Source organism: Chamaea fasciata, unplaced genomic scaffold (assembly GCF_029207755.1).
Source record: "Chamaea fasciata isolate MVZ Bird 193981 ecotype frontalis unplaced genomic scaffold, bChaFas1.0.hap1 SCAF_25, whole genome shotgun sequence".
NCBI lineage: Eukaryota > Metazoa > Chordata > Aves > Passeriformes > Sylviidae > Chamaea > Chamaea fasciata.
In genome coordinates, this window is record NW_027094110.1 from 1,938,111 (window position 1) to 2,074,833 (window position 136,723).

At 56.8% G+C, this 136,723-nt stretch overlaps 6 protein-coding genes and 1 non-coding gene across 10 annotated transcripts in view; 6 read left to right on the top strand and 1 right to left on the bottom strand.

Annotated features, from left to right (window-relative positions):
* Positions 1-220: 220 nt before the first annotated feature.
* BLACAT1 (BLACAT1 overlapping LEMD1 locus) lies at positions 221-21,403 on the top strand. 2 transcript variants are annotated; one of them, XM_066203912.1, is made up of 3 exons: positions 221-256; positions 18,676-18,852; positions 19,283-21,403. In XM_066203912.1, the coding sequence occupies exon 2, from the start codon at positions 18,716-18,718 to the stop codon at positions 18,815-18,817; it is 102 nt and encodes a 33-aa protein (XP_066060009.1). In that variant the 5' UTR covers positions 221-256; positions 18,676-18,715; the 3' UTR covers positions 18,818-18,852; positions 19,283-21,403. The 2 variants fall into 2 exon arrangements, with proteins under 2 accessions (XP_066060009.1, XP_066060008.1); XM_066203911.1 differs by lacking the exon at positions 221-256 and adding an exon at positions 16,620-17,231.
* A 1,907-nt stretch (positions 21,404-23,310) lies between these two features.
* TRNAW-CCA (transfer RNA tryptophan (anticodon CCA)) lies at positions 23,311-23,382 on the top strand. Its single transcript has one exon. It is a non-coding gene; the product is annotated as a tRNA-Trp (tRNA).
* An 8,258-nt stretch (positions 23,383-31,640) lies between these two features.
* Positions 31,641-42,198, top strand: KLHDC8A (kelch domain containing 8A). Of its 2 annotated transcripts, none has more exons than XM_066203909.1 (7): positions 31,641-31,976; positions 36,002-36,068; positions 36,934-37,335; positions 39,386-39,550; positions 40,408-40,623; positions 41,046-41,147; positions 41,344-42,198. In XM_066203909.1, the coding sequence occupies exons 1-7, from the start codon at positions 31,659-31,661 to the stop codon at positions 41,535-41,537; spliced, it is 1,464 nt and encodes a 487-aa protein (XP_066060006.1). In that variant the 5' UTR covers positions 31,641-31,658; the 3' UTR covers positions 41,538-42,198. The 2 variants fall into 2 exon arrangements, with proteins under 2 accessions (XP_066060006.1, XP_066060007.1); XM_066203910.1 differs by lacking the exon at positions 31,641-31,976 and adding an exon at positions 34,641-34,655.
* Positions 42,199-50,270: 8,072 nt separating this feature from the next.
* NUAK2 (NUAK family kinase 2) lies at positions 50,271-62,980 on the top strand. Its single transcript, XM_066203968.1, has 7 exons — positions 50,271-50,536; positions 56,414-56,534; positions 57,884-58,035; positions 59,534-59,599; positions 60,450-60,569; positions 60,796-60,928; positions 61,008-62,980. The coding sequence occupies exons 1-7, from the start codon at positions 50,312-50,314 to the stop codon at positions 62,090-62,092; spliced, it is 1,902 nt and encodes a 633-aa protein (XP_066060065.1). The 5' UTR covers positions 50,271-50,311; the 3' UTR covers positions 62,093-62,980.
* Positions 62,981-73,137: 10,157 nt separating this feature from the next.
* On the bottom strand, positions 73,138-98,448 carry TMCC2 (transmembrane and coiled-coil domain family 2). 2 transcript variants are annotated; one of them, XM_066203950.1, is made up of 5 exons: positions 98,217-98,448; positions 89,641-90,180; positions 74,529-75,463; positions 74,145-74,280; positions 73,138-73,548 (listed from the first exon to the last, which is right to left on the bottom strand). In XM_066203950.1, exons 1-5 carry the CDS (start codon positions 98,385-98,387, stop codon positions 73,237-73,239), a joined length of 2,094 nt encoding a protein of 697 aa, XP_066060047.1. In that variant the 5' UTR covers positions 98,388-98,448; the 3' UTR covers positions 73,138-73,236. The 2 variants fall into 2 exon arrangements, with proteins under 2 accessions (XP_066060047.1, XP_066060048.1); XM_066203951.1 differs by lacking the exons at positions 89,641-90,180; positions 98,217-98,448 and adding an exon at positions 79,270-79,388.
* Positions 98,449-99,267: 819 nt separating this feature from the next.
* DSTYK (dual serine/threonine and tyrosine protein kinase) lies at positions 99,268-125,783 on the top strand. The gene is made up of 13 exons (XM_066203779.1): positions 99,268-99,601; positions 107,248-107,963; positions 109,249-109,900; positions 110,858-111,132; positions 112,116-112,199; positions 113,640-113,816; positions 116,158-116,287; positions 117,588-117,744; positions 119,508-119,640; positions 119,917-120,030; positions 120,469-120,583; positions 121,418-121,552; positions 123,613-125,783. The coding sequence occupies exons 1-13, from the start codon at positions 99,373-99,375 to the stop codon at positions 123,798-123,800; spliced, it is 3,105 nt and encodes a 1,034-aa protein (XP_066059876.1). The 5' UTR covers positions 99,268-99,372; the 3' UTR covers positions 123,801-125,783.
* An 801-nt stretch (positions 125,784-126,584) lies between these two features.
* The window catches only part of RBBP5 (RB binding protein 5, histone lysine methyltransferase complex subunit), a 20,907-nt gene continuing 10,768 nt past the window's right edge, over positions 126,585-136,723 (top strand). Inside the window, 10 exon segments of the mRNA XM_066204086.1 lie at positions 126,585-126,653; positions 127,450-127,475; positions 127,810-127,982; positions 129,006-129,146; positions 129,766-129,928; positions 130,990-131,099; positions 131,214-131,333; positions 132,539-132,692; positions 134,290-134,361; positions 135,327-135,444. Of these exon segments, the coding sequence (XP_066060183.1) occupies positions 126,635-126,653; positions 127,450-127,475; positions 127,810-127,982; positions 129,006-129,146; positions 129,766-129,928; positions 130,990-131,099; positions 131,214-131,333; positions 132,539-132,692; positions 134,290-134,361; positions 135,327-135,444 (1,096 nt within the window). The 5' untranslated portion in view covers positions 126,585-126,634.

The window sequence follows — 136,723 nt, forward strand, 5'->3', positions numbered from 1 at the left end:
TACTGAGCACCGCTCGGGCTTTTGTTCCTTCTCGTCTCCTCCGGCCGAGCCCTCCCCGCTGCCTCCGCTCGGCTCCCAAGTTGCTCCGCAGGATCTTCACCCCTCAGAAGAATCGCTGGAGTCCCGCGGGTGAGGAGGAGGAGAAGGAGGAGGAGGAGGAGGAGGAGGCTGCGGGAGGAGAGAGGAGCGGGGAAAGGAAAGCGGGACCCAAACGAAAAAAAAAAAAAAAAAAAAAAAAGAGGAAGAAAAAAAAAAAGTAAGACGGCGGTTTCTTTTTTTTTTAATTTTTTTTCTTTTTTTTTTTTTTTTCTCTCTGCCTTTCTTTGTCTGGAGCGCTGCCTGCAGGAGTTGCGTGCGTGAGGGGCGAGCGGGGGCAGCGGGGGAACGCTCGGCCCGCGGCGGGATGGGAGCTGGGAGCGCCCGCAGGCACCTGCAGCCCCCGGCTCCCGGCGGCCTCACCTGGGCAGCATCTCCGAGGGTGCCAGCCCCCAGCATCCCAAAGCAATCCCGGCTCAAAACGTGGGAATATATTGAATTCATTCCCTCGGCGGTGTTGTGGCTGTGGCTTCGCTGTGGTTCTGTTCTGGTGGAGGCAGCCGATGAGCTCGGGGAGAAAAAAAAAAAGAAAAAAAGAAATGAAATTGGCTTTGTTTTGGGTGAAAATAACCCTGAACTGGCCAAGATTCATCTCCGCGAGAATATTTGTGGGTATAATCGTGTTATATCCCCATTATTAATGTTGACGGAGAGCTACATGCAACACATGCTAAGGTAGTTCTCAGTTAATTACACGTGAGCTCGTTAACTCTTGGATTCCAGGCTCGGAATGGGTGCTCCTGCCTGCGAATTTAAGTTTGGGGTTTTTTTGTTTCCCCCAGGCGAGGCGAGGGGGTGGCAGGACCGGGCTCTGTGTGTGTGTTTGTGTGTGTGCAAACACTCCGGCATTGTTTGTAGCGGGAACAAACCCCCGTGCCCTGGTGCAGGGGGCGAGTTTTGGTTTTCCGGAGGGCACGGAGCAGATCTGGAGCTGTTCGTGCCTGACTGGATCCCGCCTGGATCCCGGAGGGATGCGGGAGGAAGCGGCGGCGTGGCCGGCAGGGCTGGGCGAGCTGCGGGAGCCGCATCCCAACCATCCCTCCCTTCCTCCGGCTGCGAACTTGCAGCTCTGAGCTGGGAGAGGGAGAGAGGGATGGAGGAAAAGAAGGGAGAGAGGGATGGAGGAAAAGGGAGAGAGGGAGGCTCTCCGTGTCCTCTCCGATGAGGTAATCCCAAAGAAAAGATAAGGGAAGCGTCGCGTGTACCAACCTGAGCGGTGATGTCAGCCGGGGGGAAGCGGATTAAGGACTCGGAGAGAGGAATTGCCGCGGTTTTTTGGCCTCACCCGACTCCCGCTGTGCATTCAGGTGTGTCGTGGTGCCGAACCGAGGGTGCCGAGGGGGTCTGGGCAGCCCGGGTGGGTCCCGCAGGGGTTTGGGGGCTGCTGTGGGGACTCTGTGCGCGCTGTGGGGCTCTCACGTGTCTGCACTGCGAGACCCGCTCAGGAAAAGGAGGATTTTTCCCTGCCAGAAGCTCCTGTGGCACTGAGGAGAGGGGAGGGGGAGCCCAGCCCTGGGCCCATCTCCCACGAGCAGGCTGGGAGTGCCCAGAGGGTCCCCAAAAAACTGTCCCCTCCTGGTTTTTGTGTGTCCCCAGGGAGAGGTGGCAGAACCTGCAGCAGCAGGGCTGGGATGGCTCCAGGCAGGGAGAGCGGGTTTGGGACACGCCGACAGCGCACCCTGGGGTGTCCCCGTGCGGCTGGTGGCCCTGCAGGTGTGGCTGTCCCTGGGGAGGGGACACTGGACCCTCAGTGGCCTGCCCGGGGCGGTGAGCAGGGCAGGGAGCAGCTCCAGGGTGGCAAAGGGACGCTGGCTCCAGGTGAATTCCCGCTCGTGCTGAGAGGTGACACGGTGTACCGGGAGCCAGGGGAACGGGGGGAATTGCTGGGGACAGGGAACAGCAGGGAATGACAGGGAACAACAAGGAATGACAGGGAATAATGGGGAATAACAAGGAAATGGGAGTGCCAGGGAATGAAAGGCAATAAGAGGGAATAATGGGGAATAATAGGGAATGATGGGGAATAACAGGAAATAATGGGGAATTAGAAGGAATGACAGGGAGTAACGGGGAATAACTGGGAATAGCGGGGAATGACAGGCAGTAACAGGGAAAAACAGGGAACATCAAGGAATAATGGAATAACAGGGAAAGCCAGGGAATAGCAGGGAATTACAGGGAACAACAGGGCTGGCAGCAGGCAGAGCACAAATATCCCACGTCTGCCTCCCCCTGGCCCTGGCTCTGAGGATGCCCCCAGCTCTCCAGCGGGCTCTGGGACGGCCCTGCTCCCTCTCCAGGGCTAATCCGTGTCCAGGGGCTGGGCTCAGCCCGAGCCTGGCTGGCAGACCCTTCCCCGTGCTCAGCACGACCCTGAAACCCCAAACCCAGAGCAAACTCTGTGCCCAGACAGGGATTCCCAATCCTCGGGAGAGCAGGAGGAGCTGCGTGAGGCTTAACCCCCCTCTGCCCCTTCAGCTGTCCAGGAAATGTTCTGGAGCCTCCTTTTTCCATGGGAAATGTTCCTATAAAGCCAAAAAGTCCGAGAATCGTGACTTGGAGGAGGTAAAGGCTGGGGGATGACGTTGCTGCAGTGACAAATATTCTCTAAGTTCCCCATAACTGCCCCCCAGTGCCCGTGCTGGAGGATTCAGCCCTGAGGGGTGATGTGGGAGAAGGGCTGATCTCTTTTCCTCCCGAGTTTGTACCCAGGGTGATGTCCCTGGAGGTACTGGGGTCACCTGAGAGGGGTCTGAGCCCAGGGAAGGCTCTTGCCAGGGGAGCTGAAGTGACCCCTGTGGAGCTGGTGGTCACCTTTTACCCCTGGACAAAGCCCCGCAGCTCCAGGGGCTCTTTCCTCGCCTCCCCCAGCTAATTCCTCCTTTGTTCCCCTGCTCTGGTCACTCCTGAACCGGCCCCTTCAGCCCATCTCCCTCCAGTCCCAAAGCAGAGTTCCTCGAGTTCCCGGGGGAGCAGGGACCTGCCCAGCAGGGTCCAGTCCCTGCACTGCCCCAGGGTGGCTCGGCTGCAGCTCCACGGCCCTGCCAGGGCCTGACCACTGACCCCTGAGCCCTGATCCCTGATCCCTGCCAGGGCCTGACCACTGACCACTGATCCCTGATCCCTGCCAGGGCCTGACCCCTGACCCCTGAGCCCTGATCCCTGATCCCTGCCAGGGCCAGACCACTGACCCCTGATCCCTGATCCCTGCCAGGGCCAGACCCCTGACCACTGACCCCTGAGCCCTGATCCCTGATCCCTGCCAGGGCCAGACCCCTGACCACTGATCCCTTCTGGAGCCAGACCACTGATCCCACCCCTGCCTGATCCAGACCATTGACCCCTGGTCCCTGGTGGAACCAGACCATGGAACCTTCATCCCTGCCAGGGCCAGACCACAGAGCCTGATCCAGATCCAGACCATCAATCCCTCATCCCTGAGTGATCCAGACCACTGAGCCTGCTCCAGGTCCAAACCCAGACCATTAATCCCTCATTCCTGAGTGATCCAGACCACTGAGCCTGCTTCAGGTCCAAATCCAGACCATCAATCCCCCATCCCTGAGTGATCAGACCACTGAGCCTGCTTCAGGTCCAAATCCAGACCATCAATCCCCCATCCCTGAGTGATCAGACCACTGAGCCTGCTCCAGATCCAAATCCAAACCATCGATCCTCCATCCCTGAGTAATCCAGACCACCAATCCCCCGTCCCTGCCTGATCCAGACCATCAATCCTCCATCCCTGCCTGATCCAGACCATTGACCCCCATCCCTGCCTGACCCAACCCATCCCTCACCAGCCCTGCAGCAGCTCCAGCAAATGGAGACAACTTCCCCCCCCCCCGGCTCCTGCAGCGTCTCCTGCCTCGCAGCCCAGACTTAATTACAGCTGGAGCTGAAATATCTGCGGCCAGGAATGTGCTAAAAGGCCCGGGAGGATCTTGTTAGCGAGGGCCTTACCTGGATTCCCGAGCTGCTGCTGCCCTCCCCTAATGGGCTCCATGGAAAAAACGGATGGAGAGTGAGCAGGAACAGATCTGGGTCATTATCTCGTCCCTTCCCTCTCTGCCTCTCCCATCCTTCCACCTGGAAATAAATCCGGAGGAACTGGCAAAGGGCAGCCAGGCTGAGCAGAGGGATTTGGGGTCTGGGCTGAGGCCTGGGATGCACAAGTCGTGATTTTGGGATGCCGGGGCCACTCCAAGGGTCACTTCCCCGCTCAGGATGGATTTGTTGGTTTGCAGAGCACCCAGGGGTCAAACAGAAATGGATTAATCCTGAATTTTTCCCAGCAAGCTGAGAAAGTGAATCATTTAGGGCTGGAGGATTTTTTTTTTCTTGGTACAAAGGAAAAACCTTTTCACCCAAAATAAGGGATGTGGGGAAGAGGGAAGGAGGGCTGGAAGTGCTGCTCCGGATGGAAAAGTGGGAAGGAGAGGTGGCAGCTCCTCCAGGCTGGTTTTGTGCCTGAAACTGAGCGGGACAAAAGTGCAAAATGTCCCTCCTGGCTCCAACTTGTCCTGGGGGAACATTTCTGCAACCTCAGACACTTGTGAAAAAGCCACTCGTGTGGGACTGCCCGTGTGGGGACAGCGCTGTCCCCTCAGCACCTCACCAGCCCCGCTTTCCATACAAAAATTCCTGGTGTAGAAAAACCCTGGAATTCCCGCTGGGAAAGGAAAACATCTCCTGGGCTGCCAGGGAGGAACATCTGCACTCCAGGAGAGGGGTGGGGAGGAACATCCCAAAGGGAATGGAGTGCAAAAAGTAGCCAGGGATGAAAGATTTCTTTTTCCCTCCTCCAAACAAACTGGATCCTGCGCTCTGGAGGAACCTTTCCAGGTTGTGTGGACACCTGGAAAATCAGGAGAGGTTTGGTCCTTCCCAAAGCGGATTTTCCGTGGCTGCATCCCGGGGAAGGGAGCTGGGCTCTGCCTGTGATGCTGCCACGGCTGAAAACAGGGATTTATGGAGCACACTTCCCTGGAATGTCCCCACAAAGGGATTGGAGACGCTGTGGTCTCACCCTCAGCTCCACAGGGAAGCAGGGGGGAGATTGCTCTGAGCTTGGCAGCATCTGGGGGGTTCCTCCTTTTTATCAGCTTCCCCCTTTTTATTCCTGCAAGATTCAGCAGGAATTCTGCAGAGATCTGGGTTCTGTCCAAGCAGCTCTCGGTAGAAAGTCAGGTGGTGATGAGAAATCTGATTCAAATCCACAAATAACCCCGGGATCACCCCGTCCATGGGACGTACAAGTGACAGACCACCAGTGCACCTTCAGCTGCACCACAAACATTCCAGAGCCTCCCCCCTTTTTTTTTTCCATGGGAGATGTTCCCACGAAGCCAAAAAGTCTGGGAATAGTGACTTGGAGGATGAAGGAAAGGCTGAGGAGTGACATTGTTACAATGACAAATATTCTCTAAATCCCCAATTCCCGATCCCGGGCGCCTGGGAAATGTGATTAGGAGATCTAATCTGGCTGGGCTGGAGCCACTTGTCAAGGCAGCTTGAAAATGGATCGTTGCCCAAACCCTGGCTCGAGCTGCTCCCCAAAACCTGAGGGGTTCAAGTTGAAAAATCCGCCAGGAATTGGGGCCTGGCGGGGCAGGGCTGGAGAGGGGGAGCTGCAGTTTATCCCCCAAAAACAGAGGCTGATTCCGCCTCCTTGGGGTGCAACTGGTGTGGGAAACGAGGTGTTCCAGGCTCTGCTCTGGAGCGTCCGTCCATCTGCCTGTCCATCTGTCCACCCGTCCTGTCCATCCCAGTCCTCGGGTTTATCGGTGTCCATCTCTCATCGGGGGCAGCCCCAGACTGGCTCTGCACGTGTCCTGGGCTCTGCCCCACACCTGGGACACGGGCAGGGAGCCGGGAAAAGCGGGAATGAGCCTCGGGAGGGGCGCTGGCAGCCCTTGGCTCTGTGGAGGATCCCCCCCCCCCCTGAGCTCTGATTTTGGGTGTCCTCCTTTTGGGGTGCACCCCAGGGGCCTCCCTGCTCCGGAGGAATTCCCACCCGAGCCTCTCTGGGCGCCGCGGGAGCACCCAGGGATTTCTGCAAGTGAACCAGAGAGGCAGGAGGGAGTGAGATTTCCAAAGGCACTCCAGTGCTTTTGGAGAAACTGGGACGGTCAGAGCATCCCAAATATCCCCCGGGACTGGCAAAACCAGGATAAGCCCCCGGTGCCCCCGGAGCCCCGGGGAGCGAGGCAGGGACCTGCTGAAGGCAGCGAAGAGCTTTTTTAAAGCGCCGAGAGTCTCCAAGGTGCTTTTGGTGCCTCTCCCCGGGATTTCCAGGCGCGTCCCGCCGGGAATGCGGTTCCGGCGTTTGTGCTGTTCCAGCCTTGGCATTTTTTGGGGCAGCCTGGCTGGGTTGTGAGGCTTGTGGGGATATTTTTTGTGAGAGCCCCCGAGTTCCCCCCGCGCCGTCCCCACCTCCCGACCTGCCCAAACCTCCCCCAAAGCCGCGCCTGGGACGAGGAGCACGGGGGAGGCTTTGAGCGCGTATCCAAGAGACGGCGGATTTGGGCACCCTGTCAAATGTTCTCATTGTCTGACCCTTGTCCAGACGCCAGTAAAACCCTTTGGGAAATTCCCCCTCCGCCCAGCGCACCGGCTTTAATTACAGGAGAGGAATGCGAGGAGCAGAGCGCGGCTCCTCCCGCCCCTGCGCTCGGTTGAGCACCGCGCGGGTCCCCCCCTCCCCTCAAAGTTTGGGAGCTGCCAGGACCGAAGGGTTTGGGGTCGCAGGGAAAGGGCAGCGGTGGGTGCCCGACGCCTCTGGGACATTCCCGGACGCCTCGGGGCTTTGTGGGGCTCGCTGGCAGCGGTGCCCGAGCAGCAGCAGCAGCGGGACATGAGTAATCTCCATCCCACCGGGGGGAGGCAGATCAAAGGCACCCGAGGAGATACGAGGGGTTTCTGCTTCACAGACCAGAGCGGCTGCAGCTCAATAGCGCCTTTGTTACCGGGCCCTGCCGAGCCGGGGATGGAGAAATACCTGACCCCGCTCCCTCCCTCCCTCCCTTCCCTCCCTCCGCTCCCAGCCCCTCGCAGCACAACCAGCGCCCGCGCAGCTCGGCCGTGGCAGCACCAGAAAGGTTTAGGAAGGGGGGGGGGGGGATCCAAAAAAAGCGCTGGGCGCCCCGTGCCGCCGGGATTGGGGAGGAGAGGACGGTGAGGGCGATGCCACCGCGGTGCTGTCGTGTCCCTGGCCCCGCTGGCACCGCGCCCTTCCCGCCGAGACCGAGCCGCGCTGCCAAAGGTGAGCTCAGCTCCGGGCACTCCTCCTGGGGTCCCTGTGGTGTGGACAGGGCTTGGTGGCACCGGGATGGACACCTGTCCTCGTGCTGCCATGCTGGGGACACGCTGGGGACGTCCCGCCAGGTGCCACCGCTGCGGGAAGGCCGTGGGTGCCACGGGGACGCGTCCCAAAGAGTCGTGGAGGGAGAAGTGAGAGATTTGTCCCTCTCCAGGATGGGATTGGGGCAGGTCTGTAGGATTTGGGGCAGATCTGTAGGGGCTGGGGCTGATCTGTAGGGATTTTGGGGCAGATCTGTAGGGACTGGGGCAGATCCATAGGGATTAGGGGTGGGTGGGTGCTGGACATGCAGGGCAGGGACCCATATGGGGGTCCTGGTGTGCCCCCCACCCCTGGGGGAGTTTCCCCAAAAAGATCTTCCCGGTGCAGCACCTGCTCCCGAGGCTGGAATTTTGGGATCAAGGGATGCTCTGGAACAGGCCCATGGTTTGGGACACCAGGAGGGGACCGTGGCCGTGTCACAGGTGGGGACACGGCGGCCCTTTCCCCTCACCACTCACAGGAGATAAAAGAAGGGGAAAGAAAACCTTGGGAAGGCGCCAGCTCCGAGCTGCCAGGCGCTCCAGGAGTTCTCTTTGTAGGTCAAAGTCGCGTTCTCCGCTACTGCAAACCACAGCAAAAATCCCTCCCTGCCCTCCCCACTCCCGACGGTTCGGAGGAACCTGGATTTCCCAAGGATTCCGGCCAGGAAAGGGAGTCTCCCACCCTGACCTCATCAGCTCCTGGCAATTAACAGCCGCTGATGAACCTGGCAGCGGGAGGGAGCAGAGGCCGCAGCTTTCCCAGGGGACAACCGGGACACCTCTGGTGCCACCCAAGGAGCGTCCCCGGGTGCGGAGAAGCTTTTCCCTGCAGGATCAGGGCCGTAGCCAGCTCCCGGCGGAGCCGCTGCCACCCCAAAACGCGTCACCTCGTCCCCAGCGCCTCTTTTTGGTGGGTCCAGAGACGGAAACTCCCCCGAAAAGGCCCCGGGGGGGATGTGGAGGGAAGAGAGAGGGAGGAGGGTTGGCAGCCAGACCTTTCTTTGGGCCTTTGTCTGAGCCCACAAAGGCGGCTCTGTTGGGTGAACCTGGCCGAGCATCCGCCGGCCCCTGCGGCCAGGTGAGCTCCAGGGGCAGCGGGGCGGCAGCTCCCGCTCCTGCTCAGCCTCCCTGGAAGCCCCAAAAACAAAAATCAAATTTTTTTGGTTTTTTTTCTCAAAGCAGCTGAGGGGGCAGGGTGAGGCTGTGCCCCGAGGTGAGTGTTTATCCCTAAAAGAAATGGGATTGTTAGGATGTCCAGCTCCTGCTCGGAGAAGGAGGCGGGATGCGCAGGAGGGGATTTGTGCTGCTCCATTCGCGGCTGGAGCGGGGTTATAACTCCAGGCTTGTGGGGGGGGTTTTTTGGGATTCTGGAAAGCGGCACGGAGGGAAGGATGCCAGGTGCTGACAGGGACAAGATGGGGCCGTGGCCAGGACACCGGGAGAGGGGAAATCAACCGTGCCGTGGCTGCTCCCCGGGCTCGCTGTAATTAATTCCGGCCGCGGTTTTTTAAGCTGTCCCTGCAATCCCAGCTCCTGACAGCAGCCAGGGCACGGGGTCAGCTCCCCGCTGAGAGAGGGGAACATTCCGGGCCGGGATCGCTCCTCCTGACCAGGGGATAACCCAGGAGAAGCCACCTCGTGGTGCTGAGGGGGTTTGGGGTGGGAGCCCACCCTGAGTTTGGGGTGGGAAACAAACCTTGGTTTTGGAGTAGGAACCCACCTTGGTTTTGGGGTGGGAACCCACCTTGGTTTTGGGGTGGGAACCAACCTACCCTGGGTTTGGGGTGGGAACCCACCTTGATTTTGGGGTGGGAACCCGCCTTGGGTTTGGAGTGGGAAGCCACGCTGGTTTTGGGGTGAGAACTCACCCTGGGTTTGGGGTGGGAACTCACCTTGGGTTTTGGGGTAACCTTGGGTTTTGGGGTGGGAACGCACCCTTGGTTTGGGGTGGGAACCCACTTTGGTTTTAGGGTGGGAACTGGTCACAGGGAGGGAGGACAGCTTCGCCCAAAGAGCCTTTTTTTTCCCTCCCCCCATTCCCCTTCCCCTTTCCCCTCTCCTTTTCCCAAAGAGCGCTGCCTTATCCTGGCTAAGCCCTCTGCTGTGGTCTATGGCTTTTTATTCCTATGTGATTGCTTTCCCGAACTCATGTAGGGCGAAAAGCCATGGGCTACACAGGGGAGGGGCTGCACCTTCCAGGCACCTCCTCGCCCGCTCCCCGAGCCCCCCTTTGGAGCCGCCCGTTTTTATTTGGGGTCAAACAACCGCTGAAAGGGGGCATTGAAGCCTTGCGGGGCCTTCCCGGAGGGGTGGGGAGACAAAAGGCGCCCCGGGGGTGGCGGGGCCGACCCCATTCAGCACCGGCCGAGGCTTTTCTTTGGATTTTTCGGAGCTTTTCCCACACGGTTCAAAGCGTCCCCACCTGCATCCCCCGTAGGAACAAAAGGGCCAGGAAGAGGCCAAGGGCATTTCCAAGGGTGTTCCCGAGGGGTGCAGCCGCTGCCCAGGGGGTGGCAGCGGCCCGAAGCAGGGGGAGAAGGGGGCTCGGGGAAGTTTTTTGGGGTCCTCCAGTCCCGTGTCCCACCGCGGAGAGTTGGGGCCACCCGGTTTGTGCCAGGCTGGGGCTGTCCCCACGGTGGTGGCCTGGCCGGTGTCACGAGGATGGTGAGGGGAGGACGGGTTTGATTACAGGGCAGGGCTTGGCACATCGGGACTTCTTAAATGTGGAAAGGCAAAGGCTGCTGGGGAGGAGGGAGTGCTGCAGATCCCATCCCACAGACCCCATTCCCACAGGTCCCACTGCTGGGGACCCCGTTCCTGCAGACCCCATTCCCGCAGATCCCACCCCACAGGCCCCATTCCTGCAGATCCCACTGCTGTGGACCCCGTTCCTGCAGACCCCATTCCCGCAGATCCCACCCCACAGGCCCCATTCCTGCAGATCCCACTGCTGTGGACCCCGTTCCTGCAGACCCCATTCCCGCAGATCCCACCCCACAGGCCCCATTCCTGCAGATCCCACTGCTGTGGACCCCGTTCCTGCAGACCCCATTCCCGCAGATCCCACCCCACAGGCCCCATTCCTGCAGATCCCACTGCTGTGGACCCCGTTCCTGCAGACCCCATTCCCGCAGATCCCACCCCACAGGCCCCATTCCTGCAGATCCCACTGCTGTGGACCCCGTTCCTGCAGACCCCATTCCCGCAGATCCCACCCCACAGGCCCCATTCCTGCAGATCCCACTGCTGTGGACCCCGTTCCTGCAGACCCCATTCCCGCAGATCCCACCCCACAGACCCCGTTCCTGCAGATCCCATCCCACAAACCCCATTCCTGCAGATCCCACCCCAAAAACCCCATCCCACAGACCCCATTCCCACAGATCCCACCCCGCAGACCCCATTCCCACACATCCCATTCCCACAGATCCCATTTACACAAACTCATCCCACAGACCCCATTCCTGCAGATCCCACCCCACAAACCCCACCCCACAGACCCCATTTACACAACCCCCACCCCACAGACCCCATCCCATTCCTGCAGCCCCCACCACCTCCAGGACCACCCCAACAACCTCGTGGGGTCCCAGCCCCCCCTCCCCTCGCCAAGCAGGAAACGAGCAATTTCTCTCCCCTTTAGTTTTTCTTTTCTCACTTCCTGAGCTTTGACTCATTCGGGTGTCAGGCTTTCAAGTTTATTTCACCAGCCTGGAATGCAGCTTTAAAAATAATAGTCCTAGGAGGGGAGGAAAAAAAAAAGGGGAGGGGGGGAAAAGCTGAGGTTCAGCTGTAATCCCATGACTCAGGGAGGTGTGGAAGGAAGAAAATCTCGAAATCCCATGAGTTCCCACAATGAGAGCAGGAGAGCTGGCACATAAATCATCAAAACCAAACACCATCCGTCAAAATGAAAGGAATTAAGCCAATCTCGCCCGGGCTGTTTTAATTATTTTTTAATGAGGATTTGCTCATTCAGAAAATTCACCCGTGACAATGCCTGCCCCGGGCCATTCACGCCGGGCAAGGGGACACGCTTGGCTTGGCCCCTCCGCCCCCGCCCCGCGGCTGCTCCAAACCGGGAATGGAAACCTGGAATGAGGGTGCTGAGGAGGGGACAGCAGGGCAGGGGAACCAAAAACCCCAGGTTCCTGCAGGTCCCTGAGCCAAAAGTTGTGCCGAAACCCGGCTTGGCCGTTTGGGTTTGTTTCAACCCAAAGCGTTGTGGTGGGGAAGGCAAATCCTCTCTGGACGGTCCCTGGTGTCACCACGGGGATTCCTGGAGTGATTTGATGGGATGGGATCTCAAAGCTCATCCAGAGGCTTCCCCTATCCCAGACTGCTGCAAACCCCGGCCTTGGACACCTCCAGGGATGGGGCAGCCCCAGACACCAGACCCTGGTGATATTTTGGTGTCTGTGGTGGGCAAAGCAGCTCCGGGAAGGAATTTTGGTGGTCTCTGCACTCCAGAGATCCCCCAGCCCTGGGAATGGCTCTCACAGCTTTCATTTGATTGATTTTTTAAATTTTTTTTTATCCTTTAGCGAGGCAGGAATGAGGCGGGGAAGGGATGGAGGATGACCAGGGAGGGGAGGGAAGGGGCTGGGCACACTGCTGGGGGGGCTGGGGGTCAGCGGCCAGGTCTGGAGACCTTGTGCCCAATCTCCTGGTGGTGTTTGCCAGCCCCATCTCCCCCGGGGCTTTTACAGAGGGATTTAGAGAGATCTGGCTGCGGGTTTTCAGTCAGGGGATGGCAGGAGCCCCATCCCATAGACCCATAACTGTGGACCCCATCCCACAGACCCCATCCCACAGACCCCATCCCTGCAGATCTCATCCCTGCAGATCCCATCCCAAAGACCCCATTCCCAACAGATCCCATTCCACAGATCCCATCCCAAAGACCCCATTCCCAACAGATCCCATCCCTGCAGATCCCACTGCCATGGATCCCATTCCTGCAGATCCCATTCCCACAGACCCCATCCCAAAGACCCCATTCCCAACAGATCCCATCCCTGCAGATCCCACTGCCATGGATCCCATTCCCGCAGACCCCATCCCACTGACCCATTCCTATGGACCCCATTCCCACAGACCCCATTCCTGCCGATCCCACCCCACAGACCCTTTCCTGTAGATCCCATCCCACAGACCCCTTCCCACAGACCCCTTCCCACAGACCCCATCCTACAGAAATCCTTGGCAGGGCCCCTTGGAAAAGCTCCATCATTCCCAGGAGGATCTGCCAGCTCCGGGTGAGCTCCCGGCAGGGCTCAGCCAAGCCCCGGGGGATCAAACATCCCCGCCAGGGGGATCGAACATTCCCGGCAGGCCAGGAAAAGCAGGATCGGCTGGGAATTTTCAAATTTGGACAATTCGGCCGGGTTTGAAAAGGCGGCCCCGTGGAAATTCCAGCGGATCCCAGCGCTGGGCTGAGAGGAGCTGGAGGAGGAGGAACTCCAAAGCATTCCCGGGTGGTTCTGCCCCCAAAAATTCCCGGAAAAAAGCAAACTTTGGAGCAGCCGGAGCCCTCCAGCACCCCCAGGTCCTTCTTGAGCTCTCAGAGGCGATGGGGGAGCGTTAATTACAGCTAATGAGCGCCGTGAGGGAGGGACGCATTCCCTGCCCGGGTTCCTGCCGGGATCTGAGTTTGGAGCATCCCAAAACTGGGAGAGGCTCGGGCTTGTCCTGCCAGGAGTGGGAATTGTCCCGACACGGAGCCCCACAGCAGCCCCTGAGCATCCCCGCGGGCAGCAGCCCAAATTTTGGCTCAGGAATGTGCGGGCACAGGGCAGCAGATCCCAAACTCAGCCCAAATTTTGGCTCAGGAATGTGCGGGCACAGGGCAGCAGATCCCAAATTCAGCCCAAATTTTGAAATGTGCAGGCACAGGGGCAGCAGGTCCCAAATTCAGCCCAAATTTTGGCTCAGGAATGTGCGGGCACAGGGCAGCAGATCCCAAATTCAGCCCAAATTTTGAAATGTGCAGGCACAGGGGCAGCAGATCCCAAATTCAACCCAAATTTTGAAATGTGCAGGCACAGGGGTAGCAGGTCCCAAATTCAACCCAAATTTTGGAATGTGCAGGCACAGGGGTAGCAGGTCCCAAATTCAACCCAAATTTTGGAATGTGCAGGCACAGGGGTAGCAGGTCCCAAATTCAACCCAAATTTTGGAATGTGCAGGCACAGGGGCAGCAGGTCCCAAATTCAACCCAAATTTTGGCTCAGGAATGTGCGGGCACAGGGGCAGCAGATCCCAAATTCAGCCCAAATTTTGGAATGTGCAGGCACAGGGGCAGCAGGTCCCAAATTCAACCCAAATTTTGGCTCAGGGATGTGCAGGCACAGAGCACCAGCTCCCAAATTCCATCCGGGATTGGAATGGGGAGTGCAGGGAAGCAGCAGCACCTTCCTTCTGGGTCACCCCGCCCGGCTGCTTCCAGTGCCCAGAGATAATTTGAGGGAAGAGTGCCAATTATGAACATTTTAATTACAGCCGGATGATAATGAACAGAAAAGCCGAGTTTTTAAATCAAAGCTGTGGCCCTGTGGGACACCAGGATCCCTCTGGGAGGGCTGGTGTTCACATGAGATCTTCCGGGGGAGGAAAAATGATGCTCAGCAGGAGCCAGGAGGGGTTTGGAGCTCGAGCCTGGCCCAGGATGCTCGGAGAAGAAGCAGCAAATTAAAATCCACATTAAATCCCAAACCCTCGACCCAAGCCACGCCTGGGTTTGATCCACCTCCGGGTGTGAGGTGTTATTGTTGGATATTTTTGCCTCAGAGGCTTCAGTTCCTCGAGTGCTGATCCCACCACCCCAAATCCGGGCTTTCGGGAGAAGCTGGGGGAAGGCTTGCACTGACAATTCACCGGTGGGACAAAAAAAAAAAAAGAAGACAAAAATCCGGGAATTATTTATCCTGGGTGGGGAATTACGGCTGCGCCAGTTGTGCCACTGAGCACCTTCCTCCTCCTCCTCCTCCTCCTCCTCCCGGCTGCCTGGGAATGGATTATTTAGGAACTGGCGAGGCCACCGGTGCTGAGTCAGCCCCGAGCTAATGAACACCCCGGCTGCCCATTTGAAAATTTATTGCACCTATTAATTACAACCATTAGCCGCAGCCAGTGAAATTTTTTATAATGAGGACCCTGGCGACTTCGCCTTCCCTGGCAGCAAATTAACTGTGTGTGTGTGTGCGGGGGGGGGGTGTGTGTGGAAAGAATCAATGGGATCAGCAGACTTTACAGAAAGCGATGTTTTAATTAGCGATTCTCTCTGCAAACATGCCAGGCAACATCTTCTCCCTTCATTATCTCCCCTTAAAGGGATGGTGCCGCTTTTCAGGTCGGTTTTATCCCCCGTCCTCTGTCTCCTCTGTTGTTGAGTTTTTTGGTTGGTTTTTTGGTTTTGTTGTTTTTTTTTTTTTTTTTTAATGCCCGGCTGCTCATTAGAGAAGCAGCTTTGAAGGGAGATTTTGGCTCAGGAGTGGTTGGAAGCAGAGAAATGTCCGAGGGGTTTTTTTTGGGGGGGGGGGGAGGAAAAATAAAAAATAAAAAGCCAGGCTAGGAAATAATAGGTTTGAAAACTTGGCTGGAAAAAATGCTAAATTGGATGGATTTTGGGGGGGCTGGGAGGAGGAGGAGGAGGAGGATGAGGAGTGTGGGAAAGGGGTTTTGTCCACACAAGGAGAGGAAGTCCCAGCAGAGAGTTCTGGGATGCAGGAGCTGAATTTTGGAGGCTTTAAAATCAAAGGAGTGAAAAAAGCCCCAGGCAGAGCTCTGGAGCATCCCCACCACCCAAAAAAGTCCGGGATTCGGGAGGGAATCCCTGCAAGGCCCAGCTGTGGGCCTTCCACGGGTGTTTTTGCTCAGTGGATTTTAAAAACCAGGCTGATGATCCCGAAATCACCAATCCCTCCTAAAAAATCTCGGCTCTTGGCTGGATATGGATGGAGCAGTTATCATGAAAGGCAAATGAAATGGATTTTTTTTCCCCCCTCCGTTTCATCACAAACAATTTAATTCCATTCTGCTCCCTGAAAAAAAAAACAACCAAAAACAAACCAACAAAAAACCAAAAAAAAATCCCCACCACAGCCCCGATTTCCATTGCAAATTATCTCCTTTCCCAAGGAAAAAAAAAAAAAAAAAAAACAACTTCCAGGGTGGCAGCAAAAAGCTCTGAAATCCGGGGACTCAAACGTAAAACTTGGGGTTTTGGGGGGTTTTTTTGGGTTTTTTTTCCGACCAATTTGCTAAAAAGTTAATTCGAGGCCGTCTCCCAGAAATAGAAAAAGCTGAAGGGGAGAGGGAGGAAAAATCAGCTGGAATGAAAGATCCTTTGGGTGGCTCAGCATCCCAAAAAACCACGATGAGGTTGATGGAGTCACCTGGGAGCGTCACCAGCCCTGCTGGCCTTCCCTCCCGGCGCCAGGAGCTTCCCGGATGTCCGGAAAATCCCGGGGAAACGGGAAAAATCTCTGGCTGAAGGACCAGACTGGGTCCTGCTGCTTCCGAAAAGACATTTATTTTTTATTTATTTTTTTTTTTATTATTTTCCCGGGCTGAGGGAAAAGCGCCGTTATTAAAGTGAGCATGCTGATTGCAGACAGCTCCCAATTCATCACTGTGACAGTGACAAACACGGCCCGAGGTGATGCAGTTGTCTAAAGAGAATTCTCCAGCTTTACATTTTTAATGCTCTGCGCGTTTTCTCGGCTCCAGCGAGAGTTTTATCCCCGGGATCTTCTGCCTTGAATGGAAAAAGAGGGCAGAGCAGACTTTTGGGGGGGGGGTTGGGGGGGAAGCCTGCCCAACCCTTGCTTCTGTCAGTCCATTTAATTTTGTTTAATTATTCCTTGCTCCTCCAGGATCCCTTTTTTTGTTTTGTTTTGTTTTGGGGTGGTTTTTTTTTTGGTTTTTTTTTTTTTGTTTTTTCCACCTTTTCAAGGGGAGGAACGGGAGCGTCGAGCCTCAGCTGGGCTGCCTCCATTCTCCTGGGGCTCATTCATCATTGTCCCCCGGCTGAATGGGAGGCAGAGGGTCAGCCTGAAAAGCTCCGAGCCCTACAAGCCCCCTCTAAAATATCTCAATAGGTCCCTAATGGGGTCCCAGCCAGACCCCCCAGGCTCTGGGGGTGGTTTTGTGTCTGCAAAATAAAAAAAATTAAAAAAAAAAAAGGAGGAAGGGGGGGACGGGGACGTGGGGTGGCACAGGGCACCTCTGGGTGGTCCGAAGGGATTTTTCTTTTTTTTTCCTCTGGGTATTCTGGCCAGCGTTGTTTAATTCGATTATTAAACACCCCCGGGGCGAGGAAAGGATGGGCCAAAGCCGGGTTTAGGCAGGGCTGGAGGGGTTTAGGCAGGGCTGGAGGGGTTTAGGCAGGGCTGGAGCTGCCCCCGCGTTTCTCCCCGTGCCCACCTCCCCTTCCTGTTGCTAGAGGACACAAAAAGAACGACACTCAGGCAGTCAGGTCCTCAGGGTGAAAAGAGAGGCGTTTATTTTTCGATTCATATAGATTTTGGACAATGACCGTGGATTGGACAAGCGAGGTCGGCACCTCTCCGACTCCACTGGTGAAAACTAAAAATCCATCAATTGTCCCTCCTTCGTAGAGGAACGTAAACATCAGCTTTGTTCACCTGAAAATCGGTGAGAAACTCCACTACGAAAAACACGAACGTCGGAAAGCCGGAAAAAAAAAAATTAAATCAAATCAAATCATCGCTTTCCCTTCCCTGCTCCAGCTGGAGCCGCGCATCCCCGGGAGGCTGCAGGGCTGGGAGGTGAGCGTCCCGCCCTGTCCCCTCCTGTCCCCTCCTGTCCCCTCCTGTCCCCCTCTGTCCCCTCCATCCCCCGAGGGCCCCTCGGCACCAGCCGCCCCCTCCCAATTCCCATGGCGGGGTTGGAGGACACAAAAAAAGCGGCGGCACAAAGGGGAGCGCGGCCCATTCAGAGCCGGGGCGCTCATTAAAGAGGCGCCGCCGCTGCCCCGGTAATTTGTGAGCTCCAGAGGTGGCCCCGATTGAATCGGGGAGAGCCCCCAGACAGGTACCCAGATGGCCGAGGGAGTTCCAGGAGATGTTTTCGGGGCTTTTGTGCCGCCGCTGGGCCCCCTCGGCAAGCGGGGAAAGGGGGAGGTGGGGATGTGGCATCGCGCCCCCGGGCGCTGTCACCGCTGCGCCTCCACCTGCTCTGGCTGCTCGGTTTCCTCCCAGCTGGTCCCGCTGGGAATTTGGGATGCTCCAGACTCCTCCAGAGCTGTGGGATGGGGAAAAAGGGGGTTCCCTGAGTATGAGGAGGTGACGGTGTCCCAAACCCTGCAGGGTCCCCTTGTCCCTGTGCCCGTTTCACCGGTGGGATCCGATCCCAAATCCAGACTCCCCCTGAGGGCAAAATCATCTGCGAAGTGCACAGAACGTTATCCAGGGAATCTGCCAGCCCTGGAAGTGCCCAAGGCCAGGCTGGATGAGGCCTGGAGCAATCTGGGATGCTGGGACATGTCCCTGCCCATGGCCGGGTTGACACTCTGAGGTCCCTTCCAACCCAAACCAGTCTGGGATTGTGGGATTTTATGAAAAGCTCAAAATTCAGGCAGGGAGCGACGGAAACTTTCCCTTCAGACGGCATTTCTGCGAGGATTTGTTATTTATTTAAAACCCCCCCAAGCCTTGCATTTGCATAATTACATTTTGCAGCTGTTGGGCCGTGGCGTGGGCTGGGCTTTGGGGTTATTTTATCTGCAGAAAAACAAAACACGAAAAAAAAAACGGACAAAAAAGAAAGGGAAAAGAAAGAAGGAAAAGGGAGGAGAGGAGAGGAAAGGGGATAGGGGAAAGAAAGAAGGGGAAAGGAGGAAAAGGAAAGAGAGGAGGGAAGGGAAGGAAAAAGGAGGGAGGGAGGGAGGGAGGGAGGGAGGGAGGGAGGGAGGGAGGGAGGGAGGGAGGGAGGGAGGGAGGGAGGGAGGAAGGAAGGAAGGAAGGAAGGAAGGAAGGAAGGAAGGAAGGAAGGAAGGAAGGAAGGAAGGAAGGAAGGAAGGAAGGAAGGAAGGAAGGAAGGAAGGAAGGAAGGAAGGAAGGAAGGAAGGAAGGAAGGAAGGAAGGAAGGAAGGAAGGAAGGAGTGTCCTGGTCCAGAGTGATGTCCCAGTTTGGGGATTTCGGGGCTCAGCTCCCCACCCTGCCCGTGCTCCCCCAGCTGCTGCCCTGACCCCCCTCCCTGTCCCCCTCCAGGTCTCCCGGAGTCTCTCCCGATCCTTTCCCGCTCCGGGTGATGCCCCAGTTCACCTTCGCCTGTTTCTGCGGCCTCCACGGCTTCTGCAAGATGAAGAGGAAGAAGGAGGAGGCCGGCGGGGGGCAGGAGACGGCCGTGTGAGGAGCAGCCCCCCGCGGGACCCCTCCTGCCCCTCGGTACGATTTCGGGTGTCTCCTCTGCTCACCTCCCCGAGGAGCAGCTCCCCGGCGGTGTCACCTCTGCCTGGGGGGCTCCGGAGGGGTTTTGGGGGGGCTCAGGGGCTCATCCAAAGTGTCCGGGGTGGTGCTTGGCAGGGGAAGGGGAGCTGAGCGACCAGGGGCTGGGGGAGCGCGGGGGGAGCTGCTTCATCTGCTCAGTTATCCTCGAGGTTCCCCATTTATCCCACAGATTCTCCATTTATCCCTCAGATTCTCTCACCTACCCCATAGATTCCTTCATCCCGCAGATTCTCACTCTTGTCCCACAGAATCTCCGTTTTCCCCGCTGATTCTCACTTTTGTCCCACAATTTTTCCATTTATCCCACAGATTCCCCCCTTTTCCCCGCAGATTCTCCCATTATTTCCTCTCCCCTCCCTCTCCCCAGGCAGGCCGGGGGAAAAGCCGAGGCCCGGCGGTGACCTGGCCCAGGATGTCACCCAGGATGTCACCCAGGACCCGCAGGGACCCTGCCCGGACACCCCGTCCCTCCTACATCCCGCCGGGACCAACAATTCCCTCCTGATCCCGCTGAGCCGCCCCTGCTCCGGCAATTCCCGGAAAAGTTTCAAACGCCGGGCCAGACCTTGTCCTTGCCAGAGCCCAGAGCTGGACAGCCCCTCCTGGCCTGTCCCTGTCCCTGGGACAATTCCTGGCCTTTCTTCTTTCGGGATTAGCTCGTGGTTCAGGAATTCCTGCTGCCCTCCCACCTTTGGATTTTCCGCTCCAGAACCACCCGGAGCTGAGCGATGCTGGAGCACATACATCCCGCCGATGTCAGCGGCAGAGAGATGTCTATCCAGCACTTTCCAAGTGCTTTTCCAAGGATTTTTCCCTCCTCTGGAGAGGCAGCAGAGCAGTGAACCCGAAGCTGAGGCGTGTCCTGGCCGCTCCCGGGTTTTCCTTTGGGATGCAGGAATGTGTGAGCTGCAGCACCTCGCCCTCCCCATCACGAGGATCCGGCTGGAATTCCTGCAAATCCCTGTGCCACGGATTCCCAGGGGTCATGGAAAGAGCCTCCAGCTCCTCGGGAAAGCGGAGCCGCGCTCCCCAAAGATGAATTTGTTCCCACCAGCAATAATCCTCCTTTAATCCCATCACGCCAAGGAAAGGATCCAGCTTCCCTTGGGGGCTGCCCTGGTCACATTCCCACCGGGAATTCGGGGTGTCCTCCAGGCAGGGCAATTCCTGCATCGTGGGTGGCAGCCAAGAGGAAAAAAAAAAACACCAAACCCCCACTTTTGAAATATTTTTTACCCCAGAAACCACCTGGCCAAAGCTGTCCCTCCTCCCTTCCACGGGGAGGATTTTCTTCCAGGTATTCCCAGTCTTCCTACAGGCCAAAATATTTCGTGGCTGCCCCAAAACTCGGCGTTTTCCCCAATGTCATCCCAAGGACGAAGCTCCAGGTGGGCCCAGGGAAGCTCCTGTAGCTTTGGGAAAACGTTGACTTTGTCCTGATCCCTATTTTTGCACATCAGCAGAGCTTCCCTAATTCCACCTTCTATATCCTTGCCCTTGGTGAGGATCTTCGGGATCAGCTCTGGGCCAAAAATAAAAAAAAAAACAAACCAAAAACCAAAAACCCAAAGAAGTTGGAATTTCCAAGGGCATTTCCTGAATGTAACTTTATTTTTGCACAAGGATTTGTGGTGGCCACAGCAGGGATAAGTTTAAAGGATTTGAACGGTTTGGGATTGTTTGAACGATTTGGGATTAATCCCCGCTCTGGAAATGATCAGGAGTGTAAAGTTAAGGGTGGAATTCCAGCCTTGTTTTTATTCCAGGGGGAAATCCAGAGGGACAGCATGACACTGAGATATGTAGGAAAAATATTAATTATAGAGAAACGAGCTTGGACTGATCCCATCCCTCAGATTTCTCCTGTTTCTCCAGGTTTCTCCTATGCAAAAACACACACGAAAAAAAAAAAACCAGCAAAAACAAAGCCGGGCTCAGCAGCAGGTCCTGACTCAACAAAGCCCCGCTCAAACCTAAGGCTTTGCTTCGGGATTTTGCTCCACCCCGTCAATTTTCCTGATTCCAGCCTGGATCGATCCGTGGCAAAGAGGGAAAGGCACAGAGCCCTCCTTGCAGCCTCTCCTGACACGGATCAAAGCATTAAATCTCTTTTTATTGTCCTTTTTTTTTTTTTTTTTTTTTAATCCCTGCTGCCCGGGTTTGTTCAGGAAATGACTCCCGAGTCATTTGGGAGCCTCCCGGCCCCAGGAGCCATAGGAATCTGTACTGTACATTCATTTTTTGGGGTTTTTTTTTTTGGGGGGGGGGACGGGGAGGAAAATAAAGGTGTAAATAATGCACAGGCATCTTCCACGCACAGAGCAGAGCGCTTCCTCTAGGAACTCCTGCGCCAGAGGAATAAATAAATTAATAAATAAATAATTTAATAAAGCGGTTGGTAAGAAACATATTAATAAATACAGTAATAAATTATCGAACAAACGAATAAATAAATTGAATATTTCTGATAATTTTCCGGAGTGTGGGTTTGGAGCTGAGGGGTTTCGCTCCCTCTTGTCTTTTCTCTCGGCTGGTTCTTCAAAACGCCCCAAAAGGCGCCTCCCAAAAGAGCCCTGAAATGCAAATTCCTGGTTTTTTGGGAATGGGATGGGTGCAGGGAAGGGCACAGGGGTTGTTAAAGTGTAAATCAACCCCACAGCAATTCCTGGGATGTCAGGAAAACTCCCAGCCGAAGGCTTTGGAAGTCAGATGGGAAAAAAAATAAAACCTCAACACGTTAATTTGTTTAATTACTGGGCTCCATCCTAACGAGCATCACCGCCTGGGATTTATCGTTTTCCTGGAGGATTTTCTTCCCAGATCCATCGTTTTCCTGGGGTGTTCCCCCTTCCCAGAAGGGTTTGGGGAATCTCCCAGCTCTCCCTGCCCTCCTCGGGGAGGGATCCAGGAACATCAGGGAGGGAATCCAGGAGAACCCAGGAGGGATCCAGGAATAGCAGAGGGGATCCGGGAACATCAGGAGGGATCCAGGAGAATCAGGGAAGGATCCAGGAGCATCAAGGAGATCGAGGAACATCAGGGAGGGATCCAGGAACATCAGGGGGGATCCGGGAACATTGGGGAGGGATCCAGGAGCAGCCCCGGTGTGCCATGGGAAGGGATCAGGAAATCTCAGCCGCTGGATCCCGATCCCTTTCAGCGCTCCCAGATCCCCTGGAGCTGTGGACGCCCCGATCCCAGCAGCTCCCACTCGTTTACAAGGTTATCCCATCAATTCCGGATGCACAGCAGGGCTGTGCTGTGCCCCGAGACTCCCCTATTGATCTGTCTGCTCCCGGGGAATATTCCCAATGGCCACGGCTCTGGCTGTGCTTGGAATGAGCTTTTCCCCATCCAGCACATGGAACTGCTGGAATGAATGGGATTTAGGAGACCCCTCGGAGACGGGGTGGGAGGGGAGGTGGATTTGGGGAGGGAGGCAGGGAAAGGTGACCATGGATCTGCTCCAGAGTTGGGCACCCAGAGCTGGGTGAACTTCCAGGGAACCCCAGGATGGTTTGGGCGGGAAGCGACCTTAAAAATCCTTAAAATTAATCTCATTCCTCATTCCCTTCCCTTCCACACCTTCTGCTATCCCAGGTGGCTCCAAGCCCCGTCCAACACGGCCTTGGACATTCCCAGGGATGAGGCAGCCACAGCTTCTCTGGGAATTCCATCCCAGCCCATCCCCGCCATCCCAGAGCAGAACTCCATCCCAATCTCCCACCTAAATTATTAAAAGAATTTATACTAATCACTAATTTATGCTAATCTGAACACCTAAATTATTAAAATAATTGATTAGCGACCCTTTTTTAGTACAGACCAACTCCACTCATCGCACCACTCCACGCCCACACCAACAGCCCCTCTTCAGTTGACCTGAAGGCCTTTTCTTTGGCAGAAACAAGAGGGAAAAGGCAAAAAAATAAAAAGAGAGGCGATGATAACGCCCCCCCAGCTGGGAGCGGAGAATTCCCCAAACTCATCGCGCGTCCCGCTGCCCTCAACGTGCGCGGCCCCTTTAAACCCGCCGCGGTGGCACAGCCCAAGCCCCAGCGGGGCAGGGGGGGGATTCCTCCTCCCCGCCGCTGCCCCGCGCAGCCGGCGGGGCCGCGCCACCCCTCGGCGGGCAGTGGTACAGCCCGCACGGCTGTGGGCGTGGCTATGCGGGAAAGGGGCGTGGCCAGCGCGGCGGGCGGGCTGAGAGCCGCCTCAGGAGAGCGGGACGATCCCGGGGGAAAAGCCGGAGTTTCCCGGTGTGGGATATCCCCGGTGTGTGCGGACATTCCCGGTGTGCGGGACATTCCCGGTGTGCGCGGAGATTTCCGCCGGGCCGGCCGCGCGGGGGCGGCGCTGAGGCTTTTCCAGGAAGGGCGGAGCGGGCGCTGCCGAGACCTCGTGGCGCAACGGTAGCGCGTCTGACTCCAGATCAGAAGGCTGCGTGTTCGAATCACGTCGGGGTCACGGCGCCCCTCGGGGCTCCCTTTTGCACCGCCCCGCGGCGATATTTCCGCTGGGGATCCCCGAGATTTTGGGGGTGAACGAGTCACCCCGTCACCTGCGGACTCTCCTCGCGTCTCATTTTTGCCCCCCTGAAAGGGCAGAGTTGGAAGAAATTCTTCCCGAGTGTTGAATGTTTAACATTATAAAAGTCGTACCGGGGGTAAATTCGGGTTATGAAGGGTCTGTGCCCACTCTTCCTCCCGTATTTTGGGGATGGATGGGGGAAGCTGGACCTGCCTGGCGCTTTCCCTGGGCTGCTCCTGACTCTTCCTTGGGAATTCCGTGAGGAAAATGCTGAGGAATTCCATGGGAATGTTTGTGGGATCACCTGGCAGCTCTCCCTGGGCTGCTCCTGACGCTTCCTTGGGCATATTTATAAATACGCCCTTATTATAAATATTTAGATGTTTAAAATATTTAAATATTCAGCTATAAAAATCCCATGGGAATATTTATCGAGGCCTCGATGATGCTGGTGGCTCTGTTCATAGAAAACTTCACTTCCCTACAGCAATTTCGGTGATTTGCTGTCCTGTCCCGAGCCTCAAAAAATAGAAATAAAAACCACTGAGTTTATTTGGCTTTATCCTGTCCCGATTCCTCAACTTTCTAACATGGAATAAGGAAATATTTTTGATCCAGAAAGGGTTTAGGGAGCAGCTCCAAGCCCTGATAAAGGAAATTAAATGAGCCAGATTTGCTCATTAAAACCCCCAGGGTTTGATTTTGGGGATGTTTTATTTCCCCCCCCTGCCCCTTGGTGAGGGTGGAAATATTAAAATCAGCCAGGAATGATTCCTTTGGGCTGGGGAATCCCAGGGAATTCTCTGCTGGAATAACCCCTTGGTGTTCAGCCAGCCCTGGGTTTGGGGTTTTGGGGGGTTTTTGGGGTGGATTTCCCTGGGTTTGGGACCGCAAAAAAAACCATCAGCCATTCCTTTGGGATTAGGCATGTCCCTAAATTATCCAGATTTGCTTCTTTGAGGTTGAAAATATCAACTCAGGGTGAGAATTGAGTGGAAAAGGAATCCAACGCTGCTGCAGGGATGAGCGGATAAAGGAGCTGCAATAAAGGCAATGAACTTCCCGGACCCTCGCAGAGACCTTAGAAAATCCTGAAAAAAAAAAAAAAGAGAAAAAATCAGCCTTGAAAGGGATGTTTTTTTTTTTTTAGTCTTTTGACTCAAGTAGAACATGGAGTTTTTAATCTCCAAAAAGCTCTTTTTTTTTTTTATTTTTTTTTTGGCGAGTTCCCGGGCACCAAAAGCGGCTTTTCCTTTCGGAGGTGGCCTTTGAAGCGCCCTTCAAAAGGCGCAGCGCAAGTTCCCTCCTTCATCCCGCGGCCCCGGGATGATGAATCCCCGCCTTGGTGGGAGCAATTAACTCGGCGGGAGAATTCCCGAGGGGAAGGGGGGGGGGGAAATTCCCGATTCCTGGAGGGTTTGGAGGAAAACACGGAGCCGACAGCTGTGCCCGGCCCTAATCTGAGAGCGCGGCAGCTGCCGCGACAAAAGCTGAGCTGCGCCAAACGCGGCGGCTTGGAGGGCTCCGAGGGAAAGGGAAAAGCCTTGTTTGTTTATATTTTTATTTTATATATTTTTATTCATGCATATTTTAGACAAGTGTATTTTATTTATTGTTATATTTTCATAATTATTTTTAGATATTATAGCATGTTTTCATATTTATACCATGTATATCATTAGATATTTTATTTAGTATGTTTTAATATTTATTACTCGTTTTTATATTTATTATATATTTTATATGCTGTATTTTATTTATTGCATTTTAATATTTATTTTATATTTTTATTTTATGTATATTTCTATTTATTTCTATTTGTTTATCTGTATTTTCATTTGTTTTTATTTATACTTAGGTATATTTCTATTTCTATTTCTATTTCTATTCCTATTTATATTTATATTTATATTTATATTTATATTTATATTTATATTTATATTTATATTTATATTTATATTTATATTTATATTTATATTTATTTTTTCTATGATTATTTATATTTATATAATTGTTTCTATTTATATATTTATTTCTATTTATTTCTATTTATTATTTCTATTTATTTCTATTTTTTTCTATTTATTTATTGGTTCTCCCGTCTTCTTGGCAGATTTTATGGGATGCCCAGCAGGTGAATGGGCTCTCAACCAATTATTTCCTGGATTATTTCAGGGCTGGGATGGGTTGGGATGCTTTGGGTTTCTGGAATTCTCTTTTTCAGGTGCTTGCCTCGGATTTTTTGGTGGGAGGGGGATGACAAATCCTTCCCCCACCCCACACCTGCAGTCCCAGGGTGCTCTAGAATGAAAAATTAAACAATTCCAACTTGTAAAAATGGCCTGAACTGGGATTTTTTGTTTGTTTGTTTTGTTTTTTTTTTTTTTTCAAAGCATCACATTCTGCCACCTGACAGAGACATCTCCAGTTAATTCCTTGTATTTGAAGGTTTTTTCCACCCTTTTTTCTCCTCCAGGCTAAAGCTGGAATAACCTTTGGAACAAAAGGCTTCAAAGTGGGAGCAGCCCGTGCCTGGGGCTGTCCTGGAGCCCGGAATCCACCCTCCCCCCCAAAAAAAAAATTAAAAAAAAAGAATATTTGATGTCTCCGCTGCTAAATGAGGGAATTACAAGTTGATATAAACCCGACGCTCTTTGTGTTCGCCGCTGACAAACGCCGCAATTAACTCCAATCAGTTAATTACAGCCTCCTCCCAGCCCCTCCAGCTTTGCTTTGGGGCTGAACTCCCCAGTGGTGGCGGGGATTTCTGCGGGATCCGCATCCCGTTCTCACCCTCCTCCTCCAGCCTCGCACCGAAAACATCCGAATCCGCCCCAAACCTCGGGAGAACTGGGACACCCCATGATGGGGGGGGGGAGGATTTGGGAATCTGCCTCCCCCACATCCCTAATTTTAGGCCCTGAAATTCCAGAGCTGTCAGCCAAGAGCGGAGCTTGGCACAGGCGGGGACGGCGGCGGCAGGGAAGTGGGAGCTGAGGAGCGGCTGGGACATGGCCCCGTTCCCAAAAAACACCCCGAAAATGGGGCTGGGGAGGGGGGAAATAGGGAAAACGAGGATGGGTGGGATTGGGAAAATCCTGAGGGAGCCGGGAAGGGGCTGGAGGATCCCGAGGGAGCTGGGAAGGGGCTGGAGGATCCCGAGGGAGCTGGGAAGGGGCTCAGCCTGGAGAAAAGGAGCTCAGGGGGAATTCCTGGCTCTGCACAACTCCCTGCCAGGAGGGGACAGCCGGGGGGGATTTGGGATCTCATCCCACGGAACAGGGACAGGAGGAGAGGGAACGGCCTCAGGCTGGGCCGGGGGAGGCTCAGGGTGGAATTCCAGCAGGAATTTCCTCATGGAAAGGGCGGCCAGGCCTTGGAAGTGCCCTGAGAGGTTTGGAGTGCCCAGCCCTGGAGGTGTCACCTGGGGGTGGCACTGAGTGCTCAGGGTGGGCATCGGGCACAGCCCGGACTCGGTGATCCCAGAGGGATTTTCCAACCTCAACCCCACAATCCTGGAGATGTTCCACCCAGAGGGATTTTCCAGCCTAAATTCTGGGATTTTTGGGATCTCAGCCGCTTCTGGGAGTCCCACCATGACCCAGCACCACCAAACTGCCCCCAAGTGCCACATCCACAGGGTTTTGAGCACTTCCAGGGATTTCCTCTCCAACATTTCCCCGAGCAGTGCTGGACTTCAATCCCGATATTCCAATATTAAAAACCATTCCCGTGAAAATTCCCTTCGCTGGTGTCTCGTCTGAACCCCGCCCTGTTCCACGTTTATTCATTCTCCCATGAACTCAGCCCTGGGGATCTGCAAAAGAGGAAAATCCTGAGGGATGCAAGAATTCCTTCGTGGCAACCCTTGGAACAAATCCGGGCTCTGGAAGTTTTGTTTTCAAGCCGGGTTTGGGTTGTTTTGGGGTTTTTTTTTCCTTCTTAAAGCATGAAAAGTTTCAATCTTTAAGCCCCCAAACCAAATTTCTGTGCGGTTTGAATGACAAATTTTGAGGTGGGTCAGGAGTTCATTCGCCCAACTCTATTAAATATTAGAAAATCCTAGAAAATCCGATTTTTACTCTGATTTTTTTTTTTTTTTTAAACCCACGGCTGCTCCTGGCTCATTTCTGTGCCTGGACCATCAATGATTAACCCTGGCTCTGGCTGAGGAGCAAAGTCCCTCTTCCCTCTCTCATTCCCAGAGCCAAGCAGACTCTGGCATTAACCCCGGGAATTTCGTGCCCAGCTCTGGGATTTTTTCCATATTTATCTGGGATTTATCCTTATTTTGGGCTGCTCAGGAAAGGAGATGATGCAGGTGATGATCCCCCAAAAAATCCCCGTTATTCAGGGAACGTGGGATCAGCCGCTCCCAGCTGGATACCAACACAAACTCCTGCTTGATTTACGTCAGAATTTAAATTTTTAAAAAAATATATAATTATTATGAAACTCCCCAAAAATCCACAGCTCACTCCACGAGCTGCAGCTGGTTTGGGATGTTTTTAGGGATGGTTTTCCCCTTTTTTTCCCTGGTTTTTTCCAAGCTCCTGCCTGCCTGGAACGCTGTCTCCCCGCATTTGTCACACGGGCAGGCACAGCTGGTGGATTTCTTCCCGCGGGTGAAAATCTGACGGAGAAATCCCGGAGTTCTGGGCTCCTGTCTGCACCGATTAAAGGGACTCCCTGCGCTGAAAAAATTCCATAATTAACTCCTTAATTAACTGTCAGCTTGAAAAATCTCGGGGTAAAAACAAGGATCTGCCATTCCTCTGCGTTTCTCTCGCTGCTGACACAACAAAATCTCTGGTTTGCTTCTTTGTCTATTAAAAATTTCCCTGTTTTCCCCCTTTATCAGCAACAAAAATCCCCGTTTTCCCTCTTTATCCACACAAGAGAAAAAAAAAATCCATTTTCCCTCTTTAGCCGCAAAAAAAATTTCCGTTTTCCCTCAACAAAAATCCTCGTTTTTCCTCTTTATCCACAAAAAAAAAAAAAAATCAATTTTCCCTCTTTGTCTGCAAAAAAAAATCCATTTTCTCTTTACCCAACAACATCCTCATCAGTTTAAAAAAAAAAATTATTTAAAAAATATATTTCATTTTCCTGCCTTTTCCACAGCTGATTTTTCCCATTTTCCCCCCAACATTTTCCTTCCTCCTGCAGCTCTTCCCCACATTTCCCATCCCAGGAATGGGTTTGGGGTGGACTTGGCTCTTCCTGAGGTGCCGCAAGTGAGAAAAAAAAAAAGGGAATTCAAACCTGGAATTCAAACCTGGAATTATTAAAACCTCCCTGGTGTCATCCGCAGGAATTCCTGCCCCTCTCCTGCTGTTCCCATGGAAACAGATGTGGAATTGCAGGGATTTTATAGATTTTCAGGACTGGTATTAATTTTATTTTTTTTTTTTCCTTTAACAGCGACACGTCCTTTATCATTCCCAAGCAGGCTGGGGTAAAATAAATAAATAAATAAATAAATTGCTTTTTTGAGGCACTAAAAAAAAGGTGGGAATTCATCATTCCCAGATTAATTTTTTCCTCCTGGATCTGCCTCAGGCCTCAGGAAGCTCGGGACACCTGGGATTTGTGGCTGAGCTGTTCCTGCCTTGTTTAAATTCCCCATTTTCCCCTTGGTTTATCCCATTTTTTTCTGGTTTTTCTTGGATGTTCAATGTGGAAGGTGAGGATCCATCCATCCATCCATCCATCCATCCATCCACTCATCTATGGATTTTAACCAGGAAAACGGTTTTGTTGGAATTTTTTGGGGGGGTTTCTTTTAATCTTAATTAAGGATTTATTAAGGTGAAGGAATATTTGGGTTTAATGAGTTTTTAGGGTCAGGATTATCCCATCCCTGCTCCCTGTTTGATCCTGATCCATCGGAATTTTCCAGGTTCTGGCTGCTCTGGGAATTCCACTCCCCGCTCACAGGAAGGAGCCCCAGGAGCAGCCAGGAAACTGAAATGGGAAGGGAAGAAAAGGGAAAAGGGGAAAGGGGAAAAGTGGAAAAGGAAAAAAGGAAAAAGGGGAAAAGGAAAAGGACCAAACAACAGCAAAAAAAAAAAAACCCAACCAAAAATTAAATCTAAACCGACCAAAAATTGAATCGAAACCGACAAAAATTCAATTGAAACCAACCAAAAATTCGATCGAAACCAACTCCAGCCCTCCCTGGGAAGCCCCTTCCAAGGCCTGAGCACCTTTTCCATGAGGAAATTCCTGCTGGAAATTGCTCCAGCCCGCAGGAAAACTGGGATTTCTGCACTCAGTGGTTTGGGAAAAGCTTTGGAGATGGTTTTTGATTAAATTTGAGTGGCTCGGAGCTGGCTGGAAACCTGCAGAGCGTCTGGACTCATCTGTGGAAACCAGGCCGCTGAATTATAAAAATGAAATAAAAATAGTAAAAAAAAAGATTAGAATACTAAAATATAAATATAAATTATAAATTTAAATATAAATTATAAATATAAATTATAAATAAATACATAAATATAAATACAAGTATAAATGTAAATATAGATATAAATATAAATCTAATATCAGCAACTACAAGATACCAGTAATAATAATAATAATAATAATAATAATAATAATAATAATAATAATAATAATAATTCCAGATCCTCTGCTCCAACCCAGTCTGGATTTCTCCCGGAATAATCGCTTTGCAATGAAGCTCTTCCCGCTGGATTGGCCCCGAGCGGGGAAGGTTTTGTTTAAATGCAAATGGAATCCTCCCACCGGAAAGGCGCCGGGAGGTGAAAACAGCAGCCCGGGGATGGGAATTCCCGTTATTTGGAGTGATTTCATTCCAATTCCTGTTGATTCCCTCGTTTCCCTGATTTTGGGGCTGGGGATGTTCCCGAAGAGTCTCAACTAACAGGAGCAAAGCTGGATCTGTGCGGGGCTGGAATTTGGGGTCAAAACCCGGCTGGGATCCTCCTGCGGGACTTTTGGGCCTGGGAAATGAGGTGGGAATGAGATTTTTCCACCTTGGAAACGGGGTTTTTCCAGCCCCGGAATGGGATTTTTTCCAGCCCTGGAATGGGATTTTTTCCAGCTTGGGAACGGGACTTTTCCCGCTCAGAAACGGGACTTTTCCAGCTCAAGAACAGGATTTTTCCCATTTGAGAACAGGATTTTTCCAGCCCTGGAATGGGATTTTTCCAGCAGGATCCAAGGATGCTCCTGTGGGAGCGGCCCCGAGCTCCAGCCAGGTGGGAAAAGCTGCATGAGCAGAATTCCCTGGGAATGCCAAGGATTTCCAGAGCTCCAGAACCTCTCCAGGCTGTTCCTGAAGGATCGGGAACATCCAAAGGATCCCTGAGGAGGAGCTGGGCGGGAGATGGATGGGAAGGATCGTTCTCCTTGAAGGATTTTTCCACAAAGTTATTCCGCAGCACTTTGAGGAGAAAAAAGATGCTTCTGACACCTTTGGAGAGAACGAGGTCAGGGAAGAAAAATCCTGGGATGAGTGGCAGGCTGGGAATCGGCTCCAAAGGATCCAACACCTCCTTGTGGGATGCAGGAGCAGAATTTTGGGAATTGGCTGCAAAGGATCCACCATCCCACTGCTCTGAGCTCCTTGTGAGATGTGGGAGCAGAATTTTGGGAATGGGCCCCAGAAGGTCGAACATCCCACTCCTCCAAGCTCCTTATGGGATTCAGGAGCAGAATTTTGGGAATGAGCTCCACAGGCTCCAACATCCCTCTGGCTCCAAGCTCCTTATGGGATCCAGGAGCTGCAGGGAGCAGAATTTTGGGAACGGGCTCCAAATGCAACATCCCGCTGCTCCGAGCTCCTTTTGGGATGCAGGAGCAGAACTCTGGGAGTCAGCTGCAAAGGATCCAACATCCATCCCACTGCTACAAGCTCCCTGTGGGATTCAGGAGCAGAATTTGGGGGTTCTGCTGCCCCAGCCGCCCTTGCCGTGCCCTTTCCCCCCATTTTGGGGTGACATCCATGGGATAGGCTCTGCCCTGGCCGATCCCTGGGCTCTTCCCGCCGGGATCCACCCGGGGCCATCCCCATCCCTCCCCAGGGAGTCTCTGCCTCCTCTCAGCTCCGCTTTTCCCGATTTTTTATTTTTTTTTTTGCCCTCCCATCGCCGGGGGATTTTGTGGGTGCCGCTTTAGGGCGGCGAGCGGCGCCGCCGTTCCAGAACATCCTGTGCCCAGCGCCGGGAGCCATAAAAGGCTCAGGGATGGATCGGGAACGCCGGGAATTCGCACGCACAGCCCCGAGGAGGAGCCCGGCTGGGGAAAACCCTCCCCGCCCTCGGTGTCCTACATCTTTTTCCAGAGGGGGGAACAGCAGCGCCGCTGGATTTACTCGGATTTTTTTGGGTTTTTGGGTTTGGGTGGTTTTTTTTTTCCCCTCCTCTCTCTCTTCCCACGCAGCAATTCCCGGCTCCGGCTGCTCGCAGCCCGGCGGGGAGTGGGAGGAAAGGGATGCTCGGAGGGTTTGGGAAAATCCGGAGCTTTTCCAGCCATGCTCCACCTGGCGCGGCGGCTCCGGAGCTGTGAGTATTCCCGAGAAATCCTGGGAAAAGGGAGGAGGGAGGGAGGGAATTCCTCGCCGGAGGATGTTGGGGGGGGGATGTTTTGTCCTCCCAGGCTTTTCAGGAACAGCCACGAACAAAGCTCGGAGTTCGCGTTTCCCTCCCAAAAACTGCGTGGAGAAAGACGATTTTTTTTTTTTCCCCCATACTTTTTGTGGAAAAGAATGGGATTTTCCCGTACTCCTTTTTCCCCCCCCCAGCAGCCCCCAAATCCTGTATTTTCAGCCTTTCTCCTGCCAGCATCCCCAATCCCATTTTCCCAGCCTTTCTCGCAGAGCAGGCCCGGCAGGGCTGGGGTTGCTGTGACCTCCCCCAGCTGTGATCTGGCCCGAGCTCTTCCCGATAAAGAGGAAAAGGAGCTCTGGAAACACAAGCCGGGAGGCTGCGGGGCTTGGAAAAACCTTTCTGTGTTTGACTGGTGAGGGAGAGGAGCTGTTGGGGCAGAGGGGGCCAGGGGAGGGATTCGGGATCCTGCTGGGAGCTGGGTGGGGAAGGGAGACCCCTTTGCTCGTGCAGGTGGGTCCTTGCTCTTTAAAATAAAATAAAATAAAATAAATGAAATTTAAAAATTGAAAGAAATAAAATATAAAATAATAATAAAATAAAATACAAAACAAGATACAATAAAATACAAAATAAAATTTTAAAATGAAATAAAATATAAAATAAAGTTAAATTAAATTAATACTCCTGAGCTCTACTGTGACCATAAGCAAACCTCACCTTGCTCTGCCGATTTTTTCAGCCCGTCCAGGATTTTTAAAAAGCCGATTTTGGGGCTCTTTCCCCCCCCTTCAAAAAAACCGAAGCAGCTTTTCTCCCTGTCCCGGGGCCGTGACGCCCCTGACACCCTCCTGCCGGCCGATATTTCCTTCCACAGCCCCTCTCCCTCCCCTCAGCAGGAAATCGCCGCTGGCAGGAGGAGGCTGGAAAAGATCCCGAGGGATCGGGGATGGGGGAAGGGGCGAAGCCGAGGGAGCCCAGAGCGCTCCCCGCCCCTCCCTCACCCCGAAGGATGCTCGGGAACGGCACAAAATTGTTCTCGGCACCCAGAAATCTCTTCTCATTCCGATCATTTCCCCTCTTTTTTGTTTTTTTTTTTTTTTTGCCGGTTTATTTTCTCCGGGAGAGGCGGGGAGCCGCTGAGGGGTTCTTGTTGTTGTTGTTGTTATTTTCCGGGCGGTTGTTACTATGGCGAGGGAACGGAGCCGGCGGGGTCAGGAATGCCCGGCTGAAAATTCCAAGGCTGCTCCTTTCATTCCCAGCTGCCGGGGTTGGAGCAAAGGCACCAGAACACGGCTCTTCCCAGCCCCTTTTCCCCTTGGGGCACGGGGGAGAGGAAACACCCTTTTTTTTTCCCGAAGTTTCCCCGGTGGATTTCCCTCTCCCACCCACCGAGGAGCGGCCGGGGGTGTTTGACCTGCTCCTGGCGGGGATGGGATTTTTGGGAGCCCAGCTCCTGGCGGGGATGGGATTTTTGGGAGCCCAGGTCCTGGTGGCAGATGGGATTTTTGGGAGCCCAGCTCCTGGCGGGGATGGGATTTTTGGGAGCCCAGGTCCTGGTGGCAGATGGGATTTTTGGGAGCCCAGCTCCTGGCGGGGATGGGATTTTTGGGAGCCCAGGTCCTGGCGGGGGTGGGATTTTTGGGAGCCCAGGTCCTGGTGGCAGATGGGATTTTTGGGAGCCCAGCTCCTGGCGGGGATGGGATTTTTGGGAGCCCAGCTCCTGGCGGGGATGGGATTCTTGGGAGCCCAGGTCCTGGTAGGGATGGGATTTTTGGGAGCCCAGCTCCTGGCAGGGATGGGATTTTTGGGAGCCCAGCTCCTGGTGGGGATGGGATTTTTGGGAGCCCAGGTCCTGGCGGGGGTGGGATTTTTGGGAGCCCAGCTCCTGGTAGGGATGGGATTTTTGGGAGCCCAGCTCCTGGCGGGGATGGGATTTTTGGGAGCCCAGGTCCTGGTGGCAGATGGGATTTTTGGGAGCCCAGCTCCTGGCGGGGATGGGATTTTTGGGGCTGTGAGGATCATCCTGGGTCTGTCCCATTCCCAAACGGGAGATGATTTGGGTTGCTGGCCCTTGGAATTTCGGCCCTGGAGCAGCAAAACTTCCAAATTTTTGGGATTTGGAGAGAAGAGACATGGGAAGGGAAGGGAAAAAGGAGTTGTCGAGCTCTGACATCTCCCCCTGCTCATCCCACGAATCCTTTGGAATCCCGCCCGCCTGGCTCTGATAAATCCCAAATTATTGCAGCTCCACAAATGCCAGGAATGGTCCAAACTATTGCAGGTCCACCAATCCAGGGGCTCTCCAAAATCAGGGATGGGTTTTTCCTTGGAGGGAATATCCAGGGAAAGGAAGTCCCGCTGTCCCCTGGAGCTGCTCCAAATCCACCTGGAAAAGACCCTGGAGCGTTTCTTAAATGGAGGAATTTTATCCTGCGGGGATAAACTGGAGCCGGCTGGGCTCTTCCCCATCTCTGCTGTTGGAAAAAAGCGATTTCCCTTTCCTTTGGATTTCCAATGTCAATTATTCCGGGCTGATGAGGCGATAATTCCCTGTGCCCGGGAGGGGAATGTGGCCGCAGGACGCTCCGCCAGCTCCCAGCACGGCGCTGCTGACGCTTTCCCGGTGACATCCAGGTGACTTTGGAGAGCCGGAGGCGAAGGCGTGGAATTCAGGAATTCAGGAATTCAGCCTGACCTTGATTTCCTTTAAATAGCTCGGGAGGAGAGAGAGGCAGATTCTTTGTGTGCCAAGGCAGCTGAATTCAGGCAGAGCTTCGCATTCCAGCCGAATTCCCGCTCCGCTGGTCCCATGCAGGACCCGCCCGGACAAATCTTCATCCCTCTCCAGGCGCTCTCTGCGTGCTGGGACGTTGATAATTAATTTTTAGGCCGTTTCAGGCAATTATTCCCGAGCTTTGGACGGAGGAATCTCCTGGCCCCAGCCAGGTTCTGCCGCTGGCGGGCACCGGAGCGGTGCTGGTTGTTTCCCATCCCAGCACTTGGGATTTGAAGGGCAGAAAATGATCTTCTGGAGGTCTGGACGCAAATCCAGCTGGCTCCGCTTTGCCGATTAGCCGGCCCAGGCTGAATTTATCCACGAAAATTCACCAGGAAAGGGAAATAAATCATTGGTGGGAGCAGAATCCGGAACTGCCAGGGCACAAAGCCCGGAGCTGGGATCTGGGCTGGTGCTCGCCCCTTTTTCCTTGGATTCTGGCGGGGTGGGAAGCGCGGCTCGATGTGCTGCTGCTGCTTTTCATCGTGGCTTTGTGCTCCTTTGTCCTGCCGGGAATTTCCGGGAATTGCACCGGGAATTGTGGATGTCCTGCTGCTGGAGGGAGGCTGGCAGCCCCAGCAGGATTTATCAGTTTATTTATTAACTGATAACTGATGTTTATCAGGGGCAGAAATGATGTTTGGCGCGCTCCTGAACATTTATTTGGGAAGATCAATAAAAATAAACGGCCCTGCTCGGATGAATCGGATTTTCTGGCGGCTCGGAGTGGGATGGGAAGGGATTTCCCTTCCAAAGGCCAGCGCTGCTTTTGTCCCTCTCCCTTCGCCCTCTCGCGCTAATTAAGCTCATCTTGATGGCGATTAATGACCTTCGGGGAGAGGACAGGGAGCAAAACTCGCGGGTTTCCAGCTCTGGGCTCCCGGGCTGGGATGGGAGAGCTGGGAATTCACTTTCCTCAGGGTGAGGGCGTGAGGAGGATCGGGAGGAGGAATCCGGTGGGTCAGAGAAGGAAAAGTTGCCCTTCAGGCAGGAAAACAGGCGTGGAGCGGGCAGAGACGCCCGGTTTGAATGTCACCTGGGGGCGGGGGAAGCTCGGGAAGCAGCAGAACAAACCGGCCCCAACCTTCTCGCCTGGTTTTGCTTTTTTTTTTTCTCCTTTTTTTTTTTTTCCTTCAATTTCAATTTTTTTTTTTTTTTTTATTTCCCACCTCTTTTTTTTTTTTGGTTTTGTTTTTATTTTTAGGCTGGGTCTCTGCGTGAGCTGCTGAGGCGGCTCTGGAGCCGCAGGATTGATGGAGAGGCGCTGAAAGGTACCGGCGGTGCTGCTCGGGGGGGCGTGGCGGTGACACAGGGGACAGGTGACAGTGGGAGGGGTGACCTGGGGGTGGCGGTGACACAGGGGACAGGTGACAGTGGGAGGGGTGACCTGGGGGTGGCGGTGACACAGGGGACAGGTGACAGTGGGAGGGGTGACCTGGGGGTGGCGGTGACACAGGGGACAGGTGACAGTGGGAGGGGTGACCTGGGGGTGGCGGTGACACAGGGGACAGGTGACAGTGGGAGGGGTGCTCTGAGGGTGGCGGTGACGGAGAGGACAGGCGGCAGTGGGAGGGCAGCTCTGGTCCTGCTCTGCTCCTGGCTGGGTGGGGTTGGCACTCTGGGATTTTCCTTCAGTTTAGGGAGGACATTTTGGGCCTGGAGCATGTCCAGGGAAGGGAATGGAGCTGGCGAAGGGGCTGGAGGATCCTGAGGGAGCTGGGAAGGGGCTGGAGGATCCCGAGGGAGCTGGGAAGGGGCTGGAGGATCCTGAGGGAGCTGGGAAGGGGCTGGAGGATCCCGAGGGAGCTGGGAAGGGGCTCAGCCTGGAGAAAAGGAGCTCAGGGGGAATTCCTGGCTCTGCACAACTCCCTGCCAGGAGGGGACAGCCGGGGGGGATCTGGGATCTCATCCCGGGGAACAGGGACAGGAGGAGAGGGAACGGCCTCAGACTGGGCCGGGAGAGGCTCAGGTTGGAATTCCAGCAGGAGTTTCCTCATGGAAAATCTCAGAAGGAGCTTCCCAGGAAGGTTTGGAGGCATCCAAGGAATCCCTGGACGCCTCAGGGCGATCTGACCCAGCTTGGCTGATCCCAGAAGACTTTTCCACCCTCGCTGACCCCATAATCCTCTTTCCCAGCGCCGACCCCTTTCCTGACGAGCACCATGGATCTGCCCAGCACCAAAGACTTCCAGTGGAAATCCCTGGCGCCCCTGCCCAGCCGCAGGGTGTACTCCACGCTGGTGGAGGCGGGCGGGCAGGTCTTCGCCGTGGGCGGCTGCGACGACAACGGCGTCCCCGTGGACTCCTTCGAGGTCTACTCGCCCGAGGCCGACCGCTGGGTTGAACTGCCCGCCATGCCCACGGCCAGGGCCGGCGTGGCCGTGACGGTGCTGGGCAAGAGGATCATGGTGGTGGGCGGCGTGGGCGCGGGGCAGCTGCCGCTGAAGGTGGTGGAGATGTACCACACGGACGAGGGGCGCTGGAGGAAGCGCAGCTCGCTGCGGGAGGCGGCCATGGGCATCTCGGTGACGGCCAAAGGCAAGGAGGGGGTCGGTCGGTCCCTTGGTTTTGGGGGAGAGGGTTTTCCCGTTTCTCCCTGAAAAGCGTTTTCCCGTGTTTTCCTCGTTGCGGGAGCTGAGAAAGCAGAAGGTTTTCACGGCCTCGCAGTAACCTTGCGTAGAGAGGGGTTTGAAACAGAGCTGAGTTTTTGGAGAGTTCCTGAGCAAAAAGAAATATGAAACGAGCAGCTATTGTTAGATGTAAGGTGTACGCGTAGTTTTGGTGGTTGGTTCATGCAGATGTCTGTAAGCTCTTAACAATTTGCTCTTGGTTAGAAAATTTGCATATTGGGGCTTAATTGTCCAATTCCCTCTCCAGGCTGTGAGGTCCCATCCTTCTTGTTCCTCCCTTCAGCCCATCATTGCTTGTGCTTTTGGGGCTGAGAGTTGTCCTCGGTGTGCAGCAGGAGAAGGATTTGTTTTGTGTCCCTGCCGTGTGCAGAGCTGAGTGACGCTGACTGTGAGCTCGGAGCCGCACCCCTGGGCAGCACAGAACCTGAAACACAGGAAAATTAAACTTAAGGCATCACTGACAAGAAAAGAAAACCGTGCCAGAGTGAGACCAGGCGCTGACCCGCTGTTGGTCGGGGTGTTGGTGTCAGCCCAGACAAACCCTCCTGCAGCGCCAGCTGCGGTTCTGCTGGAGCAGAGATGATCCTGGAGAAGGGCCCGGTGGGGCTGGGATGGGTCCGGGCTCCCTCTGGGAACCCAGTGCACACAGGCTGTGCTGCTGTTCTGAATGCCAGCGGTGATCCAGGTGGGAATGCTGGGCTCCTCCCCCTGGGTGGAGCCTCTCCCCGTGGGATGATGGGATTGTATCAGCCCTGCAGTGAGCCTGGATGGCCCATGGACAGCAGAGATTCCCTGGGGGGAGGACGGGTCCTGGAAGGGATAAAGAACATTGTCCCATCTGGTTTAACAGCTGGTAATACAATTTATACTTTTGGGGTTTTTGGGTTTGGGGATCTGGTTAATAAATCGGTGATTCAGGGCTGGCCTTGATGAGCTTGGAGGTTTCTTCTCCTGCCTTTGATTCTGCGCTCAGGCAAACAGGCTGTGCTGCTGTTCTGAATGCCAGGTTTGATCCAGGTAGGAATTCCTGGCTCCTCCCCGTGGGTGGAGCCTCTCCCCGTGGGATGATGGGATTGTATCAGCCCTGCAGTGAGCCTCGATGGCCCATGGACAGCAGATATCCCCTGCAGGGTCCTGGAAGAGGGATAAAGAAACCCTGCCCCAGCTGGTTTTAACCTGGTTTTTATAGAGAATTTATACTTTTGTTATAGAATTTATACTTTTTGTTATAGAATTTATACTTTTTGTTATAGAATTTATACTTTTGTTTACATCTTGCGTTGCACCCTAAAGGCAGAGGGACCTGCCAGGGCCGTGGGATTGAGGATTTGGGGATCTAGTTGATAAATTGGTGATTCAAGCTCGGCCTTGATGAGCTTGGAGGGTTTTTTTATTTCCCCGACTTTGATCCTGTGCTCAGGCACAAAATCTCTCCGGGCAGCAGTCCAGGGTTGATTTGTTCGTCTCCAAAACATCTCCTGTGCCTCCAGAAGTTTGGCCTCGTGCGTTTGTCACCTCCCACCCTCCTGAGGTGCTCCACGGGAGGTTGGGAGCGCAGACAGAGCCGCCCCCGGGTTTGTCACCAGCCCTGGAGCTTTCTCTGCTGCTCCCCGGGGGTGTTTATGGACAGCTCCGAGCTCCAGGGGCTCAGATCCAAATTTCCTGCGTGTTTACAGCAAATTCTGGTCCTCCTGTGGAAGTTTTTTTTGCAAGGAAAGATGGGTTTTTGCAGGGGAGGGGGATTTTTGCTGCTCTCCCATCGCAGTTTTGTGGGATTTTTTTTTTGCAGGGCATGGGGATGGATTTCTGGTTCTTTTTTATAATAATGAGGGACATTTCTGCTGCTTTCCCATCGCAGTTTTGTGGGATTTTTTATTTGCAGGGGGGCGGGAATGGATTTCTGCTGCTTTCCTATAATAATTTTGTGGGATTTTGGGGAATTTTTTTGCCCTGTCCAGATTACAGGGTGTACGCAGCGGGCGGGATGGGCTCGGACCTGCGGCCCCACAACTTCCTGCAGCACTATGACGTGCTCAAGGACATCTGGGTGTCCCTGGCTGCCATGCCCACCCCCCGATACGCAGCCACGTCCGTCCTGAGGGGCACCAAGATCTACGTGCTGGGTAAGGACCAGCCCTGCCTCCTCCTCCTCCTCCTCCTCGGCCTTCTCCTCCCTCCTCCTCTTCTGTCTCCTTCCTTCTCCTTTTTTCTCCTCCTTTCTCCTCCTTTCTCCTCCTTTCTCCTCCTTTCTTCTCCTCTCTTCTCCTCCTTCCTTTTTTTCTTCCTTTTTCTTCCTTTCTCTTCTGTTCTCTTCCTTCTCCTTCGTTTTTTTTCTCCTTTTTCTTCTCCTTCATTTCTGTTCCTTCTCCTTCTTTCTCCTTCATTTTTCCTCCTTCTCCTCTTTCTCCTCCTCTTCCTCTTCCTCCTCCTCTTCCTCCTCTTCCTCCTTGCCTGACAAATGGGATAACTTGGATCCCTGGCACTGGGACAACTCAGATCCCTGGCAGTGGGATAATTGGGATCCCTGGCACTGAGGTAACTGGGATTCATGGCACTGGGGTAATTGGGATCTGTGGCACTGGGATAACTGGGATCCCTGGCAGTGGGATAACTGGGATCCCTGGCACTGGGATAATTGGGATTCTGGCACTGGGATTATTGGGACCCCTGGCACTGGGAGCAGCAGCTGCTGCAGATCTCCTGCTCTCGGCAGCCAGGCCAGGGCTCTCTGGATCCGAGCTCGTGGGAATTCCTCTCATCTTCCCGAGCCCGGCTCTGCTCTGAGTTTGTCTGGATTAAACCGATGCATTTCCAACCCCTCCCTGTGCCAGCGCCACGGGGAGGGGGGAGAGGTTGGAAAATTCACCTTTTTCCTGTCATGAAACCGAGAAAAGGAGCACAGAGAGGCAAAAACCTCCCGTTTCACTCAGGGGGTGGAGTGCTGAGTGTCCCTGAGCCGGAATCCCCTGTCCGTTTCCAGGGGGGAGGCAATCCAAGTACGCCGTCAACGCCTTCGAGGTGTTCGACACGGAGAGCCGGTCGTGGACCAAGTTCCCCAGCATTCCCAACAAAAGGGCCTTCTCCAGCTTCGTGCCCACCGAGGAGAAGCTCTTCAGCCTCGGGGGGCTGCGCCAGGGCCGACTCTACCGCCAGCCCAAGTTCATGAGGACCGTGGACGTGTTCGACCTCGAGCAAGGTGGGAGCTGGCCCTGCCCTTCAGAGGGGCTGGGGGACACGGGGAGGGGTTTGGGGTTTGGGGTTTGAGGTTTGGGGACACACAGGGCTGGGTTTGGGGTTTTTTGGGGTTTGGGGACACACAGGGCTGGGTCTGGGGCTCTGCCATCCCTGCAGAGCACAGAGCTCCCACCTGCTGCTGCCTTGAGCTTAGCTTAGAGGACGATTTCCAGTCAGGATTAACAAGTGGAATGGGAAAAACCTTGATCCCCAGGCAGCTGGATCCAGCAGTGCGCTGGGGACAAACCCCGACCCATTCCACGGGGGTTTATCACCCCAAGGAGCAGCAGCCACTGCCCTGCCACGAGCCAGGGGCTCAGAGTGGCGGCTGCTTTTCCAGGAGTGGGTGACCCCACCAACCCCAGTGTGTCCTGCCCTTCCCAGGTGGCTGGATGAAGATGGAGCGCTCCTGCTACCTGAAGAAAAGGCGAGCAGACTTCGTGGCCGGCTACCTGCGAGGCAGAGTCGTCGTGGCTGGGGGCCTGGGTGAGCCTCAGGGACTGCGGGAACCCTTTAAAGAGATGTGGGAATTGTTGTCATGCCAGAAAAGGGAGAAATCCCCGTCCTGGCTGGTGGGAGCGAGCAGGGAAAACAAACCCTGTAAGGGGATGGGATACAGAGCAGCCTAGAGATGCTGGATGGTGCTTCCCAGATCATCCAGCGCCTCCTTTTGTGCTTCCAGGGAATCAGCCGACCGTGCTGGAGTCGGCGGAGGCTTTCCACCCCGAGAAGAACAAGTGGGAGAGCCTCCCCCCCATGCCCACGCCGCGCTGCGCCTGCTCCAGCATCGCGCTGCGGGACTGCCTGCTGGCCGTGGGCGGCGTCAGCCAGGGGCTCAGCACCGCCGTGGAGGCCCTGTGCCTCTCTGATTCCTGACTGGAGGTCACCTGGATGGGGATCCCACCTGGAATGGTCTGTGTGCCTCTCTGATTCCTGACTGGAGGTCACCTGGATTGGGGATCCCACCTGGAATGGTCTGTGTGCCTCTCTGATTCCTGACTGGAGGTCACCTGGATGGGGATCCCACCTGGAATGGTCTGTGTGCCTCTCTGATTCCTGACTGGAGGTCACCTGGATTGGGGATCCCACCTGGAATGGTCTGTGTGCCTCTCTGATTCCTGACTGGAGGTCACCTGGATTGGGGATCCCACCTGGAATGGTCTGTGTGCTTCTCTGATTCCTGACTGGAGGTCACCTGGGAGGGGATCCCACCTGGAACAGTCCGTGTGTTTCTGATTCCTGATTGGAATCTGCGGTTCCAACGGTTCTGTGGTTTTCCAGCGGTTTTTTAGCTGCCGTGGTGATTTGGGATCTTCACTGGGGAGAAGGAGCAATCCAGGCGTGTTTGATCACCCCAGGGATGGGCGGTGGCTTTGGGGATGCAGAAGTGACCCCGTTGCTCCTCCTGGGTTCCATTCCCCTCAGGCACTTTTTGGGAGCTTTGTCCGAACTGTCGGGATGCAATTCCAGCTTGGAGCAGTTGTCCCATTAAAAGCTGTCTTTGGGAGAGCTCCTCCTCGGGGCCCGGGCTGTGCCAGAGCTGTGATGGTGTGTAAATGTGGGGGAGAGGGCAGGCTGGGCTCATGGAATCCTGGAATGGTTTGGGTTGGAAGGGACCAGACAGATCCAAACCCAGCCGTGGGCAGGGACACCTTCCCCTATCCCAGGCTGCTCCAGGCTCTGTCCAGCCTGGCCTTGGACATTCCAGGGACGTGACCCCACGGCTGCTTCACTCCCAGGGTGTCACATCCCTCCTTTAACGCGCTCCCTGGCCTGCGGGAGGGGGTCCTGCTGTCCCCACGGTGTCCCCGGGCTGTCCCTGCAGTGTCCCACTCTGTCCAGGGCCACTCCTGTTGCCGCGGAGCTCTGAGGATGCTGTTTGGAGCTCCGAGGATGCCGTTTGGAGCTCCAAGGATGCCGTTTGGAGCTCCGAGGATGCCGTTTGGAGCTCCAAGGATGCCGTTTGGAGCTCCGAGGATGCCGTTTGGAGCACCGAGGATGCCGTTTGGAGCTCCGAGGATGCATTTTGGAGCTCCAAGGATGCCGTTTGGAGCTCCGAGGATGCCGTTTGGAGCACCGAGGATGCCGTTTGGAGCTCCGAGGATGCATTTTGGAGCTCCGAGGATGCCGTTTGGAGCTCCGAGGATGCCGTTTGGAGCTCCGAGGATGCCGTTTGGAGCTCCGAGGATGCCGTTTGGAGCTCCGAGGATGCATTTTGGAGCTCCGAGGATGCCGTTTGGAGCACCGAGGATGCCGTTTGGAGCTCCGAGGATGCATTTTGGAGCTCCGAGGATGCCGTTTGGAGCTCCGAGGATGCCGTTTGGAGCACCGAGGATGCCGTTTGGAGCTCCGAGGATGCATTTTGGAGCTCCAAGGATGCCGTTTGGAGCTCCGAGGATGCCGTTTGGAGCACCGAGGATGCCGTTTGGAGCTCCGAGGATGCATTTTGGAGCTCCGAGGATGCCGTTTGGAGCTCCGAGGATGCCGTTTGGAGCTCCGAGGATGCATTTTGGAGCTCCGAGGATGCCGTTTGGAGCTCCGAGGATGCCGTTTGGAGCACCGAGGATGCCGTTTGGAGCTCCGAGGATGCATTTTGGAGCTCCAAGGATGCCGTTTGGAGCTCCGAGGATGCCGTTTGGAGCTCCGAGGATGCCGTTTGGAGCTCCGAGGATGCCGTTTGGAGCTCCAAGGATGCCGTTTGGAGCTCCGAGGACACTGTTTGGAGCTCCGAGGATGCCGTTTGGAGCTCCAAGGATGCCGTTTGGAGCTCCAAGGATGCCGTTTGGAGCTCCGAGGACACTGTTTGGAGCTCCAAGGATGCCGTTTGGAGCTCCGAGGATGCCGTTTGGAGCTCCGAGGACACCGTGCGGCTGCCGCGGACACGGCGGGGACAGAGGGAGCGGCGGTCGGGATCCGGCTCCTTCTCCCCTGTCATTCCTGCTGGGATCCCCCGATCCCGAGCGCTGGAATGACAGGGGAAAGGCAGGAGGGGAAATGACGGGGCAGAGGAGCTTTCCCCTCCAGCCCAAACCCGGGCACAGCAAACCGCCTCTGCACCGAGCCTGGCTGTCCATGAGGAATTTCCCTTTGTCCTTAAGGAACCTTTCCCAGCTCTTTTTCTCCCGATTCCCGGGTCCTGCTCCGCGCCGGGCGCTTTGTTCAGCTAGAGCAGGAGGAGGAGGGATCCTTTGTGTGGCTGCAGCACAGCGGGAGCCGATCCTTCCCTTTCGGCCTCCAGGAATCCCGGAGGGAGGGCTGGACAGAGCAGCGTCCCGGGAATGAACCCGCGGGAGGATTTACTGGAGAGGTGACAGCGACAGGATCAGAGCTGGGAGTGTCCCGAGCTCTCAGAGAGGGGGAAAGGAGCAGCTCTGGGGGAAAAGCAGCTGCAGGTCTCTCCCTCTGGATGAGCCCCAAGCTCCCAACAGGATTCCTGGGACATCCCTGCAGCTGCCGCTGGCTCCGGGGTGGATTTTTCCCCAGCAGAATCCGGAGGGTGAGAGCAGCATCCACCTCCCTCAAGGCTTCGCCTCCGTCCTGCCCTCCCTTCCCCGGGATGCTCCTGCCGGGAAATGGGATCCCGCAGGACACAACCTCCCGGGTTTTGTCACAGCGGGGCTGTGCCCGCCCTCCAGGTGACCTGAGCCGAGTTTCGGGTGGGTCCGGCGCTGCTGGCTGCGCCTGCAGAGCGGTTTTTGCGTTGTTTAAGCGCTTTGGGGCGGTTTGTTTCTGGGCTGGGCGAGCCGCAGGTCTCTTCCCGGAGCTGTGAACAGCAGATGGCATCCCCGGGCTGAGCTGCGGCCGGAGCGGCGCCTCCGGCAGCGCTCCCGCTGACCTGGGCTGCCCCGGCCGGGGGCTGCTGGACCAGGGCGGTTCTAAAATCCCATTTTAGGTGCTGCAAAGTCCAACAGATATTTTGTGTGCTGCGCGTCTCCTCCAGAATTTTATCCCCGTGGAAAGACATCCCCGTGGAGCCCAGACACCTCCCGGGAGCTGGGATGGAGCTGGATTTGGGACCGAAGAGTTCCTGGTGCTGCTGCCCAGGGCCAGTCCAGGAAATGTCTCCGGGGCTGGGTCCCACGAGCTCTGCAGTGAATCCCTCGGGATGAGAGAGCTCCTTTCCCTGGATCAGTGTTGGGTTTGTCACCAGCCAGGTCCTCCTGTCCCTGGGGAGCTGCAGGAATCCCTGGGCCGGTCCCTCTGCCCCAGGCAGCCCCCGCACCCTCCGTGCCCGAGCGCCTTTATGCCAACCCAGCCGAGCCTTTGGAGTTTCCCAGCGACAAAAAGAATCCCGGAGCGGCCCCGGCCGTGTCCTCGCCTGAACTCCCCGTGCTCGGAGTTCCTGAGAGGCTTTTCAGCCCCGACACAGAGGCCGAGGGCTGAGCTGGCCCCGCTGCCAAAAATCACCGTTTATCGCCCCCGAGCAGGCTTTGTCTGCACAAACAGGAAACTTCCTCAAGGAACGGCCTCCAAAGGATCCGGTGGCCGAGCAGAGATGATTCTTGCACCTTGCCCTGGGCTGCCCCTGGCTGCTGGGGATATTTTTTGGGGTCAGCGCTGCTTTTTTGGGGTCAGCTCTGCCCTTTGTGGGTGACGGTTCCCAAAATGAGCCCGAGTTGTGTGAGAGCTGTTCCAGCTTCAGCCGGGAATTCCGCTCTGGAAGAGCCGAGAACTCCGGGAAGCAGCTCTGTCCTTGCCATCCTCATCCCTGGGATGTCCCCAACCCTGTGGGGTCACCAGCAGTGGAGTCACCCCCAGCTTTTCCCGTCCCTGTGACGTCTGCTGGCATTGGGGAGGATGTGGAGTCACCGTCCTGAGACACAGACGCTTCCTGCTCACAAAATAGAAGCTTCAGCTCTTCCGGTTTTGGGGGGTTTTTTTGTTTTTTTGGGGTTTTTTTGGAGGGGAATTTTGCTTTTTTTTTCTTCTGAACGCTTCGGGGTTTGTGCAGCCCCACATGCTGTGACACCCCCAGTGCCCGGGAGGGTGACAGGGACAGCTGGGGGGTGGATTTGGGGTAAAGGGAGCCTTGAAGGAGTGGTGTAATGGGAAAATTAGGATGGAGGGATCCATGGATAGATGGATGGATGGGTGATGGATCCATGGATGGATGGATGGATGGATGGATGGATGGGGGAAAGATGAAGGAATGGATGGATGGATGGATGGATGGATGGGGGAAAGATGAAGGAATGGATGGATGGATGGATGGATGGGGGAAAGATGAAGGAATGGATGGATGGATCCATGGATGGATGGATGATGGATGGATGGACAGATGGAACCCCCAGCTGCGCTCCTGGGCTGCGGGGTGGCCTCTGCTGCTCCCACCATCTGTGAAAGGCCATCAATGACTTTTCCAAAGGCTCCCGTTGGCGCTGATGAGTTTCCCTTCTCCCGCTGATGGATGGGGAGGATCAGAGCGATCGCAGCTTCCCCCGGGAAGTTCCAGAGGGAAAATGGGTTTCACACCTGCCTGAGGATTCTGGCAGCAGGTGAGGAATGTCGGGGCTGCAGGGCCACGCGGAGCCAGCATTAAACTTCTTCTTGTCTCTGGCATTTTAATGACTCCTTTCCCTGTGGGAGGTCTCCCTGCCGCGAGAAAAAAAAAAACCAAAAAACTCTTTGGTGATGTTTATTCCTTTCCCAATCCACAAACAGTGCCTGTGGCCACCGAATCCCAAGGCAGAGCCACAGCTTTTGGCCAGGACTTGGATATTTGCGGAGCCAGGATAACGCTGTAGGATTTATTTGAATGTAATAAATTAATTAACGCTCATTTCGGAGCCTGAGAGCAGACAGAGCTCTGGCTGTGACCAAGCACCGAGCTGAGCTCGGGGCAGGTTTCCCTGACGTGGAGCCAAATTCCTGGCTGGATTTCAGGCTGGGTTTAGTGGACACGCACTGGGGCCGCGGGACAAGCCCGGTTTGGGATTTCCAGGGGAATTTCGGTGGGTTTTCCCAGCGGAGAAAGCCGTGGGTGCTGCCACAATGGAAGGATCCTTATCAGCGGATTCCAGCGGGCTCCGCTCCGCGCGTCCCTTGGCATTTCCATGAAAATGGGAAAGGCTTCCTGAGCCTTTGGAACAAACATCCCTCAGCCTCCCGCCCTCCACGGAACGGCTGAGAGGAATTTATCCGGCGGAGACAGAAAGAAAAGCGGCTTTCCACGGCGGGGGGGAAACCTCAGGAAAAGCATCCTGCGGAATCCACAGGGACATCAAACACGTGCCTGGAGCTCCAGCACTTTTTTGGGATGGGGAGGGATGAGCTGGGAAAGGTCCCACAGCTCCGGGACAGAGCTCCGGGGGACAGTGACAGTGACAGGGACAATGACAGCGACTGTGGGTTTGCCCCACTCTCTGAGGGCCCAGCCCTGCAGAAATGTGGCTGTAATAATTAGCGACACCGCTCCTCGAAGATGTTTTGTAAATCAGAAGGTTTGACAGAGAAAAAACAGCAAAGTAACAAAACGCCGCAGAAAACAAATGACAAACCGCGAGGAGACCTCAGACACCTCGCTAAGACATCTCGAAAAAGCCTTTACCTCCTTTGGTGCTCCTTCTGAAATCCTGAATGTTTTAGGAGGGATAACCTGGCTAACGGCCGACAGAGAGGGACCCAGGGTTTGAAGAGCGGTGACAAGATCCAGGAGATGCTTCTCTCTCGGCCCTGAGAATCTGGGCTCTTCACCTTAAGGGGTGAGCCTTAAACTTCCCCTACATGGAAACACCTGTGGCTGTTAGGGACACGAGAGAACCACACTCACTCAGGTCGAGGGGTGAGCAGAGAACGTTTATTATGATTTGGGGTCTAAAGAGGGTTTGGGATTTGACCAAGGGTTGGGAGATGAGAGGAACACCCCTCTGAGCCCAGCGGTCAACCCAGCAGCCCATCACAGAGAGAAATGAGAACAATCTACTTCATTTATGAGAATCTCCAATAGAAATATGTGAATAACATCAGAAGGCTGAAGAATCAGGGCAACAAACACCTGCTGGGTGTGTGGGGTGCATTACTACAAGCGACAATGACAGTGACAACGTCAGCGACAAGGACAGCGACATTTTCCCGCCCCAGGCCGGTGCAATCCCTTTGTTCCCCGCAGCCAGGGAGGTTTGAGCCTTCCCTGCCCTGGGCCGTGCCCGGACAGGATCCTGTTTGCTTTGCCTCTGGAATTGCGGCAGTCCGGGCTCCTCCTTCTCCGCCTTGTTTATCTTCCCCACGGCCCGTGGAAACGGCTCCTCGCCGCCGCTCGGTAAATAATTCATTACCGCGATTCATTAGCGCCGCTCATTATCGCCGCTCTCGATCGCAATCCGTTATTATTATCGCGATTCGTTATCGCAAGTGCTGCAGCCCGGGATCGTCTTCGGGTGGCCCGGGCTGATTTTAAAGCGGAGCAGAGAGATTTGTGCCCGCTCTGTTCAGCTCGGGGAGAGGCTGGAGGAGGGAAGGAGCAGCCTGGAGCTGCTGATCCCTTCGAGGAACGCGGGTGCCACGTGGCCACTGCCCGTAAAAACCAGTGACAGCGGCAGGGGAAGGGTCCTGTGTGTCTTCATTGTATTAAAATGACATTTAGTGTGTGGGGCACCGCGCTGGGACAGGTGACACCATGGAGAGTGGCCCAGTTGTACCAAAATGACATTTAGTGTGTGTGGGACTGTCCTGGGACAGGTGACACCATGGAGAGTGGCCCAGTTGTACCTAAATGACATTTAACGTCTGTGGGACTGTCCTGGGACAGGTGACACCATGGAGAGTGGCCCAGTTGTACCTAAATGACATTTAGTGTGTGTGGGACTGTCCTGGGACAGGTGACAGCCATGGAGAGTGGCCCAGTTGTACCTAAATGACATTTGTTGTGTGTGGGACTGTCCTGGGACAGGTGACAGCCATGGAGAGTGGCCCAGTTGTACCAAAATGACATTTGTTGTGTGTGGGACTGTCCTGGGACAGGTGACAGCCATGGAGAGTGGCCCAGTTGTACCTAAATGACATTTAACGTCTGTGGGACAGGGCAGGTAATGGTCACAGCCACGGCGAGTGGCCCAGTTGTATCAAAATGACATTCAATGTTTGTGGCACCGTCCTGGGACAGGTGACAGCCGTGGGGAGCGGTTTGGGGCCAGGCTGGGTCTGTCACTTGTGGTTCCACCTTCCCTGAGGGACATCTGCTCTCGAAAGGTCACTCTGCAACCTCACCCTGGTGACAAAACCAGCCAGGGGGACGGTGCCACCCACCCTGGTCATCCCGGACACCCAGACACAGCCTCGAGGAGCCGAGAGCTCCGTCCTGCCTCACCTCTGTGTCACCTCCGCTGGATTAAATCATCCCTGGCAGGGGTTTGGGACCCCCCTGCTCTGCCAGACGCCGCCGGGAGCGGTGGGAAAATCCAGGTCTGGGTGAGTAATGCCGCAGTTATCTCCCTGTGCCATCAATCCGCGCTGTCCTCACTCACACACACACGCCAGGGCTGGGCAAACCCCTTTAGTTTTGGCTGCTCCGGGAAAGAATTGCATTCTTCTAACGTCTCCGAGGGAGGATTTTACCGCAGGGAGACCACACGGGGAGAAGGTGCTGCTGAGGGAGCCGGGAATGGCCCCGAGGAGCCTCAGCAGCCGTTTCCCCCCCCGGGCTCCAGGGAACCATCCCTCCCTCCCGGGCTGTGTGTCCAGGAGGGCAAACGGTGGCCCTGTGGGGAGTGGGAACAGGGCTGCACTCGCCCAGGTCTCTCCTCTCCGATTTTTCCCTAAATGGTGTTTTTTTTCCTGGATTTGGGTGCATTGGGACTCCTTGCAGCAAATCACATCTGGCTGTGCGTGTCCCTCTGCCACTGGTGTGGGACGTTACGGAACTCGCTCCACGTTATGGGATTATGGGATGGTTTGGGTCAGAAGGAACCTTAAACATCACCCAGAGCCACCCCTGTCATGGCAGGGACACCTTCCACTGTCCCAGGCTGCTCCAAGCCCCATCCAGCCTGGCCTTGGACATTCCAGGGATCCAGGGGCAGCCACAGCTGTGCCAGGGCCTCAGTCCCGTCATGGGAGGAATTTCACCCCGATATCCCGATGTCTAACCCTGCCCTCAGTCACTGTGGATCATTCCCCCCATCCTGGCACTCCAGGCTCTTCTCCAAAGCCCCTCTGACCTTCCCAGAGCTCTGGGCCTGCTCCTCTTCCCAGCCTTTGGGTGAAAGCCTCTCCTTGCAGCATCCCCTGGAAAATCCCCATGTCCCTCCAGCCTGGAAACACGCCCGTGCCCCCCTTTGTCCCCTGCCCCTCTCCCTTGTCCCAAATTCCCTCTGCCCCCCCTCTCCACGCCCCCTCCTTTACCCCAAATTTTTGGGTGCCCCCAGCCTGCTGCTCGCCAGGTCTCCCCCCAACCCCTCTCCGTGGGTTCCCCACTTCCAGCGCTGCCCGTGGGGTCTCCCTGGGGCCCGGCTCTCCCTTCCCTGGTCCCGGTCCCCCATTCCCAGGCCCCCCATCCCCATCCCCGGTCCCCATCCCCGGTCCCGGCCCCGGGCGGGGCGGCCCCGGCAGCCGCCAATGGGCTCGGGGGGGCGCGGCCGCCGGAGCCGCCGCATTTATCGGCCGGGACGGGCCGGGACGAGCCGGGCGGCGGCGGAGCCGGAGCCGGGAGCGGCATGGAGCGGGCGGCGGGGCCCGGAACCTGCCCCGGTACCGGTTCTGCTCTGGCCGCCTCGCTGGCCGAGGGGCTGATCAAATCGCCGCGGCCGCTGATGAAGAAGCAGGCGGTGAAACGGCACCACCACAAGCACAACCTCAAGCATCGCTACGAGTTCCTGGAAACGTTGGGCAAAGGCACCTACGGGAAGGTGAAGAAAGCCCGGGAGCGCTCCGGGAAGCTGGTAAGGATCTCCCTGGAGGGACATCCGCCGTCCCCGGTGCCTGTTCGGCGTCCCCGGTGCATCCCCCCGGTCCGGTGTGTCCCCGGTGCATCCCCCGGTTCGGTGTGTCCTCGGTGCATCCCCCCGGTCCGGTGTGTCCTCGGTGCATCCCCCCGGTCTGGTGTGTCCTCGGTGCATCCCCCGGTCCGGTGTGTCCCCGGTGCATCCCCCGGTCCGGTGTGTCCCCGGTGCATCCCCCGGTCCGGTGTGTCCTCGGTGCATCCCCCCGGTCCGGTGTGTCCTCGGTGCATCCCCCCGGTCCGGTGTGTCCTCGGTGCATCCCCCCGGTCCGGTGTGTCCTCGGTGCATCCCCCCCGGTCCGGTGTGTCCCCGGTGCATCCCCCGGTTCGGTGTGTCCTCGGTACATCCCCCGGTCCGGTGTGTCCCTCCGTGTCCCCGCTGCATCCCCCCGGTCCGGTGTGTCCCTCGCTGTCCCTGCTGCATGCCCGCCGTGTTCCGGCGCCCTCTGAGCTGCTCCCGGTGTCTCCCCCGCGGGTTCTCCCCGCTCCAACCCGCGCCCGGAGCATCCTCACGGACCCCCCGAGCATCCCCGGCTCCGAGCGTCTCATCCGCCGGCTCTCCGCGGCCGGTACCGGCTCGGTGCGGCCCCCCCCGGGCCCCGTGGGGCAGGCGGGGGCTCGGCGGGGCCGGGGGCGGCCCGGAGGGGTCTCGGGCCTCTTCTCCCGTGGGGCTGCGGCTCCTCTCGCCCCACTTGACCGCGGTCGCGTTTCCTGGGGGAAGGAGCGGGCGGGGACGCGGGCGCCAAAGCAAACAGCGCACTCGAGTCTGAAGGGTTTTTCCCTTCCTCTCACCCCGGGTGAGGGCTGGGTTGGTTTTCACACGGTGTGGGGCACCCAGAGCTCTCCAAAATCCTGACTCACCCCAGCCCAGCCCGCCGGGGAAAGCGGCTCTGGCTCAGCCCGGCTCAGCTTTCCACGGGGAAAAGGGGATTGAGCCCCCCGCCCCGGGAACGCCGGGCGCTGCTCAGTCCTGTGGGAACCTGCAAGGATTCAACCTCGGACGTGATTCCCGGCCTCGAGGGGTGGCAGGGACACAAGAAGCCCCCGGGGAGGCCGGGGGTGAGCTGCGAGTGGCAGGACTGGCCCTGCCAGGGCGTGAGATGGGATCAGCCACATCGCAGAGGGGACACGCCGCGGGGGGAGAAGAGCCGCGAATCCGCGAGGTTCCCTTGTGTAATCTCGGTGAAATCAGATCCGAAGGCAGCTCTGCCCTTTCCAGCGGCCCATCCGAGCCGCGGCATTGCTGCATAATCAGGGCCTGGAAATGCGGCTCCCACCCACAGAGCTGCCGGGATCCCTCCCCTCGGCACGGGAGAGGAAAACCCGCATTTCTCCTGCCCGCACCTGCAGCTCGGAAATCTCATTTCTCTGCCCGGATTCTCCGCGGGAGCCCCTCGGGGCTCCAGCATGGCAGAAATTTGAATTTCATGCGAATTGAAGGCACGGAGCCCTCAATGAAGGCGGCAGAAATCCCAAGGCTGCGCTCAGCAGCACCTCCCCGGCCTGCTGGAAGGAACGGGAGCCTCCAAACCCCACAAATCTCCCTCCTCTCCTTCCCACAAATTCCTTCAGCATTTCCGGGCCTGTTTAATCCGGAGGTTTATCCCGAGCTCGGCTCTTGTTCGCTCCGTCCCTGAAGTGGTTTTTATCACTTCCCAGAGCCGCGGGGCGGTGAGGGCAGGGACGGATCGGGGGGATCCCACGGCACCGGCTGGGGCTGAAAAGCTGGAGCTGCTCCATCGGCCGGGATTTGGCCTCGGGCGGGTCGGGAATTGCCTCTGACGGAGGCGCTGGGCTCTGGAACCATCTCGTTTTACCGCCCGGATTTCTCCTTCCTCTCTCTCTGAATTTTAAAATACCTGCGCTCAGAGAGGGCTGATTCGGTGGGAAGGTGACAGGAAATTCCAGGCTCCTGCAGCTGGAGGATGTTTTGGGACTTCCATGAATTATTTGTCTGGGGGAAAATCCTCTTTGTTTTGTTTTTTTTTTTTTTTTTTTTCTTGTTAGAAATTCTTTATCTGGAGTGCTGCTCCTGCTGAGTGCCTTTCCCAATCCTTACAAAAATCCCGGCAATATCAGTGGGGAGGGAGTTGCTGGTTGTTTCCCCTTCCCTTTTTTCTCCCCTTCCCTTTTTTTTTCCTTTCCTCTTTTTTTTTTTTCTTTCCTCCTTTTTTTTTTATTTTTCTTTCCTGATTCCCCTTTTGTATCTTCACTTTTTCCCTTCCCCTCCCTTTTTTCCTTCTTTTTTTCTTCCCTTTTTATTCCTTCTTTCCCTTTTGTTTTTTTTCCTTTCCCTTTTGTTTTTTTCCTTTCCCTTTTGTTTTTTTCCTTTCCCTTTTGTTTTTTTCCTTTCCCTTTTGTTTTTTTCCTTTCCCTTTTGTTTTTTTCCTTTCCCTTTTGTTTTTTTCCTTTCCCTTTTGTTTTTTTCCTTTCCCTTTTTTCCCCCTCCCCGTTGTTTTCTTTTTTTCCCCCACCTGTTTGCAGGGCAGCCTCCGGGCTCTCTCTTTTCCTCCCAGCCTGGCTCCCCATCCCTGGCCTGCAGCCAAACCAAACACACCCCGAGGATTTCGGTGTCACAAACCCCATTTCGGTGTCACAAATCCCGTTTCAGGGGTGGCATCAGGAGGAGGCAGCACCCGGAATATTCCAGGGCCTCTTTTGATCTCCTGCTCTGTTCACGGGGGAAAAAAAAACCCGATTTAAATCGTTTTTCACGGAGCACCAAACGCTGCCCTCGCGGCCTGGAACAACTCCTGAAGCTCCGCCCGGGGTTGTGGCCTCATGCATCTTTCAGCAGCTGCTGAAAATACCTGTTCTGCCCCCCCAAAAAAGTTGTAATTCAAAGCCTTTTTTTTGACTTGGAAATCACTCCTGAGCTCCCGGGCGGAGGCTGCAGTGGGATTTTTTGGCTGTTTTCCTGCCGGGGAATCTCCTGGAGGGGCTGTGGCACTCGCTGCCTGTCCCTGAGGCTGCTGTCCCCAACCCCAGGGTGGCTTTCTCCATCTCTCTCTGCTCCCATCCCTCTCGGGAAGGGAAAACTTGGGAACAAAGCTGCAGCTTGGCACCCCTGGGAGAGGATGGGACGGCTCCAATCTGCCTGGAGGTCACGGATTTTGGGATCAGGGAGAAAATCCAGGGGCATCTCCTGCAGCTGCTTCATCTTTTTACGGATTGTGGTGTAACCCGCAGCCCTGGCTCAGAAATTTTGGGGGCTGTGACCCTCTGGGGAGGCAAGGAAATGCTCAAAAACGCTCAGAATTTTTGGCCTGAAGATGCTGAGGCTGCTGGGCTGGGTGTCAGGCTTTGCAGGGGGCAGCAGGAATTTGGGAGCCTGGCTGGCTCGGCAAGGCTCAGGTAACTGTGGCAGCAGAGAGAAATAAACAAATTGTTAAAATTTAACCTGCCAAACAAAGGTCAGGAGAATGAAAAGCTGGCTGGGCTTCCCAGAAACGTTTCAACGCTTTCAGTATTGCTTTATCCAGAAACTTGGGCCGGGGTTATTGAACTCCTCCTGGCCAGAGTCCGTTTGCTCCCACGCGTGCTGGATCCTCCAGGAGCGATTCCTGCCCTGGCTGGTGCTGCCTGAGGTGGCTCAGTGCCACGAAAATAGGATTCGGAACCATGAAACTGGGGGTTTGGGGCACGAAAATGGGATTGGGGGCCACAAGAATGGGATTCGGGGGCCAAAAAAAGCAACTTCATGTGCCCACCTGAGCCCAAATTCTCCCTGTTGAGATCTCACTGGTTCAGCTCCTGCTGCCTCCTGTGGGTGTCCCAGGCCTGGCTTAGCAAAACTTTGCTGGCACTGTGTTCAGTGCCGCAAAAAATGGGATTTGGGGCCGCAGAAATGGGATTTGGGGCCAAAAAGGGACTTCAGGTGCCCGCCTGAGCCCCCTTTCAGAGGTTTTTTTTCTCTCTCTGCTTCAGCTCCTGCTGCCTCCCGTGGGTCCCCCAGGCCTGGCTTAGGCAAACTTTGCTGCCTGCTGGTCCGGGCTTTGGGCAGCCGGGCTTCCAAGGCCCCTAAAGCCCCGGGCCACGGGGCTGAGCATCCCTCCCATCCCTCCCACACCCCCCCTGTGCCGGCAGCCGCGGCCGCCGGGGGTCCCTGGCCCCTCTCCCCGTTGCTGGGAGACCGGAGCGAGGGTCCCTTGACGGGATTAAAACTGTTCCGCATTCTTGTCTGGGAGGGGGAAAGAAGAAGAAAAACCAAAAAGAATAAAAGGAAAGGTTCTGCTGGATTCAGTTGTAAATTCAGCCCTGGGAGCGCATTGTGTGCCCGCAGCCCCTTTGAAAGGGGATTAGAAGGCGTCTATTCTTACTCCTCTTTTTCTCCTCCCTTTTCAATCTCCTCCCGGTCGAGGAGGAAAACTCGAAAACGCGAAGGAAAACTCCCTGGAAAACTCCGGCTCTCCCAGCCCGTTCTGCTTCTTCATCCCAACTTGCTCTCACTCCTGGAAATAAAGCATTTGAGAGGCAAACAAAACCCGAGGCGTGGGGTTTATTTTTGGGTTTTTATTCACTTTTCCTGACCCCAGGAGTTGGCTGTTGTGGTGGTGGTGGTGGTTATCTCCTGAGTCATGTGTGCGGGGCACATTCCTGCGCCTGGCCGCGCTCCAGCGGCGGGACACGGTCCCGGCAAAGCCCAAAAACCGGGAGTCGTGGGAAGCCCCAAAAATCGGGAGCAGGGCTGTGCTTCTTGATAGGGAAATCTGGGGGAGCCCTAAAAATGAGGAGTTGGGGCTGTGCTACCTGGGAGGAGGCTCGAGGAACCCCCAAAATTCATGAGCGGAGCTGTGCTACCTGCAGGACGAGGCTCAGGGAACCCCAAAAATTGGGAGCAGGGTTGAGCTACCTGCAGGACGAGGCTCAGGGAACCCCAAAAATTGGGAGCAGGGTTGAGCTACCTGCAGGACGAGGCTCAGGGAACCCCAAAAATTGGGAGCAGGGTTGAGCTACCTGCAGGACGAGGCTCAGGGAACCCCAAAAATTGGGAGCAGGGTTGAGCTACCTGCAGGACGAGGCTCAGGGAACCCCAAAAATTGGGAGCAGGGTTGAGCTACCTGCAGGAGGAGGCTCGGGGAACCCCAAAAATTGGGAGCAGGGTTGAGCTACCTGCAGGACGAGGCTCGGGGAACCCCAAAAATTGGGAGCAGGGTTGAGCTACCTGCAGGACGAGGCTCAGGGAACCCCAAAAATTGGGAGCAGGGTTGAGCTACCTGCAGGACGAGGCTCGGGGAACCCCAAAAATTGGGAGCAGGGTTGAGCTACCTGCAGGACGAGGCTCAGGGAACCCCAAAAATTGGGAGCAGGGTTGAGCTACCTGCAGGAGGAGGCTCGGGGAGCCCCAAAAAAATGAGGAGTGTGGCTGTGCTTCCTCATGGGGGAGTCTTGGGGAGCCCCAAAAATCAAGGCTACCCGGGAGGAGGCTCCAGGAGCCCCCGAAAATCAGGAGCAGGGTTGTGCTGCCTGCAAGATGAGGCTCAGGGCCCCAAAAATCAGGAGCAGGGCTGTGCTTCCTGATGGGGGAGGCTCGGGCCCCCCAAAATCAGGGCTGTGCTGCCTGGGAGGAGGCTCGGGGAGCCCCCAAAATGAGGAGCTGTCACAGGGGTGAGCTTCTCCCTCGCGTGCAGCGGCAGGACCTGGGGAGGATAAACCCCACATGGATCAAATTGGCTTTTCTGGGAGCTGTTTCCATGGAGCTGTGCTGCTCAGCTGGTGGATACGGCTCAGATCTTGTTTGGGAGCCCCTTCCCAAAAACGGGGGAGGGAGGAATTCTTTCCTTTGGGAACTCACAGCCCCTTCTGTGCTCACCCACAGGTGGCCATCAAATCCATCCGGAAGGACAAAATCAAGGATGAGCAGGACCTGGTCCACATCCGGAGGGAGATTGAGATCATGTCCTCCCTCAACCACCCCCACATCATCGCCGTGCACGAAGGTGAGGAGTCCTTTTCCTTTCCTCGGGAGGGGCTCTTGGGGTGGGTTTCTCCCGGTCCTCTCCTCCCTTCCAGGACCTGGCTCCCGTTCCTAGTCGCTCACAGGGAATGCAGAAGCCCCCGGGCTGTTTTTTTTCCTGCCGAGGGGAAACACCTGCTCCAGAAATAACCCTTCCTGTCCCGTCCCCTCCCTCCCAGGCGGGGAATCCGGCTCCAAATGTGGATTTTGGAAGCCTCGGTGGGGCTGTGGAGGGAGGCTGAGTGTGGCTGTGCCATCCCGGAGAATTTGGAATCTCCGTGGACCTGCTCCGAGCCCCAGGCAGGATTTAATCTCGGTCCTGAAGATGCTCATTCCCTCCCCTGGGGCTCTGGAAAACCAAACCACGGCGCTCCGGGAGAGTTCCCGGCGCTGCCGGGCTCGGCTTTGTGGCCAGGGCTGGGCTTTGCTGCCGGCGGGGGTTGGGAAAACCCGACACCAATCCCTCCAGGTTCCAACCAGAACCGGGCTCGGCCCAAACGCGCGGCTGGGCCCGGCTTAGCAGACAGCGAGTCCTTGGGCTGGGAGCTGCTGTGCCCTTCCTCGGGCTGGCTCTGCCCCCGCTCCCGGCGCTTCTGAGCGATCCGGAGCCCTTTTGTCCTCCAAACAAAGGCGAGCGGGCTGGCAGCTCCTCCGCGGTGTTTGCGAGCGCTGACTCACACCGGCGGCTGGGGTTCGAAAAAAAACCACCGAGGTGCCTTTCTGCAAACAGGAAGAAAACGCTCCGGCTCTTGGCTCCAGCCAGGGCCTTTTCTGGGAGCAGTGGGAGCCGGCAGGAAGGTCACTGGGCTGTGGCAGCGCTGTCACCTTCCCCTCGGCGGGGACAGAGCTGGTGGTGACAGAGCTGGTGGTGGCAAAGTCACTGCGGTGGCAGAACCTCAGTGGTGGCAGAACCTCAGTGGTGGCACAGTCTCTGTGGTGACAGAACCTCAGTGGTGGCACAGTCTCTGTGGTGACAGAGCTGCTGTGGTGGCAGAGCCAATGGTGACAAAGCCACTGTGGTGACAGAGTCTTTGTAGTGACAGAGCTGGTGGTGGCACAGCCTCAGTGGTGGCACAGCCTCAGTGGTGGCACAGCCTCTGTGGTGACAGAGCTGCTGGTCCAGCAGCCCTGGTGGCACTGGGGTGACAGTAGGTGACAGCTCTGCTGGCCCGCCCTGACCTGCAGGTCCCCGTTATCCCAAAACTGAGGGCTGGGATTGGGGTGGGCAGCGTTCGGGTCAATCGAGGCTCCCCCAGCTCATTAACAGGAGCGTCCTAACGAGAATCCCCACAGCTCCGAGGAGCCCTTTTAACCCTTTCCTGTGCCCCGCAGTGTTCGAGAACAGCAGCAAGATCGTCATCGTGATGGAGTACGCCAGCCGGGGGGACCTGTACGATTACATCAGCGAGCGGCAGCGCCTCTCCGAGCAGGAGGCGCGGCACTTCTTCCGCCAGGTCGTGTCCGCCGTCTACTACTGCCACAAGGTGGGCCGGCACCGGGATTCCCGGGGGATTCCCCGCGGGAGAGAGGCTGGGTGGGCTCCTGAGCTCTCCTCATGATGGTTTCCCAGCGGGACAACAGCTGGGTGGGCGCCTGAGTGCTCCTCATGATGATTTTGTGGCTGGATGGACTCCTGAGCTCTCCTCCCGATGATTTCCCCATGGGAGAGGTCCTGGATGTGCTCCTGAGTGTTCATCCCGATGATTTCCCCATGGGAGAGATCCTGGGTGGGCTCCTGGGTTCTCCACCCCGCAGCAGGGCGGGCGGGGAGCCGTGGGGAGGTGAGAGGAGCTCGTGGCTCTCCGCCTTTCCCGGCAGAAGGGTTGGTTTGGAGGGTGTGGCAGTGCCCCGGCAGCTTTTGGGAGGTCCTGGCAGGGCCTGCTGCGGTGTGGGGGTGACTAACCCGGCCTGGCACTTGTCACCTCCCCGGTGTGGGGGTGACTAACCCGGCCTGGCAGTTGTCACCTCCCCTCCCAGCCCAGCAGACAGACGGAGACGCCCAGGGCTGCCCGCGGGGCTGGCAGCCAAGCCCTGGGTCACCTGTGCTGTTCCCCACGGGAATGTGCAGCTGCAGGACCTTCCCTGGGGCTGTGGATTGTACCCTGGCAGGACCCTAAACATAACCGTAACCCTGGCAGGACCCTCCCTGGGGCTGTGAATGGTGCCCTTGCAGGATCCTCCCTGGGCTGTGGATTGTGCCCAGGCAGGACCCTAACCATAACCATAACCGTAACCCTGGCAGGACCCTCCCTGGGCTGTGGATTGTGCCCAGGCAGGACCCTAACCATAACCATAACCGTAACCCTGGCAGGACCCTCCCTGGGCTGTGGATTGTGCCCTGGCAGGACCCTAACCATAACCATAACCGTAACCCTGGCAGGACCCTCCCTGGGCTGTGGATTGTGCCCTGGCAGGACCCTAACCATAACCGTAACCCTGGCAGGACCCTCCCTGGGCTGTGGATTGTGCCCTGGCAGGACCCTAACCATAACCATAACCGTAACCCTGGCAGGACCCTCTTTAGGGCTGTGGATTGTGCCCTGTCAGGACCCTAACCATAACCGTAACCCTGGCAGGACCCTCGCTGGCGCTGTGGGTGATCCCCTGGCAGGACCCTCCAGCCCCAGGGTGTCCCTGCAGGACGCTCCAAGGCCTCATCCCTCGGTGGGAGCAGGGGGTGCCAGGGCGGCTCCTGACCCCGAACCGGCTCGGGGGCTCTCTCGGCTGGGCACAGCCGGGCCCGGCCCAGCAGCAGCTGTGCCCTGGCGGGGCCGGCACCACGGGGACAGCGGTGTGACACCTGCCGCGGGCCCCGCCCTGCTCCCGCTGCCCAGCTGGTGCCACCCGGGCTGGGCCACCCCATCCCCGGGGCCGCACCCGCGCTGTTTGTGCGCCCTGACCGGCGGTGACCTCCCTCCCGCCCTGCGGGACCTTCCCTCCCTCGAACCCTGCGGGAATTTTAACCCCGGCTCTTCCCCGCAGAACGGGATCGTGCACCGGGACCTGAAGCTGGAGAACATCCTGCTGGATTCCAACGGGAACATCAAGGTCAGAGGGGCTGGGGGGACAGGGGGTGACCACAGCACCTCAGGGCTCGTGTTTCCCAGAGCTCCGGCAGCACCGGGAATGCTATTTTCCCAGGAAAAGCTCTGCCTGGCAGAGCAGATCTGGTGAAGCCATAACTGATAACGGCCTGCTGATAAGAGGGCAAAGTCTGGGCGCCCCAGATCAGCGCTCAGGGGGTTCTGCTTTTTCTCTTTTCCTGGTTTCTCTCTCTCTCTGTGTGCCAGCCAGGAAACCCCAGCTGCCCCACGGGCCCCCAGCGGGGATTTCTGCCAGGGATAACAGGGTCACTGATAACGGGGCTTATCTCATGTTGCAATTGGGAGCTGGCGGCCACCTCCTGCTCGGTGTGAGGTGACAGCTGTAATGAGGATAATGAGCACCTGCGCTGATAGGGACCTGCTGCAGCCTGGGGAGCCTGGGAAGGAGCTGCAGGAAAGCCTGGAAGTGCTTCCAGCCTCGCATTTCCACTCTGCTCCCACTGCCGGGCCCGCAGGGCAGCCGCTGCCGGGCCTGGGAGGAGGTTTTTGGGGAGACAGAGAGCAACAGGAGCCGCCTGAGGGGTGGAAAACCCGGCTGGAGGTGCCCCCTGAGGGGATTCAGGACCTGGTTTGGAGCAGGGCCATCCCTGGAGAGCTCCAGGGGGAATTTCAGCCTTGGGAAACCTGGGAAAAGGGAAATTTGGGAGAGAAGGGAAGGAGGACTTTGGGAAAGGGGAACTTTGGGGAAGGAGACTTTGGGAAAGGGGAACTTTGGGGAAGCAGAACTTTGGGAAAGGAGAACTTTAGGAAAGGGGAACTTTGGTGGATGACTGCTGTGTTTCCCCCCACCCCAGATCGCAGATTTTGGGCTGTCCAACGTTTTCCAGCAGGACAAGCTCCTGCAGACCTACTGCGGCAGCCCCCTGTACGCCTCCCCCGAGATCATCAACGGGCGGCCCTACAAGGGCCCCGAGGTGGGTTGTGCCTCCCCGCGGGGTGGGGGAATGTCCTGGGAATGTTTTCCCAGTCTGTTTTGGGATAACAGAACCCCGAGCCCGGGCACTGCGGGGTTGCTGCCTGTGCTGGGGTCCTGCCCCACGCTCTGTCCCTTCCCTGGGGCTGTGCCGTCCTGGGTGGGGTGGGGGGACCAGGACAGCCCTGTCCCGCCGTCCCCTCCAGGCCCCTCTGTCCCGTTCCCAGGTGGACAGCTGGTCCCTGGGTGTCCTCCTCTACATCCTGGTCCACGGCACCATGCCCTTCGATGGCCACGACTACAAGACTCTGGTCAAGCAGATCACGAGCGGCGACTACCGGGCGCCCACCAAGCTCTCAGGTAGGGCCACCCCCCTCGCCCCCGTCCCCCTGCGTGTCCCCTGTGTCCCCTCCTGTGCCTGACCCCGTCCCTTCCCCAGACGCCTGCGGGCTGATCCGCTGGATGCTGATGGTGAACCCCGAGCGCCGGGCCACCATCGAGGACATCGCCACGCACTGGTGGGTCAACTGGGGCTACAAGATGCCCCTGGGCGAGCAGGAGCTGCTGCGGGAGAGCGAGTCCCCGCTGGCCACGGTGGCCGAGTGGCTGCGGCGCTCGTCGCGGCCCCTGCTGGAGAACGGCTCCAAGGTGCGCTGCTTCCTCAAGCAGCACATCCCCGGCGTGGCCCTGGAGCGGCAGCGCTCCCTCAAGAAATCCAAGAAGGAGAACGACGTCTCGCACGGGCTGCAGGAGGTGCCCGCGGGCCCCGAGAACCCCTCCAAGTCCATCCTCAAGCGGCCCAAAGGCATCCTGAAGAAGAGGAACTCGTGCGAGCAGAAGGTGCCCGGCCCCGGGCCGCCCCCGGGGGAGGATGAGGAGGGGATCCCCGCGGGGCTCTCCCGGATCCTGCCCTCGGGAACTGCGGGAGCAGCGCCCGCGGCCGTGCCCAAGAAGGGAATCCTGAAGAAGCCCTCGGCCAGGGAGTCGGGGTATTATTCGTCCCTGGAGTGCTCCGAGTCCGGGGATGTGCTGGACGCGGGCAGCTTGGACCTGGACGGGGCCGTGTTTGCCGAGCCGCCCTCCCCGCCCGCCCAGGGGCTCCCGGCGCGCCGGAAAGGAATCCTCAAACACAACGGCAAATTCTCCTCGGGCAGCGCCGAGCCGGGCAACTCCCCTGCGAGAGATTTTGGGGCTTTCAGCGAGCTGTCCCTGCCCCAGGGCCCCCGCGCCCGCCCGGCCAGCGCCGTCAGCGAGGACAGCATCCTGTCCACCGAGTCCTTCGACCAGCTGGACCTGCCCTCCCGCGCTCCCCCCGGCGCCGGGGCCGTGCGGGGCTGCGTGTCCGCCGAGAGCCTGCTGCGCCTGGAGGAGGAGGAGGAGCGGGAGGAAGGGCGGCGGCCGCGCCGCTGGACTGTCACCCACTGCCGCAGCCCCTTGGCGGAGAGCAGCGCGTCCCTGGCGGGCTGCGACAGCGGCACCGAGCTCTGCCGGCGAGCTCTGACCGTCGGGGGGAAGCTGAGCTGAGCCCGCCGGGGGTTCGGTGCAGTTTGGGGAGGGGGCTGAGCCTCCCTCCCTCCCTCCCTCCCTTCCATCTTTCCTTCCTTCCTTCCTTCCTTCCCCGGGGCTGCCGGTGCTGCTGATCCACATCCCACGGATTTATTTGGCAGCCTCGGGGTCAAAGCCGGGACGTTGAATGGACCAAAACCCCCAGAGCGACCCCCGAGGAGGGGCTGGGGGCTCCTCTCTGCCGTCCTCCCCTCTCAAACAGGCTCATCTCATCGCGGCGGTGAAAGGAAAGGGTTGGGAGGGGTTTTTTGCACTGTTTTTTGGGCTGCACAAGGTACCGGAGGGGGTGGGTGATATACCTCAAACAAGCTGCAGATGTAGCAGGGTGCTGGCCAGGGCTCCAAGGTGCTGCCCGTGGGCTTTGGGAGGTGCTGGGGTGGGGGGCACCCAGGCCACGGCTCTGCCCCCTCCTCTCCTGAGCGCTGAGAAACAGGACGTGGCCAAAAAAAAAAAAAAAAAAGCCCGTGGGCTGGGAAATGCTGTGATGCCAACATCTCTCGTTGTAATGTGGGGGGAAAAAAAAAAAAAAAAGAGTGATAAAAAAAGAGAAAAAAAAAAAAGGAAAGAGAGAAAAAAGGTGCCTTTGGTGCGGCACCACATCTTTATTTATTGCCTTTGTCCAGGCTGGTGTGCGGGGCACGGCACGGGCTGTGCTGGCCCCACAGAGGCCTCCCAGGGGTGTTTTTTGGGGGAGGCGGCTGTGTCCTTGTGTCACACACGGCTCCCTTGCACTATTGCCACGTGTGCTCGCTGGCCCCCCTCCCCTCTCCGGGGGAGGTCTCGTGTTTTCCCTCCTCCCTACAGCGCGGGCTGGTGAGAACCATTAAATTAAAAGCAAACGGTGAAGCTGAGTTGTCGCCTTGATTGCCGGGGGTGAGGGAGGGGCTGCCTGGGCCTGGCTGGTGTCCCTGTCCTGTCCCTGTCCCTGTCCCCGTCCCTTTCCTGCTGGCATGGGGCCGTGCTCCAGCCCAGGTGAGGGTGGGTGAGCTCAGACACGTCCTGCACGCCTCTGTGTGCTCGAACTCCTCAAACTGGGTTTAACTGGTGCCTCCCCAGCGCTCTGGGGTGCTGAACTGGGACCGGGCACGTGGCTGGTGTGGGGGCTCAGCACCCCACAGACTGGAAATCTGGATTTTGAGGCTCAGCAGCTGCTGGACAAACAGAGCCCCAAAATTTAGGGGAAGATGTCAGGGAAGCAGGACAGTGAGGGATCGGGATCCCCCCTCCCCAGTGTGTGCAGCCCCCCCGTCCCAGCCCTGCTCCCAAACCCCTCTCACATCCCTGAACCCCCGTGGGTTGGAATTTGGGGGACATGCCCAGGTTTTGGTGGCAGGAGCTGCCTGTGCACCTTCCCCTTCATCCCTTTCTCCCGCTGGGGCATGGAAATCCATTCCCTTGCTCCCTGACAATTCCCGTTTCCAGGCGGGTTAACCGGAGCCGTGGGGCCCTCCTCCCTCCCTCCGTCCCGCGGGGACAGGGGACGGGGTGGCCGGGCTATGCCCGGAATGCCACCGGCCCTTGTCCCGCCGGGCTGTGGCACGGGGGGGTCACCGCGCTCGGCCCCCCCGCTGAGCATTCCCCGCGTGCTTCCCGAGCCTTTGAGAAACTCGGGAATGCTGGAAGAGCCGCCCGGCTGAGCCTGGGCAAAGTCCTGGGTGCTGCCGGGAGGGGACGGGATCCGTGGGATGGGATGAGATGGGATTGGGCTCCATGGGATGGGATGGGATCCGTGGGATGAGACCCATGGGGTGGGATCTGTGGGATGGGATGGGATCCATGGGATGAGATCCATTGGATGGCATCCATGGGATGCGATAGGATAGGATGGGATGGGATTGGGATGGGATGGGATCCATGGGATGGGATTGGGATGGGATGCAATCCATGGGATAGGATGGGGTGGGATTGGGATGGGATCCATAGGATAGGATGGGATCCATAGGATGGGATGGGATTGGGATGGGATGGGATTGGGATGGGATCCATAGGATGGGATGGGATTGAGATGAGCTGGACACGGAGCAGAGAGTCCTTTTTAGGGCTATTGGAGCATCCCGGGATGCTGCAGCCCCGTTTCATCCGGGATTTGCAGGAAAACGTCCCCGTGCGCTGTTTTTGGGTCCGTGGCAGCTCTGGCTGGGCAGTGCTGCACCCCGGGCTTTGGGGCTGCACCTGCCAAAGGTGTCGGGACACTCAGGCAATTGGGAATTCCCAACGGGAACGGGAGCTTCGGGGTGGGTGACCTGTCTGTCACCTCTGGGCGGGCGCCAGCGGCTGTGAGGAACGCGCTGCCCGCCCCACGCCGTGTCCCCGCTGGTCACGGCAGAGTCACCGGCGGCGTCCCGCTGTCGCGGTCACCTCTGTGGCATCTCCCCGGCGCTGCTCCGAGTCCCCTCCCGCCTTATCCCAGCCCACAGCCGTGGGAAGGGTGGGAAATGCCCTTGGGTGAGGCGGTGACAGGGGCAGCCCGAGCTTGGGGACACCCCGGTTGTCACTGTGACCACCCCCTCCATCCCTGAGCTCCCGGAATTCCCCCGCCAGCCCCTGGAAACGCTCCTTTCATCCCGGCCTTGGTTTCCGCTGCCTCTGAGCCCCCCGCTCCGAGCCCCCCCCCATCATCGGCGGCCCTTTTATCCACCCAGCGCTTTCATCCCGAGCTCTGGCAATCCCCGCGGCCCTCGCCCGGCCCCGCGGGCCTTTGGGGCGGCTGGAGATGACCTCAGCCGCCTTTCGCTGACAAAATCTCATTTTTTGGGGGTGGGGGGGTGACTTCAGCTCCAAATGCTGCCGGTGCTGCCCGGCAGGGCGTGGGAGCGGGGCTGGGGAACAGGGAACCCGGGAGAAACACCCGGAGACGGATTCTCCTGGAGGATGAGGGTTTGGAGTTTTGTCCCGTGGGTTTACATCCTCCGTCCCAAGGGATTATCCAGCCTGGAGCCTTCTCCCGCTGGTCCTGGGGGAAACTGGTGCTTCCCACCGCTGCATGCCGGGGTTTGGGAGGGCAGCCATGGCCAAAGGACGGGTGTAGGGACGTCCAGCCACGGGAATTGGGCATTCCCAAAGATTTTTAATGGGAATGCCGGAGTGGGTGGTGTGTCTGTGCTTCTCTGGGTCACCCCAGACTCGGATCCCGCCTCACCCGGGGGCTGCTTTGGGATCCACATCCCCCCAGAGCAGCGGCAGCGCCCTGAGAAAAGGGGAAAAAAGGGAATTTTGGGGTCGGAGTGCCCTGAGAAAGGGGGGGGGAAAGGGAATTTTGGATCGGAGTGCCCTGAAAAAGGGGGAAAAAAGGGAATTTTGGGGTCGGAGTGCCCTGAGAAAGGGGGGAAAAAGGGAATTTTGGGGTCGGAGTGCCCTGAGAAAAGGGGGAAAAAAGGGAATTTCGGGGTCGGAGTGCCCTGAGAAAGGGGGGAAAAGGGAATTTTGGGTCGGAGTGCCCTGAAAAAGGGGGAAAAGGGAATTTCGGGGTGGGAGCAGCCGTGAGCTGGCCGGGGGAGCAGAAGCAGCGGCTCCAGCCGCGCTCCCAGCAGGGAGCGTTTCCCGGCAGAGCCGAGCTCGGGGCGCTCCCCTGGCCCCGGGGCCCTGAGTCAGCCCCGGCCCCGACTCCTGCCCGGGCTTGTGCCGGGAATCCCGGATCCACCGAGCCCTTCTGTGCGATTGGGAGGAGCGGGAGTGACCCCGGGGACAGCCTGTGACCCCGGGCGTTGGGAATGCAGCCGTGGGGTTGGGGCTGGATCCCGCTGGAGATTCCCAGGACCCCCGGGAAGGGGATGGATGAAGGACAGCGGGCAGCTCTCATTAACAACTGGCTCTTAATGACCCCCGGAGCAGCTCAGGGATGTCCCCCGGAGCTCTGGAATTTGGGTGTCGCCTCCCCTCCGGCCTCGGCCGAGCTCCTTGTCTGGAACCTTGGGATTGTTCCTTCCTGCGGGGATCTCCCGCTGTCGGTTTTCCCTTCCCCGGGTTTTGTGTCGGGGCCGTTCTTTGTGTGTCTGACACACCGCGGGCCCGGAGCCAGGGATATTTCTGAGACGTTTTGTCAGAACTTTGAGCGCCGGAACAATTAACACAACAAAGCCGAGGTGTTCCTTTGCCTCTGATTCTTTCAAAGCGGTTTTTTCTTTTTTGTAGTTTTTTTTTTTTAATTTTATTTTTTTAAGGTGCCTCCATAATCACCTGTTTGATTGATGGATTTCTTTGAAGATCTGAAGGAGAGAAATCCCCACATGAAAGTCCTCCCGTCTTCAGTGGCAGCCTGGAGAGGCCCCCCCCAAAAACAGGGGGGGGAGAAAGCGGCGCCTGGAAATTTTGATCCCGTTTTTCTGGAGCACAGGGAATGGCTGGGTCACACCTGGGCCAAAAATGCGACCTCAGACCCCCCTGGGGACCCGGCTGGCTGACAACTGGTGGCCACTCTGAAGCTCCTGTGGCCTCCTGGAGCTGTGGTGATGTTTTTTGGGGTCTCTGCTGGAAGATTCCTCCAGGCAGGACAGCTCTGCCCATCCCATGTGAGAAATTCTGGGATGGGACAGAGAGGATCCAAAAATTTGTGTCTGTGGGACCATCAGGATGTCTCCTGTCCTTCCCATCCCTTGCAGGACCTGCCCCACCGCGCCTGCCATGAGCTGATGGGAACCACAAAATCCTGGAATTCCCTGAGCTGGAAGGACCCACAAGGATCGTGGAGCTCAGCTCCTGCCCCCAGCCCCTCACCCTGACCCCAGGGCTGCTCCTGGGACACTCCAGGCGGGCAAAAAGCCACCAGCTTTCCCTCAGGGACTGTCTGGAGCAGCACAGTGTGACTCAGGTGGCCCTGTGTGTCCCCTGGGGGGGGGGGGGCGTGACACCTCCTGTCCCTGTCACCGCCGTGTCACCAGTGTCACCTCCATGGCATCTCCGCACACCCCGGGAATGGGCACGGGGCTGCTGCCGGCAGAAGCTCCCAGAAGGTTCCGGAAGTTTCTGCCCCCGGAGCCACTTGGGCCTCACGGTGAATCCTCCGTGGCCGTGGCATTGCTCACCCCGCGTCTCTCACGGGAAGGAGCGCGGCCCCGCCGGCAGCTGCGGGCCAGGGCGGTTTTCCCAGCGGATCCCGCAGCCTGGGAATGCAAAGCAGCAGCCAGACAGGTTTTTTGGGAAAGGGCCGGGCCCGGCCGATCCCGAATTCGGGATGCTGGTGCCCGGCCCAGCCCTGCCGGGAGTCCCGACCGTCCTGTGAGGCCGCGCTCTGCATCTCCCGGCACCTGAGCGACCCCGGGACTCGGCTTGTGCAGCTGGAAAACCGGGAACGCTGCTCCCCGGCTCCCCGAGGGGCTGCTCCCCGCTCCCGGGGCTCCCCTGGGCTCACCCATCGCTGCCGGGGCACGGCGGGTTGGGATCCCGCTGGGAATTCCCTGCAGCGGCGTCGAGAACGGGGCCGCGCTCTTGCCTCACCTGATTTTTATTTTATTTATTTTTTTTTTTTTTTTTTTTTTTTTTTTTTATTTTGCAAGCCGGGGGAAGCGGTTGAGCCGGCTCGGGCGGGGAGGAGCAGCGGGCTGGCAGCCTGGCACGGCGACAGCATCTGGGTGTGCCACCTCCCCGCCGAGCCGGTGGCAGCAGAGCCAGCGGGGCCGGTCGGGCGCGGCCCCGGGGGAGCCCCGGGAGCCTCCCGGGCCCGCTCCGCACGCGTGGGAAGCGCTTGAGAAGGGAGAGGGGAGTGATTCCCATGGAACAGCCACCCCAGAGGGCATTCCCGGGGGTCGGGATGTGCGGGGCTGGGTGATGAGCTGGGCACGGGGAGCTTGGGGGGACAGAAGCGAGCCCTGTGACAGCGACAGGAGCCGGGGAAGGGCTGAGCTGGGCCGGGGAGCCATGGGTCGGGTTTTGGGGAATGGTTCTTCCCGCTGAGGTGGCACTGGAAAGGCTCCCCGGGGAATGGTCGCTGGTCCAAACCTTCCAGAGCTCCAGGAATGTTTGGAAAACCCGCCCAGGGATGGGATTTGGGGATTGTCCTGTGCAGGGCCAGGAGCTGGATCGGTGATCCTGGTGGGTTCCTCCAGCTCAGGATATCCCAGGATCTCTCCCTTTTTTTATCTCGGCGTCTCCAGTGGCAGAACCCTAACTCTGACATTCGCGTTCCTGAGGAGAGATGGGAAGTTTGGGTATTTCTGCTCCTCCCGGGGCTGCGCAGGGCGGGATTTTGGCACCCGCCATCGAGCCGCGAGTCCCGCCGGCCCTCGGGGAGCCCCGCGATCAATGATTTCTCTAATCTTATCTCCCCGTCTCTCCGCCGCTTTCCCTTGTTCGCCCTCCCCTCCCTCCCTCCCTCCCGCCAGCCCCGCGTCCCCTCCAGCCCCGGCTTTGATCCCGGGAAGCGGCAATTGATCCTCCTTATCTTTATTGTGGGAGAGACATTCCCGGCACTGCCCTTAATTAAATTTTTCTTCATTTGCCTCCACGAGCCTCTCTCCCCACCCCCTCCCCCCCGCCGCAGCCCCAGAGGAGGATTTATTTTTAAACGTGCAATTAAACGATCGGAGTGGCCACGAGCGTGACACGGCCGGGGCTCTGCTGGGGACAGCCCGGGGCTGCCGGGGTCACCCTGTGCTCTTGGCACTGGTCACAGTGGCCATGGTGGCACTGGCACTGGTCACAGTGACACGGGGATGGCCCGCGGTGGCCCTGGCACAGGTCATGGTGGCACTGTCACTGGTGACAGCAACATGGGGAGGGGTCACTGTAGCCCATGGCCCGACTGTGGTGGCACTGGCACCGCTCATGGTGGCAGTGGCACTTGTCACACTTGTCACAGGAGCATTTGCACCCACCATGGTGACATTGGCACTGGTCACAGCGACGCGGGGATGGCCCACAGTGGCACAGGGACCTGCCACGGTGGCGCTGGCCGCGCCAGGTGAGTCACGGTGCCCTGGGGCTGCCCACCAGGCGTGCCTGTGGCCCCCTGGAGCTTTTCCGCTCGGAAATTTCTCCTGCAGACACGGTGACCCGCGGGGCAGGAGCATTTTTCATGTGGAACAGCCGAAATTCCCCCGGAGACAGCGCAGGAATGCGAGGCATGTTATCCTTGGTACCAGCTCTCGCTTTTTACCGCCTAAGCCCGGCCACGCCGCCGGGGGGAGGGGACAGCCGGGGACCCGCCGTGTCCCCACTGATGGCTGCCAGCATTTCCCCTCCCCAATCCCTTCATCCTCCTCCTCCTCCTCCTCCTCCTTGGGAAAACTCCCCAGCGCTGTGCCTGGCTCGGGTCTCCGTGCCCGGGGGATGCAGGTGAGCCCCTCTGGGTCCCTCCTGCTCCTGGGCACGCAGGGACATCCCCGAGGATATTTTGGGGTCCCCCCCGCAGAGCACAGGGGCAGCTTGGACATCATTTTACTGTGGCATATCGTGGTGGCACTGGCACCTGCCATGGTGGCACTGTCACTGGTCACAGTGACACGGGGAGGGGTCACTGTAGCCCAAGCCCTGACTGTGGTGGCACAGGTCATGGTGGCCCTGGCACAGGTCGTGGTGGCACTGGCACAAATTGTGGTGGCCCTGGCACAGTCACGGTGGCACTGGCCCAAATTGTGGTGGCACTGGCACAAATTGTGGTGGCCCTGGCACAAGTCGTGGTGGCACTGGCACAGGTCACGGTGGCCCTGGCACTTGCCGTGGGGGCATTTTCTGGAAAAGCAGGAGCACAACGCCGGGAGATAAATCCGCTCCCGGCTTTGTCTGCGTCAGCAGCAATCACCCCGAGCCACCAACACAATTTACGATTGTTCCTTCAGCCAGGCTGCGGTGACACGGGACAGGGGACAGCGCCGGCCGCACCCTGCGGGACCTGGGCATCCTTGGGGTGCGACAAACCATCCCCAAAGAGAGGACACAGGGACATCCTGCTGTGCCACCCCAGCTGCCGCCACAAGCCTCCAGCCTGTCCCAGGATGTCCCCAGCGAGCTCCGTCCCCGCTGAGCGCCCCAATCTCCGCCCGAAGCCCGGCCCCACGAGGGTCCCGGTGCCCGGTGCCACCAGGCCGGCGTGTCGCTCCCCGTCCCTCCCGCTTATCCCGCTGCCGGCCGGGAGCGCAGCTGCGCCTCTTACATAAAACGCAATTAGCGGCGGGCGAGGGAGGCCTGAATGGAATTAAGGAATTCCTGCCGCGCTGACGTCAAAGCTTCACCTCTCCCGCACAAAGGGAGCCCTTGTGAGCCCCCCTGACCCCGCCGGGACCAGGCGAGTCCTCAGGGAGCCCCGCGCCGCTCATGCCGTGCGGGAATTGTCGCCTGTGTCACCTCGCTGGTGGCTCGCTGCTCGCCCCGGCCGGCCGTGGGACGCCGCCCGTGGCCCCCCGTGCCCGGGGGTGGCCCAGGAGAGGGGGCTCGGCCCGTGCCCGGGGGTCACTGGAGGGGACAGGAGGAGTGGGCAGCTGGACACGGGGAGGGGCAGGGCCACCATGAGCGAGAGATCCCGAAATTGGGATGGGATCAGCCCGGCCGGAGGAGCTCCGGTGGCCGCCCCAGCACTGCGGCCTCCCCCGGCTGCTGCCAACGAGGTCACAGGGACTGGGCAGGGCCAGGCCGCGATGGCAATGTCCCCAAGTGTCACAGGCGGCGGGGGGGGGGTGGCAGGGCTCACACTCCTGCCCCCAAATTTCCTCCACTGAGACTGTGTGACAGCACGGGAGGCACGAGCAGTTTTGGCTAAAGAGGCTCGGTTCAGCCGGGATTTCGGGAGGGTGTTTTTTTAAAGCGAGGGTGGCGAGGCCCTCTGATTCCCCAGAGAAGCTGTGGCTGCCCCAGGGCAGCGTTCAAAGCCGGGTCACGGGGCTCCGAGCAGCCTGGGACAGCGGAACGCGTCCCTGCCCACGGCAGGGCTGGCACCGGACGGGCTTTGAGCTCCCTTCCAACCCAAACCGCCCCGTGACGTCACCGCTGCTGATGCTGCGCCGCGGGCAGGAAGGGGTTAATGAGCTAATTGGGGTGTGCGACCCCACCCTGGACCCCTCCCCTGGCCCTGGCCCCGGCCCTGCCCGGCCTGACGGGAAGAAGCTCCGGAGCGGCTCCGGGATCTGCGGCGGGGACCGGGGGCCCCCCTGCGGCCGCGGCGCCGCAATCCCTTCCCGGAGCATCCCTCCCCTTCTTCCCGGAGAATTCCCTTCTTCCCGGAGCATCCCCTTCCCGGAGCATCCATCCCCTTCTTCCCGGAGAATTCCTTTCTTCCCGGAGTATCCCGTTCTTCCCGGAGCATCCCCTTCTTCCCAGAGAATCCCCTTCCCGGAGCATCCATCCCCTTCTTCCCGTGGAATCCCCTCCCCGCGGCATCCCCTTCTTCCCGGAGCATCCTGTTCCCGGAGCATCCCCTTCTTCCCGGAGCATCCACCCTCCTCCGGCAGAATTCCCCTCCCCGCCCTCCCTCCTCTGCCCAGCCGGACGCTGATGACCGCCCGGACTGAGGAGTTTTTGCCTCCTCCCTCCCTCCGGGGTGCGGCTCGCAGGGCCGGGGCAGCTGCCCCCGCCGGGATCCCGATCTGTGCTCGGGCAGGGGACGGAGCCGAGTTTTGGGAAGTTTGGAAGTGAATCGCTCACGCGCCTGGCTGGGAAGAGGCAGAGGAGGGAATTCTGCTGGAGCTGAGGGTGGGACAGACTCCCCAGCCCTGGGCAACCCCCCCTTTGCCCAGGGCACCATTCCTGGCCCTGGTGTCACCTGCAGCAACGGGAGCTCCAGGGAATCTCCACAAAAATCTGTGCATCCCACCTGGGCACGGCCCTGCTCCTGCCCTGGGGCTCTGCTCAGCCTTATCTTTGATATCAAACCTTTATCATCAAGAGGGGATGCAGGGACCCCGAAGTGAGGCCACAGCAGGGCTCGGCTTGGCCCTGGGAGCACCGAGGGGGTGGCAGAGTGACCCTCGACCCTCCCGAAACGCCCTGTGCCAGCCCTGGGAATCACCACTGAAAAGGTTCAGGGTTTCCCAAACTCTCACCTGAGGCCGAGCGGTTCAGGGTTTCCCAAACTCTCACCTGAGGCCGAGCGGTTCAGGGTTTCAAAGCGAGTGGAGCAGCTGCACCAGAGGAAGCCCTGACTGTGCAGGTATTTTATATATATATTTATATATATATGTGTGTGTGTATATAGATATATTACATAAATATATAGGTATGAAATAATTTAAGAACCATCCGAGACAGCATGCTGTGCTCTGGGCTGGGGCTGAGGGGGCAGCTGCTGCTCCCTCCTCATCCTCCTCCTCCTCCTCCTCCTCCCCCTGCCCCACCGGCTTTTGATTCACAAAATGGAAACAAGAGTCTGGAATTAAATTAAAAACCGCACACACACACGCACACACGCACACGCACGACACGGGGGCAGAGGCTGGACAGCTCCAGGTGTCCCTCGAGAGACCAACTAAAGCCAGAGAGTTGGGAAGTCAGGAGATGGAACCGGCGCAGGGGGTGGTGCTGACCCCCCCCGGGTGTGCCCAGCCCCTGTGTGGGGACACTGGGAGGTGTCACAGCCCCGCTGTGTCCTGGCTGGGTGGTGGCAGAGCCTGGTGGGACGTGTGTGTCCTGCTGGGTGTGTCCTGGCCCCGCTCTCTCTGTCTCCACCTGCTTTGCTTTTTTCTCCGTCCCAGGATCTTTTTTTTTTTTTTTTTGCCGCCTCGGTTCGTCGAGGCCGAAAGGGAAAATGCTGCCCCAGTGAAGCCCCCTCTCCTCCTCTCCTGTCCCTGCTGGAAGTTCTCCCAGAGCCAGCTTTGGTCCAGCTCAATCCTTCCCACCAACTGAAGACCCCTGGAGAAGATCTCCTTCCCGCGGGGAATTCATGATGACCTTTAAAAAAAAAAAAAACACCCAAAAACCCCTTAGGAAAAAAAAAAAAAAAAAACAAAAAAACCCAACCAGAAATCACCAGTGCTTTCCAAAAACTCCTCCTCGCTCCCCATCCCACCCTTCCCAAACATCCCAGAGGGCCGACGGATCCCAGATCCAAGTGATTTTCCGTGGAGGGCCGGGAAAGCAGCCGCAAACCGAGCGTGTTGAGAGAAGGCTTCGGACCTTCATCCTCCTCCTCTGTCCCTCTTCCTCATCGGGAAACAAAACCCCCCCGGGGCTCGGCTGGATCAGCTGGGGAGCAGGACGTGCTCCAGGAAGTAGCTGATGGAGTCCCAGTGCTTCCAGAGGAAGAGGAGGAAGAGGACGAGCAGGGCGGTGCTGAGGATGCGCATGCGGGTCTTCATGAGCGGCGTGATGAAGTTGGCGATGGTGGAGACGAAGACGAGCAGCACGGCCATCAGGGCCAGGATGACGTTGATGAACTTGCCCAGCAGGGCCCGGGCGTTGGCGTTCTCCACCCCTTCCAGCTGCACCACCTGCTGCTGCTGCTGCTGCAGCTCCAGCTTGGTCACCCGCGTCAGGCACGACTCCACGGCCTCCTGACAAAGGGGACGGAGGTGGCAGCGGGTCCAGGGCTGTCCCCTGAGGGTTTTGGGGACTCCCTGGTGCTGTCGGGGTTTGCTGCTGGGCAGTTTTTGTTCTGTCTGTGGGGCCCGCGGGTGGCTTGGCACGGCTGTGCTCGCCCAGGTGGAGCAGAGCAGGGGACCCGCTGCGTGCAGGGGAGCGGGAGTGACGGCACAAGGGCGAGCGGCAGATTATGAACCCCTTAGGTGGGATATTGGGATGAAATTCCTCCCTGTGAGGGTGGGGAAGCCCTGGGGTGGAATTCCCAGAGAATCTGTGGCTGCTGGAAGAGTCCCAGGCCAGGCTGGAGCAGCCTGGGATAGTGGAAGGTGTCCCTGCCCGTGACTGGGTGATTTTTAAAGTCCCCAAGGGCTGTGGGTTACACCGCTCTGGGATTGCCTGGCTTTGGGGACATGGTTTGGTCACCTGCCTCTTGCTGTGACAGCAGCACAGGCAGAACCTCCCCTGGAGGGTGCAGGAGAAGGGACCCCAGTGTCCCCCCCCTCCTGCCCAGCCCTCGCCCCGTGGCTGGAGGGAGCAGGGCGGGCCTGAGCCCTGCCCACAGCCTCACCTGGATGTCCCGGGCCCTCTCGTAGGACTGGTAGGCCACCTTCTCCTCCATGCTGGCCAGCTCCTGCTTCAGGTTGGTCATCTCGTTCTGGTGCAGCTCCGTCAGGTCGTTCAGCTGCTCCTCCAGGCGCTCGTACCTACGCAGGGCACCGGGCTGGGACGTGTCCCCAAGAGCCACCAGCCCTGGGCACTGGGGACACCACCCAGCCCCTGCCACCCTCCCCTGCTTGGGGGAAAACATCTCCAGGTCCTCCACAGAGGTCTGGCACTGAGGAGGGCTGCAGCTCCCCGTGTCTCCTGGCTGGACAAGCCCAGGAGGGCAGCTGGGGGTCCCCAAAGAGCCACCCTCAGGTGACACCTCCCCTGTCACCCTCCCGTCCCTCACCTGTAGCGCTCCTCCTGCAAGCACTGCGTCATGTAGGTGTAATCCCGCTGCAGCTGCGCCTTGAGGTCCTCCATGGAGTCCTCCAGGTGCGACTGGCTGTCCTTGATCTCCCGCAGCTCCTCCAGGATGGTGTCGAAGTTGTTGTGGTGGCTGTCCAGCGTGTTGGACTTGGGGCTGCCCAACCCTCCGGGCCCGGCCCCGGAGTTGCTGCCGGCGGCGGAGCCCGAGGTGGCGCTGGAGCACTCGTCGTCGCTGCCGTACTTGGGGCTGGACACCAGCGTGGCGCTGCCGCTGAGCGCCCGCGACGCCTCCTCGGGGTGCCCGTCGTCCAGCGTGTCCTTCAGGTGCGCGATGTTGTCGGCGCTGCCGAACTTGTTGCGGATCAGGCTGGCGAACTCGCGCGGCTTGGACACCACGGCCGTGTGGGTGGCCTGCGACAGCCCCGACAGGCCGCCCTTGACCCCTTCCACCACGCCGCCGCTGAAGCCGCTGATGCTGGAGCGCACGTTGGCGCCCACGTCCTTCAGCCCTTGGTGCATGTCCCGGAAAACATCCTTGGGCTGGCGGGAGGGCCCGTTCTGCTCGATCTCCTTCAGCTTCTTGTGGTAGTGCTCCAGCTTCTTGTGCAGCTGCGCGATGGTCTGCGCCGACTTCTGGTTCTTCTTCTCGAACACCTGCTTGATGCGCGACGCCTGCTGCTTGTCGGCGTTGTTGGCCAGCTTCAGGTACTCGGCCACGTTGTCGTCCCGCGCCTCCTGCTCGATCTTGATCTGCTCCGTGATCTTGAGGATCTTCTGGTGCAGGTGCTCGATGGCGGCTTTGGTGCGGTGAGGGTCGGGCGTGCCATCGGGCACGTCCAGGCACACGGGGCCGTCGGCGTCGCCGTGCCCGGCGCCCGGGGGCAGGTTCAGGGTGCTCACGTCGCCCTTGTCCAGCTGGACGTGGGGAAGAAGGGAAAAAAAAAAAAAAAAGGAAAGGGGGTTGTTGATTGGATATTCTTTTTTAGCCTCCTGATGTTTTTTTGCATTTCTACTGGAGCTTTTGTATGAATTGTAAAATCAACGAAGAATGATGTTTTGTAAATAATAAGTTCCTTTCCAGGGGGAGGGACAAACTGATGGACTTCTGGGTTGACCAGGGCGGTCAGAGAAGTGTTAACCTCGTCCCCCCAATCCCTGATGAAATTCCAAAGACTATATAAATCAAAATCTCAAACCTTCTTCTCTTTTGCCCCGACGCTCACTCAGTAGGTGTCCTTCTTTCCGTGTCCATCCATCGACAGGGGATGCTCAGGGGAGGGAGGAAAAGAAAAACCGAACCAACCCAGGGATGGGAGGGAAGAGGTGAGGACTGGGCAGGAGAATAACGAACCGGAGAAGGTGGGGAGTTTTGCTCTTGGTTTGGAGATTTCCCAGCCACGCCAGCACTGCTGGAATCCCAGGAACACACCGGTTGATCCCACCAGTAAAAGAGCACAGCAGGGATTCAGGGCTGGAATTCGGCAAGGAGCAGCCACTGGCTCTCCTTTTCCGCCCTCACCTCGCGCACAGGTGGGAGATGGGATTTCTCCAGCCGGGCAGGAAAAAGGAGTGAGGAAAACCAGGATTCATCATGGAATCTCTCCCCAAACCAGCAGAGAGCACGAGGATTGAGCAACCCAGAGGTATCCCGGCCCTGCTTTCAGCCAGGACACAGCCCAAAGCTGCCCAGCCCAAGAGGAACTGCCTTAATCCCAGTTTTTGGCGGATCTGGGAACAGCTCCCGCTCCCAGAGCCGCAGGTGCAGGGACTGCTCTGCTTCTCCACTCTCCCCCACCTGGCAGTGCCAAGCTCCTCTTGCAAACACCAGCTGCCACCGCAGGAAATTGGGACAAACGCCAGAATTCCGTTTTCCAGATGGCAAAACCGGAGCTTTGGGAGAGGAAATCACTCTCCTGGAGCCACACTTGCAGAGCCTGGGCTGCAACCCGGGCCCTGCCTCGTGCTCTCCAACCTGGACGTGCTGCTTGGCCAGTCGGGGGGAAAAACAAACAATCCCTAAGTCTTCCCAGTTGCCGGCTTTTCTATGCAGATTCTTATGCAAAACCTCCCCCCCGGTACTGTAAATGGCTCCTGGCTTCTAATTAAGAGCTGCTGGAAAGTTAAATACTCCCGGCAGAGCTGAATAATTTCTCATTTCCACCCCGCTTTCCCCCCGAATGACCCTTTAATAGGGATAAAGCTGCGGGATCATTGCTTGGGAGTGTGTTATCCCCAGGAAACGCAGGGGGGAAGAGGGAGCAATGTTCTCTCAAGATGCTGCCGGGGAACGCTCCCATCTGCAGCAGGGGCTTGGAAAAAGCCAGGGCTCTCCTGTTTATTCCCTCCCATCTCCTCTTTTCCCTGTTTTTTCCGTGTCCCGCTGGGAGTCTGGGGGTGTTGGGATTTCACCTCAGCTTCCCCCCAAAGCTTTTCCCGTCTCCTCACCGCAGCAGTGATGGAGCAAGGGCCAGAGGATGAGAGCAAAAGGCCGGACTCACTCTGTCTGGAGTGGCAATTTGTTTTTTTAAAAAATAAAAGTGAAGTCACGACAATCTTGTGGTTTTTGGACCCCGCTTCCAGGCTATTTTTAGGCCGGGCCCTCCACGGAGGGTTTTGCTTCAGTGTCTTATCACCAGGCAGAAATCAGCAACAGCAGGAAGCAGACTTTTTGCCCAGATGTGCAACTCCCTGGACAGAGAAGGGAAAAAGTGACCATGGCGAAGGAAAAGGCAGCTCTGGAGAGGCCCGGACGGGAAACACCCGCTGGGGAGCGGAGGGGAAAAGTTGCTCCAACTTTTTGTTTCCAAAAAGGGAGCTGCCCTCTGTAAAGGCAATCTTTAGGGTTGGAAAAGAGGAGGCTTAGATGGGATTTTGGGAAGGAATTCCTGGCTGTGAGGGTGGTGAGATGGAGATCCCAGAGAATCTGTGGAAGTGTCCAAGGCTGAAAGGCGTCCCTGCCCGTGGAACTGGATGGGGTTTACGGTCCCTCCTAACCCACGCCACCCTGTAATTCCAGGATTTATCCACGGGATTACCTCTGGGATGGGCAGGGGAGACATCCTGGGGGAGACACACCAGGTCACTGCTTGGAAAACAACCTCCCCCTTCCCAAAAATCAAAAAAAAAAAAATACAATGTGGATCCCTGGAGCATTACCAGCCCCCTGCCTGCTAAATCCCAGCGAGCCCGAACGACTGTGCAGGGGATTTACCGGGGGGATTAGGAAAAGCCACACTTTCCCTACATGCAGCAAACCCGCTGGTAGGCACCAGATGAAACAAAATATCCTCATCCCCACCAAAACGCTGTTTTCCCCGAGCTCGTTTTTTCCAGGCAGGCCGCGAGGGCAGAGCCCGGGGCTGATGTGGGATGCGGGAGGAATGCAGGACGAGGAGGGGAGGCAAAATTATTCTCATCGCCCGGAGCTGAGCCCAGGAGAGCTGAGATATGCAAAAGGCTCGAGCTAATGAGCTGAGCAAACGGCGCTTACAGGGCCATGGGCCCGGCAGCATTATGCAATGCTGGGGTTATTCGGCGCTGCGGGGCGGAGAGGGCTGAGCCCAGGTGGCAGGTGAGCACCTCGGGGATGTGTCCCCACCTCGGGGATGTGTCCCCACCTTGGGGATGTGTCCTCACCTCGAGGATGTGTCCTCACCTTGGGGATGTGCCCCCAGCTCCGGGTTGTGTCCCCACCTCGGGGCTGTGGTTGTCCCAGCACATCCACGCCTGGATTTAGTTCCGTTCTTAGGAAATTGCACAATTATTGCAAAGTTCAGAGGCACATTCTGGAGGCACTGACATCACCCCCTGAGTTACTCTGTCTTCCCTGCCCTCCATCCCACTGGGAAGCGCCGGGGATGAGCCGTGGCTGCGTCCACCCCGAGCCACGACTGTCCCTACAAAGTGTCACCGTGACTCCTGGCCGGAATCCACCACGGGGACAAAACATCCCGGGGAAGGACCACGAGCACCTTCCGGCACGGAAAAAACAAGAGCAAGTGCCCCTGATGGCAAATCCAGGGCAGATCCAGGGAGCTGCTGCCCCGATCCGTCAGCTCTGCTGCAGCACAAGTGTCACCGTGCCTGTGGCACTCGGTGACAGTGGAATGCCACCAGGGAGAAGCCACCAGGCCAGCACAGAAACGCAGGTGTGCGGCGGATGTGAGGAGGAGGATTTGGGGATGGTTATTTCGTGTTTTCCCCGTTCCTCAGAGCGTTTTTCCGCCACAGCATCCCCCGAGCCGGTGACTGCCTGGTGTCACTGGGGGCACCCCAAGAGCCCTGTCCCCGTCCCCACACGGGCTCCCGGCCCTGTGCCTCCCCGAGCTGAGCTGTTATTCCCACCAGACCCACCCCAGGTGTTGAAAATAGCAGCAGGAGCCCTGACTCACAGTTCCCAGCCTCCTCCCGAGCCCGCAGCAGCGCCCGGGGCTGGCAGCGCCGTGTCCCCCTCCGTGCCACCCCTGGATGGGCACAAGGGGCTGCCAGCAGCTCCCTGCACTCGCCGCCCAGCCTGACAACAATTTTCCTTACATAACGCAGGGATTAACGTTCGGGCTTCCAGCTGCAGCTGAGTTTCCCACCCGGCACGGACGGCGCCGGGGGGCTTCACCCTCTGCTTTCACTCCCCGAGGAACCCAAACCCCCCGTGGGTCTCTCTGCCCACCATCATCCTCCTCCCCGTCATCTCACCCGAACCCCTAAAAGCTGCCAGGACCTACCTCCATGGCGGGCAGGGCTGGGGTGCCCCGGGGCTAGTTGGCGCGGGCTGTCCGGCCGTGTCCCCGCCGTGTCCCCGAGGCTGGCAGGGCCACCCGGGCAGCGCCGGCTGCCATGGCAGGGCTCCCGCCCAGGGAAGGCAGCAGTGAAGTTTTGGGGCAGCAGCAGGGAGGGAGGAGGAGGAGAAGCCTCCTGCAGACCCCGTCAGGGCTGGGCCTGTGTCCCCGGAGGGTCCCGGGGTGCTCCCGGCGCGTTCCCGGCGCGTTCCCGGCGCGCAGGGACGGAGGCGCTGGCTGCGGCGGGATTGCCGACTCAGGAAATCTGCCCGAGCTGTTTACAGCTCCCGAGCTTTCAGGGCTGTAACGCAAAACCCCCCTCGTCCCCGTGCCGGGATATTCACACGCCTCCAGCCCCATACGCTGCCTGTGCCCTGACGCAGGAGGTCGGGACGGGCTCCTGTCATCTGCTGTGTCACAGAGCGGGGACGCAAAAAGCCGGGGAGAGGCAGGGGGAGGCATCCAGAGAGGAAAAACGAGAGTGGAAAACAGTCGGGGGGGGGGGGGAAATAAAAAAATCCTGTCATCGAGCAAGGAGCTGGGCAGGCTGAGGGAGGTAAAAACCGGGAATGAGCCACTCCAGGAGGTGTCTTGGATGTGCCCCTGTCACCCCGTGAGCGTGGGGGTGGCACTGACCCCACTGCGCCACGGGAAAACACATCCAGCACTGCCCAGAGCCCGGCGAGGGGACTCACAGCAGCTCCCAAGGCGTCAGCCAGCACGGATGGAAAAAGGAGGGATGGCCCTGAGCAGGCTCAGCTGCGTTTCTGCCAGGCCAGCGGAGCTGGGGACGCACCGAGGGGACCCCAGCTTGAGTGTTCGAGCTGTGGGGCTGCCCCGAGCAGGGCTGGTGGCTCTGAGCAATCTGGGGAGGCAAGAATGGGAACCCGGAGCCACAGCAAAGCGCCCGTGGTGTCTGAAACCTCCACCCCACCGTGGCCACGGGCAGCAGGCTGGCTGAGCCGGGCTCCCGGGCAGCTCTCCGCTTTAGTTGTTCCTCAAAAACCCCACCAGCACTTTTAGGAAGTGTTTGCAGGCAGCCTTGGAATGGTGCAGGACCCATGAGCCGAGCGTGCCCCAGTAATGGGTGATGGGGCAGCCTGTGCTGCTCCCACACTGAGCTCAGCCTGGCACTGCCACCGTCCCCAGGGCTGTCCCCACACCCAGCCCCGCTCAGCCTGGCACTGCCACCGTCCCCAGGGCTGTCCCCACACCCAGCCCCGCTCAGCCTGACACTGCCACCGTCCCCAGGGCTGTCCCCACACCCCCTGTGCCCTGGCAGAGCACTGCCAGGCCCCCCTGGGGCAGCTCTGTGCCCGCTGTGAGGAGGGACAGAGAGCAGAGCTGGGGCAGCCCGGCACTGCTCAATCCATGAATCTGCCAAGCACCAAAACCCTCGTCCCCCTCCAGCCCCAGCTGCCATCCCAGGGACACGCAGATTCCCTGGAAATTCCACCCAAACCCAGCCGTGCCTCCCATGGGGCGCCCAGCCGTGGCGGGGCAGGGTGAGCACGGGGCAGAGCCGCCTGTCGCTGCCACACGTTGCCGCGGGGACCGGGAGGTGACACCGCAGCGCTGTCCCCGGGGCTGGCAGCGCTCGTGGCCCATCCCTGCGGGGCCGGGGCAGGACGGGGCAGCCCGGCCAGGCCGTGGGTGCCTCAGGCGTGACACGGGGCAGAGGAACGGGACGGGCAGCCCGGTTCTGCTATCTGCCAGGGCATCACTTCTGCTTTGAGCACGGCAGGCAGAGGTCACTTCCCATGGCTCTTCTGCTGCCTCAGCAGGGCAGGAAGGTCCCGCAGCCGCACGGGACGCTGTGGAAAGCACCCTTCCTGCTGGCCATTTCCCTCTTTAAGGCGCTGGGGATGACCCTGCAGCCCTTCTGCTTCCCCTCCCCGTGGTTTGTGGGGCTGGGAGGGGAGTGTTTGACCCACCCACGATGTCCCCCGCAGCCCCTGCCGGCTCAGAGCCCCCCACAAACCCTGCTGCTGGCCTTGGGGAAAAAAATGGAGGAGCGGGAATTTCCCAGAGGAAAGTGGAGCTGATTTTCCATTTTGATGGAAAATCAAATGGAATTGATGGAGCGAGGCCGGGCTGATAAAGTTTGGGATGTTCAGGACGAGCCGGTGCTGGCAGCCTGCTGAAACGAGCCCTGGAGAGCGTTTCTGTGATTTTATTGAGAACCTCAGGTGCTGGATTCCCAGGAAAACACCTGCTCCCGGCTCCCCAGCACGAGGGAAAGGCCAAGAAACCATTGCAAACAACAAGGAGCAGCCGCCGATGAGCGAGCAGGGCGGAGCAGTGGGGCAGCATCTCCCCTCCCCAGGGCCCAGACTCCCTTCCGCGGGATGCAAAACCCCCTCCTGGCATGGGAAAACCGGGAGCTGTGCAAGGGAATTTACCCGAGGGGTCGGTGTCAGACTCCCCATCATCCCTCTGCCCCCGGCAGTTGGTTTTCAGGCCTGACTGTACCAGGCAAATTTCGAAAGAAATGCCAGCTCCCATGCAAAGAAAAACCCGGGATTTTCCACAAAATCACGGCAGGTGTGGGCGGGATCCAGCTCCAAAGCCTTGGGCTGAGCACCAGGAGGGTCCCCTCGTGCTGCCACAAAAATATGGGGCAGGTTTGGGGCTCGGGCTTTGCTTTGGGGCTGGGCTTAGCCCAGAGAAGCAGGAATTAAATCCAGCAGGAACCCCTCCTGGACAGGGCCGGGAAAACAACACCTGGGTTATTGGGATGCTGATACAGGAGGAGATCTGCCAAACCCACTGCTCCTCAGCCTCCCATTCCCGAGTGGATTTGGGGTCTGGGAGCAAACGGCCTCTGCGCCTCCTCCTGCAGGTCCCACCCTGCTCCTCACCCCTTTATCCCTGCGCATCCCAAATCCTCGCCTGGAAAGCAGGGCAGCAGGGGAGCGGGATACTCACAGAGACACCCAGCAGAGGATTCAGGAGCAGTGTCCTTTTCCCGGGGCAGGGTTTGGGAGGGACGCTCCTGCCGGAGCCGCGGGAAGCCGCCGGATCCTCTCCCTCCCTCATGGCCGAGGAGCGCCAGGGGCAGAGGATTGGCACAGGAGGCTCCAGGGCTGCCAAGAAGGAGCAGCACAGGCCGGGGGGAGCCCGGGGGGGGAGCAGGAACAGGCCGGGTGCCACGGGGCCGATCCCAACCCTCCAACTGTGCCGGGAGAACAAACGGCACCGCCGAGCGAGCGCTTCCCAAAGGGAACAAACAAACTGTTCCCAGTGCCCATCGTCGGGGCTGGGACGGTGCCACCATCCCACGGCGCTCGCTCAGGGCACTGCTGAAGAGCAGTGGTACAGATGGAAAAAATCCCGGGGTTTTTCCTTCGGGAAGTCGCTGGGTCTCCTTGCCCGCCCACGCCGTGCGGAACCCGGCGTTTCCTAATTCCACACCACATCCTCCAGCCCGGGACTGCCCCTCGTGCCCTGGGCTCGCAAGGGACAGCTCTGAAGGGACAATCCAGTGACCGGCCCTCGTGGGTGAAGCCATTCAGGGCCCTGCCAACGCTTGGGGAATATTTGGAAAAAATTCCCGTTGTTGTTTATGCCGGAGGGAGTGACCCCGACACGGCACTAAAGCCACGCAGCAGCTCAGCACCTCCAGCAGGGTTTGTGCAGCCAGGAGGGGAGGATTTTTGGGAGATTCTGCACAGAGGATTCGAGGGAGAAGCAGGGAGAGGCCGAGGCACAGCCCTCACCCACAAACACGACCCTCATCCACACTCCGGAGCCAAACCCTGCTCCCAGCCCAGAGCAGCAGGGACGACCCGGAGAGATCACGGCACGGACACCAACCCCGCAGCCCGAATCCTGCCCTGCACCCTGGGCATCCACCCCCAAATCCCCCGGGACCGCGGCGCTGCCTGCCGGGAGCGGGAGCTGCTGGTGGGCTGCAATCAACAGCCATATGTCACCCAGGCTGAGGAACACGATGTCTTCACGAGGGGTGAATCAGTAGCACAGTCTGATATTCCTCTCCTCCTAGAATTAATTAAGCAGCAATCTCGGGCGTCTTTGTCTTCCCCAGCTATTATCTGCTCGTTCCCAAGCTGCTCATCCCAACGGGGAGTGCGGGAAGGAGCTTCCAGCACCAGCCCGGCCTCACACACTCATCCCCCCTTGCCACACGTGGGGAGAGGGAGGTGGGGAGTGGGAGCTCACCTGGACTCTCACAGCTCCAGTTACAGCTCAGGAGTTCCACCCCCCCCCAAAAAAAAAATCTGGCATTTTGTAGGGTGTCTTTCCTCCAGGAATTGGACCAGGTCAGGAGTACCTCCCAAAAAAGAAAAAACCCCACCCCTGGCGTTTTTAGGGTCTCCTTCCTCCAGGAATTGGTCCAGATCAGGAATTCCCCCCTTAAAACCCCTGGCATTTGTAGGGTCTCCGTCCTTTAGGAATTGGTCCAGATCAGGAATTCCCCCTCTTAAAACCCCTGGCATTTTTAAGGTCTCCTTCCTCCAGGAATTGGCCCAGGTCAGGAATTCCCCCCCAAAACCCTTGGCGTTTTTAGGGTCTTCTATCTCCAGGAATTGGTCCAGCTCAGGAATTCCCCCCTAAATACCCCTGGCATTTGTAGGGTCTCCTTCCTCCAGGAACTGCTCCAGGTCAGGAATTCTTCCCCAACACCCCTGGCGTTTTTAGGGTCTCTGCACCCCGGTGCTGCCCAGCTCAGCCCCTGGGATCCGAAGGGACGTCCCAGGGGCTGGGGGGTGCAGGGAGGGCAGCTTTACACCCCTCCCTCTGTTCCCTTTTGCCGGCTTCACCTCCTTCCCCGGCATTTTAACTGGATGTGTCAGAAAATCTTCCCGAGAGAATCCAAGACACTTCAGCAAACTCACGGATGGGCTGGCTCAGGATTCCCGCCGGGGAAACTGAGGCAGCCTGGGGGAATTCCGCCCGGGCTGAGATGTGGGGACAAGAGGAATGTCCCTGTCCCAGCCGCTGACTGAGGCCGCGAAACTGGAACTGCAGGAGGGACAAACCACATCCTGGATGGCAGGAGGGAGCCGGGGCCGAGCTGGCCGTGCCCCAGGCAGGGAGCAGAGCCTGGGCAGGGGACAGGAAACCTCCCTGACACCCCTGAGCCACCGCAAACCCCTCTGTCCCCACGGGCCACCCCGGGAACTCTGGGTTTCTCCCTGTAATCCCTCGGGCCCTGATATAGCCACTGACCCGGGGGGAAGCTAAATTTAGCGGGATGAATCCCGCCCTGGGTGCCGAGGGCTGATGCCCTTGAGGCAGCACCGCAGCACGGCCGGGGCCGTGGGGACAGGTCACCCCCCGGGACACCCCCCAGGACAGGGACAGGGGCACGGAGAGAGGAGTTTGGAGCAGGGGAACGGCACGTTTGGGTTGTGATCCCATAAAAACGGGGGGCTCAGGGCTGAGGAGCCGGGCTGAGGTGTGGCAGGAAGCCCCCCTCCGGCCTCCCCCGTGCCCCCAGTGCCTCACAGGAGAAGCATCTGCTCCGGGAGGGGCACGGACACGGGGGGGGGGGACACGGCCAGCGGTGGCAGCTGGCGCTGTCACTTGCCCAGGGACACCGAGGGCAGCAGCGAGCCCGGCACGGTCCGACCCGCGGGGGACACTCGGCGGGTCCGGGGCGGGCCGAGAACCGGCACTGGCGACACCCGGGACGGGTCCGCCCCTCGGGGACGCGCGGGGAGAAGGCGGCCGCGAGCACGGACAGACGGCCGGACAGACAGACAGACAGGCAGACAGAGGGACGGGCACACGGACAGGCGGACAAGAGGACAGACACACGGAGAGGCGGACACACGGACGGACGGACAGATGGACGGAGGGACGGACAGCCAGACACAGGGACAGGCGGACACAGGGACAGGCAGACACAGGGACAGCCAGACACAGGGACAGACGGACAGACGGAGAGAGGGGCAGACAGACACGCGGACAGAGGGGCAGACAGACACACGGACAGCCAGACACAGGGACAGACGGACAGACGGCTGGACAGAGGGACGGATATATGGACAGAGGGACAGACGGACATAGGGACAGACGGACAGACGGCCGGCCAGCGGCCCCGCCGCGGTGACGCCGCCCTCTAACGGCCACCGGCCCCGCCGCTCTCCCCGCTCCCCCCCACACCCCATCTCCGGGGGTCCCGCCGCCCGCCCCGCGCCCCCGCGCTCTCACCTGGACGTGCACCATGCCGCAGTCCCCGCAGTCCGTGCAGCTCCCGGGCAGCACCAGGCACAGCACCCCGCGCCCGCCCCGCTCCAGCTCCGGCCGCCCCGCCGGGGAGCGCGGGCCCCCGGGGACGCTGCTCTGCCCCGCCAGCACCGCCCGAGCCCCGGCCGCGGCCGCGGGGGGCTGCGGGGACAACCCCGGCCGCCGCTGCCGGGCTCTGCACCCGCTAATTCCCGCGTGTGTGTGTGTGTGTGTGTGTGTGTGTGCGCGCCCGCCTCTGCCTGGCGGGTCACCAGCAGGAGATTAGGGAGATCAGGAGAGAAAGCTTCCCCAGCACGCTCCCGGCGCCGTGCGCCCTCGCTGCTGCCGCTGCCGCCTCCCCCCGGCCCCGACCGGCGGTGCCGCTGTCACACGTGCCCCCGGCACGGCCCCGACCGGCGGTGCCGCTGTCACACGTGCCCCCGGCACGGCCCCGCGGCGAGCGCCGCTCCCGGCACGGCGGGTGCGCCCCGAATGAGCCGCCCCGGGGAAAAGCAGAGCGAGCTCCGGGAGGGTGGTGGAGACCCGGGGAAGGAGATCCTCCAGCCAGGAGCACCGTGGGACACACGGGAGAGAGGATTTTTGGGATGCGGGGATGCTCTCGGCCCCCGGGGAAGCAGCTCCTGCAGCTCAGAGCTGGACGGGGGACACGCGGGACAGGAGATTTTTGGGATGCAGGGATGATCCCGGCCCCGGGGAAGGAGATCCTCCAGCCAGGAGCTCCGTGGGACACACAGGAGAGCAGAGTTTTGGGATGCAGGGATGCTCCCGGCCCGCAGGGAAAGAGCTCCTGAAGCTCGGAGCTCCGTGGGACTCATGGCAGAGAGGATTTTTGGGATGCTCCTGGCTGCTGGAACTCGTGGCCCCAAGGAAGGAGCTCCTGCAGCCAGGAGCTCCGTGTGACACACAGGATGGGATGTTTGGCATGTAGGGATGCTCCCGGCCCTGAGGAGGGAGCTCCTGTAGCTCAGAGCTCCGTGGGACACACATGAGAGCGGATTTTTGGGATGCAGGGATGCTCCCAGCCCTGAGAAGGGAGCTCCTATAGCTCAGAGCTCCGTGGGACACACAAGAGCGGATTTTTAGGACACAGGGATGCTCCCGGTCCTGAGGAAGGAGCTCCTCCAGCCAGGAGCTCCGTGGGACACACATGAGAGCGGATTTTTGGGATGCAGGGATGCTCACGGCCCCCAGCAAAGGAGCTCCTCCAGCCAGGAGCTCCGTGTGACACACAGGATGGGATTTTTGGGATGCAGGGATGCTCCCGGCCCTGAGAAGGGAGCTCCTATAGCTCAGAGCTCCGTGGGACACACAAGAGCGGATTTTTGGGACGCAGGGATGCTCACGGCCCTGAGGAAGGAGCTCCTCCAGCCAGGAGCCCCTTGCCTGCACAGCAGAGGCAGCCCCACAGCTCTTGGAGCAGAAGCAGCAGCCAAACCCTGGTTCCTGAGCTGCCAGCAGGACCCCGGGCACGGCCAGCTCATCCCAAACTCATCCCGCACAAGGTGGGAACGGGGCGGGGTGTGGAAGGCTGGGGAGAGGGAAAATCACAAACACCTGACCTGCAAAGGAAGGTCTGTCCCCAGTGTGGGACCCCCAGGTGGGGGTGACCCCTTGGCAGCGCAGCTTTTGGGGTGAACCACAAACCCCAGCCAGAACCGGCACCCAGCACCGAATTCCCAGAGGGTTCCACGGCCCCACTGACCCCCTGGAGCCCCTCTGGATGTCCCCTGTCACCACAGGCTGCTCCTGGAGGGAATTACGGGCTGCAAGGAGGAGGAATTTCCTATGCCAGGCCTTGGGCAGGGTCCACGGGGTGAGCAACCAGTGCAGGAAATGGGAAGGCAGAACTGCAGGAGCTTAACGAATTAAAAAATTTAAAAAACAAAAGGAAAAAAAGAACCCCAAAAAGTCACCAATGGCTGTTCGAAAAGCCCTTGCTGAGACTGAGCCATCCCACGAGGGTCCCACCCAGCGTGCTCCTCATGGAAGGGGTGGAAAATTCACTGTGAAATTTGTGTGTGTGTGTGTGTGTGTGGGAAATATCCCTTTCCCAGGAGCCCCGAGCATCCCATGGGGCTCCCAAAGGGACGGGAAACAGGGAGGAGGTGCCAGATCCCTGGGGACAAGGCAGGGATGACGCCAAGCCCCCCCTCTGGAGCCCATCCCTGAGGAAAAGGAGCTGCTTGGCTGCAGGCAGGAGGCTCCTGAGGCCTTCCTGAGGGCTCCTGGAAAAACAATCCGGCTCGGGAATATCGCCTGGCTCGTGTTTCTCTAAATAAGTTATTTTTCCACTGCCTCACAAAGGTGTTGTCTCTCTTCTGATTGCTCTTTGTGTCATATGCAGTTAATTATTCATCCCCTTTCTGGGCTGGGAGTGGACACGGACCCGCTCTGGATGTTTCTGTGCCAGTTGGGATCGAGGCTTTGGCCACGATCCCAAATCGTGGGATTGGGATCCTTGCAGTGCCACCGGCCACGTCCCACAACAGCCCATCAGGGAGAAATTCTGGCTGCAGATGCTCAAATGAACAACCTGCTGCTCCTGCACCACTTGGGACATTCCAGGGACTGGCAGGGAAGGGTTGGGCTGCTCTGATTTGGGGAGGGGAGACTCTGGGCAGCTCCTGGGACAGCTGCTGGCACAGGGACACTTTTATCCTCTGGGAACACATTCCCACGTCCCTGCTAGACCCTGCCCGGCCACCTCCCCATCCCAAGCTTCTCCAACTCGCTGCTGGTGAACTAAAAACACGAAAAGAAGGATCCTCGTTTCCCCGAGAGCTGCAGGGAGCAGCTTCAGGGTGTGGAGCCCCCCAAAGTTCCGGAGGTCAGCGGGAGAAGCCAAGAGGGAAAATCCCCCCCAGCCCCTCTCGGTGCCTGTCCCTTGAACCCAGCATGTGCTAATTGGGCTGGTGCATAATTAATGGCACTAAACACTAGATGGAAACACCATCCTGCCCACCAGCCTGGCACGGGCTGGTTTCGAAATCACTCGGGATGGGAGCAAATCGCAGCTGCCCGGCTGAGCCTGGAGGGGCCTTTGGATCCCCCATCCCAAGGGAACAGAGTCATGCCAGGGCCTCTTTTTGTCCCTCAAGGGCCTCTTTTTATCCCTCAAATCCCACTCTGGGAGAATTGTGTCCCTGCCTTGAGCTGCCCGTGAGAGAAGCCTCAATTCCAGCAGCTCCAGACCGGAGTGGGTCCCTGCCCACCGCCCGGTGCCACCAGCACCGCCCCAACAACCTCATCCCCAGGGGATTTTGGGGTGCTCTGCACCCAGTCCTGCCCTGGGGCTCCCCACTCTGCTCTCGTGCTCCCCAAGCCAGGGGAAGCCACGGAATCCCAGGATCACTGAGGCGGCAAAATCCCTCTGGGGTCATCGAGTCCCAGCTGTGCCCAGTCCCCTCCTGGAGCACTGAGTGCCACATCCAGGGATGGGGACTCCAAACCTCCCTGGGCAGCCCCTTCCAGTGCCTAAGCCCCATTTATGGGAAGGAATTCCTGCTGATTTTAATCTGATACAGATTAAGGTGATGTCCTCTCATCCCAAACCTCTGGAGGCACAGATTAAGGTGATGTCCTAACCCAACTTTCCTACCTGCGCCCCACCAGGGAGCTGTGCAGAGCCACAAAACCCCTCCAGACCCCCCAGAACAACCCCCTTTGCCTCCCTCACCCCGTGGGCCTGACATTTCTGGGTCCGAGAGATTTTTCAGCCCGCTAGCAGCTGCCGACTTTTTCCCCAAGGAAAAAACTTCTCGAGGAAGTTTCTTCTCAAAACAATCTCGGCCAACAACTCTCCTTCCTCACAACAATCTTGCTCCAGGTGCTGTTTTGCTGTTTCTCTAGTGGGATCAGAGAGGCGTCGCTCCTATTCACCGACCACGTTCAGTCTGTATGGGAACACCTTATAAAAGGCAGCAAGAACTAAGTCCGTATCAGAACACTTTATAAAAGGCAGCAAGAACTAACTCTGTATCAGAACACCTTATGAAAGGCAGCAAGAGGTAGAAAATAAAGCTCTTTGCTGTCTGAAACATTTGGAGTGCTTTTCTCGTGCTCTACAGCGACACCCACCCCCTCCAGCCGCCCCATCCCTACCTTGTCCAGCCCCTCTGCGTCCTCGGCCAGCAGGTAGACGGCGCCGCTCTCGGCCAGCAGGATGGCCGTGTCCGTGGTGGACGACGACCTGGGCCTGCCCTGGTGCTGGTGCAGGATGGCCGTGAGGCCGCTGTCCTGGGGGGCTCTGCGGCCCAGGTGGGGGCTGCCCTTCTGGGGCTCCAGCGAGCCGCTCTTGGCGCGGCGGCCGGCGCCGTGCAGGCTGGTGCCGCGCTTGATGGACGGCCGCGAGCGGATCTGCTGCAGCACGCGGTTGAAGGCGGTGGGCCGGGCCGGGAGGTCGTGCAGGGACACGGCGTAGGACACGCGGTGCATCTCCGGGGAACGTTCCTTCTCGTCCGGGGACTCGTGGTCCGAGGCGCCGTGCGGCGCCGGTGGCCCCGTCGGTGGCCCCGCCGGCGGCCCCGAGTCCTGCGAGCTCTGCTGCTGCTGCTGCTCCCGCTCCCGAGAGCGCCGGCGGCTGTGGAAAAGGTGCTTCAGGCCGTGGCCGAACATGGAGCCCTCGGAGAGCTGCTGGATTTTCTGCAGAAAAACAAGGAGGGGGAATGGGGGCTGTTTATCAGCCGGGGGGTGGTGCCCACGCTCATCCCGAACTCAAACCAAAGCTCTGGAATGCTTCCAGAGGGATCTCCTGGAGCAGCCCAGAGGGATCTGGGGAACAATCCCTGCTGCCAGCACTTAGTGCGAGATGGGAACATTTACACTGGAAGTGTTAAATATTAGTGCCTGGGAATTACGGAACTGTAGTGGAAATGTTGGATCCCACATTCCCAGGAAACACCCGGGAGGGAATCAGGGTGGCTGCTGGGCCATGGGGGAATCATGAATATGGATGGTGGAACAGATCCTGCTCCCGATTAGAGCCAGGGCAGCCTGGCCAGGGCTCCCTGCAGCCGCTGGAAATCCGGGGATCCACTGGAAAACCCAGATTTGCATCCCGGGAGATTTTGGCCGCGTGCCCTCCACAATCCGCTGTGCCAGGTGGATCAGGGAGCAGCAACTTCCTGCATTGCCAAAGGGCTCGGAGCATCCCAAATCCCAGACCCTGCTCCAGCACGGCTCCCAGGCAGCGAAGAAAGGATTTGGGATAAGAAAAAACATCCTCTCCCTCCTGGAGCAGCCCCTGGCAGAACACAGGGCACAGTCCTGGCCGGGATCTGTCCTGTGAGGACGCCAGTGCTGACCCTGCTGACAGCCAGGGCCACCGTGGCTGTGCCACCCTGCAGCAGGGCTGTCCCCAAGGCCACCGCGGCTGTGCCACCCTGCAGCAGGGACTGTCCCCAGGGCCACCGCGGCTGTGCCACCCTGCAGCAGGGACTGTCCCCAGGGCCACCGCGGCTGTGCCACCCTGCAGCAGGGACTGTCCCCAGGGCCACCGCGGCTGTGCCACCCTGCAGCAGGGACTGTCCCCAGGGCCACCGCGGCTGTGCCACCCTGCAGCAGGACTGTCCCCAGGGCCACCGCGGCTGTGCCACCCTGCAGCAGGGACTGTCCCCAGGGCCACCGCGGCTGTGCCACCCTGCAGCAGGACTGTCCCCAGGGTCAGCTGTGCCACCCTGCAGCAGGACTGTCCCCAGGGCCACCGCGGCTGTGCCACCCTGCAGCAGGGACTGTCCCCAGGGCCACCGCGGCTGTGCCACCCTGCAGCAGGACTGTCCCCAAGGCCACCGCGGCTGTGCCACCCTGCAGCAGGGACTGTCCCCAGGGCCACCGCGGCTGTGCCACCCTGCAGCAGGACTGTCCCCAGGGTCAGCTGTGCCACCCTGCAGCAGGACTGTCCCCAAGGCCACCGCGGCTGTGCCACCCTGCAGCAGGACTGTCCCCAGGGCCACCGCGGCTGTGCCACCCTGCAGCGGGGACTGTCCCCAGGGCCACCGCGGCTGTGCCACCCTGCAGCAGGACTGTCCCCAAGGCCACCGCGGCTGTGCCACCCTGCAGCAGGACTGTCCCCAAGGCCACCGCGGCTGTGCCACCCTGCAGCAGGGACTGTCCCCAGGGCCACCTCTGCTCTCCTGCAGCAGGACTGTCCCCAGGGCCACCGTGGCTGTGCCACCCTGCAGCAGGGCTGTCCCCAAGGCCACCGCGGCTGTGCCACCCTGCAGCAGGGACTGTCCCCAGGGCCACCGCGGCTGTGCCACCCTGCAGCAGGGACTGTCCCCAGGGCCACCGCGGCTGTGCCACCCTGCAGCAGGGCTGTCCCCAGGGCCATCTCTGCTCCCCTGCAGCAGGGACTGTCCCCAGGGCCATCTCTGCTCCCCTGCAGCAGGGACTGTCCCCGGGGGTGCTGTTCCCGTGACATTCATTCCTGTTCCCAAACCAGCAGGAACCTGGAGCTCCTCAGAGCCCCCGAGGCAAAAAGTCGGGATTTTGGAACAGCTGTGACATTCCAGACGTGACCTCCAGACAGAGGAGGAGCTCGTGGCCCTAGAGAGCGGGCTCCTTCCCCTAAAATTCCCGGACAAAAATCCAAACCCATCCCTCCCACCAGACGCGGGACACGGCCCAGGAGCCAGCAGTGGGACCCCGCGTCCCCAGACCCTGCAGGCAAAGCCTTCCACCCGTCCCTGAGCCATCCACGGGGCGAAGCTCCGTCCCTCCAGGTCCCTCCTGGGAACCACGTAACGCCGCTCCGGTGCCGGATCGCTTTCTTGAGGAAACAACGATTTAAATTTGACTCTATTTATAGGGTCTCTATGGAAACAGAGGCAGCACTGGAGAGGGAAGAGCTCCCAAAGCCCCGGATTCCTGCCGTGGAGGGCACGGCCAGAGCTGCAGAGGGTCCGAGGAGTGAAAAAGGAACTGAAAAAACGAACTAAAAGCGGAGCTGGCAGGAAAGGAGGGGAGGTTTTTTGGGAGCCAGATGCCCTCGGGGCTTCGACAGCTCCGGCTGAGCTGAAATTTCACCTTTTCAAACAAAACTCCCCTCGGGCCCTTTCCAAGTTTTCCTGAAAGAGGCTTTCACGGGCTCGGGGAAGGCACGGGATCTGCACGGGGGGGAAAAACAAACCAGGGGAGCAAGGAGAGATCCCAGTTGTGCTTCTCCCGGCTGGAACCCACGGAATTCCAGCTCAGGAATGCGGCTGCTTTAAAGAGCTGCGAGTGGTGGCCACAGCCGAGCCCTGTGCTGCTGGAAAAGCTCTGTTCTCACGGGGGTTTTTGGTTTTTTTCCCAGGGTGTTCCAAAGCAGAGGCATTTTCCTGGCACTGAACCGCCGGTGGCTCGGAGCAGAGGCTATTTTGGAGCAGCCGCTGCTCACTAACCCAGGCAATGCACACGGATTAATTTCCCAGCGTGGACAGCTGTAAAACACCGAGGTGAATCCCAAAATATCTTTATTTTTTTAATACTTTTTCCTCAGCTCAGCCAGGCTCTCCTGCTTGGCTGTGGGGACTTGTTTTTTGTTTTTTTTTTTTATGGGGCTTCAAAGCCCCAGCTCCAGGTCCCGCTGCACCGAGAAGAGCTGGAAAAATCCCATTTTAGCCCCAAACTTTGGCAGGAAAAACGGGATTGGGATGAGGGTTTTGTGGTGGACCCTCCACGCTCTGTGCCAGGCTCTCCAGGGTGGCTTTCCTGCTGAAACCTCCCAGCTCCTGCGGAAACGACTCCCCGACACCCAAACCCCTTCCTCGGCTTTCAGACGGACGCAGAAGGAGAGGATCTGGTTGCCACGACCTCCCAGCACGGCCCCGAGCTGCCAAATCCTGCTGGACTGTTTGGGATCATTAATGATTGATTAACCCCCGGCCCGCCCAGAGGCTCCAGCCAGGGCTCTACGGCTCTTTGGAGCATTGGCACAAACACGGGGGGAAGTCTCATCCCTTCCCATCCCACCCCATCCCATGTTTTAGGGCACAGAGGGAAGTCTCATCCCTTCCCTTTCCATTCCATTCCATTCCATTCCATTCCATTCCATTCCATTCCATTCCATTCCATTCCATTCCATTCCATTCCATTCCATTCCATTCTATCCCATCCCATTCCATCCCATCCCATATTTTAGGGCACAGGGGGAAGTTTCAACCCTTCCCACCCCACTCCATCTCATCTCATCCAAACCCATATTTTAGGGCACAAAGGGAAATCTCATCCTTTCCCATCCCATCCCATATTTTAGGGCACAAAGGGAAATCTCATCCTTTCCCATCCCATCCCATCCCATCCCATCCCATCCCATCCCATCCCATCCCATCCCATCCCATCCCATCCCATCCCATCCCATATTTTAGGGCACAGGGGGAAGTCTCATCCCATTCCATCCCATATTTTAGGGCACAAGGGAACCCTCATCCTTTCCCACTCCATCCCATCCCATCCCACCCCATCCCATATTTTAGGGCACAAGGGAACCCTCATCCTTTCCCACTCCATCCCATCCCATCCCACCCCATCCCATATTTTAGGGCACGGGGGGAAGGCCACAGCCCCCCCCCAAACAGCAGCAGGATCCCGGCAGATCCTGTGTGGGTTTTTCCAATCCCGCTGCTCCTTTTCCAGCCGATTCTCCTCTGGAAGGACCAAGGGGCTCCTGCCACCCCCCGGCGCCCTCCAGCCAGGCCGGGGGACGGGGACAGAGCTGTCCCCGGGCGGTGACACCCAGCCCAGCTCAGCCCCTGCTCTCGCAGCATCCCAAACTCCCGCTCCTCCCGCTGCCACAAACTCCAGGGAAAACGTCTGGATGTTCCCAACTGGCAAACCGAGCACACTCCCCCACAGCCGCTGCTCCTCCGGGGACAGCGAGAGAGCGGCGGCGACATGTGACAAACGTGAGTCACGGTGGGCAGGGCACCGCCGCCAGCCCGGCGGCCCCGGGAACGCGCCGGGAGCAACGGGATGCGCGGCCCCGGGGTGGGGAACGGCAGGGAATGAGCGGCCCGGGAGCGGGAATGGGCTGGGAATGGCAGGGAATGAGCTGCCCGGGAGTGGGAATGGTCCGGGAATGGCAGGGAATGAGCGGCCCGGGAGTGGGAATGGGCTGGGAATGAGCTGCCCGGGAGTGGGAATGGGCTGGGAATGAGCTGCCCGGGAGTGGGAATGGGCTGGGAATGGCAGGGAATGAGCTGCCCGGGAGTGGGAATGGTCCGGGAACGGCAGGGAATGAGCTGCCCGGGAGTGGGAATGGGCTGGGAATGAGCGGCCCGGGAGTGGGAATGGTCCGGGAATGGCAGGGAATGAGGTGCCCGGGAGTGGGGCTGGGAACAGGGGAGGCATGAGGCCAACGCCTCGGGATCCCTGCTGGCCTCTCCTGGGCTCAGGAGCCGCCAAAACCAAAATTGTCAACCTGGAGATGGGAACGGGGTCAGGCTTCAGCCCTGGGCTGGGTCAGGCTGCTGGGGAAAACAGGGATCCAGGAAAACCAGAGATCCAGAGAAAACAGACCCAGGGAAAACAGGGAGAAAACAGAGACCCAGAGAAAACAGAGATCCAGGGGAAACAGATCCAGGGAAAACAGACCCAGGGAAAACAGAGAGAAAACAGAGACCCAGGGAAAACCCTTGGCTCAGGAAAGGCGGCAGTTTGGGATGCAGGCTTTTGGACGGGTCCCATCACTCCTGCAGAATTCCCTGCCACCGACGGATTCCTGAGCTGAGCTGTCACACACCAGCTTTGCTCCTTGCCAGAACTTATTTTTTCCTCTCTTTTTCCTCTAACGGAGCCAGGGCTGGGGAAGGGAGAGCTGCCACGGATCTGCTGGAGTTCGGGCACGGAGGTGACACCAGGCAGGCTGTTGTTTCCAGGGTGCCACCTCGAATCCATCTCCAGCGGGCAGCAAAGAGTTTACTCTGATCCCTCCCCACCCACGGGGACAGGGATCTCTGATCCTTCCCCATCCACAGGAACAGGGATCTCTGATCCTTCCCCATCCATGGGGACAGGGATCTCTGATCCCTCCTCACCCACGGGGACAGGGATCTCTGATCCTTCCCCATCCATGGGGACAGGGATCTCTGATCCTTCCCCACCCACAGGGACAGGGATCTCTGATCCTTCCCCACTAACAGGGACAGGAATCTGATCCTTCCCCATCCATGGGGACAGGGATCTCTGATCCCTCCCCACTAACAGGGACAGGGATCTCTGATCCTTCCCCATCCATGGGGACAGGGATCTCTGATCCCTCCCCACTAACAGGGACAGGGATCTCTGATCCTTCCCCATCCATGGGGACAGGGATCTCTGATCCCTCCCCACTAACAGGGACAGGGATCTCTGATCCCTCCCCACCCACGGGGACAGGGATCTCTGATCCTTCCCCACTAACAGGGACAGGAATCTCTGATCCCTCCCCACTAACAGGGACAGGGATCTCTGATCCTTCCCCACTAACAGGGACAGGAATCTCTGATCCCTCCCCACTAACAGGGACAGGGATCTCTGATCCTTCCCCACTAACAGGGACAGGGATCTCTGATCCCTCCCCACCCACGGGGACAGGGATCTCTGATCCTTCCCCACTAACAGGGACAGGAATCTCTGATCCTTCCCCACTAACAGGGACAGGGATCTCTGATCCCTCCCCACTAACAGGGACAGGAATCTCTGATCTTTTCCCACTAACAGGGACAGGAATCTGGATTCGGAGCAGGGCCAGCAGGACCAGCTTGAACCCACCCCACCGGCAGCTCCGGAGTGGTTTTGAGGCAGGAAAAGTGGGATTTATCAATGGTGCCACTCGTGGTGGCCGTGGCACAGCGCCCAGCCCGCCGTGGCATCCGCGGGCAGCAGCCGGCCCCGGCTCTCCCCGTGCTCTGCCCAGTTTGAGGATTCCTCTTAATTAAACGCATTAAAGGTGAGCACTGGCAGCCAACCTGCGGCTGGGCACCACAGCCCAGCTCGATAAAATCGATGGGCATTTATCCGGCCTCGGATGCTGCTGCTGGATGAGGCTGTGCAGCTCCAGCTCCGGGCGGGATGTGGCAGCCCTGGAATGTTTGGGCTGGTGGGAGCAGCCACGGGATCCTGCAGCTCCTTTTGCCCGACGTTCCCAGCCCTTCCTGAGCCTCTGAGCCCCCAGGTGGGATGGAGAGAGGATGGGGCTGGGAAACAACACCTTGGATGTCCAGAGCCACCAAGCCAAGCACGGCCCTGAGCTCCAAATCCTCACGGGTCACGGAATTACAGAATCAGGAAATCATGGAACGGTTTGGCCGGGAGGGGAGCTTAAAACTCATCCAGCTCACCCCCATTTGGGTGGGCAGGAAACCTCCCACTTATCCCAGGGTGTCCAAGCCCCGTCCAGCCTGGCCTTGGACACTTCCAGGGATGCAGGGGCAGGCGCAGCTGCCATGGGATAACCCGTGCCACCCTCCCAGCCCACGGCTGTGCCCGGCCCTGGCCCCTCCAGCTGTTTTTGGGGCAGCAGCAAAGCCAAAGGAGCCTCAGGAGCTGCTGGGCCACGGAGGGGAAGGCCCCACGTGTCACCTGCAGCAGCCACGGGGCTCCCTGTGCTGAAAGCAGCCGAGTTTTGCTCCGGGAGCGGGGATTTCATCTCCCTTCTGGAAGGGATGGAAGTGCCATCGCCTCCCCCGTGACCTTGACCACACCGGTGACACCCCCAGGGCCACCTGGGCTGAGCCAGGGCGAGGGGCTGGCTCCATCCTGGATCCCACGGCTGAGCAGGGACGTCTCCCGCTTTTCCCAGGGGGAAAAAAGCACAGGAGTGGGATCATCCCCTCCATCCCGGCACGGGGTGTCTCTGAGCCCATCCCACCCTGCCCACGGCGTTCCCGAAGTTCCACGCTGGGAATTCAACCCTGTTGAGCAGCCTGGGGTGGGGGGTGGGGGGGGGCTCGGAGCTCCTTCATTCCCAAATCCAAGGGAATTCCGTGCCCGGTGTCAGGCCGGATCCTCCCCCCCTCCAGGACGGGCTCCGTCAGTGCTGCAGTGCCGCGGGGTTTGTTTTCCTCGCCCGGCAGGAGCAGCCTCGGGGCCATTTCCACACCGTCACTCCGCGCTGCCGCAGCCCCGGATCCTCCCGGAGCATCCGGCAGGGATTTCCCGGGATCTGCGCAGCCCCTCTGCAGCCCCCGGAGCCCCGCTCCCAGCCCGGGATTTCTTCATCCCGGGAGAATCCCAATCCCTCACTGCAGGACCAGCCCCATCCCGACCCCAGGAGCATCCTCATCCCAGGAGGATCGTATTCCAGCAATATCCTCATCCCAGGAGCGTCTGCATCCCTGGAGCATCCTCATCCTCTAGGATCCAGTAGGACCGTCCCCATCTCCGGAGCATCCCAATCCCAGCAGGATCTCTGTTCACAGCACCGTCCCCATCCCAGGAGCATCCCGATGCTGGAGCACCCAATTCCCAGGGGTGCCCTCATCCGGGAGCGCGCTATTCCCGGGATGATCCCAATCCCGGAGCGCCCCTGTCCAGGAGCCATCCCGCATTCTCCAAGGTCACACCTGTAGGACCCAGGGGAAGGGGCTGGGGGCACCCCCGAGCTCCACGGCTCCGGTGACCCCACTGGGCTCTCCCCACACCGGTCAGCACCGGGAATCCTCCGGGATTTTCCGCTCCCCCGCCCCCCGTAATCCCACCGGGACGCTCCCGCCGCTCACCTTCAGATCGGGGGGCTTGGAGCGCGCCGGCGGCGGGACAGCGCCCGCCTCGGGGGCCGCCGCCGCCGCCTCGCCGGCCTTGCCCTCCATCACGCCGTGACCGGGCGACTCCCCCGCGGCGCCGGGATCCTCCTCGGGCTGCTGCAGCTCGTCCGAGCGGCACCGCTTCATCCCGGGAGCGCCGTGCCCGCGGCGTGCCGGGCTGGCGCGGGGAGGGGGGGGCGATGCCCTACGGGCGCGGCGGCGGCGGCGGGCGGCGCCCCGGCGGCCGCTGCGGGGCCCGCGGGCTGCGCGGCCCCGGCCCGCCCGCCCCGCCGAGCCCGGGCCGGGCGGCGGCTCCGCGCCGCGGCGGCTCCGCGCCCGCCGCCGGCACCGGCATCGCCGCCGCCGCCGCGCTTGATGGGCAGCTCCGCTGACCAATGGCGAAGCGAGGGAGGAGGGGCTTAGCGCGGCGATTGGAGGAAGGTGCCCGTGGGGCGGCGCCGGTGAGTGGAATAAACCAATGAGAGCGCGTGAAGGGCGGGGCCGCCGCAGGTGATTCGCGGAGGCGGAGCGGGGCTGGGGACGGGCGCGCCGCCTCCTGCCGAGGCGCTCCGCGCAGCGCGGGATGCGCGAGCGGCGGGCGGCGTTCGCCCTTGCCCTTTTGCTGCCCCTTTTAAAACGCATCGTTTTGTGGCCGCTCTCTTTTTTTGGAGTGTTTTTTCTCGTCCCCCGCGGGGGTGCGCAGAGGCCGCGCAGAGGGGTCGGCGGCCGCGCTTCCAGAGACTACAATTCCCATGAGGCTTTTTGGCACAACCAGACTCCAGCTCCCGGCGTCCGCCGGCGGGCGGGGAATAACAAACTGCGCTTCGACATGAATAAACTACATCTCCCAGCGCGCCTCGCGCGCGGGGTGCGCCCGGCCTCCTCCCCCTTTGCCCTGCGGCGCGCCGACAAACGTTCCGCGCACACGCAGCGCGGCCGGCGGAGGCGCTTCCCCTCGGGAGAAGGCGGCGGCCGCGGGGGTCGGGGGAAGCGGGAGGGGCGGGGGGTGGGGGGGGTCGGGAAGCCGAGGAAAATCCTCGGGGAGGTTTGCCCCCGAGGGACGGCGGCGAGCCTGGCCGGGCCCGAGCGCTGCCCGCGGTGGGGAGGGGATAGCGGGGCGGACCCGGAGGACATGGAGGAGGGCGAGGGCGCCCCGTCATGGCGGGGTCCCGGCGGGGCCGTGCGGGAGCTCTGCCGCTCCTTCGGCCACTACAACCGGCACCTGGCGCGCCTGCAGCACAACCTGCGGGAGACCAAGAGGTTCTTCCGCGACGTCAAGTTCTCCCAGGGACATCCCTTCGCCTCGGCGCCTGGCGGTGACGGCTGCCCCCCGGCCGGGGATGGGGGTCCCGGGGACGGCGGTGAGACACGGGCGGGGACGGGGAGGCCTCGCTGGGCCCGGGCGTGTGAGGGTGAGGGCTCCGTGAGGGCGAAGCGGAAATCTTTTGGGGGCTTAAGGGGTCTCCGAGGGGTTTGTGAGGGCTGCGGTGCGGGTAAAGTGTCCGATTTGGGGGGGCTGCAATGGGGGTTCCAGGGCTGGGGGTGCCCGGAGCGTGGGAGAGGCTTGGCGGGGTGGAGGGAGGAGCGCAGGCCGTGATTTAGGGAGTGATTTAGGATGGACGTGAGGGAAATATTCTCCTCTCCGAGGGTGGTGGGGCACTGAGCAGGCTGCCCGGGGAATGGGCACAGCCCCAGAGCTCCGGGAGCGTTTGGATATCTCCCCCAGGGATGCACAGGGCGGGCTTTTTGGGGATGTCTGTGCAGGGCCAGGAGCTGGATCCATGATCCCTGTGCGTCCCTTCCATGATTTTGCCGTGGGAATCCTCTCCCTGAGCCCTCCTGCAGCTCCAGCCCCACGGGGAGAGAGGAAGAGGCAGCGCCTGGACGGGGTGGGATGTGGGGCTGGCGTTCCCTGTTTGTCCCGGAGTTCCCTGGGGTGAAAAACGAGCATCGCTCTTTTTAAAAACAAAAAAATTAATAGTTTTAATAAAACTTTAAAAAACTAGACAAATTAGGAGACAGAATAAGCGAAGCGTCTTGGCCAAGGGGGCTTGGCACAAGGTCTGCCCGGAGCCCCCCTCGCCCTTTTAGGACTTCTGTGGTGAATATTCAATAGATGTTAATCAAACATTCTCTTTTTTTCTTTGAGCTGTTTGAAGTATCCCCCATCATCTTCTCAATAGATTGATTTTGTGGGCGGCTCCGCCCTGTCTGGTAACACGGGTGTAAATTTTCTCCCGAGCTTTCCTGGTTCTTTCTCATTTAGATAAGAAAACCAGAAAGTTTAACGGGGTTGTTTTTTTTTTTTTTTTAATGAAGGGTCACAGGGTGGTTTAGACCAAAGAAGAGATAAAGAAACCCCAGTCTTAACCCTCTGGTATAAAATACATATTAATTACCCTTCTAAACCCTTATTAATAAAACATAACACATCACAATTGCATATATATATAGCAGTCATGTTACTATTTGTGAAAAGCCAACTATGTAATAGTTGAATTACAAACATAATACATATAAATATATATAAAACATACAAATATATATATAAAATATACAATATAAATACGTATATATAATATGTGTGTTATATATATGTGTATATACACATATTATGTATAGATACTATTATTATATATAAAATATATGTTATATGTACGTAATATAATGTATATAATAAGCACAATATTCATTTATAACACAGGGAACAGTGGCCTCGTCCAGGGGCTCTCTGTTGACAAACAGAGCTGGGGGTGGCACCTCCCCTGCCACGTGCAGCCCTCGGTGTTTCCATAAGACTGTCCCGTGAGAGGAGCTTGAAATGTCCGTAAAAATCTTCTTCAGTCGTCCCCAAAGTGCTCCTGCCTCATCTCTCTTGGCCACTTGTCCGGGATTCTTGTCCAGGATTCTTCTCCCTGCTCCTCTCGTGCTTCAATTCGTGGTTTCACGTTCAAAAGTCTTGAGTTTTTCTGTCTGTGTGTAAAAAAAAAAATATATATATATATATTGGTTTTGGGGTGGTTTGGGGTTTGTTTTTCCCCTCGTGGGACCGTGGAGTTGTGGCTGGAAAGGTTTTTGGGAATACATGGGGATTTTGGGGAGTGGCTGCTGCCCCTCTCTCACCACGGTGGGTGGGGAATGAGGTTTTTTGGGAAGGGGAAGAGCCAGGGCAGGTGGTTCCCGCGGTGTTTGGAATTTGGGATTGTTCTGCCTGGAGGAGAGAAGGGTTTGGGGTCACCTGAAGGAGCTGACGAGAAAAGTTGGGAAGGGAATGGCTTCCCACTGCCGGAGGGCAGGGGTAGATGGGATTTGGGGAATAAATCCTTCCCTGGGAGGGTGGAGAGGGGCTGGGATGGAATTCCCAGAGAATCCCTGGCTGCCCCATCCCTGGAAGTCGCCAAAGCCGGGCTGGGATCAAACTAGGACGGTGGATTTTGCCCTTTTTAGGTTTTCAGGTGCCAGGAGATTTAAGGAGCGCGGTTTCCCTTGACCTTTCCCCCAAAATCCGCCCTTGAGGTGGCACCAAAGTCGAGGAATTTTGTCCCAGGCCTTGTGCAGGGTGAATTTTGTGCAGCGCGGGGGGAACTGGGCGGTGGGGAGGGGTGGGCAGGACACAACTCCGGGGGGGGCTGGGGAGGGAAAACAAACCTGGATGTGTTGGAAACCAGGCAGGTGAGGGGGGGTTCGCTTCTGAGGCACCTGCAGGAGGGATTGTGACAGCACAGGGAGGGAAATTCCCTTCGGATCAGCCTCCAAACACAGCCAGGGCTGAGTATCTGCTGAGTATCTGCTGAATAGGAGCCCCTGAGCCCCTCAGGTGGTGCTTCAAGGAGCAGAAAAATCCATTTATTTCCCACTTTCCCTGCCTGCAGCGGGACACAACACCCATCCCTCAGAGGCTGTTACTCCGGGCTTACTCTGAGGTTACTCGTGGTTGTAGAACTGAGCTGGATCCAGGGGCAGCTGCTGTTTGGGAGGGGAAAGTCGTGTTTGCTCTGCCTGCCTCTCCCAGGGAGTCGGCAAAACGCTGCCCGTTCCCCAGAGCTCCCTCTGCTCCTCCCAGGCGGGCTCTGGGAATTTGGTGTCATCCTGGAATTCCAGCCAAAAAAAAAAAATCCCCCCCTCCCCCAAAAAAAATCACCGAGGTGCAACAAACAGATGAGCTGGGGGTATTATCCAGTTAATCCTATGGATGCACGAATTGCCTTTTGGGAATGTTTTCCCCCCAGTCTTGAGGCTTTTGGGTTCTTGGGGAGCTGTGAAAACAAATCCTGAGCCGGGCACTCGCTGCGTAAAACAGGTAAAGGTAGTTTTTGAAAGATCGATTTGTTTCCTGCTCCTTGGGGGTTGTTTCCTTTGTGCTGTGCCTGGGAGGATTTGAGCAACCTGACCTGGAGAACTTGAGGGTTTGGGAGGTTTCTCTTGCCTTATTTCAGGAATTTTGGAGGAAATCCTCCCGTGTTTTTGGGCAGCAGTTGGAGGTTTCCTTAAGGCTGTTTGCCGGGGCTCGGCTTCCAGTCACAAATGGGTTTTTTAGGGAGTTATCCAGAGGGTTTGGAGGTGGTTTTGTGCTGACTGAGGGGTTTATCCTGTTCAGATGTGAGCTCTGCTGATTCCACCGTGATCCCCTAAAGATCCGGGCTCCTTTGGGGGGTAAAAAGTCGGATTTCAGAGGTGGTTGGGGTGGGATTTGTGGAATAGCTCCTCGGGCTGATGGAAGGAGGATTTCCCAAAGAGCTCCAGAGGATGGAATTTGGCTCTGCAGCCTTTGGAGCTGCTGAAATGGGAATTAATTGGATATTTTTTTTTTTATTTTCTCCTGGAATTAACCCTGGAGCAGCTGAAATTGCAATTAATTGGATATTTCTTTCCTCCTGGAATCAACATTTCCGTGCTGATACGGAAGCAGAAGTGGGTTTATTTACAATTCCAGACTGGTTTGGGTGGGAAAGGACCTTAAACCTCGTCCAGTCTCGCACGTGGGAGTCTCGGAGCTGGTTGTGGACACCTCAGTTAATACAAATGCGTTGAGGTTAAATCTTGCGGTGCTCCAAGCCTGCTGGAATCCTTGGAAAACCCCTCAGTCCTGGCAAAAAGAGGGAAAACGCAATCGAGGCCATCAAAGTGCAGGAAAAAGGGATGAGTCAACGCCCGGGCCTTTGAATCGGTTCCATAAATCCCGGCTGAGGTTGTTGTGCCGGGCTTTGGGTGGGTTTGGGGAGGAATCCTGCTGAGAGCCGCCCTTGTTCCCTGCACAGGCGTCCTTTCATCCCGGGAATTCATGGGATGTGCCGGCCCCGGGGCTGCCCCGCGGCTCGGAGGGTTGGTCACACGGCCCGGCCCGGCTCCTGGCGCTGCATCCCATCGGGAAAAGTCCTGATCCCGATTTTTGTTGAGTTCCTCCCACCCTGGAGCCGTGTCCGTGCTGATCACGGGGTGTGGAATCATGGGAAAGGTGTTTTAACCACGGATCCTGGAGAAAAGATGGATTTGGGAGAATCTTAGGAAAGGTTTTTTTAACCACAGATCCTGGAGGAAAGGTGGATTTGGGAGGACCTTGGAAAAGACGTTTCAACCACGGATCTGGCATCTGCTCCAGCCCCCTGGCACTGCTCGTGGCACTGCATCCCTTTGGGAAGTTCTGATCCCAGTTTTTGTGAGGTTCCTCCCACCCTGGAGCCGTGTCCGTGCTGAGCACAGGGGGTGGAATCACAGGGAAGGTGTTTTAACCCTGGATCCCGGAGAAAAGATGGATTTGGAAGGACCTTGGAGCAGTTTCCCAGTAGCCAAAGGAGCTCCAAGAAGGCTGGAAAAGGGAATTTTCACGTGGATAAGGGGGAATGGCCTCCAGCTAAAGGAGGGAAGGTTTAGATGGGGTACAGGAAGAAATTCCTCTCTGTGAGGGTGGGGATGGAATTCCCAGAGAATCCCGGGAGTGTCCCAAGCCAGGCTGGAGCACCCTGGGATAGTGCCGCTGTCCCTGGATGGCCGAGGACCAGGATGAGCTTTAAGGTCCAACCCAAACCATCCCAGCACTCTCATCCTTCCGTAATTCCAGCTCAGCTGCTGTGTCTCGGTGATTTTTCGGGGATATTTTTGCCGGCTGAGGATCCACAAATTCCCAACCTGCCTGGAACGAGGGAAGGCAGCCCTGCCGCCTCCCCTCCCCTCAGAAATCTCAGCAGAGAAAAGGCTCTGCCTGTGCAGCCCTCCCCTGAATTGCTTTTTTCATCCTCCAGAGCCCGAATCCCAGGAGGAGCTCCAAGGAGCGTCCCCAGATCAAAGCCACCCTTCATCCTGCCAGACGAAGGCTCAAATGGGCAATTTGTGGGATTTTTTTTTTTCTTTCCCCCCCCCAGATCCTTATCTTTTGTGAGCTCCTGGTCAGCTTCCAGCCCTTCGGTCACTTGATGTGGCTCTTGAAAGGCTTGTTTGGAAAAGCAATTCCTCCCTTAAAACCAATCCCAAACTCGGGGTTTGGGGTTCTGTGGGGCAGAGGTGCAGACAAAGAGGCTTTTCCCTTCGTTTTGGGGTGGAAAAACTCCTCCAAAATCCTATTTCCAGCCCGAAGGTGCGAGGGGAAGGCAAACCTTTGAGGGCACAGGGTTTTAAAGAAGCTTTCAACCAGCCTAAGTGCTCCAAATTTGGCCGATTTTAATTAAACTGGAGCGGTTAAGCTGTCGGGGTGAGGAGCGGGGTACATCGTGGGGTCTCCTTTTAATGGGGTTTGGAGTGTGGGAGGATCTCGTTTTCCTGACCATCCAAACCCTCTCCCGTGGGGTTTGGAGTGTGGGAGGATCTCGTTCTCCTGACAGTTTGGCCTGCCCGAGCGTGACTCATGACAAAAAGGAATTTAACAGCACCTTCCCTGTGAAATCCCTTCCAGGATCAGAGCAATCCTGGTGGTTTTTAGCTCTCAAATCGGGCATTTTTCGGCATTGGCAGCCCCAATTCCCATTTAATGTCATCCCTGGCCCACGTGTGCCCTGGAATTTTTCCATTCCTGAAGCGCAGCGAAGCGGGGATTTGTTTGTGTCCGCGTTTTCGGGGCTGGCTGAGTCATCCCGCTGCCCTGCACGTGGGCAACACCCAATTTATCTCTTCCCCGAGCTGCATTTAGGACTATTTTTAAAAAGAAAAAAAAAAAGAAAACGGGAGCTAACCTCAGCCCTGAGCCTGAAATTAGCCAGGTGAGGGCAGGGAGCTGTTCCACCCCCCTGGGCTCGGGGATTCTGGGGGACATTTTTAGGGTCTGAGGGACATCTGTGGGGTCTGCTGGACGTTTGTGGGACGTTTGTGGGATCTAAAGGACATCTGTGGAGTCTGAGAGATGTTTGTGGGACATCTGTGGGCTCTGAGAGAAGGTCTGTGGTCCGAGGGAAGATTTGTGTGCCCTGAGGGACGTTTTTGGGGCCTGAGAGACATTTTTGGGGCCTGAGGGATGTTTGTGGGGACTGTGGGAAGATTTTTGGGTCTGAAGAAAGTTTGTGGCCTCTGAGGGACGTTTGTGGGGTCTGAAGGATGTTTGTGGGATGTCTGTGGGCTCTGAGGGAAGTTTGTAGGGTTGGAGGCTCTTCCAGACCCTTCCGGCTGCCAGCAAAGTGCCGTCCCCGGGGCTCATCCCTTCCCGGGCCGCTGGAATTCCGCCACTTCCCGCAGGATCGGCTTTGGCTCCGGGAATCGCTGTTTTCCCTTTCCCCCGCGAGGATTTCCTGCTTTTTCACGGCCCTGATCCTGGATTTTTGGCGCAGTGACACCCTTGGGATGTGCTGGGTGGGCTTTTTGAGTGTGGTTGGGATTTATTTCTGACGTGGGATGGGAACATTCTGTACAGCTGAGCCCCGAAAGCTTGGGAATGGCCCCGAAAGCTTGGAAGTGGCCCCAAAAGCTTGGGAATGGCCCCAAAATTTGGGAAGTTGCCTTCATAGCCCCCAGGGCCTCCTGGAGCAGGGGGAAGCCGTTCCAGGCCGTGGCAGAGCGAAGCCTCGGGGTGTTTTCAGTGAAAACCGTTTCATTTTGATTTTTAGGGCCTTTCCATTGAGCTGCTGCTGGGCTCTGGGTGGATTCTTTCCAAGGAAACAGAATCCTGGGATGTCCGGGCTTGGAAGGGGCTCATCCAAACGCAGCTCTTGGCCAGCAGTCCCCCTGGATGTGGCACTCGGTGCTGGGGTTTGGTTGGTGGGGAGGTGTTGGGTCACGGCTCGGGCCTGGTGATCCCAAAGGGCTTTTCCAACCCAGGGCATCCAGGGATCCTGGGATCCCGTGGGTTTGGGCTTCCCAGGTTGATCCCGTGGTTCTGGGATCCTGAGGGTTTGGGGTTCTCTGGTTGATTCTGTGATTGGTCCTGGGGTCCTGGGATCCGGGGATTCTGTGGGTTTGGAGTTCTGGGGCTCTGTGATTGATCCGGGCATTTTGTGGTTCTGGGATTGATTCTGTGATTCTGGGATCCTGGAATTCTGTGACTGATCCTGGGATTGATCTTGGCACTCTGTGATTGATCCTGGCACTCTGTGATTGATGCTGGCACTCTGTGATTGATGCTGGCATCCTGGGATTGATCCTGGGATTGATCCTGGCACTCTGTGATTGATGCTGGCATCCTGGGATTGATCCTGGCACGCTGTGATTGATCCTGGCGTTCTGTGATTGATCCTGGCACTCTGTGATTGATCCCGGTGTTCTGTGATTGATGCTGGCACTCTGTGATTGATCCTGGGATTGATCCTGGCGTTCTGTGTTTGATCCTGGCGTTCTGTGGTTGATCCTGGCACTCTGTGGTTGATCCTGGCACTCTGTGGTTGTCCTGGCATTTTGTGGTTCTGGCATTCTGTGCCAATAGTGAATTCCTTCCCCGGCTCCACCACCGTGCCATGGCCCCGTGCCTTGGCCCCGCAGGAACTCGCCCTCCGGAGGCCAATCCCCGCTGCTCCGGCCGTCCTGCCGGGCTGTGGGGCCGCGCTGTCCCGTGTCCCCGGAGGGCTGACCGCTGCCCGTGTCCCCGTTGCAGGGCCCAGCCCGGTGTCGTTCCCGCCGCACGAGGAGGAGCAGCTGCAGCGCTCGGTGAGCTGGCGGCCGTGCCTGCTGATCCTGGGCCAGGCCTGCGGGGCCAAGGGCCGCCTGCTCAACGCCCTGCTGGGCCAGGAGCTGCTGCCCGAGCCCAGCGGTGACCCCACGGAGCTGCTGCCTGGCCCTGGAGGTGACACTGAGGAGCTGCTGCCCGCCTCTGGGACTGGCACCGAGGGCTTGCCGCCCGTCCCCGGAGATGACCCCGAGGAGCTGCTGCCCTTCCCTGGGACTGGCACTGATGAGCTGCTCCCTGTCCCCGGGGCTGCCACTGAGAAGCTGCTGCCCGTCCCCAGAGATGACACCGAGAAACTGTTCCCTGTCCCCGGGGCTGCCACTGAGAAGCTGCTGCCCACCTCTGAGACTGGCACTGAGGGCTTGCTGCCCTTCCCCGGGGGTGACCCCAAGGAGCTGCTCCCCGTCCCCGGGGGTGACCCCCCGGAGCGGTGCCGGCGGCGCCGGGTGCGGTTCACGCACGGGGCGCGGCCGCGGCTGAGCCTGGCGCTGCCCGGGCAGTACGAGCTGGTGCAGGCGCTGGCGGCGCACGGCGGCCCCTGGGACACCATCCCCGAGCAGGACCTGCAGGTGCCCGGCGACGCCCGGGACCCCGCACAGGCGGTGGCAGAGCTGGAGGTGGTGCTGCCCCACGCGCTGCTCAAGGTGAGGGGGGCACCGTGCTGGGCGCTGCTGGGGGGCCTGGGGGGCTTGGGGTGGCACTGCCACTGTCCCTGGGCCGTGGGGAGCTTGGGGTGGCACTGCCACTGTCCCTGGGCCGTGGGGGGCTTGGGGTGGCACTGCCACTGTCCCTGGGCCGTGGGGGGCTTGGGGTGGCACTGCCACTGTCCCTGGGCCGTGGGGAGTTTGGAGTGGCACTGCCGCTGTCCCTGGGCCGTGGGGGGCTTGGGGTGGCACTGCCACTGTCCCTGGGCCGTGGGGGGCTTGGGGTGGCACTGCCACTGTCCCTGGGCCGTGGGGGGCTTGGGGTGGCACTGTCACTGTCCCTGGGCCGTGGGGGGCTTGGGGTGGCACTGTCGCTGTCCCTGGGCTGTGGAGAGCTTGGGGTGGCACTGCCACTGTCCCTGGGCCGTGGGGGGCTTGGGGTGGCACTGCCACTGTCCCTGGGCCGTGGGGGGCTTGGGGTGGCACTGTCACTGTCCCTGGGCTGTGGGGGGCTTGGGGTGGCACTGCCGCTGTCCCTGGGCCGTGGGGGGCTTGGGGTGGCACTGCCACTGTCTCTGGACCGTGGGGAGTTTGGGGTGGCACTGCCACTGTCCCTGGGCCCTGGGGGGCTTGGGGTGGCACTGCCACTGTCCCTGGGCCCTGGGGGGCTTGGGGTGGCACTGCCACTGTCCCTGGGCCCTGGGGGGCTTGGGGTGGCACTGCCACTGTCCCTGGGCCCTGGGGGGCTTGGGGTGGCACTGCCACTGTCCCTGGGCCGTGGGGGCTTGGGGTGGCACTGCCACTGTCCCTGGGCCGTGGGGGGCTTGGGGTGGCACTGTCGCTGTCCCTGGGCCGTGGGGGGCTTGGGGTGGCGCTGTCGCTGTCCCTGGGCTGTGGAGAGCTTGGGGTGGCACTGCCGCTGTCCCTGGTCTTTAGGGACCTTGGAGTGGCACTGCCACTGTCCCTTATCCGTGGGGAGCTTGGGGTGGCACTGTCACTGTCCCTGGGCTGTGGAGGGCTTTGGGTGGCACTGCCACAGCCCTGTTCAATAAATTCCCTTGCTGGCTCTTTCCTGCGACACTTATCCTAAGCTTTGTCCTAAAATTCCAAGGCATTTGGTCCAAAATAAGGAATTTGGAGTTAGGGATCAGCCTTGCAGATGAGACTTCGAAGAATTCCGTTTTTTTGCTGTGTGAATGGATTCCGGGGCATTTTTTCTATGGACAAAACCTCTCCCAAACGTAGGAAAACCTCTCCGAACCTTCCCCTTTTCTCTTTTCCCCAGGAAGTGGACATCGTGGTGGCTCCATGCCGGGGTTTCCAGCCAGCTGAGGCCACCCTGGCTGAGCTGGTGAACCAAGTGCTGCCCGTCGTCACCTTCGCCATCAGCCGGCCCCAGCTGTCCCCATCGGACCAAGCAGAACTTAAAGAAATCAAAGAAAAATTCTCCCTCCCCATCTTCTTCCTACGAGTCCCCGAGCCCGGCAGCGAGCACAGACACCCCAAAACCCCCCCCGAGGACAAATCCCCCGTGCACCAGCAGCTGCTGGACCTGGGATACCTGAGCCCCTCCAGCCCCTGCGGCTGCGGCGTCCCCGGCTCGTCCGTGCTGGTGGAGCAGCTGGAGAAGCTGCGCCTGCTGAGCTCCTTTTCCAGGCAGGTGCTGCAGAAACACCTGGTGGAGGCGGCCACGAGGCTGAGCGAGGTGCACGGGCGCTGCCTCAACATCTTCATCAACCAGGCGTTCGACATGCAGCGGGACCTGCAGATCACCCCCAAGCGCCTGGAGTACACGCGGCGCAAGGAGAGCGAGCTCTACGAGTCCCTCATGGGCATCGCCAACCGCAAGCAGGAGGAGATGAAGGAGATGATCGTGGACACGCTGGGCAGCATGAAGGAGGAGCTGCTGGAGGATGCTGCCAGCATGGAGTTCAGAGGTGGGTGCTGTCCCCTCTCTGAAGGGTTGGTCACGTTGCCCATCCCAGCTCGGAGCCGGCGCCAAGCTCCTGCTCCAGCCCCTGGCGCTGCATCCCTTTGGGAAGTTCTGATCCCGATTTTTGTTGAGTTCCTCCCACCCTGGAGCCGTGTCCGTGCTGATCACGGGGTGTGGAAACCACGGGTCCTGGAGAAGAGGTGGATGTGGGAGAATCTTAGGAAAGGTTTTTTAACCACAGATCCTGGAGGAAAAATGGATTTGGGAGGACCCTGGAAAAGGTTTTTTAACCACAGACCCAGGATGGAGCTCCTGCTCCAGCCTCTGGCTCTGCTCCTGGTGCTGCATCCCTTTGGGAAGTTCTGATCCTGATTTTTGTTGAGTCTCTCCCACCCTGGAGCCGTGTCCGTGCTGATCACGGGGGGTGGAATCACAGGGAAGGTGTTTTGGAGGGTTTGGGGTGTGCAGGGCGGGAGGTGGGAAGGAATTGGAAATGGGTGTGGGTTGTTTGTGTTGTGTCGGAGGAAGGGGTGGTGGTCTTGGAGAAGATGATTGTGGGTAAAGTGGTGATAACTGTGGGTAAAATAATCGTGGATAAAATGGTCATAATCATGGATAAAATGGTCATAATTGTGGATAAAATAATCGTGGGTAAGATGGTGATAATTGTGGATAAAATAGTAATAATTATGGATCGAAAAATTCATAATCTTGTATAAAATTATGATAATCTTGAATAGAATGATAAATCTTGAATAAAATAACAATAATCTTGGATAAAACGAGGATAGTCTTGGATAAACTCATAATCATGGACAAAATAATAGTAATAATAATAATGCAGTCATGGCGTTGCAGGGGAAGAACTTATTTTTAAAACCACCTTTGGAGCAGTTTGTGCTCCTCAGAGCATCCCTCCGGATCCCTTTTCTCACCAACCCCAAACCCCTTTTCCCTGCAGACATCATCATCCCCGAGAACGGCGAGCCCGTCAGCTCCAGGGACATCAAACGCTGCATCCAGCAGATCCAGGAGCTGATCATCTCCCGGCTCAACCAGGCCGTGGCCAACAAACTGATCAGCTCCGTGGATTACCTGCGGGAGAGCTTCGTGGGGACTCTGGAGCGCTGCCTCAAGAGCCTGGAGGAGTCCTGGGAGGGCTCCGTGCACCCGCCCCGGGGCACCGACAGGGCCAGGGAGGGCTCCGTGCACATCACCAGCAATTATCTCAAACAGGTCTGCCGGGAGATCGGGGACACAGCTCGGGGACTGGGGGGGAGGAATTTGGGATGGTGGGACGGTAAAAAATCAGATTACGGCCGAAAAACACAGGTGGGGTAATACAAGAAATCAGTTATGTGTTAAACGTGCGTAAAAGAATGAAATTATGGCCCAAAAAACCACACATGAGGTAATACAACAAATCCAGTGATCTTCCAATCTGTATAAAATAATCAAATTATGGCCCAGAACCACCTAGTACAGTAGATCATCTGCTAAATCTGTATAAAATAACGAAATGATGGCCTAAAACCACACGGGAAATAATACAATGGATCAATTGTCTTCTTCGTCTGTCTAAAATAAATTATGGCCAAGAAGCACCTGTGAGATAATACAGTAGATCATCTCCTAAATCTGTGTAAAATAACGAAATGATGGCCTAAAAACACACGGGAAATAATACAATGGATCAATTATCTTCTTAATCTGTATAAAATAATCAAATAACGGCCTAGGAACACACAGGAAATAACAAAATAAATCAATTTGGAAACAACACAATATATCAATTATCCCCTCAATCTGTATAAAATAACAGCACATTCAATTCTCTCCTAAATCTGTATAAAATAATCGAATTACAGCCCAGAACCACCCATGAAACAACAAAATAAATCATCTTCTAAATCTGTATAAAATAATTAAATTACAGCCCAGAAACACGCGTGAAACAACAAAATAAATCAATTCTCTCCTAAATCTGTATAAAATAATCAAATTACAGCCCAGAAACACGCATGAAACAACAAAATAAATCAATTCTCTCCTAAATCCGTATAAAATAATCAAATTACAGCCTAGAACCACCCATGAGATAACACAATGAATCAAATTAACCAAGTGATTCATGGAATATCCCATTTTTTTTCCCCATTTCCACAGGTCCTAGCAGAGTTCCTAGCTGGCAGAATTCCCATTTTTCCCCTCTTTTCCAGATCCTGAATGCGGCTTATCACGTGGAGGTCACTTTCCACTCGGGCTCCACGGTGACCAGGATGCTTTGGGAGCAGATCAAGCAGGTAAGGACCCTTGGAAAAGGGAATTTTGGAGCAAAGAATCCTCTCAGAATTCTCTCTGGGAGCCAGGAGCAACCTGGGATGGTGGAATGGGATTAAATTTCAAATTTCTGATCCAAACCGTGCTGGGATTGCAGGATTCTCAATAAAATCAGGGAGAGGTGTTCCCAAGTCGGCAAAATCTCCAGGGAAGCTGCTTTTTCCTGGGCCAAGGTGTGGAAATTGCAGGTGTTGGATGCAGCATTTCCTGTCATTAGTGGGTAATTAAATGGCTTTGCCTCGCCCTTCATTAGAAACCGAAGAATTCCAGATCCTGGTGGGGATCCCAGGGAGGGAGGAGGAGGAATCTGGGGTTTGTTCCCACTCTCCGCTGGGATGATTTGATTATTCCATTATTTACTCTCAACTGGATCATTATTTTATTTGAGGAAAAGTCGTGTTCTTGCTCATCCGTCCGAGGAGGGAATGAATTTCCAGCTCAGAGCAGGAATTTCAGGGAGATTAAACTGCCAGCAATTAAAACCAAACCGGATCTGAGGGGAGGAGAGTGAATTGTCCCAAATCAAAATCCCACCGCCCAAATAAAGCTCATTTCCCCCCAAAACCAGGATTTTCCAAATGCTCCAAATCATTCCTTTACTCCTCCAGAACACGAAGAGCCCCTTAAAGAGGTTTTTGCTTTCAAATAAATGTTTAGGAAATATCATAAAATTAAATATTGAACAAAGATAATGAAACACTCAATAAATATTATGAAATCAAATATTTAATAATATCAAATGAGAGATTTGATAACTATTAAGCCAAACATTAAATAAATATCATAAAATTAAATATTCATTAAATGTCAATACATTAAATATTTAATAAACAGTAAATTAAATATTTAAGAAATATTCCTAAATCGAATATTTAATGAATGTAATTGAATGAAATATCCAATAAATATAATGAAATGAAAACTTTAATAAACGTTATTAAATGAAATCGTCAATAAGTATCACTAAATTAAATATTTAGTAAATGAAATATTCAAGAAATAGAATTAAGTATTTAATAAATATAATTAAATTAAGTAGTCAATAAATGTAATTAAATTAAGTATTTAATAAATATTCCTAGATGAGCTATTGGAGAATTCCAGGCTGGGTTGGGTTGGGCGGGATTTGAAGCTCATCCCATCCTGTGGGACCAATCCCAGGGTGCTCCAAGCTCAACCCTTGGGCACTTCCAGGGATGGATTCTCTGCTCCAGGGCCTCCCCCACCCTGTGAGTAAAAAATCAACCAATTTAATGATGAATAAATGAATTAAGAGGATTCCTTAGCCCGCTTGGCAGCGATTCCTCTCACGAGGGATCCACTTCAGGAATTGCTGCCGGTTTTTCTCCCGGAATCTGAGCAAAGCCAGGGATCCCTGACTTTTCCTGGCTGCTTTTCCCCAGATCATCCAGCGGCTCACGTGGGTGAGCCCCCCGGCCATCAGCAGGGACTGGAAGAGGAAGGTGGCCCAGGACGCCATCGAGAGCCTCAGCGCCTCCAAACTGGCCAAGAGCATCTGCAGCCAGTTCCGCACGCGCCTCAACAGCTCCCACGAGGCCTTCGCCGCCTCCCTGCGCCAGGTCAGCGGGGAAAAGTGCCCCGGGGACGGGGAATTGGGGCTGAGAAATCAGGGGGAACTGACCAGGAGCTCAGAGTGGGGATGGGAGAGGGGAATTGGGGCTGAAAAGTCAGGGAGACTGACCAGGAGCTGGGCGTGGGGATGGGAGAGGGGAATTGGGGCTGAGAAATCAGGGAAAACTGAGCAGGAGCTCAGAGTGGGGATAGGAGAGGGGAATTGGGGCTGAAATATCAGGGAAAACTGACCAGGAGCTCAGGGTGGGGATGGGAGAGGGGAATTGGGGCTGAGAAATCAGGGGAAACTGCCCAGGAGCTCAGAGTGGGGATGGGAGAGGGGAATTGGGGCTGAAAAATCAGGGGAAACTGCCCAGGAGCTCAGGGTGGGGATGGGACAGGGGAACTTTACCTGCAAAAAGCAGCAAAAACTGACCAGGAGCTCAGGACTGAGGCTGGGAAAGGGGAATTGTAGCTGAAAATCCAGCAAAAAACTGCCCAGCAAATCTGGGTCGGGATTGGGAAGGTGGGAAAATCTGCCCAGGAGCTCTGGACTGGGGCTGGGGAGATGGAATCTGAGCTGCCAAAGCGGCAATTTGTGCTCTCGGCACAGCTGGCGGCTGGCACAGCTGCTGTCAACCTTCATTCAAGGTTTTATTTCCAAACCAGACTTGTAAAGATGCTGGAACCTCCCTAAACTCCATCTGTGAGTTTGTTAAATGTACACAACATCCATAAACAATTTCCTAAATGTATGGAACAGCCGTAAACAATTTATTTCATGTATAGAACAGCCATAAACAATTGATTAAACGTCTAAAACATCCATAAACGGTTTATGAAATGTCTAAAACACCCTTAAACAATTGATTACATGTCTAAAACACCCTTAAACAATTGATTACATGTAAAAAATCCCTAAATAATTTACTAAATGCACAGAACCCCCATAAACAATTGATGGAATGTATAGAACATCCACAAACAATAAATTAAACCTATAAAACACCCATAAATGATTTATGAAATTTGTTGAACACCCGTGAACAATTGATTAAATGTCTAAAACACCTATAAACAATTGATGAAACGTATAGAACATCCACAAACAGCAAATTAAACGCATAAAACACCCATAAACGATGGGTGAAATGTATGGAACGCCCGTAAATGATTGATTAAATGTATGGAACATCCATAAACAATAAATTAAATGCATAAAACACCCACAAACGATTTAATAAATGTATAAAACGTTCGTAAACAATAAATTAAATGTCTAAAGCACCCACAAACGATTTAATAAATGTATAAAAGGTTCGTAAACAATAAATTAAATGTATAAAACACCCACAAATGATGGATGAAATTTATAAAACACCCATAAATGATTGATTAAATGTATAGAACATCCGTAAACAATAAGTTGAATGCATAAAACACCCACAAACGATTTAATAAATGTATAAAACGTTTGTTAACAATAAATTAAATGTCTAAAACACCCACAAACGATTTAATAAATGTATAAAAGGTTCGTAAACAATAAATTAAATGTCTAAAACACCCACAAACGATTTAATAAATGTATAAAACATCCGTAAACAGTAAATTAAATGTATAAAACACCCATAAACGATGGATGAAATGTATAGAACACCCATAAATGATTGATTAAATATATGGAACATCCGTAAACAATAAATTAAATGCATAAAACACCCACAAACGATTTAATAAATGTATAAAAGGTTCGTAAACAATAAATTAAATGCATAAAACACCCACAAACGATTTAATAAATGTATAAAAGGTTCGTAAACAATAAATTAAATGTCTAAAACACCCATAAACGATGGATGAAATGTATAGAACACCCATAAATGATTGATTAAATGTATAGAACATCCGTAAACAATAAGTTGAATGCATAAAACACCCACAAACGATTTAATAAATGTACCAAAGATCCATAAACCATAAATTAAATGTCTAAAACACCCGCAAACAATTGATGAAATGTGTAGAGCATCCACAAACAATAAATTGAATGCATAAAACACCCGCAAACAATTGATGAAATGTGTAGAGCATCCACAAACAATAAATTGAATGCATAAAACACCCACAAACAATTGATGAAATGTGTAGAGCACCCGCAAACAATAAATTTAACGCGTGGAGCACGCATAAGCGGTTGATGAAACGCACAGACCGTCCGTCAACAATAAACTAAACGCGTCAAACACCCGTGGACGGTTGACGGAACGCCCAGAGCGCCCGTGACCCAAAGGGCCGAGCGGTGCGAGCGTGGCCCTCGGCAGTGAGGACGGTGTGGTGTCCCCGCAGCTGGAGGACGGCCACTCGGGCCGCCTGGAGAGGACCGAGGACCTGTGGCTGCGGGTGAGGAAGGAGCACGCCCCGCGCCTGGCCCGCCTCTCGCTGGAGAGCAGATCCCTGCAGGACGTGCTGCTGCACGGTGAGATCCCTGCCGGCCTGGGGAGGGGGGCCTGGTGTAGGGCAGGTTTTGGGAGGGAATTTCGGGAGGAAACCTCCGCGTGGGCGCCGGAAAAAGGCCTTTTTTTCTGACCTGCAAACACGGCTCCTGGGGGGCGTCGTAAAGACTTGGCGTTTCATGCTCTAATTTTATAGTTGGAATTTATAATTAATTTTCAGTTTTATAATTAAAAGAGTCTCGCCTCATTCAGCAGGGTGAGACAACACAGGTGTTACCAGAAGCCAAGCTGTTTCCCAATTACAATTCATGAAAAGCGTTTTTTCGGCCGCACCGTGCTGCTTATGCTTCCGAGCCAATCGTCTGGGAAAACACCCTGTTACCTTTCTAACAGATGTGTTATTCAGTACACCTGATAAAAAGGGGTTTGCCACAGTACGCCTTTCACAGTTCTGTTTCTCCAGAATATCTAGTCCGTTTGCAAGCTCATCATTTATTATCGTTTAATATTAGACTTATTCCTAATTCAATTTCTCTCTCAGCAATGTCTGTCCTATTCCCGGGCCTTTCTAAGCCAGCGGACTTTATTTCAAAGTTTGCATGCAGATACTCAGGACTGTGTGAGATTTCTGTCAGGCTTTGAGAATCCTCTACAAATCCATTTCCCACAAATGGGGGCCCTTCAGAAAGATTTCCTTGGAGAAAAGAGGAAAAAAAATGAATATTTAACAAGCAAAGTGCCCACAAGCTTTAAAAAAATGAATGATAAGAGACAATAAAAGCTGTTGCTGTTTGAAGAGATGGCAAATTCAGCAAGTCCTTGCTGTGGGCTGTAGCTCTGCTCTCCCAGTCCCTCTGGAGCTGGAAAATGCTGCCTGTGAGCTCCAGGGGTTCTCTGGGTTTTCAGTCCAGAACAGGTTTAAACAGAGCCAAGAAAAAGAAAATAAACCAGTGCAGGGAAATCCTGTGGCTCAGCTGGCTCAAAATCAACTGAAAAGCAAAGGAGATCTCTCTCTCTGTGCTTCAGACAAACACATTGCAGGAGCAGAACGTGGAGGAGTGAGTGCAGTTTCTGAAAACACTCCACACTTCTTTCCCCCCCCTCTTTGCTCCCAAAACCAGTCTGAAGGGTGTAAAAGTCGACACCCAGCACAACCAGAACAGAAAATTGGGGACACAAGCGTCACAAAGTCCCCCTGGGACAGAAAGAATTTGCGTTTTCACTCCGTTTCCCAGCCGGGTTTCAACTGGCAGCTCCCAGCTGGGAATGTGGAGGAGGGGAAAACAAGGATTGGGGGCTGATTGGAGGATTTGTGCCTTGCAGGGAAGCCCAAGCTGGGCAGGGAGCTGGGCAGAGGCCAGTACGGGGTGGTGTACCTGTGTGACACCTGGGGGGGACACTTCCCCTGCGCCCTCAAATCCGTCGTGCCTCCGGATGAGAAGCACTGGAACGACCTGGCGCTGGAATTTCACTACATGAGGTCTGTATCCTCGCGGCTGGCCCCATCCCACGGGGATCTGATCGATTTCCCTGGATTGTTCAGGCTGTGGGTGATGTCCCCTTTGTCACCCAGCCCAGAGCTCTGAGTGCCACAATCCGGCTTTGCCGCAGGAATCTGGGATCGGAGCTCCTTGAATGCTCCTTCCTGCTTTCAGCAGATTCAGAGTGAATTGGAATTTACAGACCATAATAACCAGCAATCCTCCTCCCCTGATTCCTGGTGGTGAATCCTCCCTCTTTTCCCACTCCTGGTCCTGCCTGAATCCCCCCCAAAAAAGCCAAGGATGGCTCTGCAGTGCAGAGAGCAGCTGGTTTGCAGTAAACAGCTGCAGGCACGGCCAGCTGAGAGAAAAACGGGCTTTTTTGTGACTCTAACCTTTAAAAAGGCTTTTTTTCTTTAATTGCCTCAGACAGCTGAGGATTGTGCTGCTCCGAGCTGTGCTGGGGATTTCTGCTAAATCTGCAGCTCTGCGGCTTCTTCCCTTGGCCTGGGCTGGGGGACAGGGGCCAAAAATGACCCAGATTTTCTGGGCTGAACCCTCTGCAGGTCCCTGCAGAGACTCTGAGGTCAGAAATGATCCCAGTTCTCTGGGCTGAACCCTCTGCAGGTCCCTGCAGAGACTCTGAGGTCAGAAATGATCCCAGTTTTCTGGGCTGAGCCCTCTGCAGGTCCTTGCAGAGACTCTGAGGTCACAAATGATCCCAGTTTTCTGGGCTGAACCCTCTGCAGGTCCCTGCAGAGACTCTGAGGTCAGAAATGATCCCAGTTCTCTGGGCTGAACCCTCTGCAGGTCCCTGCAGAGACTCTGAGGTCAGAAATGATCCCAGTTTTCTGGGCTGAGCCCTCTGCAGGTCCTTGCAGAGACTCTGAGGTCAGAAATGATCCCAGTTTTCTGGGCTGAACCCTCTGCAGGTCCTTGCAGAGACTCTGAGGTCAGAAATGATCCCAGTTTTCTGTGCTGAACCCTCTGCAGGTCCCTGCAGAGACTCTGAGGTCAGAAATGATCCCAGTTTTCTGTGCTGAACCCTCTGCAGGTCCTTGCAGAGACTCTGAGGTCAGAAATGATCCCAGTTTTCTGGGCTGAACCCTCTGCCGGTCCTTGCAGAGACTCTGAGGTCAGAAATGATCCCAGTTCTCTGGGCTGAGCCCTCTGCAGGTCCTTGCAGAGACTCTGAGGTCAGAAATGATCCCAGTTCTCTGGGCTGAACCCTCTGCAGGTCCTTGCAGAGACTCTGAGGTCAGAAATGATCCCAGTTTTCTGGGCTGAACCCTCTGCAGGTCCTTGCAGAGACTCTGAGGTCAGAAATGATCCCAGTTTTCTGGGCTGAACCCTCTGCAGGTCCTTGCAGAGACTCTGAGGTCAGAAATGATCCCAGTTTTCTGGGCTGAACCCTCTGCAGGTCCTTGCAGAGACTCTGAGGTCAGAAATGATCCCAGTTTTCTGGGCTGAACCCTCTGCAGGTCCTTGCAGAGACTCTGAGGTCAGAAATGATCCCAGTTTTCTGGGCTGAACCCTCTGCAGGTCCTTGCAGAGACTTTGAGGTCAGAAATGATCCCAGTTTTCTGGGCTGAACCCTCTGCAGGTCCCTGCAGGGATTCTGGGGCTTCTTCCCTTGGCCTGGGCTGGAGGACAGGGAATTAAAATGCCCCAAATTTTCTGTGCTGAACCTGCTCCAGGTCCTTGCAGAGACTCGGGGGGCCAAAAACGATTCCGGTTTTTATTTTTGCTGACCTCTCTGCAGGTCCCTGCAGTCCCACGAGAGGCTGGTGCACCTGCACGGCTCCGTGATCGACTACGGCTACGGGGGAGGCTCCAGCATCGCTGTGCTGCTGATCATGGAGAGGCTGCACAGGGACCTCTACACCGGCCTGAAGGTGCCAAATTCTCTTCTCTGAAGATTTATTTCAGATTTATTTTATCCCTGGAAGTGCTGGGAATAGAAGCTTGGAGCGACCTGGTTTAGTGGGAAATGTCCGTGCCCATGGGGATGAGTTTTAATCTCCCTTCCAACCCAACGTTGTGAGTCTCTAATTAAAAATATCCCCACTGATCTGTAAAACGAAGCTGGAATTGCTCAGTTTTCAGTGTTTTGGTAAAGAAGAGCAGGCCAAAGCAACTTTTGGATATAAAATCCCTGTTTCTCCCCTCAGGCTGGGCTGGAATTGGAGCCGCGGTTGCAGATTGCCTTGGATGTGGTGGAAGGGATCCGGTACCTGCACAGCCAGGGCTTGGTGCACAGGGATATCAAACTCAAAAACGTCCTGGTGAGGAGAAATCCCTGCCTCTGCCTCATCCCAGAGCCTTTTGAGTGGGGGAAAAGAAGTTTTAAGTGAGGGAATAACTTCCTCCACACGGGATATTTGAAGCCGCGCGGGTGGCAGCCACAGGGAGGTTTCGCTGCCTCCTGTCCTGGCTGGAAGCCTGGGGCAAAGGGAGCAGGGAATGATTCCTTTGGAGTGCAGACAGCTTAATCCACGAGTAGGATTTCCAGTTCCTGCTTCCCTGAAATCCCAGCCACACCCCTGGTGTGGGAGACCAGCGATGCCTCCAGGGAAAGGCCTGAGAGCAGCCAGGGAATCAGAGAAACTGAGTTAAAACCAGCTGCTCGACCCTCCCAGTGTGAACCGACACCAAAAAAAATTCGGTGTTTTATGGCAGAAAGGGGCTTCTCACCTGCCTTGGCTGTGGCTTTTTCCCCCCAGCTGGACAAAAAGAACCGGGCCAAGATCACGGATTTGGGCTTCTGCAAACCCGAGGCGATGATGTCGGGCAGCATCGTGGGCACCCCCATCCACATGGCTCCCGAGCTCTTCACAGGTAGGATCCCCCTGAGCCCCCTGCCCTGCCCACGCTTCTGGACGCAATTCCTTGGAATTCCTCCCTCAGTTCCTCCTGAGGCCATTTCCAGCCCCAGAGAATTCCCTGCTTTCAGTGCACGCTGCGGATTTTTAAAACACTTTTTTTTTTCCCCCCCCGTGTTTTAATTGCTGCTCCCGACAGATAATGGGGTTGATCAGCTCTGCTGAAGCAATTAACACCCTTGCAATTAGAAAAGGTAAATTATCATTAGAGGGAAGCTGGAAATCCTTGGCTTTCACAGGGAAATGCTTCAGGAAGGATGCCCTGTAAGGAATTTTCAGGCTGTTGTTACCTTGGAGTGAGTTGGGCTGCGCTGGGAATTCTGGCAGCTGCTCCAAGGGGGTTTTCCTGAGTTTTGGAACCACTTGGAAGTTCAAATCCCACTTACCCAAATCCTTTTTGGTCTGGCAGAGCAGCTCCTGCTTGGAAAAGGTTGGGATCCAATGGAAACACCTCCATCTGTGTGAATTTAGGGGATGTCTGGGATATTTCTGGGATGAGAAGCTGATGTTTGGCTCTGCCAGAGCTGAGCCTTAGAGATGTTGGTGTTTAAAATTCACCTGAGCTCAGTTTGGGAATTCCTGGCACAGCTTGAATTTATAAATCCTGGGAATTGGAAAACCTTAACCCTGATCCCAGCTCCTGCTGCCTTCCTGGCTTTCACACGAGTTTTGCCTTCCTGCAATGAAATTGAGGATTAAATCTGGGGAGATGGGACCCTGGCATCGCCTCTCGGCCCGCCCGGCTCCCAGGGGTTTTTCCCTGCTGATCCCACGTGGGTTTTTTTCCCAGGGAAATACGACAATTCCGTGGATGTTTATGCCTTTGGGATCCTGTTCTGGTACCTGTGCTCGGGCCACGTGAAGTTGCCCGAGGCCTTCGAGAGGTGTGCGAGCAAAGATCACCTGTGGAACAACGTCAGGAGAGGTACCTGGGCTTGGCTCAGCTCTGAAAGACCTGAGGGGCTGGGAAGATCCCGTTTTGTTCTGGTGGTGGAGGGGGGAAAGGTAAAAATCCCGGAATCCCTGAAGCTGGAAAAGATTTCCAGGATTGAGTCCGAGCTGTGCCTGATCCTCACTTTGTCCCCACCCTGAGCACTCAGTGCCACCCCCAGGTGACACCTCCAGGGCTCCAAACCTCCCTGGGCACTTCCAATGTTTAACAGCCCTTTCCATGAGGAAATTCCTGCTGGAATTCCACCCTGAGCCTCCCCCGGCCCAGCCTGAGGCCGTTCCCTCTCCTCCTGTCCCTGTTCCGTGGGATGAGATCCCAAATCCCCCCCGGCTGTCCCCTCCTGGCAGGGAGTTGTGCAGAGCCAGGAATTTCCTCTGAGCTCCTTTTCTCCAGGCTGAGCCCCTTCCCGGCTCCCTCGGGATCCTCCAGCCCCTTCCCAGCTCCCTCGGGATCCTCCAGCCCCTTCCCAGCTCCCTCGGGATCCTCCAGCCCCTTCCCAGCTCCCTCAGGATCCTCCAGCCCCTTCCCAGCTCCCTCGGGATCCTCCAGCCCCTTCCCAGCTCCCTCAGGATCCTCCAGCCCCTTCCCCATCTCCATTCCCTTCCCTGGATGTGCTCCAGCCCCAGAATATCCTCCCTGGGCTGGACACAGGGATTGAGGCTCCTCCCCGGTCTGAGGGGACAATCCCTGCCCTGCTCCTGCTGCTCCAGGAGTTTTTTGATCCAATCTTCAGAGGGATATTCCCTGCTCCAACCTGGCCAGGTTGTGCTGCAAGTTGAACTAAAATTCCCAGGATGAAAGAGGTTTTTGGGACCAGCTCCTTCGCGGCAGCCCAGGGAACGCTCGAAGCAGGGAACAGCCAAACCTTGGGATGGAGATCAGCCCCTGGAGCAGGCAGGAGCGATCCCCTGCGGAATGTTCAATCCCTGCCACCTGCGCTGTGGGATCTGCTCGTCCAAACCCTCGGGGATGGGGCAGAGCTGGATGTGGAGGGAAAAAAAAAACTGCTCCAGCTGTTCCCCCAAAATACCAACTCCTGGTTTCCCCGGGTTTGGGGAGTGCTGGGATTGGACCCAGCTGTTCCCTAAAAATACCAACTCCTGCTGCATCCCGGGATTTGGGGAGGGCCGGGATCAGCTTGGTCAGGAAGGTTGATCCTCTTTGCCTGGAGTTCCTGTCCGTGGAAGTTCCCCGTGGTCGCATGGGAAGGATTCTCCGGGCTGTGTCCCACACTCGGGCTGTTCCCGGGTGGAGCTGGCTCCCAAAGGCTCTGGAATGTGCACATCCCCACAGGAAAAGGGGAGGGGTTTGATCCCGAAGAATTGCCAAAAGGAGATTCCAGTGGAATTAACTGGGAGAGCTGGGGGAAGAGAAGATTCCAGGGAGAGCTCAGAGCTCCTCGCAGGGCCTGAAGGGGCTCAGACAGGAGGGAGAGGGATTTGTGTGGGGAATGCAGGGACGGCGCGAGAGCTGGGCAAGTCAAAGGGGGAGGATTTCCGTGGGATTTTGGGAAGGAATTCCTGACTCTGAGGGTGGGGAGGGGCTGGGATGGAATTCCCAGAGAATCCCTGGCTGCCCCATCCCTGCAAGTGTCCAAAGCCAGGGACAGTGGGAGGTGTCCCTGCCCATGGGGTTGGACGATCCCTTCCAACCCAAACCATTCCAGGATTCCGTGGACTGGTTTGGATGGGATATTGGGAATAAATCCTTCCCTGGGAGCCTGGGGAGGGGCTGGGATGGAATTCCCAGTGAACCCCTGGCTGCCCCATCCCTGGAAGTGCCCAAGGCCAGCTTGGAGCACCCTGGGATGGCGGAAGATGTCCCTGCCCCATGGAATGGGATGAGTTTAAAGCCCCTCCCAACCCATCCCAGTGTTCCAAAAATCCACGAATTCCATGGATTTGGCCACCCTTGCTGAAACGTTCCCCCTTTTCCCAGGAGCTGCAGACCCCTCTGCCCGCTCTCCTTGGATATGAACAGCAGGCAGGGGTTTTTCCCTGGATAATGCCGGCATTCCTGCTGTTTTCTCGCAGGGGTCCGTCCGGAGCGGCTGGCCGTGTTCGACGAGGAATGCTGGCAGCTGATGGAAGCCTGCTGGGACGGCGACTCCTCCCAACGGCCTCTCCTGGGCATCGTGCAGCCCATGCTCCAGGGGATCATGGACAGGCTCTGCCGCGCCGCCTGCCAGCAGCCCGGCCAAGGCCTGGATGACTCCACCTGAGCGCCGAGGGGCGGCAGGATCTGGGAATCGCGGCGGGATTTGGGGGGATTCCCGCCCCGCCTCTGCCGTGGAGCTCCGAGCCAGCCCCCGGCGGGGACGGGGACGAGCTCAGGGGGCTCGGGGGGTGACAGCTCCGTCCCGATCCCACCCCGCCATCCCTGTGGAATTGGGCGGCCGAGGGATGGGAAATCCAAACCCCTTTGGGGACTCAGAGGGGGCACAGATGGAAAATCCAAACCCCTTTGGGGACTCCCAGGGCGCAGATGGAAAATCCAAACCCCTTTGGGGACTCACAGGGTGAGGATGGGAAATCCAAACCCCTTTGGGGACTCCCAGGGGGCAGATGGAAAATCCAAACCCTTTTTTGGTCTCCCAGGGGATGGATGGAAAATCCAACCCCTTTTTGGGACTCCCAGGGGGACTTTGCCAATCCCAATCCCCGCCCCAAAACCTTGTGAGTGATCCCTGGGACGGGGAAAAAACCCCTTCCCAAAACTCCGGGCTAAGGATCCCGCTCCTCCCTCAGCCGTCGGCAGCAATTCCGGAGCGCTCGGAGAGGAAGGAAAAGGCACGAACCTTCGGGATAAGGAAGTGTTGGGAAGCTCCAAGGAGCTGGAAATGTTTACATGGACAGGAGCAAAGCTTCCGTGTTTTTCTGCGGGGACTCCAAACACCCCGCCTGGATAAGCTATTCATCCCTAATCCCACCTTTTCCTCCTCTTTTTTTTTTTTCCCCCCCCTTCTCTCCTTTGCTTCCTTAAATTTCTTGGAATGGCTGGAGAAACCTTCCCTTGCTTCCATGCTCCATTCCTCCTCACAGGTTCCAGCTTTGCAGCAGCACAAAAAGTCTTTAAAATTATCAATTATTTTTTTTCTTCATATGGAAAGTGGCAAAAAAAATTCCTTTTAAAATCAGGATTTGGGGCTTGGAATTCATGGGAATGTCGTGGCGGTTTTAAATCGGGCTGAGTCGGCACAGGAATGTTTTTTTAAAGAAATGAGGTTTTTCCAGCTTTTTGGGTTTTTTTTTTTTTCCAAGAAAGATCCTTCCTCCTCCTCCTCCTCACTTTCACTCCAGGGCTGGAATTTGGTCGGAAAGAGTAAAATAATAATAAAAAAATGGGGATAGGGGAAGAGGGGGATTCCTGGGCAAGGTCGTCTTTCCCGAATTCCTGGAAATCCCAGTTTGCTTCCTGCATTTTCGGGGTGGAGCTGGGCTGATCTGGAGCAGGAATCTCCCCTCGGTGGCTCCACGAGGGACTGGGGAGGAGCCGGGAATCGATTCTCCCTGGAATTCCCCGGGGAAGGTGGAATTCCTTGGCTGAAATTCCAGCTGCCCGTGGATGGAATTTAGTGGGATTCCCTTTTTTTTTTTTTTTTTTTTTCCCTTTCTTTGTGCAATAAATGGATTCAGAAGCTTTTTATGGAGGAAAAAAAGAAAACAAGGCTTTTTCTTTTGTTCCTTTGTGGGGATGGGATCCAACCTCTCCTGGCGTTCCTCACTGGCTTTTTTATGGATCCAGCCTCTCCTGGCATTCCTAAACGGCTTTTTTATGGATCCAGCCTCTCCTGGCATTCCCAGAGTCGCTTTTTTTATGGATCCAGCCCCTGTTTTGGCATTCCAGAATGGTTTTTATGGATCCAATCCCTGTTCCTGGCATTCCCAGAGTGGTTTTAATGGATCCAAACTCCCTCTGCCATTCCAGGCTGGTTTTTTTTTAATGGATCCATCCTTTCTCCTGCCATTCCCACCTGGCCCATCCCAATCCAGCTGCTTGTGCCAAGAAAAACCTTGGGAAAACCCTCTGGGAAAGCGGGAATGGCCCTTGGGAAAACCCTCTGGGAAAGCGGGAATGGCCCTTGGGCTGGGGCAGGGAGGTGTGGAAATAATAAACCTGGATAAACCCAACGCGTGTCTGCAATTCCCCAGGTTTTCCTGCGGCTCTTATCCCAGGCAATTCCCTGATGGGGTTTTTTTTTTGGGAATTTTCCTGTGGAATTTTTTGGGAGGGGTGGAATGTGGGAATCTCCAGGGTTTTGTCCCAAGTTTATTTTCTCTGCCTGCCTGGGGTTGGTGTTGGGAGATTCCACGGCCTCTTATCCCTTAAATCAGGGTTTATATTATTATTTCATTTCTTTAATATCTTATTTAATATTTTTAATCATTTTTTCTATGTTATGTTCAATTTTCATTAATTTTAATTTTTCTTCCATTATTTTTAACATATTACTTTATATTTTTGTTATTTTATTTTTATATTTTCTTTTCGGTTTTTAATTTAAATTTTATTTTATTTTATTTTATTTTATTTTATTTTATTTTATTTTATTTTATTTTATTTTATTTTATTTTATTTTTTTTCCTTTTCTCCAAAAGCAGCCTGTCCTTTCCACTAGAAATCCACGCAATACCCGCAAGGGCCCAGCTTCCCCCCTGTGGTATTTCAGTTAATTATTCCACTAATAAGAATTGTAATTAATTTAATTATTGGTGTCACTTCGTTACCGCCCCCTGCCGGGCGCTCCCCGTACCCGGAACCTTGGTGCGCGGCCGCGGGAGCCAGCCGGCCCTTTCCGCGGAGCGCGCCGGGGCTGCCCGCGGCGCTGCCTGATCCCCGCCGCGCGTTCCCGGCCCCGCCGCCGCACCGGGAGCCACCGGCGCCGCCGCCCGAGGCCGCGGGAACGGGCGGGCGGAGCCGGGCCGGGAGGCGCCGCCAGCCGCGGCCGAGGAGAGGAGCGGCGGTGGGTCAGGCGAACGGTGCGGAGCGGCGCCCGGGCAGGGCCCCGCCGGGTCCTTCGGCGACGGGAGCGGAGCGAGCGCGATCGGCGGCGCGATGAACCTGGAGCTGCTCGGTGCGGGCGGAGCGGGGAGAGAGGGAGCGGGCACGGGAACGCGAGCGGGAGAGGCAACGGGAACAGGGGCAGCGGGAACGGGAATGGCAGCGGGAGAGGGAACAGCGGGAGCGGGGACGGGAATAGAGGGAGCGGGAATAGAGGGAGCGGGAGCGGGAATAGAGGGAGCGGGAATGGGGACGGGGTACGAGCGGGGCGCTGCGGGACCGGCAGGTGGCGGGAATGGGAATGGGAATGGGAATGGGAATGGGAATGGGAATGGGAATGGGGAGGGAGCTGGGAACGGGGGCGGCGGGGGCGCGGCCAGCCTGGAGCTGCTCGGTGCGAACGGGAACGGGGGCGGGAGTGAGGAGGAGCGGGGCAGGACCCGGAGCGGAGCGGGGCCGGGAGAACCGGGCGGGGCCGGGACCGGAGCGGGGCCGGGAGAACCGGGCGGGGCCGGGACCGGGAGAAGCGGGCGGGACCGGGACCGGAGCGGGGCCGGGAGAAGCGGGCGGGGCCGGGACCGGGAGAAGCGGGCGGGGCCGGGACCGGAGCGGGGCCGGGAGAAGCGGGCGGGACCGGGACCGGAGCGGGGCCGGGAGAAGCGGGCGGGACCGGGACCGGAGCGGGGCCGGGGCCGGGAGAACCGGGCGGGACCGGGACCGGAGCGGGGCCGGGAGAACCGGGCGGGACCGGGAGCGGAGCGGGGCCGGGAGAAGCGGGCGGGGCCGGGACCGGAGCGGGGCCGGGAGAAGCGGGCGGGCTCTGCGGGGCCGCCGCTCGCTCAGCCGCCGCTTTCCCTTTTCCTCTGCAGAGTCCTTCGGCCAGAACTACCCCGAGGTAACCGCGCTCCCCTCCCGGAGCCTCCCCCGAACCTTCCCCGGCGGCGGGGACGGGTTTGCCCGGGTTTGCCCGGGTCCGGCCGGGTTTGCCCGTGTCCGGCCGGGTTTGCCCGTGTCCGGCCGGGTTTGCCCGTGTCCGGCCGGGTTTGCCCGTGTCCGGCCGGGTTTGCCCGGGTCCGGCCGGGTTTGCCCGGGTCCGGCCGGGTTTGCCCGGGTCCGGCCGGGTTTGCCCGTGTCCGGCCGGGTTTGCCCGGGTCCGGCCGGGTTTGCCCGTGCCCGGCCGGGCGCTGTCGCCGCGCTGTCCCCGCGCTGTCCCCGCGCTGTCCCCGCAGGAGGCGGACGGCACGCTGGACTGTATCAGCATGGCCCTGACGTGCACCTTCAACCGCTGGGGCACGCTGCTCGCCGTGGGCTGCAACGACGGCAGGATCGTCATCTGGGACTTCCTGACCCGCGGCATCGCCAAGATCATCAGCGCGCACATCCACCCCGTGTGCTCCCTCTGGTGAGCACCGGCATCCCGCCGGGATCCCGCCGGGAATGCGGGAATGCCGCCGGCATTCGCTCCCCGCGGTGGGATGGGAAGGGAAGGGAGGGTCGGGTTTGTCCGAAGGGACGTGCCGGGGCTGGAGCGGCTCTGCCCGGGATGGATGGAGGGGAAGGAGAGGGATGTTTGGATTTTCCCGTGGTTAAAGGGGATCCAAGGCAGCTGGAGAGGGATTTGGGATAAGGGATGGAGGGACAGGACCCAGGGGGTGGGTTCCCACCGCCAGGGTTGGGTGGGGTTTTGGGAAGGGGATCTTCCCTGGGAGGGGCTGGGATGGAATTCCCGGAGAATCCGAGGCTGCTGCATCCCTGGGAGTGTCCCAGGTTGGGATAGTGGCCGCTGGAGAGGGATGGGATTTAAGCCTCCTTCCAACCCAAACCATTCCACGATTCCGTGGTTCGTGTCAGGAATTGCGTTTCCCCTTTTGACGTTTTCCCTGCCGTTGTTCCCTCCGGGCTGTCACGTTTCCCTCTGAGCTCCTTTTCCCCCGGCTGTGTTTGACTCCTTTAAGGAATAACTAGTGGGAACTTCCTGGGCTCCTTCCCCCCCCCAGCAGTGTTTTAAGGAATAACTTCATTGGGAATTCCCTGAGTCCTTTTCCCCCTGGCTGTGTTTTAGGGAATAACTTTATTGGGAATTTCCCAAGCTCCTTCTCCACCTGGCTGTATTTTAGGGAATAACTTCATTGGGAATTCCCCGAGCCCTTTTCCCCCTGGCTGTGTTTTAAGGAATAACTTCACTGGGAATTCCCCGAGCCCTTTTCCCCCTGGCTGTATTTTAGGGAATAACTTCATTGGGAATTCCCTGAGCCCTTTTCCCCCTGGCTGTGTTTTAAGGAATAACTTCACTGGGAATTCCCCGAGCCCTTTTCCCTCTGACAGCCTTTCAAGGAATAACTTCATTGGGAATTTCCCGAGCTCCTTTTCCCCCTGGCAGCCTTTTAAGGAATAACTTTGTCGGGCATTCCCTCCCTGCCGACAGCTGGAGCCGGGACGGGCACAAGCTGGTCAGCGCCTCCACAGACAACATCGTGTCGCAGTGGGACGTCCTGTCCGGCGACTGCGACCAGCGCTTCCGCTTCCCCTCGCCCATCCTCAAGGTCCAGTACCACCCGCGCGACCAGTGAGTGCCCTGGGCTGCCCCCGCTGCCGGGGAGTTGATGCTTTTTGGGGTTGTTTGGGGGTTTTTTTTTGGGGGGGGGTGTTTTCCGAGTGTAACCGTTGGGTTTGGGTTTTTTGGGAGGGAGTCGTTGGAGGTCGGCGGGGAAATGTTTGCTTGGGGTGAGAATTCCTGCGCAAACTGGGAGGTGGAGGGGAAATTGAAGTAGACCCGAACTTCACGGCGTTCTGCTGGCTGAGTGCTAAAGATGAGACAACAAAAGCAGAAATATCCTGGATTCTTTGATCCGGCTCGATCCTTTTTTGTGCTCTAAATGTGGAGATCGTTTCCCAAGATATCCTGTATTCCTCGATCCATTTGATGCTTTTTTTGCTCTAAAAGTGGAAATCCTTTCCCAAGATATCCTGAATTCCTCGATCCATTTGGTGCTTTTTTTTTGCTCCAAAAGTGGAAATCCTTTTCCAAAACGCCTTGAACTCCTCCATCCTGCTCCATACGTTTTTGCTGTAAACGTGGAAATCCTTTTGCGAGATTTCCTGAATTCCTCCGTCCGCCTCGATCCTTTTTTCCCCCGTAAACCCTTTCCCAGAGGCTGTCATTCCCAGGTTCCCCGTCTTTCCAGGAACAGGGTGCTGGTTTGCCCCATGAAGTCAGCCCCGGTGATGCTGACCCTGTCCGACTCCAAGCACGTGGTGCTGCCCGTGGACGACGACTCCGACCTCAACGTGGTGGCCTCGTTTGACCGCAGAGGGGAATACATCTACACTGGGAACGCCAAGGGAAAGGTCAGCCCTGCTCCTCGGGAAGGAGCGGAGGGATTTCCCCCGGGGGAAGAGGGGATTCGGGCTTTGCGAGTGCCCAGGGAGGGTTTGGGGTCTTGGTCCCTGAGGAATTCCTGGAGGTGGCACCGAGTGCTCGGGGTGGGGATTGGGCATCCCGAAGGGGTGAGGGGCACGGGGAGAGGTTTGGGAATAGGTGAGGGGCACAGGAATGGATTTGGGGCACAGGGAAGGATTTGGGGCACAGGGAAGGATTTGGGGCACAGGTGAGTGGCACAGGAACGGATTTGGGAAACAGGAGTGGATTTGGAGAGCAGATGAGGGGCACAGGGATGGATTTGGGGAGCAGGGACAGGCACAGGATGGATTTGGGGAGCAGGGACAGGATGGATTTGGGGAGCAGGGAAAGGCGCAGGATGGATTTGGGGAGCAGGGTCAGGCGCAGGATGGATTTGGGGAGCAGGGACAGGAATGGATTTGGGGAGCAGGGACAGGATGGATTTGGGGAGCAGGGACAGGCACAGGGATGGATTTGGGGAGCAGGGACAGGATGGCTTTGGGGAGCAGGGACAGGCGCAGGATGGATTTGGGGAGCAGGGACAGGAATGGATTTGGGGAGCAGGGACAGGAATGGATTTGGGGAGCAGGGACAGGATGGCTTTGGGGAGCAGGGACAGGCGCAGGATGGATTTGGGGAGCAGGGACAGGATGGATTTGGGGAGCAGGGACAGGAATGGATTTGGGGAGCAGGGACAGGATGGCTTTGGGGAGCAGGGACAGGCGCAGGATGGATTTGGGGAGCAGGGACAGGCACAGGGATGGATTTGGGGAGCAGGGACAGGCGCAGAGATGCCTGCAGGGTTGGGAAGCAGGTGAGGGATTGGTTGATGATCCTGCAGGCGTTTTCCAGCCTCAGGGATTCTGGGATCTTTGACTGGTTTTGACACTTTTCTGGGATGTTTTCCTGACCTTTCTGTCTCAGCAGCTCCCGCAGTGTCCCCAGGTGGGCTCCCAGGGTTCTGTTTCAGGTGAAGCCACTGATTGTTCTCTGTCTGCTCAATCTTCAGATCTTGGTCTTAAAAACAGACACTCAGGATCTTGTTGCTTCCTTCAGAGTGACCACAGGGACCAGCAACACCACGGCCATAAAATCCATCGAGTTCGCCCGCAAAGGGAGGTGAGCACCTCCGGGGGCGACCCCAAAACCCCAGAGAGCTCGACACCCCCAGGGTCCTCTCAGGGGACGGGGTTTTTCGTGGGTTTTCCGTGATTTATCCCCGTTTTCCTGCAGCTGCTTCCTGATCAACACGGCCGACCGCATCATCCGCGTGTACGACGGGCGCGAGATCCTGACCTGCGGCCGCGACGGAGAGCCCGAGCCCATGCAGAAACTGCAGGACCTGGTCAACAGGTCAGCCCGGGGGCGGGAGTGGGTTTGAGGAGCTGGAATGGATTCGGGGAGCTGAGGAGGGGCACAGGGATGGGTTTGGGGGGCAGGAATGGATTTAGGGAACAGAGGAGTAGCACAAGAGTGGATTTGGGGGACAGGAATGGATTTAGGGAACAGATGAGGGCACAGGGATGGGTTTGGGGGTCAGGAATCAATTTAGGGAACTGGGGAGGGCAGGGCTTTGGGGGCAGGAGTGGATTTGGAGAACAGGTGAGGGGCACAAGGATGGATTTAAGGAACAGCAGTGGATTTGGGGGACAGGTGAGGGGCACAGGGATGGGTTTGGGGGGCAGGAATGGGTTTGGGGAACAGCTGAGGGCACAGGGATGGGTTTGGGGGCAGGAATGGATTTGGGGAACAGCTGAGGGGCACAGGGATGGGTTTGGGGGCAGGAATGGATTTAGGGAACAGCTGAGGGCACAGGGATGGGTTTGGGGGGCAGGAATGGATTTAGGGAACAGCTGAGGGCACAGGGATGGGTTTGGGGGCAGGAATGGATTTAGGGAACAGCTGAGGGCACAGGGATGGGTTTGGGGGCAGGAATGGATTTGGGGAACAGCTGCGGGCACAGGGATGGGTTTGGGGGGCAGGAATGGGTTTGGGGAACAGCTGAGGGGCACAGGGATGGGTTTGGGGGCAGGAATGGATTTGGGGAACAGCTGCGGGCACAGGGATGGGTTTGGGGGCAGGAATGGATTTAGGGAACAGCTGAGGGGCACAGGGATGGGTTTGGGGGCAGGAATGGATTTAGGGAACAGCTGAGGGGCACAGGGATGGGTTTGGAGTACAGCTACAGGGCACAGGGATGGATTTAGGGAACAGGGACAGGCACAGGGATCTCTGCTCCTTTTCCCTGGGCGTTGTCCCAGGGAATTGTCGCCCCCAAAAGCTGTGGGACGTTTGGCCAGCACCCTCAGGGATGCACTGAGGAGACCTGTGCAGGGCTGGGGGTTGGATCAATAATCCCGGTGTGCCCTCTTCCACTGGGGGATATTCCCTGTGGAACATCCTGTGCGACTGAGGGGATTTCCACGCTAAGGATACAAACCCTCCTTCGGGATTCACCCGGAACACCTCGAACCCTAAACACAGAAGGGAAGGATGAAAAAAAAAACCCCCAAAGCTGAAGGCGGAGCATCCAATCCCTGTTTTTTCCCGGCGTGCAGGACCCCCTGGAAGAAGTGCTGCTTCTCGGGGGACGGCGAGTACATCGTGGCGGGCTCGGCGCGGCAGCACGCGCTCTACATCTGGGAGAAGAGCATCGGCAACCTGGTGAAGATCCTGCACGGCACCCGCGGGGAGCTGCTCCTGGACGTGGCGGTAAGGGGATGCCCCGGTGGGAAAGGCTGCGGATGTTTTTACCTGACGGGAAATACTGAAAACACGAAACCGGTGAGGGGGGTAGGAAATGAAAGGCGGCTTTGAGATGTGGGCAGGGCGGGCAGGAGGACGGCGATTAGCTGGCGATGGGTTGGGTGATAACAAAGGGGGTCCGGGGAGCGGCGCCCCCCGAGGGATCAGGGGAAAGGTAGATAAGAAAAGGCAATCTTGAGGGTTTAGAGTGCAGGTTAATGCGGTGATATTAATATTCATTATTGCTGTTATTATAATAGTTCTCGCAGGCTGCGCGCAGGGTCGGTAGGTTTTGTGTCTCGCGCCGGTTGGTCGCTGTAAAGTCGAAAATTCCTTAGAGGAGAAGATGGAACGTGTTGTAACGGGGTCCTCGGCCCTTCTTTTTGCCCCTTTTGGCCTCTTGGCCCTTCTTACCCCTTGCTCTCAGCCCTTCTGCTCTTATCTCTTATCTCTCCCTCTGTCCTTGGGGCTTCCCTTCAGCTGAAGGCAGAGCAGACCCCCTTTACCCCTCCGCCCTCGCAGTGGAACCTTTGATTTCTGTCAGGGTCCCAGGGAGACTGTGGGGCTGACCGTCGCTCCCAGCCCGGAGCATCCCGGGACTGCATGTGCCGCTTTAGACGCGGGGTTGGGAATGAACCCTTCCCTGGGGCTGGGATTTCCCTCGAGTTTTGATGCCTTTTTATTGGGTTTCCCTTGATTTTTAATGCCTCTATGGGCTTTTCCTTGATTTTTAAAAATGCTTTTTGTAATGGGGTTTTCCTTGATTTCTGTTGCTTTTTACAATGGGCTTTTCCTTGATTTTTGATGCTTTTTATAATGGGGTTTTCCTTGATTTTTGATGTATTTTATAATGGGTTTTTCCTTGATTTTTGTTGCTTTTTATAATGGGATTTTCCTTGATTTTTAATGCATTTTATAATGGGATTTTCCTTGATTTTTGATGTATTTTATAATGGGCTTTTCCTTGATTTTTGATGTATTTTGTAATGGGATTCTCCTTGATTTTTGATGCATTTTATAATGGGCTTTTCCTTGATTTTTGATGTATTTTATAATGGGATTCTCCTTGATTTTTAATGCATTTTATAATGGGATTCTCCTTGATTTTAATGCATTTTATAATGGGATTCTCCTTGATTTTAATGCATTTTATAATGGGATTCTCCTTGATTTTTGATGCCTTCTATTGGATTTCCCTTAATTTTTACTGCCTTTATGGACTTCTCCTTGACCTTTGCTGCTTTTGTGGGATTTTCTTTCTTCCCTGGGAGGGAAATGAGCTGTCCCTCCCTTCTCCTCGACGTCCCTCTGCTCTGACCAACGAGACTGAAGAAATTCATCTTCTTGTCACCGAGACTGATCTGTGTAAAAATAGGATTAAAAAAAACAAACCCAAAGACAATCCCGAGGATAAAAGAGTCATTTTCAACCTCCCGAAGTTGGAATCTTCGTGTCGTTGTGGTGTCACTCCTCCACCTTATCTTTTTTTTTTTTGGGGGATTTGGGAATTCCGGCTGCCGTAATTTTGCTTGCTGACGACGGTTTTGTTTCCCTCCTCTCCCAGTGGCACCCGGTGAGGCCGATCATCGCCTCCATTTCCAGCGGGGTGGTTTCCATATGGGCCCAGAACCAAGTGGTGAGTCAGCCTTGGGCGTGTTCCTTTGGGGACGAGGCTGCGGGGTTCTGGCTTTGGGGGCGTTTTCCTTGATTTTCCAGGCTTTTTTGGGATTTTCCTTGATTTTTTTCATGCTTTTATGGCATTTTCCTTGATTTTCCAGGCTCTTATGGGATTTTCCTTGATTTTTTTCATGCTTTTATGGCATTTTCCTTGATTTTTCACGCTTTTTTTTAATGGGAATTTCATTGATTTTGAAAGCCTTGATGGGATTTTTTTGTAATTTTTAATGCTTTTATGGGGTTTCCCTTGATTTTTCATGCTTTTATGGGATTTTTCTTGATTTTTCAGGCTTTTTTGGGATTTTTCCTTGATTTTTTCAAGCTTTTATGAGATTTACCTTGATTTTTCATCCTTTTTTTTTCATGGGAATTTCATAGGTTTTTAATGCCTTTATGGCATTTTCCTTGATTTTTTTCAGGTTTTTATAGGATTTTCCTTGATTTTTTTTCATGCATTTATGGGATTTTTCCTTGATTTTTCATCCTTTTTTTTCATGGGAATTTCATAGGTTTTTAGTGCCTTTATGGCATTTTCCTGAATTTTTTTTTCAGGCTTTTATGGGATTTTCCTGAATTTTTTTTCAGGCTTTTATGGGATTTTTCCTTGATTTTTCGCGCTTTTTAAAATGGGAATTCCATTGATTTTTCAGGCCTTGATGGGATTTTCTGTGATTTTTAATGCTTTTACGGGGTTTCCCTTGATTTTTCGGGCCTTTGTGGGATTTCAGGGACATTGCAGACCCACGGAATAATTCAAGTTGGAAAAACCAACCCCCGGCCATTCCCAGCTCTCTCCCTTCTCCCCACGTCCAGATTTTAAACCCCTCCAGGACATTTAATTCCTTGGAATTCGAGGAACCCAAGGAATCCAGCGCTGTTTGCATAAACTAAAACTCCTTTTTCCCTTTTGTTTTCTTTTTTTAGGAAAACTGGAGTGCTTTTGCCCCAGATTTCAAGGAGCTGGATGAGAACGTGGAATACGAGGAGAGGGAATCGGAATTCGACATCGAGGACGAGGACAAGAGCGAGCCAGAGCAGACAGGTGCTGCCCAGAGAATTCCCAGAGAAATCCCAGAGAAATCCTAAAGAATTCCCAGAGGAGTTCCCAGAGGAATCCCAGAGAGTTCCCAGAGAAATCCCAAGGAAATCCCAGAGAAATCCCAAGGAAATCCCAGAGAAATCCCAAAGAATTCCCAAAGAAATCCCAGAGAAATCCTAAAGAATTCCCAGAGGAGTTCCCAGAGGAATCCCAGAGAGTTCCCAGAGAATTCCTAAAGAAATCCCAGAGAAATCCCAGAGAAATGCCAGAGAATTCCCAAGGAAATCCCAGAGAAATCCCAAGGAAATCCCAGAGAATTCCCAAAGAATTCCCAGAGAATTCCCAAAGAAATCCCAGAGAAATCCTAAAGAGTTCCCAGAGGAATCCCAGAGAGTTCCCAGAGAATTCCCAGAGAATTCCCAGAGAATTCCCAGCCTCCCTGGGATCCTCCAGAGCCCTTCCTGGCCACGTGGTGGTGCCCAAAATCAAGGAACAGCCCACCCACCCAAATCCCTGGAATGTGAGGAGCGATGGGAATGAGGAGAGTTCCTGGCTCCCATCAGCAGACCTCAGCGCTTCCCGTCATCGCGTTCGTTGGCTTTTAGCGACGTTTGGCGTTTTAATATGAATTACTTCCGCTTTGTTTTCTGCTTTCATAGGAAATATTTTATTTTGTGCGGCAATAAAACGTTTCCGGTTTATTTTTGCTTTAAGGTGAATCATTTTAGGGGTTTATTTTTTTTTTGCTTTGATAGGAAATGTTTTAAGTTTTTCTGCTTTAATAGGAAATATTCTAGTTTGATTTATCCTTTATTAGGAAATATTTTAGTTTTATTTTCTGCTTTAATAGGAAATATTTGAAGTTTGATTTATCCTTTATCAGGAAATATTTTAATTTTATTTTCTGCTTTAATAGGAAATATTTGAAGTTTGATTTATCCTTTATCAGGAAATATTTTCGGTTTGATTTATCCTTTAGTAGGAAATATTTTAGCTTTATTTTCTGCTTTAATAGAAAATATTCTAGTTTGATTTATCCTTTAATAGGAAATATTTTAGGTTTATTTTCTGCCTTATCAGGAAATATTTAAAGTTTGATTTATCCTTTAATAGGAAATATTTTAGTTTTATTTTCTGCTTTAATAGGAAATATTCTAGTTTGATTTATCCTTTATTAGGAAATATTCTAGTTTGATTTATCCTTTATTAGGAAATATTTTAGTTTTATTTTCTGCCTTAATAGGAAATATTTGAAGTTTGATTTATCCTTTAATAGGAAATA

Bases quoted from the DNA above. Each gene is read 5' to 3' on its own strand.
- BLACAT1 (XM_066203912.1), top strand. From the start codon at position 18,716: ATGCCCCAGTTCACCTTCGCCTGTTTCTGCGGCCTCCACGGCTTCTGC.
- KLHDC8A (XM_066203909.1), top strand. From the start codon at position 31,659: ATGGATCGGGAACGCCGGGAATTCGCACGCACAGCCCCGAGGAGGAGC. The intron at 36,069-36,933 runs GTACCGGCGGTG...CCTCTTTCCCAG, and splicing joins TGATGGAGAGGCGCTGAAAG to CGCCGACCCCTTTCCTGACG. The intron at 39,551-40,407 runs GTAAGGACCAGC...GTCCGTTTCCAG, and splicing joins CACCAAGATCTACGTGCTGG to GGGGGAGGCAATCCAAGTAC.
- NUAK2 (XM_066203968.1), top strand. From the start codon at position 50,312: ATGGAGCGGGCGGCGGGGCCCGGAACCTGCCCCGGTACCGGTTCTGCT. The intron at 56,535-57,883 runs GTGAGGAGTCCT...TGTGCCCCGCAG, and splicing joins CATCATCGCCGTGCACGAAG to TGTTCGAGAACAGCAGCAAG. The intron at 58,036-59,533 runs GTGGGCCGGCAC...TCTTCCCCGCAG, and splicing joins CCGTCTACTACTGCCACAAG to AACGGGATCGTGCACCGGGA.
- TMCC2 (XM_066203950.1), bottom strand. From the start codon at position 98,387: ATGAAGCGGTGCCGCTCGGACGAGCTGCAGCAGCCCGAGGAGGATCCC. The intron at 90,181-98,216 runs GTGAGCGGCGGG...GTTTTTCTGCAG, and splicing joins CCAAGCCCCCCGATCTGAAG to AAAATCCAGCAGCTCTCCGA. The intron at 74,281-74,528 runs GTGAGGGACGGG...TGCCCTGCGTAG, and splicing joins TTGCAGGAGGAGCGCTACAG to GTACGAGCGCCTGGAGGAGC.
- DSTYK (XM_066203779.1), top strand. From the start codon at position 99,373: ATGGAGGAGGGCGAGGGCGCCCCGTCATGGCGGGGTCCCGGCGGGGCC. The intron at 120,031-120,468 runs GTGAGGAGAAAT...TTTTCCCCCCAG, and splicing joins TCAAACTCAAAAACGTCCTG to CTGGACAAAAAGAACCGGGC. The intron at 120,584-121,417 runs GTAGGATCCCCC...TTTTTTTCCCAG, and splicing joins GGCTCCCGAGCTCTTCACAG to GGAAATACGACAATTCCGTG.